Source organism: Phacochoerus africanus, chromosome 1 (assembly GCF_016906955.1).
Source record: "Phacochoerus africanus isolate WHEZ1 chromosome 1, ROS_Pafr_v1, whole genome shotgun sequence".
NCBI lineage: Eukaryota > Metazoa > Chordata > Mammalia > Artiodactyla > Suidae > Phacochoerus > Phacochoerus africanus.
Window position 1 is genome coordinate 8,399,289 of NC_062544.1, and position 144,179 is coordinate 8,543,467.

Genomic DNA, 144,179 nt, shown 5'->3' on the forward strand with positions numbered 1-144,179 from the left:
TGTACTGGGAGGCCCAGGGTACCCTTCAGCCAGTCTCCTCCAGTGTTGACGGCTTGTATAACTATAGTACATTGTCAAAACCAGGAAATTGACACTGGCACAATCCAGAGAGCTCATTCATGTTTCTCCAGTTATATATACACTTGTTTGTATGTGTGCATTTTCATGTGTGTGTGTTTGTGTATATCGCTCTAAGCAACTTTATCATGTGTGACTTCTACCACCACAGTGAAGATGCTTTACTGTTCCATCACCACAAGACTCCTTCATGGACACATGCATGCCCTGCACCTTCCCAGCATTCCTAACCCCTACCTACCACTAATCTGTTCTTCATTTCTATCCGTATGTTATTTCACAAATGTCCCATACATGGAATTATGCTTTGTGTGTCCTTTTGAGTTGGCTTCTCAGTAAAATGTCCTTGAGGATCATTCAGGTTTGTGTGTGTATGAATTGTTTTGTTCCTTTTCATTGCTGAATGGTATTCCGTGGTATGGATGTAGCACAGTTTATTTATCCATTTATCCATTGAAGGAAATTTTCGTAGCTTCCAGGACTGGCTATTACATATAAAGCTGCCTTTGAATATTCATGTACAGGTTTCTGCATGAAAACAATTTTTTATTTCTTTGCGATGTATGTCCAGTAATGCAATTGCTGGGTGGTATGGCAAGCCCATTTTTAGTTTTAAAAGGAACTTCTAAACCATTTTTCCAGAATGGCTGCACCATTTTACATTTCCATGAGCAACGTGTAAATGATCCAGTTTTTTTGCCTCCTTGCCAGTACTTGGTAATGTTGTTATTGCCTATTTTAGCCACTTATCAGATCTGGTAAATGTTTTGTTAGCTTTATACCTAAGTGTGTGATTTTCTTAGGAGCAGTTGTAATGATGATGTGTTTTTTTCTTCCGTTTTCCACATTTTCATTGGTAGTCATAGAAAAGAAATTGTTTTTTTGAGGGTTAATTGTGTCTTATAACCTTTCCGCACTCATTAGTAGTTCTATGAGTTTTTGGTTAAAATTCTTGGGATTTTCTACGTAGATAGTCATGTTGTCTGCCAACAGAAATAGCTGTACTTCTTTTCCAATCTGTGTACCTTTTTAAAAAATCTTATTGCAATGGCTAGAACTTTCGGTACTCTGTTAAAAAAGAGTGGTTCCAGCGAACATTCTAGCCTGGTTCCTGACCCTACAGGGAAAGCCATCAGTCTTTCACCTTTAAGCATGATGCCAGTTATAGGATTTTTATAGAAGTTCCTCTCTCTTCCTGTACTGAAAGATTTTCCTTGAACTCATGAATGGCTTAATTTTGTCGAATGTTTTTTCGGCATCAACTGATATAATTTTTAAAATTTTTATTTTCTTAACACTTGATATGATTTTAAACATTTTCTTTGTTTACCTGTTAATATGATGAATTAAATTGATTCATCTTTGAATACTGAACCATCCTCGCTTGTCTGGACTAAATCCTACTTGGTCATGGAATATTATTTTATATATATATATATAGTTGGAATGTTTTTTTGTTTTTTACTTATCCTGCCATTTACTCTGACAAACGTAGGATCCAGAGCGATGCCTCTTTATAAATGAGCAAAACCATATGCCATAACTGCAGTTCTTGGCATAAGTGTACTTTTGCCTCAGGCAAGGTTCCCAGCTGCTGTGGTGCCACCTAGAGGACACATACGTTTCCTTAGGACAGAGTTTCTCAGTCTGTAATTTTGGGCTGCATTATCCTTTAGTGTTGGGACTCCCTTGTCCATTGTAGCACCCATCCCTGGTCTACCCACTAGATGCTACTATGCCACTTGCTCTCTGCCAGTTGTGACAACCCAGAGTGTCTCTAGACATGGGGCGGGGGGGCTGTGGAAATCACAAGAACCTCTGTTTCCATCAAGAACCCCTGCCTTGGTACATTTAGCCCCTCCTACCCCTAGCTGGGGGCAGTGTCCTTTTGTCTTGGCTACGGAACAAAGGTAAGTGTTCAGTCATAGACACTACCAAAAGATCCGCCTTTTTTTTTTTTTTTTTGCTTTCTAGGGCTGTACCCACAGCATAGGGAGGGGTTCCCAGGCTAGGGATCCAATCAGACCTATAGCTGCCAGCCTACACCACAGCCTCAGCAACATCGCCCAAGCTGGGTCTGCGACCTACACCACAGCTCACGGCGACGCCGGATCCTTAACCCACTGAGCGAGGCTGGGGATCAAACCTGCAACCTCATGGTTCCTAGTCGGACGCATTTCCGCTGCGCCACAATGGGAACTCCAGATCTGCCTTTTTAAGAGCAGTGATAAAATGTCTCATATCTTCTGAGTATTCACTATGCAGATCATGCTGAGCACTCTACCTGTGTCATCTTCTTTAGTGTCCAGATCCAGTGAGGAAAGGTGCTGGTAACATCCCCACTTTTCACACTGAGGCATCAAAGGTTAAATGACCTGCTCAAGGTCACACAGTTTCTAAAGAGTGGAGCAGGTCTGTGTGACGCCACACCTCATGTCTTTGCCCCTAGGATCCACCTCCCTGGGACCTGATCCTGTCACTCTTGCCCTCACATCCCTCAGTGGACACAGTGCATCTCCCGGTCTGGTCTGGGCACCTCACTCCTTCCACATCCGACCTCAGCTGCTGTCCCCACCCTGTGCTACAAGTCCTTCCACCCGCCCGCCATCACAACTACCCCTCCCCCTGCCATCACAACCACCCACGGATGCCCAAGGACCTTAAACCTTCAGGCCTTCCCTTTGGGCTTGTCTCTTAGCCTAGCTGGCCCTTCTCCCTATGCCCAATCTGAAGCTCCACTGTAAGACCCAGCTTGGATAGCTGTTCCTCTCTAGAATTCTCCCTGGCCACTTCGGCAGAACTCATGACTTCCTTCTCAGTGGTGCCACAATGCCGCTTGTCTGGTCAGCCTCCTCCATGCTGATGCTGAAGAGATGTGACTCCCTGGCCACTTCCCCAGATCACGAGTTGCTTGCAGTGTTGATCAGATGAGGCTCGAGCTCTCAGTGCCTGTCCCTGGGGCTAATCATGTATCTGGAATTGATTGGTTACTTCAATGCAGCATCGTCTCCTTCAGTAGAGAATGGTGTTCTGGCCTGTGAGGAGTTGATATCACTGTTTATTTTGAGTTTCATATCAGTCTAATTGGACCCTGTAGGTCTGTAGAGGATGAGATTCTAAGGGCTTGTCTTTTCCCAGCCTGGCCCCTGAGAATGTGCCTCTCATCAAGTGAACCCGGCAGAGTCTCTAAGGACTCCCAGAGCCTGTCCTCAGAGCCGGAAAGGTGCTGGTAACATCCCCACTGAGTAGAAGTTAATACCATTTTTTTTTTTTTTTGTCTTTTTAGGGCCATGCCCATGGCATATGGTGGTTCCCAGGCTAGGGGTCAAATCGGAACTGTAGCCGCCAGCCTAGGCCACAGCCATAGCAACATGGGATCCACGCCGCATCTGCGACCTACACCACAGCTCATGGCAATGCCGGATCCTTAACCCACTGAGCAAGGCTAAGGATTGAACCTGTGTCCTCATGGATACGAGTTGGGTTCCTTAACCACTGAGCCACGATGGGAATTCCAGATGGCCTGTATTTATAATTGGTTTCATGAACCCAAGTGTAAGGCATAGTTCTAGAGTCAGGCAGCCCTGGCCCTGAATCCTGGCCCTGTCACTCGTGACCTGGATGACTTCACTTTAAGTCACTCCCGTTACATGACATGACATAATTTCTGTGCCTCTGTTCCCCCACCTGTAAAACAGGGATGACGGTACTCACATTGTGGGGTTTTGGTGAGGATTAAATGAGATAAGACATGCCAAGTGGTTGCACAGCCCCTGTCATATGGCAAGTGCCAGTAAGAGGTGGTGGTGAGGGTGATTATGGTGGACTGTGATAGTGTGCCAACCCCCACCCCCACCCCCGTTTTTATCTGGGCAAGTCAGGAAACCTGGGTCTCTGCCTTCCTTTGCCAAGGTTGTGCTGAGTCAGAGTCAGAACGTTTGGAACCAGAACCCCAGTGGCTTGAGATGGGAGGATTTCACTGAAAACCTTCCAGGCTTCTGCAGTTTGACTTCTTGATCCTGGAGAGCCCTCTAGAGGCTGATCCGTGCAGGTGCAGACTGGAGAGGACGAAGGGAAGGAGGGGCCTGGTGGGAAGCGTGGGCTGGGTGGGGAAAGGCTTCATCCAGGAAAGCAGGGGGTGTTGCAGGGACATCCCCAGGCCGGCATCAGACCTGAATGTGGGTCTCACCACTGTGACATTCTAGCTGTGGGACCTCAGACAGACCCCTTCTCCCCTGTGGGCCTCAGGCTGAGAAACACGGAGAAGGAAGGTGGGCTAGATATGTGTTTCCCTAAGATGATTTAGGGGGTCTGGACAGTCATTTTGAAAAACAGAATATTTATGTATTTTCTTGTGTTCCCCCAAAAAAATAGTAACTCAGATTTTTTAGTTTATAGATGTTGCTGTTCTAAAGGAATAAAATTTTTTAAAATCTAAATACACTAAAAGAAAAATATTATGTAAATACGGGTACAGGTGTTATTCTGTTAGTGTGAAAAATCATAAATATTGTAAGCAAAGCAAGAGAAATCTGGGTAAAACCGGCCTAGACTATTTGTGACTTCTCTGCACAGTCCTGATAAGTTAATCTTGTCTGTACACCACCTGGTATTATTCCCTAGCAGAATGGTCACCATTTATTATTTATGCTGCTGCTATAAGCTCTTTGACCTTATGCCTCAGAATAACACGATGACATAGCTATTATTTACTCTTCATTTTACGGAGCAGCGAGAAGCGCAGTCATACCTGCCCAAGGCCACGTTCATGTGGGTTTGAAACCGAGCTCTTCCGCCCCCAGAGTTACAGTCCGCCGCGGTGCCTCCCATGGACATGCCCATCTGCACTGGGAGCCCAATGGCAGGGACTGGACCATCCAGTCTCAGTGTTGTGCCCACAGGTCACTTTCCTGTCCAGCTGGGCCTCAGGGCAAGCTGTGGAGCAGTGGCCACAGGCTGACTCTGGGCATCAGGGGGCTGGCCTCCCAAGACCTATGAGAGTAACTGTCCCCTCTTTGACCTGTGTGCATGTGGTGAGGAGGGGCCGGCTGGGGGTCAGCAGTCCCGAAGCCTTGTCCTGGGCCTTTCACACACCTGCTGCTTGGCAGACTTGTCCACAAACCATGGAGGGTTGTATTGAATTAGAGGCATATTTTCCAAATAGTGTCTTGGACCCCACCCCCAGAGGTTCCGATTTCATGTGTCTAGGGTAGGGCCTAGGGATCTGTATTTAAGTCATTTGGCAAGGTTTGGGAATCATGGTGCTTCATGATTTCTGGGGTCTCTTCCAGCCCCCAAATTCCACGAACCTCAGCCTGGAAGGGCCTGTGGATCCTCGTGACCTTCCTCTGACCCAACCCCAAACAGCCTAAGTGACGCAGAAAATAATAGTTTAAAAAGTATTTTATTGTAAAAAAAAAAAAAAAAAAAAAAACGAAAAAACAAAAAACAAAAAAACAATGACAAATGCTCACAGTCGCTCACACAGCCATGAACCACCCACATGAATGCCCTCTCACCCACACGACTCCCTCTCACTGTAAGCCCCAACCCTGTGGGTAAGAGTCTCTATTCCTGTTGCTTTTGATTCTGTCTCCAGAAACAATACACTTGAAAAAGCATGGCATTCCCGTCGTGGCTCAGCAGTTAACGAACCTGACTAGCATCCATGAGGATGCAGGTTCGATCCCTGGTCTTGTTCAGCGGGTTAAGGATCTGGCATTGCCGTGAGCTGTGATGTAGGTCTCAGACGTGGCTCGGATCCCGCAGTGCTGTGGCTATGGTGTAGGCCGGCAGCTTCAGCTCCAATTGGACCCCTTGCCTGGGAACCTCCATATGCTACGGGTGTGGCCCTAAAAAGACGAAAGACCAAAAAAAAAAAAAAAGCCGTGGACCAGAAAGAGGGAGGGAGTGGCAAGGCCACCAGAAGTCTCTGGTCCCTGCCACTCCTGGCTACATATATTCTGCACATGTGCACACATTTACTATACACAGGCACCCACATGGGCGGACTCGTGCCTGCATTGACCCTCCAGCCTCTGAGACAGAGGGGCAGGAAAGGACACTCCCTGTGTCTGGCTCCTTGTCTCCTCCCTTCCCTGTGTGGGAGTTCAGATCTCCTTGTGTCTAAAGAAGAAAAATCCCTTTGGGGAAGCTCATCCAGACAGCAAGGTTGCAAAGTGCCTAAGAATGTTTTTTAAAATGAAGAATGACATCCTTCCTGCCTTTGGCCCAAAGTGCTTGTGAAACTTGGGCTGAAGAACCCAGAGTTCCATGAGGTCTGAATTCTTGAACGAAGACGGTTCAGAGCTGCACAGATCCCGGCAGGCCCTGGCCGGTAGTCACATGATTGCAAGAGGCAGAGCAGGATGCTTGAAATCAGATTAGAGGAGTAGGGACCTCCAGGAAATTGAGGCCAGGATGCTCCTCAGGAATGCTTGTCACCGCCACTCACCACCTTATCTCCCGTTCTCAGCACGGTGCCTGACCCAGAGCAGACACTGCAGGGAGCCTCGCAGCCCCACTGCCCTCCAGGGTTGCTGACTCTGCACCTTGTCCCCACAGCAGGCGTGGTGCTTGCCTACGAGCCTCCAGGGTTCAGCTGTGAGCAGGTCTAAGAGTGTGCCTGACGGGCCAGCCCGTGGTCCAGGCCCTGCCTCCCTGGGACTGTCGGTGAGAAGCACTGCCTCTTGCTCATCCTGGGAGTCAGTTTCTCCTGGGTTTCCCGGGTAGCGGCTCTGTGCATCCCCTTTTTGTGAGGTGGGGGGTGCTTAGCTGTTTCTGGAGCTCTACCCTCAGCTTTCCTCTGTCCTCAGGGACCAGCTGGGGGCCTGGCAGAGCACAATTCAAGTTGTGGCAGCCCGGACCAGGTATGGGGGCTTCCCTCCCACTTCGCCAGCTGTGCCAGACTCACCGCTCACAAGACAGGGGACGGTGCCAAGTCCTCGGTGTCCCATCTGCCTCCCTCTGAGGACGACTAGAACATGACCTCCTCACAGCTCCCATAATCACTCTCCACCATGTCGGAGCCCTCGTAGTTGGGGGGGACCTGGGGCTGGCCCCGGCCTGTGGGAGGCCCACCCCCCACCTCACAGTCGGCATAAGAGGGCCCGGCCCGGCTGAGGCGCATGCTCACCCCCTTGTAGCCCCCCTCCGCCAGGCAGGGGCCTCCGCCTCCCTGCCGGAACTGGGAGTGGTAGTAGCTGATGGCTGTGTACTCGTTGAGACAGGGGGCCAGCAGGTGCTCCCGTGGACTCGGGGGCCGTGGGGGGATCAGATCTTCCAGGTTCTGGTTGCTGTAACGAGGCGGGAGGGGGGCTCGCTTGTTTTCCAGCTCCAGTGGGAAGGGGAAGCCCCCGTAGAGGCCAGCAGGATCCGGCATCACGGCTGGGGTCTGATGGCAGTGAGGCGACGGTGGTAGTGGGCTGGGGGTCACTTCGGAGTGGGGGTATTCCCAGCGTTCCTTCCTGGAGTACGTTGGGGGCCAGACCGTGGCTCCACCAGGGTACACTGCAAGGGAATAGGAAGACGGGGTGAACTCTGAGTTCCCTTGGTGAAGGTCCCAGTTGGCCTTAAAGCTACCCGACATGACTTCACATGTGGCAGAAATGGGCCAAGGAGTGGGTGGTTATGCGACCCATCTGTATGCATTGTCTCCGGCGGCTTAGGTTAATAGCTAGAATCCAGTGGGGACAAATTCAAAGTCAGAGGTTTAACTCTAGGCCAGCCCATCTTGCAAATCCATGCCACTGATCCAAGAGTCAGTGACTAAGGGAAGAATCTGAATAGCTCCACGCAGCCCACTCCCACTCCTGAAGATAGTAACTCCATCCCAGGTCTGACTGGTGATTTTTATCTCCTTAATTGAAGGAAACAGACACACATCTTGGGCTCGGAGGTCTGATGGCCTCTATCAAGGGGGGGGGGGTGATTAAATGAGATGTGACCTGGAAGGTTGGAGATCAGGCGTCCCTGGTCCTAGCTCTGTCCCTGCTACTGAATGGTTGGGTGAGTTAGAACAAGTCACTGTGTCCTCATGGGTTCGGGTACCCTAATGGCAGAGAGTTAGTCAAAATACCTGGTTAAACTCTTATGAGCCAGAAAATATACTTTGCAAATTCACTTCCTTTTGAGCCAAAGATGAGGGGGAGCAGGTGAAGGCTTCTCCTCTGGGCCAGCCAGGTCTGGCCCAAGGCTGCTACACCTGTAAGACTGGGCAGCCGGAAGTTTGGACTACTGCCTCTCTCTCCCCTTCCAGAAAAGCATAAATATACAGAAGCCCCCCTTTCACCCCAGGGGTCCTACCCACCCCTATCCAGGGTCTACAGATTTCTTTTTTCTTTTTTCTTTTTTTTTTGTTTTTGTCTTTTTGCCTTTTCTAGGGCCACTCCCGCGGCATATGGAGGTTCCCAGGCTAGGGGTTGAATTGGAGCTGCAGCCGCCGGCCTACGCCAGAGCCACAGCAACGCAGGATCCAAGTCGCGTCTGCCACCTACACCACAGCTCACGGCAACGCCGGATCCTTAACCCACTGAGCAAGGCCAGGGATCGAACCCACAACCTCACGGTTCCTAGTCGGATTCATTAACCACTGCGCCACAAGGGGAACTCCACGGGTCTACAGATTTCTGCTCTGGACCTCAGTCCTATGGAGTGACTTGGAATGTGGAGTGGTGGATCATGGTGCAGCAGAATAAGGCACAGGCTCTGAGTCCAGAGGCCTGGGATCTGGTCCAGCCCCCATGACCTTGACCCCACCCATTCGTATCCCATCCCTGTGGATTGGACTGGAAAGTGGCCGAAATCCCTTGTGCCTCCGATAACGCAGTGTTTCGGTCTTCTACCCGCTTCTGTCAATCCCAGAGGCTAATGGCCTGTGGCTGTACTGACCCATCTCCTCGCCTGACCAGGTCCTCTTAATGATGGCCTCGTTGTCAGAGTGGGAAGAAGCCACTGCTGGAGGGAGTCTGGGAGGCACGCTGCAGACCACTGGCCGTTGCTTAGAGCTAGGTCCAAAAGTGACGAGTTCACTTGGAGCTGAGGTCTTGCTGGGCTCCAGTTGGTTCAGGTTGTTGCAGGAGCTGGTGCTCAGGGGGTTGAGCTCCATGGCAGGCGAGGTTTGGGTGTCAACACCCACGCTCCTGGCCAGGAGGTCTGGGTCTTCCATGGCTACGGGCTTGTGGGACTTGCAACGGCGGCAGTAGAAAAGAAGCCCCGTGGAGCTTACAGTGAGGACCAGGAGGGCCACTATGATGATTAGAATCTCCTGCTGCCCCCAGTCACCCCTTTTGATCTCAGGGGTGACAAGGCAGTGTCCTTCTGTGCAGCCCCTTGCCTCCATCTCACACCTGTAGAGACAGAGAAGCAGTCAGGGGGGCCAAGTCACTATACTGCCCTTTCCACGTCCCGCCTTAAAAGGTCCGTGGGACAGAGACCTCTGCGTTCAAGCCCGCCTCTCCAGTTTTACACACACACACACACACACAGGTGTGATTATCACACATATCAGCACACCAACTTTACTTTCACGTCAGCATTCTATCCTCCACCAGTGAGGTGTGGGACTCAGCTATCCCCTCATTCATGACCATTTGAATCTAGGTTCTGTGCACGTCCATTTCTTTCCACCTGTGAGATCCAAGCACTGGATACACTGCCCACCCCTGAGGTCAGATTTCCAGTCACAGACCGCGGTAGAGGCAGCCAGCAACCCGGCTGTCCTCTGGGTCAGGCGTCACCCAGCAATGGCATCAGGCACCAGCGGCACCTGTTCTTTTCCACCAAGAGGTCGCAGGGACCCAACATGGCCCTCCGCAGACCTTACACTGGACCGCTTTCCCAGAGGGCGCACCTAGAACCGTCTGACTGCTCAGGTCAGCCTCAGTGCAGCTCTCCATAGTGGGAGGCTCCTTGGAGACGTCTGTGGCCAGCTTTATCCACTTTTGAGGGAGATTGGGAAAGCCTCTCTCCATCCCACCTGGGTCCCAGTGCCTGCAATTTCACCACCAACAGTTTGCCCTCTTGGGTTAAACGGTGGCCTCCCCCAAGTTCCTCTTTTAAAATGCAGACACCGCTTTCAACCAGGAAGCGTCCTCTGGACACATCTGCCAGATGGAGAGCCCACCCAACCCCTGCTGCAGAGTGAGGGGAGGCAGTGGGGCCAGAAATGCCAGGTGCTGAAAGGAGGGACTTGGACCATAAACACACAGGGGAATCTTGGACAGGCCCTTTCCTTCTCTGGGCCTCAGTTTCCGCATCTGTAAAATGGGTGGGCGGACTACACCACTGGATCTCATATGCTCATGCTGACCACAAGGGGTCCCTGGAGGGCTCATTATACATTCCAGACCTCATTCCTCGGAGATTCCAACTTAGTTGGTCTAGGAATCTATATTTTTTCTCAAGTCACCCTTGTGCTTTTTAAAGCTCTCCAATGGGAGGTTTCCAATTTCCAAACCAGAGAATTGCCAAAGCCTCTTTATGTCTCGGATTCTAGGGGTGATTCTCCTTCCCCTGCACCCCCCCCACCCAGGCCAGCATAATATAAGGCACAGGTGGCTAGTGGTGGGGCTTGAGACCCACAGCAGTGCCGGTACCAAGTGGAATCATTGTCCCCAGGCTGCTGCTTTCTGGGAAGTCATGGTTCAAAGCCAGAGAATAACAACTCTAGTCATTTTCAGACTTCAGCAAAGACCAGAACTGCCTGAGGAGCTGGTAGGAAATGCACATTGCTGGGCCTCTGCCTGGTGAGTCCAGGTCAGTAGGTTCAGAATAGGGCCTGTGAAATCTGCCTTGACAACGAGCACCTCTTCTCCCAGAGGGTTCTGACGTCAGTGGTGGGAGATGCCTTGACATGTGGAAGAGGCCAAGAAGCCAAGTAGCTGGAGCGCTGGGCCCCTGGCTGCCTGTTGGCCCCTCTAGGGATCAGAGTGCAGAGGTCATTCCCCAGTGGTTGCCACACTCAGGGCGAGAAGCCACTGACAGGGGGCCTCTCCTAGGCTTACCTGTCTCCTGTGTAGGGGTGAGGGCAGTTGCAGGAGGCTCCTTCGGCAGAGGAAATGCAAGTTCCACCTTCCAGGCAGGGCAATGAAGTGCAGTTCTCATTTCTTTGTTCACAGTGCCTCCCAGAGAACTGTGGGGAGCACGTGCAGACATAGCCTGGGAGGAAGGACAGGGAGGTGAAAGAGCGCCGGCCTGGTAGCCAGGTGGCCACAGGTGGACAGGTTCTCTAGGATGGAGGGGGGCCTTGTGTGTTTGCAGAACCCAGCATTCTCACCTAGTTATCCAGTGCCTCCCTCTGCCATATGCACTGTGTTGGGCACTGGTGCCCTGCTGGACAAGAAGCTCTGATCCCTGCCCTTCAACAGCTCACAGTCTACGGTGAACGGGCATCTAAAGGGTAATACTGGGTATCCTCATCACCCTCCGAGACAACGCTATTCAGTGTAGTCATTGTCCTAAGAATTGTCACGCATCAGCTCATCTGAGATGGGTTGCTATTTATTGTCCTCGTCAGAGATGGGACAAGTTGATGGCAGGTCAGGAAATGAGGCCCAGGGTGTGTATGACATTTGCCCAAGGTCACACAGCAAGTAAATGGCAAATGTGAGATTCAAACTGGACAGTTATAGATAATAGTATATTATTAGTAATTACCATAAAAATAGTTTTATTAGAGGGAAGTGTTGGGGGGGAGGGCACTAGCCTAGATAAGCAGCAGGAGAAGTTTCCTAGAGGAGGTGATACTTTAGTTGAGACCTGAAGGATGAGTAAAAATTAGCCAGGCAGGAGTTGCGGTCATGGGGCAGTGAAACAAATCCGACTAGGAACCATGAAGTTGCAGGTTCGCTCCCTGGCCTCGCTCAGTGGGCTGAAGATCCTGCATTGCCGTGAGCTGTGGTGTAGGCTGGCAGCTACAGTTCTGATTAGACCCCTAGCCAGGGAACCTCCATATGCCATGAGTGTGGCCCTAAAAAGACAAAAATATATATATGTATTTTGCCTGGCTATATGTATATTAGCCAGGCAAAATGATAGAGGGGCAAAGGGGAAGATGTTTCAGGCAGGGGAGAAGGTGTGCAAAGGCTTGGAGGAGGGGGTGTGCATGTCCTCAGGGTGGGTGGGTCTAGGGAGCCAGGGGGAGAGCAGGAGCTACAGGGCTGGAGGTGCGAGGGGCCAGGGCATATGAGCCCCACGCAGGTATTGGGACTCGAGACTCCATCTTCACAGCCAGGGGAAGCCACTGCACGGTGCCAAGCAGGAAAGCAGCGTGTTCAGATCTGCCTGGGATAAAGATTACTTAGACGCCCTGCGAGAAGATGCTGCTGGAGGGAGAGAAGCAGGCGAGCAGGGAGGTGGCAAGTGCAGAGGAAAAAATGAGAGGCGATGGGGGTCAAACCGATGGTGGTGGAAACCCAAAAGTGATGGACTCCTGGAATGCCTTGCAGCTAGAGATGACAGTATTATTAGTCAGGCAAACATGAGAAAATGGGATGATGCCAAGGGGTGACAGGGATACAGGACCCTAGGAACCTCATGCATTTCCTGGTTGAAAGACAGACAGTTGCAGCCATGCCGGACAGCAAGCTGGCCTGATTTAGTCAAAATAACTATTTGCACATGCTGAGTATGTGAATTCCATCTCTGGGGTGGGGCGTGTGTGTGTGTGTGTGTGTGTGTGTAAGAAGCTCTCACATAGGGTCATAAAACAGCACGTATGAGGATGTCCAGTGCAGCACTGTGGATGGAGGTGGGATGTCCATTGCTGGGGAGAGTGGAGAAAGGTAGGCGCACACACACCTCGGAGTATTGAGCCACAGTTAAAAGCAGTGGAGAAGAATTACTCATGGCAGCATGGATGGAAAAGTGGAGAACACGATACATCCCTTCTGTAAGTTAGAAATTCATGCATGTGGAAAACAGTAGAATACATTTAGAAGGAACTCCTCTAGAAACTTTAAATGTTTGCCTCTGAGATTGAGGAAGGGAGAAGGCAGTGGCGTATAGACCAAAGGGGAATAAGAAGGAGAGACTTAGCACAGACCAGTGATGACACTGAGATGTGTGATGAACTTAGCCTTCTCCATCAGAGGGCCCCATTCGCATCCTTCCTTCATCCAGAAATAAGCAGAAAGAAAGATAGCTTTTGTTGGGAAGAAAGAAGACTCCTGGCCTCCCCTGGTGTAAACCTAGCAGATCCAAACTCATCACTCACTAGACACTAAGGGAAGAGAGGGCTACTTCCACTGACATCTGCACCCCGAGCACCTCTTACTTGACAGCCCTGTGACCTTGGGTGAGTTCCTTTAGCTCCTTGGGCATCTGTTATGTAGCCCAGTGTTTTTCTGAGCAGTAAAGTGGAGCCTTAATGGCTCTCCTCCCTCCCGATGCCTCCCTCACGGGGCTGTGGTGGAGGAATATGCTTGGGAGACTACAGCGCGTCCAACCTGACCCGGTCCTCCGAAGCGCCTCCTGGGATAAGTGCAGGGCTCAGCCCCAGCCTTACCTGCCCCGCGGGTCTGTGTGCACTTCCCACCGTTGAGACATGGGTTCTGGCTGCACTCGCGGCCGTGGAAGCAGCACGGGGTGAGGGCCCGCCTCTCCAGCAAGCCTGCAGCCTTCTTGACATGAGCCAGCAGCTCCAGCGCCTCTCCGTTGATCACAACAGCATCCAGGCAGCCTTCGAAGCCCTGGGAGACATTTGGGGAAGAATGCGAGAGGACAAGGCCGCCCAGAAAGAGGTCTCCTTCAGGCCTTAGGCCCTGGCAGGTCTCTGGAAGCACAAGGAAGGCTGTGCCTGTGCTGTCAACCAACAGGCGAATGGACGTGTCTGTCACCTCCACCAGAACAGAGTGCCACTCTTGGTCATTCACGTGGACCCGGGAGGAAAGATTTCCATCAAAGCCACCTGGGCAGCGATATTCCAGCCGGAGCTCTCCATCGACCAGCTGCAAAGAGAACCCAGAGGGCTGTCAGCAAAAGCAACAAGTACTTATAGAACGTCCTGCTCAGAGCTACCAGTGCAAAGAATTGTATTTTCACAGCCAGAGGGTGTAGTGCTTGGTGATTTTCAAGGCTCTTTTAGACCCTGTGTTTGTAGAGCATTAAAAACCCCTAAATGCTCTTCTGTCTATGGTCGGCTTTGGGACCTGCTCTCCATGGGATGTCCGGGCAGGGATGGCATCCCCTTTTCACAGATGAGGAAACCGAGGCCCAGAGCTGCTTTGCTGAGCAAGACTCTGTCCTTTGGATTCTTCTTCACAGGCCTCTCCAGTGCTCTGCACCCTGAGCCTTCAGGGAGGCCAAACGCCTTCCTCTCAGCCCTGCTCCCTTATTCAGCAATTGCATCTCCAAGACGACTTTAGGGAATCCACGGGGGGCAACTATTTTCGTAATAATCCAAGACATAATTTGCCTCCTCAACTCTCATTCTCTCACATGTACTCCCACGTACAGTGGAAATTTCTAGACATGCACTATCACCACAGATAAAGGCAGAAGTAAATACAAGAAGCCAGCTGGCCTGTATTAAGCCAGAAATAAGAGAAGTTTGCAGAAATGTAAAACGATGCCACTCTTCTTTTTTTAATTACGGAAAATGTAAGATTTTTCTCCTAAAAAGGTGATATTTATGTGAACCTATAATGGGTTTCTTGTTATTAGAATGAATTAGTAAATATCGAAAAGTCTCTCAGTTTAATTTCTAATAATGAAAATGTCGGTAGCTATTACCCACGTAAACAAATCTTCCCTGGGCGCCTCTATTATTTTTGAGTATAAATACAGTCCTGAAATCAAAAAGTCTGAGAATCACTGGCTTAGAACATTTTAGTTCACCTCACCCTCAAGAAGAGGGATGAATTGTGGCCAAACATTTTTCTGGTCATTCTGGGCTAAGTAGAACTTTCTCTGGGTGAAATGCAGATATTTAACCCAGTGTTTTCCAGCAATTGGCCATTTGTACAGGATCTTCCTAATTTTTGCCCTGGTTGAATACTGACTATACCTTTATTTCCTTCAGAAGAAAACTTAGTATTATTATAGCAAATAGAAAAAAAATGTAACTTGCCTTTAATAAAAGAGAATGACAAAAAATAAGTAAAACTTATACAAAACATTGTCATTCACATGCACCCGCATGTTCAGTGCAGCACTATTCACAATAGCCAAGACATGGAAACAACCCACATGTCCATTGACAGACGATTGGATTAGGAAGATGTGGTATATATACACAACGGAATACTACTCAGCCATAAAAAAGAACAAAATAATGCCATTTGCAGCAACATGGATGGAACTAGGAGTTCCTGTCATGGCTCAGTGGTTGGCGAATTTGACTAGGAACCACGGGGCTGCAGGTTCGATCCCTGGCCTTGCTCACTGGGTTGGGGATCCGGTGTTGCTGTGAGCTGTGGTGCAGATTGCAGGTGTGGCTCAGATCCTGCATTGCTGTGGCTGTGGCGTAGGCCAGCGGCTACAGCTCTGATTAGACCCCTAGTCTGGGAACCTCCATATGCCACAGGAGCGGCCCTAGAAAAGGCAGAAAGGCAAAAAAAAAAAAAAAAAAGAATGGAACTAGAGACTCTCATACTGAGTGAAGTAAGTCAGAAAGAGAAAAACAAAACCATATGATATCACTGATAACTGGAATCTAATATACAGCACAAATGAACCTTTCCACAGAAAAGAAAATCATGGATTTGGAGAATAGACCTGTGGTTGCCAAGGGGGAGGGGAGGGAGTGGGATGGATTGGGAGCTTGGGGTTAATGGATGCAAACTATTGCTTTTGGAATGGATTAGCAATAAGATCCTGCTGTTAAGCACTGAGAACTATGTCTAGTCACTTATGAAGGAGCATGATAATGAGAGAAAAAAGAATGTAAGCATGTATGTGTAACTGGGTCACTATGCTGTACAGTAGGAAAAAAATTGTATTGGGGAAATAACAATAATAAAAAAAAGTGAAAAAAAAACCATTTTCATTAAGTCACTTTTTTCCTTTGGAGTTCCCCTGTGGCTCAGCAGGTTAAGGATCCAGCACTGTCACTGCAGTGACTCTGGTCACTGCTATGGCATGGGTTCGATCCCTTGCCTGGGAACTTGTACATGCCATGGGCGCAGCCAAAAAACCCCCAAACACTCCTTTCCCTTACCTAGGACCACAAATCAGTTGATCCTTCCATCTTTTCACCGTCTCCCCTCTGCGATATCCTCATTCCTAATCAAGCTTAAATTGCTTAGCCAAATTCCTGTCCCTCTTTTCCGTGATAGAACTCACTTGACAAACACATACATCCGGTAAAACTCAATTCTTATTCTGTATGAGTATGATGAAACCGAACGTGGCTGGGGAGAAACGCACAGCCTTGCTTAGAGGTCTCCCTTTAACTTCTTGACCTTGAGTCTCACATGAGCCCTTCAGCTACCCAGCGATCACACTCTCTTCCTTAGCCCTCTCACAAGATGACCATATTTACAACTTCTCTTTCCTCAGACCCTTAGCACCTTCCTCCCCATCCTCGCTGTCAGCGATCAGATGGGAACTTATAGGCACTCTCACCATCACATCTGTCCACGTTGCCCAAAGCCAATCTCTCCCTTTGTCCTAGGTCCTCCCCGCTCCTTACCTCCTAAAGGACAAGATGCCACTGATTCTCCTTTCTCCTTCCTACGTCTTTTTTCATTCTCTGCTGAATCATCCCAGTCATCATACAAACATGCTCTTACTGTTCTCATCTTTTTTAAAGTTTTCTTGAACCCACTTCTCTGCCAGATAGTAGTTTCTTTCTTTGCTTTCCCTTTGCAGCCAAATTCCATCCTTGCTCACTACAACACTGAAACCACTGGTGTCAGGGTATTCAGCATCCTCTACATGGCCAAACCCATTGATTGATTTCACTTCCCATCCGAACTTGACCTCCCAGCAGCCTACTGCCCAGCTGATCACTCACTGCTTCCTTCTTGATACATGGCCTTCATCTGGCTTCCCAGATACTATACCCTCTTGGTTTTCCTCCAATATCACTTGTCATTCTTTATTGGATTCTCCGTGTCCTCCAGCCTCTCAGTGTTGGAGTATCTCAGGGCTAAATCCCTGGTCTAGTCTCTTTCCAGCCTCCACTCCTTGGTGATTTCACCCAGACTCATGGCTTTCACTACTATGTATATGCAGAAGCATCCTAGATCTTCATCTCCCAGACTCCCAGACCTTTCTCACTTGACTTTGTTTGTCCGGCTCCACTGAGAGGTCTCATAGGCACCTCACACTCATATGTCCAAAATGAAACTCTTGGTTGTCCCCCCAAACCTGCTCTACCCATATCCTTGTCCAGATCTGTTGGTGGCAACTCCATTCCTACTGATTGCTCAGGTCACAATCTTTCTCCTTGGTTTCTCTCTGAGTCCTCAGTCAGTGCACCAGGAAGTCCTGTTGGCTGTACCTTCAAAATCTTTCCAGAATCTGAACTCCCCTTCCCAGTTCCACCGTCATTACCCTGATCTGAACCGCCATCGTCTCTCACCGGAATTACTGCCTTTTGGCTGCATCTTTCCACTTCCATCCTTGTTCCTCTGAAGTCTTTTCCCGACACAGTGGTCACGAGGACCCTTTTTGCATATTTCACACCATGTTAATTCTCTTCTCAAAACCTTCTGATGCCCCCGACTCTGCTCAGAATAAAAGCCAAAGTCCTTAAATGGCCTATGCAACCTTTATAGATATGCCCTCATCCTATTACGTCTCTGACCTCAACCCCTGCGGCTACTGTCCCCTTGCTCACTTCACTCAGGCCATATTGACGTCTCAACTGTTCCTTAAATATGCCAAGCAATCTTCTGCCAATTCTTATTCCTCTGCCTGGAATGCTGTTCCGCAAGAGGTCTGCATAGCTAAAACTCTCTCACCCCCTTCAAATTATTTTTCAATTATCACCTCAGTGACCACCTTTTAAAAAATGATAATTCCCCACACTCCTGATCCCCCTTAACCTCTTTTACCTTTTAACCCAAAGCACTTACCACATTTGGACAAATTCTATAATTTTTTGATATATGATGTTTATGTTTATTGTCAGTCTCCCCACAGAGGAGGAAAGCTCTGAGAGGGGTTTGGTCTTAAGACCCAAGCACCTGAAACAGTCGCATAGCAGATGCTCAGTAAATATGTATTGAATGAACTGTGTTCTAACTAGCTGTCAACGTCTGTTTTCTCTATGTCAAAATGGGAGATGGGTGTGTACAATAGAGATGTTAAGTCAAGCAGGCATTCTGAGACTTTCTCCAAGACATATTCGGAAGGACTGAAAGACCCTTAGGAAGGAAATTCATTTTCCTTATGTGATTCCATGTACCTTACTGCTGGGCTTGTCATCTTGAGCACCCCAGCTTCCCACCGTCTTGGGGAACACTAGTCTGTTACTGAGCAAACGTGACAGAAGCACCAACCAGATCTAGGTGGCCTCGCCCACCTCTCCTTTTGTCTTCAGAGGCTCTCTGCATCCCCAGAACAGCTCGTTATACCTGGACATGTTTCGCCAGGGGGATGGCTTTGCCAGTCATGACTGGAAGGTCTCGTGTTCTGATCTGGTAGTCACAGCCAGCATCCCTGAGAACCAGGCAGGGATTTGCTTGCAGAAGCTAGCCTTCTTGGCCGTTCCTCTGCTGCCCCACCTCCCCGGCCTGGCACTCCCACATGAAACCTCTCAGGCTGGCAGTGCCTTACCTTCAGGGAGAGCCACGCTGTCTTATTGCTGAACAGGAGAATGGCTTGTGACTGGAGGGTTGTCAGACGGAAACGGATGTGCCAGTTCTGAGCCTTTGGGAGACTGTACCGCCAGAAGCTCTGACCGCTAAACCTTGCGGCTGTACCTGTGAGAGCAGACGGAAGTGTCACCCCCACACAAAGTGGTTCCCAAGGAGCCCTAAAACTGCCTTTGTCTCATTCCACCCTGGCAGGCAGAGTCATCACTCACATTTTATAGAGGAAGAAATGAAGCTGTGGGGTAGCTTGTCCAGGGTCACACAACAGGACAGGGGCCCTCACCCTGCATCCCTCCCTTTGGCCTCGGGAACTCTTGCCTTGGATCAGAAACCTGGGTCAGAAACTATGAGCTTAGACCATTAAGAAAGCAAGAATCAAGCCAGGAACATCATCCATCAAATGTGTGGAAATCAAAATTCCCATCTCCATAGTTACCATGTTATTTCTGACACATTTGGGGGAAGAAAAAGGTAGAATTGGAGAGAATTTTGCATTTATGTGTGATTTCAGGAACACTGCACAGGCCGTTTGCCTCAAGATACTGCTGTAATTAGGAGTAAGCACTTCCCACATGAAATGTTGCTGAGAAGTCGAAACACTTCTCTGATAAGGGAAGAGGGCAGGGATAGATAATGTGGCCAATACTCCGGTGCATGTTCTATGCCCCACAGCAGTTGCTAATGTGCACAGTGAAGAGTCTGAGGCTTCACCTAAAGTTGAGTTTTTCAAGCGTATTTGACCATGGGACCCTCTACTGTGGACTACCTACCTTCAGCCCTTGGAGATGGCATTCTGTGGAAACCCCCTTGGGGAATGTTGTATTATATTAAACAATGCCCTCCCCAGATTTTTAAAAAGTCCTTTCTCCCCAGAAGTGAGTTCAGCTATTAAATCCTTAAAACCTTAGTGTCAATAAGCTTATCAGTTGTCAGGAGAAGGGATGAGTAGGACAAGCTCCAGATTCTTAGGGGAGAGGAGCTGTTGAAGAGAGGGAACCCAGGCCAAAAGGAGGAGAAAGAACCAGAAAGTTAAGCCCATGGGATTGCCAGATCCTAAGATGCCACCATACTGTATATCTAGAATGTGCTGATTGCCAGCAATTCCATTTCGGCAGGTCATTGTTGGGTGGGATATGATCTAGATTAAGAATCCCCAAAGATTCTTCAGCTGGCTGAATCAGCTGAAGAATCTTTTTTCTTTTTTAGGGCATGAGGGAGTTCCTGGACTAGGGGTTAAATGGGAGCTACAGCTGCCAGCCTATGCCACAGCCACAGCAACGCTGGATCCGAGCTGCAGCTGCAACCTATTCCACAGTTTGTGGCAACACTGGATCCTTAACCCACTGAGCGAGGGCCAGGGATCAAATCCACATCCTCAGGTACACTATGTCGGGTTCTTAACTTGCTGAGCCACAACAAGAACTCCTGAAGAATCTTTTAAAATATAGAATTCTAGGCTCTGTTCTCAGAGAGTAATATTCTGTCGTTCTGGTAGCACTGGGGAATCTGTATTTTAAAAATCTCCCCATGATGGGTGTAGCAACTGGAAGAGAGCCCAAGGGAGGTTTCTGATCATGCTCTAGTCCTTGATCTAACTGATTACCTTGATCTAGGCTGGTTACACCAGGTACTTGGTTTCTGAAAACTTGTCGAGCTATACATGTATGATACATCTTTCTATATTTCCTGTTTCGCTGGAATGTTCAAACAAACAAAAACCAAACTTCTTTCCAGGTGATTCCAGTGACAAGTAAGCCAGCCTACCTAGTATTTCTCAAAGTGTAACCCTTGGCCCTCCTGTTTCAGAACTGCCTGAGGTGCTGGCTAAAAATGCCAGTTGTAAGTCTCACCCAAGACCTTCCAAATAAAAACCTCTGAAGGTGTCAGCCAGGAGCAGGTCACTTTACAAATGCACTTCCCAGGTGATTTTGCACAGTCTTGAATTTTAGAACCTCTGCTATCTGAAGCCAGGGCGTCAAGGGAGAACCTTTAGCCATCACAGCTTTTGCTGCAGCCAACTCCAGGGTGAGACCCAAAGAAGGACCCTTCCCCCAAACACACCCCAGAGTAGCTCACCCAGCCTAAATCCAGCAGGCCCTGGAGAAAGTCCCCAATCTTCCAAGAAAGAATTTGCTTAATGCAAACTGGGTGGACCCATAGGTGAGGCCAGGCAGGGGGTGAGGGCGAGCTAGAGGTGATGTCATTCTTTTGCAAATGCCCCTGAGCTGGCCCAGGGCATTGGTCCTAACGCCAGCGGTGCTGGCGAGAGGCTTCTCAGAACACTGAGTTCCTGAAGAGTTTAGCAAAGATCTCAGGCTTTAGAGTGGGACACACAGGTGTCTGAATAACCAGCCCTTCATTGGAGGCTGTATAGTTTGAAGCAAACCAATACAATCCCATACCTCAGTTTCAACTGTGGATGGGGCTAATGACCCTAAGGCTGTGGTAACAATAAGTTTAGGGAACATACACACAGAGCCTGGCACATAGCAGAGCCTTAGAGTAACAACTGCCACCATGGAAAGGAATGGCACCCATCACTGATGGGGTACTGAGCATGAGACAGCTAGAGGTTAGATGCTTTCATACCCATTAAGTAGTTTATTCCCCAGACCAACTCGGGGAGGAAGATGATATTTTCATTATTTTATAGATGAGAAACTGAAGCTCAGAGGGTTTTAATCACCCACCCAAAGTTACACAGCTAGTATGATAGAGCTGGAGTTTGAACCTGAGCTCATCTAATCCTGGAGGTTAAAACCATCAGACTATAATAATAATAGCAGCAGGGTTAGTAACTCAGATTAGGTGACCACTTTTGCTATGTGGGCACTTTTCTAAGCAAGCACTTGATATGTAATTCTCATTTAATCCCTTCAGCAGTGCAAAGGCACAGAGAGGTTCAATAATTTGCCTAAGATTGCATGGCTAGCAAGTTGACCGAGCTGGGATTTGAACCCAGGCAACTTGACGCCAGAGTCTCTGCTTCTAGCCACCATGCTGAATTGCCTCTTGTATTCTTACCATTCTTTGCAAGTTCCAAAAAGTGACCAGAACTAGTATGTTAATCCATGGCTATATTTTGTGAGGCTGCACCTGTCTCATTGGTGGGCCATGGCCTTTAGCCCCATCAGGACATCCCCTGCTGGGATGCCGTCCCTAGAGCCAGGCTGACTGAGCCCAGCAGCACGGTTGTCCTGGGAAAGGCCCATTCCTCACCATTACAGGAGCAGTTCCTCTCCAAGCGGTGCCGCGGGGTCAGGATGCTGAGCCTGGCTGTGCTGTACGTGGGCCCAACCCTGGGATCCAAGTGCACTGTCTCTTGGCAGATTTGTCCCTGGCAGCTTGGCCCCTGGCAGGGCACCACAGGCATGGCTGACCTCATCTGAATTCCCACCGAACGCTCCATCTCCTTGGCTGAGCGGGTGATGACGGATGCCAGCTCCTGGAGCTTGTAGGTGGTCCCGGAATGCCCCTCAAAGACCAGGAGCACATCCACCCCAGCCGTGGCCTCTGCGGGCTGAAGGCTGGCCAGGTGGATGTTGGCTCTTTTGATGTCCAGCTTGTTGCTGAGGAACCTCTGCAGGCCTCTCCAGTGGTCACTCACCAGCTCCTCTGGGGTGAGCTGGGGGAAGCCCAACCACATGGTCTGCTGCAGAGCCTCCCGCCCCGCGTGCCACACATGGACGTGGACCCGGGCACTGGTAGAGAAGGTCCCATCGCTGACCGTGACGTTGAACACATAGCGACCCTGAGGCAGCCCCTGGGCAGCAATGATCTTGCCATCAGATGCGCCCACTGAGAAGTGGCCGGCCAGGCTTTCCTCCCCTGCCAGGCTGTAGGTCAGCGTGTCTTGTGGATCTCGGTCTGTGGCATGGATTTTGCCCACCATGCCGCCCTGGAACGCCTCCTCCCCGAGGGTGATGAAGATCTCCAGCGGGAGGGCAGAGGGAGGGAAGTGGCTCTGCTCCCTGACGTGGACCTTGACCGACGTGGAAGACGAGAGGGGAGGGGTGCCGCTGTCTGACACCTGTGGGCAAAGCAGGCACCAAATTACCACAGGACTGCAGCTGTTGGGGTCCCCCAAGCGAGTCCCTCTGCTCCAGGACAGGCTCAGGATGTTGTCACATTTGAAAAGGAAAATCGTAACCTGAAAACATCCCACACTCCCACACCGCACAGTCAAACTTAACTCCATCTTCTCATCTGACACCTCTCTGAGCCCCTCCCAAACCCCTCTAGCCACACCCAGCCTCCTTCCTCTTGAATGTCTCTCATTCTCTTCCCTGAGGGAGGTCATCAAATGTCTCCCAGCAGTTCCAGGGCGCATCCGTCATGGCCCCTGTCAGCCTAAGGAGGTTTTCTTTGAGGCTCCTCTTTGCTCTGTGACTGAGGCAGGCATGTCGTCTTCAGCTCAGCCAACAAAGAGTCATTGAGCGCCTTGTATGGGCCCTCTGCTGCGATCAAGAGAAGAGGTGACAGAGAGGGAACAGCAAGGGCCAGACCCTCAGGTGGGAAAGAATGCTCAACACAGCAAAAAGGGACCACTGTTGCTAGAGGAGTGGGCAGAGCTGGGGGCTGAAGGTGAGCTGAGAGGGAAGCCCAGGCCAGCACTGATGGGCTGAGGAGCACAAGGTTGGAACCACGGAAGGTTTTATGCACAGAAGTGACATGACCTCGTTTGAGCAAGAAAAAGATTGTAAGTGTGCCTTCCCCTTGCACATTTTACCAAGCATCCTCCAACTTTCTGCCTGGATGTAACAAGGACGAAGCTTTCCTTCCTCTCCTCAGTAACATTATCACTTTCTCAGACGTCAGCAGGGGTTTTCACAGTTTTCCCTACAGTAATATCTTGATATGTGGATTCGCTGTGAGTGGATGAGAAAGGTATAAATATTACACCTTCTGCTGGGAATTGTGTGTAACATGGATGAGCTATCAACAGCAACGGCAATATTACTATTACAGCTACGCATAATATGTAGTACTGACTGAGTACTAGCTATGTACCAGTGACTTTTTTTTTTTTTGTCTTTTTGCCATTTCTAGGGCCGCTCCTGCAGCATATGGAGGTTCCCAGGCTAGGGGTTGAATCGGAGCTGTAGCCTCCCGCCTATGCCGGAGCCATAGCAACGCGGGATCCAAGCCGCGTCTGCAGCCTACACCACAGCTCACGGCAACGCCGGATCGTTGACCCACTGAGCAAGGGCAGGGACCGAACCCGCAACCTCATGGTTCCTAGTCGGATTCGTTAACCACTGCACCATGATGGGAACTCCCCAGTGACTTTTAAATACTTTAAATGCATGATTATATTTTATCTTTCCTGTGAGGTAGGTACCCTGAAGTGTCCTATTTTATGAAAGCTATAACTGAGTCTCAAAGAGGTCAAGTAACATGCCCAAGGTCATAGAGCAGATAAGGCCAGAGCAGAAGCTGAACTCCTCCTTGTATCCACAGCCTGTTTCTTTGCTGGCCTATCGTGCCTCCCAGGGAACGGAAGTAGAAACATAGGACAAATGCAAGAGAGTGATGACAGCACTTCAGCAGTTACTGAGCAATTGTCTGGGCCAGGGTACAGAGCAGGAAGCAGTTACCTTGCAACTCTCCCTAAGCAATCACACCCATGCCCTTGGCTTTGAGGACACTCTCCATTAGCCCCTACCTGTCCTCTCAGCTGAGGACTCCGATTCCCAGCTACCTAATTGGACACCTCCACCTAGATATCTCATGGACATGTGAAAGGTAACATGTGTTTCATTTTGCCCCATAAACCTATCCTTCCCCTACCTTAAGTCTTTCTAGTCTCGTAACTGGCCCTACCACCCAGATTTCACTGGGGCCAGGAACCTGGGAGTGGTCTTGATTCTTCTCTCTTTTCTCTCTCCCTATATCCAACCCACCACCAACTCATGTTTCTTTCCAAGCAAAACCTGTCTCAAATCTGTCCTCTTCTTCACCTTCACCATCTCATCAAGGTCCCAGCACCATTCCCTCCAGCTTGTATGACTTCCAATGGATCTCCCTCAACCACTTCTGACACATTCAGCGTACTCTCTCTCTAGAGCTTCAAAAATGAGCCTCCTGAGACACAAGAAATGTTACTCCCCTGTTTGAAACCCTTCGATCACTTCTTACTGAACTTAGATTAGAATCTCAAAATATGGCCAAGGCTTATGAAAAAATTAGAATGACTCTACTTACTGGTTAGTCCAGGACAGCTTGATTTTCACCTATTGGATCAGTTATCACCAAGTATTTTTAGTGCTTCTCTCACCCACAGAGAGTTTCGACAGTTTTGACCTCAAAGAGCATGGTTGTCCAAGCTAGGAGGCCCCCATGATCCACCTAACCCATCCCTTCATCTTCTTCCCCACCATTGCTCACCATGCACTGACTACATGGCCACATCGCAAGTCTCTTCAAGCTCTTTTCCATTGTGGGACTTGGTCTCATCTTGTGCTTCCTGCCTGTGCATCTCTCCTGCCCACTTTTTCACATGTCCCCTCCCCAAGTCTCAGTTCAAATGCCCCCTCCTTGCAAGGGTGGCCACCCTCTGAAAGTGTCTCTCCTGTGCCTAATAAGCTTCCCATCACTTTCTTCATCTGTTTCTTATCTCCAAATTTATAATCAAAAGCCCATGAGCATTCCCTGCCATATTACTAGAGGCTAGCATGGAAACCAGCATATGACAGGTACTCAGTAAATGTTTGTTGAATCAATGAATGAATGAATGGCTGGATTGACTGAATGGATGACTACCTCATCCTGAGCCCAGAGAAGTTAACAGAATAGTAGGATCCAGTAGACATGAGATTTAGGAAAGGGATTTGGTGGTACAACTAGATAATGAAATATTACTTAATGCTAAATTTTAAGAAAAGCACACAAAAAACCCTGAGCTATCGAGTCATGAAAAGACATGGAGGGAACTTAAATGCATATTACTAAGTGAAAGAAATCAATCTGAGAATGCTGTATACTGTATGTTTTCAACTATGTAACATTCTGGAAAAGGCAAAACTATGATACAGTAAAGAGATAAGTGATTTCCAGGGGTGAAGGAGAAAGGAAGAAGAAGTGGAGAACCAGGGGGGCAGTGACACTAACTCCATATGATGCTATAATGATGGATATATGTCATTATGCCCAAACCCATTAAAAGTACATACATCACTAAGAATGGACCCTAATGTAAACTATGGGCTTTGATAGTCAGTGGTCATGACCATCAGTGGTAATGATGTGTCACTGTAGCTTCTTCGGTGATAACAAATATACCATTCCCGTGAGGGACACCAATGATGGGGAGGCTGTGTATATTTGAGTGTAGGTGATATGAAGGAAATCTCTCTACTATTCACTCAATTTTGCTATGAATCTAAAATTCCGCTTAAACATTTTATTGAAAAAAAAAAAAAAAAGGACTTGGGGTTTGTACCCAAGCATTGCCAGGTGTTCTGTGAGGCTAAAATAACCTTGCTAAGAAAAATCCTCAAGTTATATGACTGGAAATTAAAAGGAAGAATTTGTATGACGTGATCAATGAAGTGTAATTCCATTATAGAAGTCCAAAAAAAGGGGGGGGGAGGGATTTGGGGGAATAAAATGAAGGAGAAATGTTTGATCACCATCTGGCCACTTTTCCTTGGGCAGTTCTCATATAACCCATAATTGTATGACTATAATCCCCTACACATGTATACAGGTTCTCTCATTTGACCCCACACTGAAACCGTGAGTGATCATTAGTCAGATCCATTGCACTTGCCTTCACCAATCAAAGCCATTTTAAGACTTGGATCCACATGTAACCTAAACGATAAGATGTTAGCCTGAGTTGTGTTTCCAGGACTTGGAGTCAACTGTGTCTAGTTGGAGCTGAGATTGGTTAAGACTGGGTAGGAGCACTAACGCTTTAACCGGGCATGCTCAGGTGTCTGTTTGGTGACACCTTTCTGTCAGAGGGCAGAAAGCCCCACCCTCAGATAGGGCTAAATGCCTCCACCGTGGAACCTGCAGAGGCCTGTAGCTTAGTCACACCTGCTCCGAGGGATGAATACCACACCTTTTTCCAATCGCCTTTCCCTATGCTCCCCAGTCTCAGACCATCCTGCTCCTTTTATCCCATCAACACACCGAGCCCCTTGCCTTCTGGGAGGCAGTTCTGAGACGTGTTCTCTTAGGCCCGTGCTTGGCTGCCATGCTAATAGACGCTCTCTTTGCGGCAAAAGTCGGAGTCTCTGCATTTTGGCTTGCTCTGCCGTCGGACAAGCGAACCTGGTTCAGTAACACCACCAGTCTCTGAGGTAGGTCTTTAACAAGGCCAGAGGTTCAGAGAGGTCTGGCTCAGGAAATTAGAGCCAAGGTGAAGGAGTTTCTGTTCTGTCCAGAAGAAGGACAGGGATTAAGAGCTTGGGATCTGGAGTCAGAGTGCTTGGATTTGAAGCAGCCCAGCTCTATCACTTAGTGGTAGCATTACTTTAAGCCAGTCGCTAGCCTCTGTGTGCCTCAGTTACCCCATCTGGAAATTGGGGGTAATGACCGCATGCACCCTAAAGCTCATGGTGGGGATTTAATGCAATGATGCGCCTGAAGTACTTAACCCGGTGCCTGGCACATAGTAAGAGCTCTGTGCATCGTTTTTTCTAATAAGAGAAGCACTGGTCATGTCTTGCCAGCACATTTTCTGTCCCCATGGTCACTGCCAGGGGCCCAACACAGCTCTTACCTCGATCTGAAGCTGATACCATTCCTGGACTCTCTTGCTCAGGCCCTCAGTGGTCACCAGCCATCCATCCGGGGTCACTTGGAAGGCAGAGCCATCGTTCCCTTGGGTGATTCGGAATGAGTAGGGAGGACCATTCTCCGGGGAGTCTGGGTCGCTCAGGATCAGCTGCAGGACTTTGCTGCCGATGGGGGAGTTTTCCTGAGACCAAGAGTGATGGGAAATCAAAGAGCAGAATGAGTTCCAGTCCTTTTTCTCACATCCTTCTGGATCCCCTTCTCTGGGGTGAGTCCTTGACACTCTGGCTGCGCCTAGGACATGCTGAGATGTCATTCGTTCATTCCGCCTGTCTGCGAATTAGTTGTTGACTCTGTCAGTCTAGACCATAGCTTCCTAAGGCTAGTGCTGGGTTTTAGAAACAAAGCCCACTGGGGCTGGAAGGGTCTTTAGAGTCCCTTTATCCTACAGAGAGGTGACTGGCCCAAGTCACATAGCTGATGACTAAGGTATACAAATTAGTGCCTGGATCCATGTGGAAATTCTTTGATTCAGAAGGTCAATTAAACACCTATAAATGGTTTCCCAGTTAGAAGACCACTGGAACACACACCCAGTGAGAAAATTCAAAGATGATTAGGAATTTAACTGAGAAAAATGGATCCCCTGGGGATTGTTCTAGTCTATGTTCTGTAACACAGGAATTCAGTGTGCTGTTAACTCTCTTTTTTGCATCAAAATCTTATCTCCAAACAGAATCTTTTTTGTTTGTTTGTTTTTGTTTGTTTGTTTTAGGACATCACCTGCAGTATATGGAAGTTCCCAGGCTAGGGGTCTAATCAGAGATGCAACTTCCAGCCTAATCTACAGCCACAGCAACACAGGACCCAAGCTGCATCTGTGACCTATGCCACAGCCCTTAGCAACACCAGATCCTTAACCCATTGAGCGGGAGGCCAGGGATTGAACCTGCATCCTCATGGATAGGAGTCAGATTCTTAACCTGCTGAGCCACAACGGGAACTCCTACAAACAGAATCTTATGAGCAGAAACGGATAGTTGCCTAACCAACAGGCATTCTTCCTTTCCTTTCTTAGAAAACCCTGCTTTTGTTCAGGTGTGGGTTGGCAATATCCTCAGCAAAGATGTGCCCCTCTTGGAGTTACCATCATGGCTCAGGGGAAACGAATCTAAGAGCCATGAGGGTGCGGGTTCAATCCCTGGCCTCACTCAGTGGGTTAAGGATCTGGCATTGCCGTGAGCTGTGGTGTAGGCTTGGATCTGATGTTGCTGCGGCTGTGGTATAGGCTGGCAGCTGTAGCTCTGCTTGGACCCCTAGCCTGAGAACCTCCAAATGCCACGTGTGTGGCCCTAAAAGCAAAAAAAAAAAAAAAAAAAAAGTGCCCCTTCTAAGGGGAGATGGACTATAATTGGTTTAAATCAGTTATAATAATCTAATTCCCTATGCCAATTTTTTGACTTAAGGCAATCATGTAATCTAATTCTGACCATTGGATGAGTCTACCAGGTGGGGGTTCTGAAAAGCCTTCTTCTTTGATAAAAACAGATTCTGCAAAAGAAGTCCCTTCCGTTCGCCTTTGAAGATGGTTAGGCAAGAATGTGACACTGGCGCTGTAGCAGTCATTTTGTAACCCTGAGAGAGAACATTTGGGAACTTCAAAGAAGGTAACCTAAAGTTGCGATATCATTTTCCTGCTGAAATGACCCGTTCTGGAATACAGTCTCCCATTAGACCTTTTCTTATTTGAAATAATGAGGCCTTATTATTTGATAAACTTTTAGTCAGGCGATCTGTTATTTGCAGCCAAAGCATCCTAACTCATACTCAATATACAAAACAGATGAAAGTGGGGCGATGCTGGTTGCTGCACAGAGGGACTCAGAACTCCGTCCTCTTAACTGCTTCCTCATCTCCCTCACCTCTTGTGGTCACAATTCCCCATGGAGTACCAAGGCCCTCTCCAAATCCCATTTGCAAACCATTGTATGGTGGTAATAGCTTGGGATCTGGAAAGTCCTCTGGGTTCGAATCCCCGATTTGCCACATTTTGACTATGGCACATTCCTGTACCTCCATTTAAGGAATCTGTAAAATGGGTATCGTCTCCTTCCACATGGCTGCGTGCCCTGTGAGACAGTGGATGCAGAAGTGCCGTGCACAGTGCCTGACCATTTTTAATTGTATAATCCATAATCCCATTCAGCAGGCTGTGTTGTTGTTAGGGATATCAGTGCAAGGTCAGGGTCACTGTTTGAGTGGACTGGTACCAGCCGTGAGCACCCTCCACTTTGAGAGAAATGAAGGTGAGATGGCTTCGGGGTGCCTTTGGAAGTTTGAGTGTACCTGAACAGAGGTGCTGTAGTTGAGCTGGAAGAATCTTGGTGGGTTGTCATTGACGTCAACCACTTGGATAGCGACATCTGTGTCCTCATGCAGTGGGGGTTGCCCGTTGTCGGTGGCTCGGAGCCTCAGGGAATAGCTAGAAATCTACAGCAAGATGCCCAGGGGAGAGTTAGCAACAAAGACCCCTCAGTTATACCCCTTGATTCATGACTAATGTTTTCAGAAAAATAAGATGGAGACACTCCAGGAATGGGCTCTGTGCCTGCCCACTGACCTTCTCATAGCATCTTAGGACCCAGGTTCTAGAGTCAGGCAGAAATAGGTTTGACTTCCAGTTTAACCATTTACTAGCTGCAAGATCTTGGGAAAGTGACTAAGCTTCTGTGGCGATGATATCAAGACCCACCTCCTAGAATTACTTTAAGGACCAAATGGCATAATGTATATATAGCACTTAGCAAAGTTCCTGGCACAGAGCAGGTGCTCAATAAATGATAACTTGTTATAATGATCTAATGATTCCTGATTAATAGTGAGAAGGTGCCTGAGCTTTTTCAGGAATGTTCAAGGTCACTCAGTCCCTCTCCTGCCTCTTGCCTCACAGGCCACAGAGGCTCCACAGAGAAAAAGGAGTGGGAGACACTGAGAGTGGTCTGGAGGAATGTCAGAATGGGGTGTTGACCACAGTTCATCCTCTGGACCTGCAGCAGGGCTCTATTCTGCTCTAATGAGCTCAGATTGGGAGTCTCCCAGATGGCTTACCTGTTCCCAATCCAGGGTCTTGGCTACCTGTAACTCCCCTTTCTTGGGGTGGATGGCAAAGTGCCCAAGCTGGTTCCCTCCTACGAGGCTGTAGGTGATGGCACTATTTAGAGGCCCATCTTCATCAGTCGCTGACACCTGCAGTGGAGGCAGGTGATGGTTGTGAATGGAGGGGCAGGAGGGACCAGAAAGGAATCTTGGTTCCTGGGGGTGTAGGGGACACAGACATGCCCCTCCCCCATGGACTGCCCTCAGGCTGGCAGTCCCTGGACTATAGTCATCCTGGCCAAGGTAATCTCTTCATTTACATCCTGCTGTGGACGTCAGCATGCAATGGTTTATTCATTTATCCATTTATCCATCCATTCACTCGTAACTGACAGGGTTCTAGGGTCCTGTGCTACGAATTGAGGAATGTGCCAAAGTGAATATGTCTTTGGGAAGTTTAATGTCTAATTTTTGAGGGCAAGTCTAATTTGGGGCAAAGTGCGATCAGCTTTATGGTGATAAATTTCACCTGGGGAGATTAAAGGAGGCTTCACGAAGGCTTGAAGAGTAAAGAAGGCTTCTGGGAGTGGAGCCAGCATTCCTGGCAGAGGAAACGACATGAGCCCAGAAGTATGAAAGTGCAGAGGATGCACTTTGGGGAAGGTCCCATCTTCCTGTGTGGTTTGAGCAGAGGGTGCATGTCAGGGAGTGGAAAGAGACAAGAACCTTGAATATGGGCATCCAGGGCTTGGTTTCCCTCCACGAAGTGGGGAGCAATTATATTTTCAATGCAAAGAGGTGTTATTTGTTGCCCCCTCCCTCCTTCTGCTCCCACACTGACACTCCATGTCCCTCGGGCAGTCTTCTGGGGCACCTCTGATGCCTATTTTATCAGTACCCAATTGAGATCGTATCGGAAATGGCTCTGAGACATTTTGTCAGGAGAGAGTTTGGTTGCGTAGCTATAAGTATATAGTGTATTCATTGATAAAATAATCCATACTCAAAGATGACTGGGAAGGGGAAGCTACGAACCCACCCGAGAGTCCATGCCCCACAAAGGATGACATTGCAGATTCTTACTGTGAGCACAAGGTCACCCACGATGGCATTCTCTGAGACCCTGGTGCTGTACAGATCCTGGGAGAATCTGGGCCGGTGTTCGTTGATATCTGTGACATTCACCACGATGGTGGTCATGTCGCTGAGGGAGGAAGAGCCCTTTCGGCTGCACTCAATGGACAGGAAGTACTTGGGGCTTGTCTCAAAGTCCAGGCTCTTGTTGACATACAGGATCCCTGAAGAAACAAGAGGTGATGGGAGCATTGAGGCGGTTGGGACCACAACAGCAGAGTGCTAGGGAGTCTTGCGCCAAACCCCAGGAGAGGCAGCTCCACTGGATTAGAGGAGACGGATCTCCCCATCATCTCTCCCATCATCTCCCCATCTTCTTCCCCATCGTCTCCTCCATCGTCTGCCTCCTTCCTTCCTGTTACATCCCGCTTCATCTCCTTTCTTTTTCCTTATTGCCATTCTCAACAGCAGTTTCCCTCATTTATTTCTTCACTATTTCATTGAAACCTCATTAAAATCTATTACATTAACTCTATCTCATGTAGATCTATAATAAGTGTATAGAGCAGGAACAAGCATGATTTCCATTTTCTGGGTAAGTCTACTGATGCTCCCAACAGCTAAGTGACCTACCCAAGCTCACTTGGATAGTAAATGACAGAACTTAGATTATAGAGTTTTATAACACCTTAGAGAGTTTTATTCTAAGTTGTTCAATAGATGGTTACAGCAGAAATTTCTTACTCTAGAAATTGGAAAATAAAAGAACAAGCATTTATCTTGCCACTCCTGAATGCTAAATAGTTAATGGTGGAAAAGTCTTCTTTATAAAGTAATTCCAGTTAGTCCATGAATGAAGAATGATAAGGTTAGAAAAATCACCATTTTGCAGCCCCTAATGAAATAATGTATCTAAGAAATAATCATAAGAGTCTGTTAAAAACTATTGGAAGAGCTAACGAAGAGCTCTATGCTGGGTGGTTCAGACTAACAACCTCCAAGCCACCATCAGGCTTAACCTCAGAAAAAAGAACCAGTCAGCCACTACATGCTTCCCAGTGTGGTGCAAAGGAGAGCCTAGCATCATCTTTGAAGCATTGTTGGCAAAAAATTGAGCTTGAACCTGATCAAGGTCTTTGGTCCAAATGTCATTAGAGATATATGCAGACAAATATAGACACATGTAGACATTTATATGTGTGTGTGTGTGTATATATATATATATAGAGAGAGAGAGAGAGAGAGAGACATACATAAGCATATATGGAGAGATATACCTTATGATATCATAAAGATACACCTAGCCAATCCAAGATATTAAAAAAGAACCCTGCCTTACATATGACCTGAATTTTTCGTTACATAATTGGCAAGAGGAAATAAAGAAGGAGAGGGAAATGTTAGAGATTAAAAGAAACTTAAGATACTGCCTACTAACCAAAAGCGGTATGTGGCCACTTGGGGGATGTTGACAAGCAAACCAACTTCAAAAAGATGTTTATGAGATAATCTGAAAAATTGTCTGGCTGGGTATTGGACTATATAAGGGGATTCTTATCTTTTAGGTGTGATAATGTTACTATGGTTGTGTTTGTAGAAGGAGTCCTTATCATTTAGAGATACACAGCAAAGTATAAACCAAATGATATCATGTCTGGGATTTGCTTTAAAATAACAGCAGTGGGTGGATGTCGGGGGTAAAGATGAAACCAGACTAGACAAATGTTGATAACTGCAGAAGCTGGGTGATGGAAACAAGAGGTCCATTATACTGTTCCCTCTATTTCTTTTATGTTTAAAGTCTCTGTAAGGATTCCCATTTTGGCTCAGCAGTAATGAACCCAACTAGTGTCTGTGAGGACGCAGGTTTGATCCCTGGCCCCACTCAGTGGGTTAAGGATCTGGCGTTGCCATGAGCTGTGGTGTAGGTCACAGATAATGGCTCAGATCCCGCATTGCTGTGGCTGTGGCTTAGGCCTGCAACAGCTCCAATTCGACCCCTTGCCTAGGAACAGGTGCAGCCTTTTTTAAAAAAGAAAGAAAGAAAAAGTCTCCATCATAAAAGCTAAAAAAAATATACCGCTCAACAGTAAGGTGGCTGCCTTAGTAGGTAAAGAGCGTCGCTGCAGAGGTGCTGTGGGGAGGAAGCCACATGGGGACTGCTCTGACCTGAGCAGCCTCTAGAGCCCTTCCATGGGATTCTGTGGGATTCTTAGCTTCTTCTGTGGCTAGGAGGAGAGAAGAGAGCCAGGTTCCAAGTTCTTTCTCTCTTTATGACAATATGGAAAAATTCATGAGTGCCAGGATGTTTGGGGGGGAAGGCTTTAGGAAGGAAGCAGGCAGCCTTGCCCTGGGCTGCTTAAGCCCCTGATTTTAGCAAGTCCTTCGGGCCACAGCAGCCAAGGATGGAAGGTGCCTCAGCCTCCGTCCCAGGGCTGGGTCTGAACCCAGATGTGAACTTGCAGAGTGGGAGGAGAGAGTTCTCATCACAGTCCTTGGAGGGAACATAGTGGAACAAGGTGTGTGCCCATATAAGCTGGCCCCATGCTGCCGAAAGAGACTGGGCACCTGGAGAGATGCAGAGTGAAGCAAAGGCTAAAAGATGCTGAGGAGGGGCTGTGGTATGCTGGGAATCCAGTGTTCCCCAAAACTCTGTGTGTGTGTGTGTGTGTGTAGGGATGGGGCTGCCTCCAGTGCTGTCTCACCTGTGCGGGCATCCAGGCGGAACCGCCCCTGCTCGTTCCCACTGACTACACGGTAGCTGGTCTTCTCAGCACCAGGACGAGTGAGCGTGGCCAGCTGCAGCACCTCTGTGCCTCGCTGGGCATCCTCGGGCACCTGCACCCTGTGCTCGGTGCTCAGGAACACGGGCAGGTAGTCATCCAGGCCCACCACGGAGATGGTGACAGTACCCAGGGTGGACAGCGGTATTGGGGTGCCCAGGTCAGAGGCACGGACGGTGAGCTCCAGGGCTGCTTTCGGCCTGACCCGCAGCGGCTTCTCCAGCCGGATCACCCCTGTGGTGGCTTCAATGGAAAAGTGGCCTTCCGCAGAGTCCGTGAGAGAGTAAACCACCTGGGCGTTGGTGCCTGTGGGGGAGACAGAGTGAGTAATTGGTACAGAGGGACCCTCCACATAGCTTTCAGAGGAAGGGGCCTGGGGGGGCAGGGTCCCCATGAAGGCCAACCTGCTCTGGCTGTTGGGAGTGCGAATCTCTCCTGTGGACGTTCTTGACTAGGGTAGGGTTCAAGGCCTTATAGAAAGGTTCTTGTGAAGGGGAGCATTGTTCTGCAAACCCTTAGCAACATCTGAAGCTGTTTATGTGGCAGTTGGCATCCCACGTGAGCTCATAGAGTGAAAACTGTGTAAGATCAAAATCACCCATAGCAAGTTCTTTGGTTGTGATGGAACAATTCTGTGTCTTGATTGTGTTGGTAATTACTTGAGTCTATGCACAGGATTATTGAATAGAAGTACACACACCCACATGCAAATGAATACATTTAGCAACTGGTGAAATCTGAATAAGACTGGAGTTCAGGTACCAGTAACATCCAAGGGCCGGTTTCCTGGCTTTGATATCATGGGCCGTGGAGGGAAGCTGGGTGAAGGGTGCGTGGACCTCTCAGTGCTAGTTTTGCAGCTTCTTATGAGTCTATAATTATATCAAAATCAAAAAAATCAAAAAACAGGAGTTTCTACTGTGGCTCAGTGGATTAAGAACCTGACTAGCATCCATAAGGACGCAGGTTCAATCCTTGGCCTCGCTCAGTGGGTTAAGGATCTGGAGTTGCCGTGAGCTTTGGTGTAGGTCATAGATACGGCTTGGATCTGGCATGGCTGGGTCATAGGCCAGCAGCTGCAGCTCTGATTTGACCCCTACCCTACTCTTGGAACTTCCATAGGCTGCAGGTGTGGCACTAAAAAAAAGAAACACAAAAAACACACCCATGGAAAATTCTTAATAAATCAAACCACGCAACGTTTTTTTCCATCTTTGTCTCAGATGTTGTCGTGTCCTTTGGTTGTGGACTAGATGAAGCAGTTGGCTCTTGGAGGGACCATAGTGTCTGAAGGACACCAGCATTTAATGCTCAGCTGTTAGAGCCTCACCCAGTGGGAGAATCATAGGCCCTGAGCCTATAAAGATTGAGTTTCACATACACTTGGGAACACACAGCCCTTTTGTTGAATTGTCCTGAATTAAATGTGCATACCATATACTTCTTCCACATATACATTTTTCTGGAGAGACCATAATTTTTCTAGAGAGAAAAAAGTGTTGGTCAGGCCACATTTGGAATACTGAGGTGGAATGTTTGGGTTACAATCAAACGGTTTGGAAGTGTTAATGGTTAAGGGGTGCAAAGCCAGAGGATGAATCCTAGAAAGGACGAGACTAAAGAAACTAGGGAGCCCACCCAGAAAGGGAACCGTTTATGTGCATTTTTTGCCTTTTCTTGAGCCACTCCCGCAGCATATGGAGGTTCCCAGGCTAGGGGTCTAATTGGAGCTGTAGCCACCGGCCTACACCAGAGTCACAGCAACGCAGGATCTGAGCCGTGTCTGCGACCCACACCACAGCTCACGGCAACGCCAGATCCTTAACCCACTGAGCAAGGCCAGGGATGGAACCCGCAACCTCATGGTTCCTAGTTGGATTCGTTAACCACTGCGCCACGATGGGAACTCCCAGAAAGAGAACCTTGAGGCTGGAGCCAGATAGTCCCCACCTCCCAGTCTCCGAAGGGCTGTCATGGGTGAGGAGCTAGATCTGTGTAGCTGCAGGAGGGCAGGACCAGGACTGACAGGTGTCTGCTCCAAAAAGGTAGTCCTTTGACAATCACCTGAGGTACCACGGAAGGAATGGGCTAGCTAGTAAGTAGGGCGTTCCCTGTCCCTGGAGGTGTGCAGGCACTGGCTAATTGAGCATTTGCAGGGCCTTAGATGTTAGATGCCTTTGCACTATTTGCTCTCCCTAGAACCTCTGCATTCCTCCAAAATCTCTCACCTCCCTCAATGCCAAACTGAAACTCACTTCCTCTAAGAAATTTTAAATTTACTTGCTTGGTGTCAAACAAAGCAGGGTGTTTTGATTTCTCTTCGTTACCACCATCATTGTCATTTCCTGTGTTCCTCTAGCTACTTTGACCCTGTGGGTATTTTTTTTTTCTCCTCCTGAATTATAAAATTTAATTGAAGAAAATTGGGTATATGTATATAAAAACACATATAGATCTCTACAATGAAACGCTTCTTAATGGCAGAAGCTATAATTGGTACAGTACAGAATCAAAACTCCTGGATGAATCCAATTTGCCTTGTAATAGTAAAAGAATTAACCCTAGTGAAAGCGATGTCATTAAAATTAAAATGTAAATTTTTTTTTGTCTTTTTAGGGCCGCACCCACGGCATATGGAGGTTCCCAGGCTAAGGGTCAAATTGGAGCCACAGCTGCTGGTCTACACCACAGCCAGAGCAACACCAGATCCGAGCTGCGTCTGTGACCTACACCATAGCTCACGGCAATGCCAGGTCCTTACCCCACTGAATGAAGCCAGGGATTGAACCCATATCCTCTTGGATACAAGTAGGGTTCGTTAACCGCTGATCCACGATGGAAACTCCAAAATGTAAAATATCAAAACATAAAAATAAAATGTAAAATATTCTACTTCCTTGTCTAAAAATTGATCCAAGAATTTAATAGGCTTAATGGAGTTTTGCCCTAAATTTATTTCTTGTGGCCAGTTAATCAGAGTTGAATGATTCTTTTTATTTTCTTTTTTTTTTGTTTGTTTGTTTTTTTGCCATTTCTTGGGCCGCTCCTGCGGCATATGGAGGTTCCCAGGCTAGGGGTCTAATCAGAGCTGTAGCCACTGGCCTACGCCAGAGCCACAGCAATGCAGGATCCAAGCCGCGTCTGAGACCTACACCACAGCTCACAGCAACGCCGGATCCTTAACCCACTGAGCAAGGCCAGGGATCGAACCCGCAACCTCATGGTTCCTAGTCGGATTCCTTAACCACTGCGCCACGACGGGAACTCCTAGAGTTGAATAATTCTGATTGGTGTATTTCACATTAAAGGTTGGTATTCAAAAGGTCCTTGAAGTTGCATGGTGGGTTGGAAAAGGCTCCAGGCCTAAATGGCAGTGAGAAACAATGGGCCTGAAATGCCCCCATCCCAGCCTCAAAACCATGCCAGGATCTTTTGTCGCCTAGCAGTGAGGCATGCAGTTTGTGGACATCTTAATTTGTGTCAGTAGACTAAGAAGGGGCTACAGTCCTCCAGTCCCAGAGCAATTCAGAAAAAGCCAAAGCCCCTTCCACGTAACCCCACAGGCAGATGGCCTCCAGTCCTTCTCTTTCGCACCTTGGTCGGGATCCCGGGCCAGTACCACTGCCACGGGCGTCTTCACTGTGGTGTTGTCGAAGACCGCCACTGCACAGTGGCTCGGGAAGAACCTGGGGGCGTTGTCATTTACGTCCTCCACGTGGAGGGTCACATCCGCTTGGCACGACTGGCCGCCTCCATCTGTTGCCTTGGCAACAAGGCTGTATACCTCTTTCTTCTCTCGGTCCAGGGCTGTTAGTGTGATCAGCTCCCCTGGCCAGAGAAAGAACAGCAAGTGAGCTTTCTCTGGGGGCCATGTCCATCCAGATGTGTCTTCCAGAGGTTTATGCAAGACAACCCCAGCCACACAGAGTATCGTCACAGAGAAAAAGGGGTCAGTTCTGTGTACAAATAGTTAGGAAGGAAGCAATCCTTTTTCTTCCAACACCTGCTTGCCTCCCTAGTTACACCCAACCACCACACCCCCAATTTAAGATGTGCACTAACAAGCTACAAAGACCACACATTTTTAAAGGTCATTTAGGCAATTTCTAACGGCACTTAAAATGCGTTTATCCTTTGGCCCGCAGTTTCACTTCTAGGAATGTATCCTACAGAATAATCAGCCCAAGGTTAAAAATATACATAGAGATCTTCTCTGCAGCATCCTTTTAAATAGCAGCATACTGAAAACATCCTATATGTCTTTCAAAAAGATACTGGTTAAATATATTATCATTTAGCCATATAGTAAAATATTATGCAGCCAAAAAGTAATTATGATAGAGCTTTATGCACTGCCTAATTAATAGCTCCAATATGCTGCTACAAGGAAAAAAAGCAAGTCACAAAATAGTATGCTATATAGAATTTTGAGGATGCATGGAAAAACATTCTGAGAGAATACAAACCAGGAGTGCTTATCTTTGAGGGGGGGTGGACTGGTTATTATGAAGACTTTCCAATTTCCACATAATATACCCCTACATGGTTTGAATTTTTCACAACAAGCATGTATAATTTCCATAGTAATAAGAAAAACTACCGAGTTTGTGGGTTTTTTGGTTTATTTTTATGACCCCGCCAACTAACCTGCAGCTGAACAAACAGCAGCAAAGCTTAGGTCACCTGCCTGAGGTGACTCAGCATGTCCACACTGGGGTCAGAAAGGGCAGTGCTGCTTCCTGTCTATGCAGACAGCTTCCTGGGATATTGGCTCTCACCTGCCACCTCCCTGCTCAAGAACCTCCAAGGCATCCTTTGAGCTACTGGTTCCAAGCCGAGTGTCAGCAGCTGGCCCTCGGCGACCTGGGCCATCTATGCTGCCTGTCCCCACGCCCTCCCTATTGCAGCAGGACAGGGACCCCACCTTTTCCAAAGGAAGCCGACTCCACCCTGTCTTCTCCCCCACTCCCAGGCTCTCACGGCCCAACCTCCCCCAAGCATTCGTGCCAGGCAACCAGCTTGTCCCTGGGCTGGTAACAATGACAATGGAAACCATTTCTACTGAATCCTTGCTGTGTGCCAGATCTGAGCTAGATTTCTGTACACTTTATCTGTTGAGACCCTTCCAACAATGTGGTGAAGTTTTAACCTCAGCCTGTAGCATATAATCTTGAGACCATGACTTAGACCACAACTCTCACCTACTTGAATTCTTTAATGGCTCTAAAGGTATGATTAGCAGCCCCCTCCTACCCTCCTCGAGGGTCTCTTCCTTTGCCTTCCTCCTCTCCTTCTATGCACCAGTTTGGGGCTCTACCAGGTCCTCAGATGTGCATGCTCCTTTCCAAAGCAAGGTCCTCATATAAAATCTCCTTCTGCCTTGATAATGTCCATCCCTTACCACCACCTTATGTTCAGCTAACTTCTCGATATCCTCAAGTCTCACAAAAAATATTCCCTCAGTGAAGTTTTACTTAACCCCATGCCCAAGCTTAAGTCAAGTTCTGTCCAACCTCTTCAGCACCCTGTGCTTTTTCTTAACTCAGCACATGTCAAATCACTGATTCAATAATGGCCTTTCCCACTTGACTGTAAAGACCCAGATCTTGTCTCATCAGTTTGTCGATTATGTCCTCAGCATCTAGTGAATGCTCGGCACATGGTACCCATATGTGTTTGCCAAGCAAATAGATGGTTGGATAAGTCATTTCCTATTTCTCCTCCAAGGACCCTGGGTACTGCGCACAGTTCTGCAGCTCAGGAAACCTACCTGTGTGAGGATCCAGCTTAAAGTCATCTGCCCCAGGACCGTGCAGAGAATATGTGATCTGAGCATTGGTATCAGAGTCCAAGTCTGTTGCAGAAACTTTCAAAATGAAGTGTCCTAGAGGTACGTCTTCACTGACTTTGCCAGTGTAGAGGAGCTGGAGATGAAGACAAAGAGGAGGGACGTTGTGGAGGTACACTGAGATCCAGAGAGAGGCAGAGTGACAGAGAGAGGGAGACAGAAGCAGAGAGAGCGATGGAGAGCAGAGATGGAAGGGGGTAGGTGGGGAGAGAAGCAGAGAGAGGGAGGGAGATGAACAGAGAGATGGAGATGAGACGGAACATGGAAGGCAAATGGAGATTAAAACGAGGAGGAAGGTGGCAGGAGACCTAGTCAGAAGAGCAGAGAGGGAGCGAAGTTTCACATCCAAAAGCCCACCCTCAGGGCTAGAAGGACCTGCCACAGTCTGTTACTCCATAGGGGCCACGTTGCAGGAAATGTGCCACAGGGGAGAGGCTGCAGCTCCCTGAGAACCCAGGGCTCCTCCAGCTGCTGGCTCTGGACACAGCTTCCAACTGGCCCCCCCCACTGCAGGGTGTGGGTGGGCATGAACCCGGGTACAGGCTCTGTGCCAGGGCAGGGGGCTCTGTGCCCCCCAGGCCTCTTTTCCCTGTCTCTGGTGATGTTCTTGACCACCTCTGAGAAGGTCAGGGTGCGCTTGGCCCCAGCCACTCCCAGCACAGGTTGGTGGGAAGGATGGCTGAGGGGAAAGAAGAAGGCATAGCCACTGTTCTCCCCTCAAGAGGCTTCCCTTCTGAGACCACCCAAGAGGTAGTCAGTCTTGGATCCTGCGAAGACATTTTCCATGCACCCTGCTTGATAACCAAGGTTCTTTTTTCCTACTGTGCTTCTGTGAGGTTGGAATGTAGAAGACTGAGGAAGAAAAGGCGATAGAATATGTGATTATTGTGTGTTCCAAGGTATACGTCCACTTATATGCATGTGCAAATACAGTGTCAAGAATTGAAGTATACATGCATGTAAATGCATATGTAAATATGTTTGTGTGAGTTGTAGATGTATATTGCAGGTGTGGATGGGTGCATATATATATATATATATGAATGTTGTGGCATACATGTGTAAGCATACGTGTAGGTTTCCTTACATGTGTCTTCCTATATATACATATATATGGGCATTTGCATATTTACAGACTGTTGTAGATGATTCTTTGAGTATGTGTATGTGTGTGAGTACCTAAGTTTGCATTTATGTATGTATACTGAATGGCTGGATTTTATATAAATTTGAATTATGCTAATTTGAGATGTTATAAAATTTCAATGTTAATAGCTTAACTTTCTCTGTACACCTTGAAGTAATGCAAATCCCCCCAGTATAAACAATTATTTATGTGTTTAAAAAATAGGTTGAAAACCAAAACTACATGATGATTATTGATTTCTGCCCTCTAAGCATATAGCTCTTCTCAACACATACATGCGTGCATGAGTGCAGGTGCGTGCACACACACAAACACACACAAACACACACACCACTCAACATTGTCCTTGGGAAATTTAGTGTTGAATTACATAAGGACCTTACGAAGATCTCCCTTATCAGAAATGCAATCACCCTGTCTGCGTGTTTGCATATACATATAACTTGGAGGAAGCTGTCTATGCAGATGTAGGGATACACGCACAGAGGCATGGCGTCTCTGGGGCAGGTCTCTTTGGATATATTTGATAATAATGAGCCACCCTAACAAGCTGAGCAGGGGAGGGGCTTCCCATTGGGCATAACAGACTGTGTTTAGAGAATGAAGAAGTTACGTTACTTCTGGATATGTTTTGCAGAGAAAAGGATGTTTTTAGGGCATGTAGGGGGAGTGCGATGGATCAGGGGTCCTAAAGAGCTTGGTAACATCCCTACAGGCATGCTAAGGAGTTACTTAGAATGGTCACTGCCTAGGGCACTAGTCTGAAGCCAGCTGCAGAGAAGCAAGAATAGGTATGATCTGGGCATCTATCCAGAGAAAACCACGACTCGAAAAGACACATGTACTCCAGTGTTCATTTCAGCACTATTTGCAATAGCCAAGACGTGGAAACAACCTAAATGTCCATAGACAGAGGAGTAGATCAAGAAGATATGGTACATATACACAATGGAATATTACTCAGCCATTAAAAGGAACAAAATACCGGCATTTTTAGCAACATGGATGGACCTAGAAATTATCATGCTAAGTGAAGTCAGTCAGACAATGAGACACCAACATCAAATGCTCTCACTTACATGTGGAATCTGAAAAAAGGACACGATGAACTTCTTTGCAGAACAGATACTGACTCACAGACTTTGGAAAATTACGGTTTCCAAAGGAGACAGTTTGGGGGGTGGGGGGATGAGCTGCGGGTGTGGGATGGAAATGCTACAAAATTGGGTTGTGATGATCATTGTATAACTATAGATGTAATAAATTCATTGAGTAATAAAAAAAATCCTTAAAAAATAAATAAATAAATAAATAATTTAAACTCCCCCCACCAAAAAAAAGAATAGGTATGGTCAATGCTGGCCAGCCCCAGAGATGGTACCAAGACCTGCTCCTTCCTCTTGCCCTTCACTCCAGCTTCCTTGCCTTCACTCCCACACCAACCATACCAAGCTCTTACCTGTGAGCACTGCGGACTGTTATCATTGAGGTCCAGGACAAAGATCTCCACAAGGACCGAAGCCTGGAACTTGCCATCAGAAGCTGTGACTCGGAGCAAGTACTTGGCCGTGTGTTCGCGGTCCAGGGTCTTCCTCGCAAAAATCCTCCACTCATCTCCAACCTGGCTGATGCCAAACTGGCCCAGGGGGTCTCCCTCTAAAAAGATGGGACAGAATTTCCTAAAGCCGAGGAACGGGAACAAACCAGGTTTTGTGTCGTAGATGGCTGCCAACCTGATACTTTTTAAAGGATTGCTGGGAAAGTCAAAACTTTCCACCCTTAACTAGGAAACCACTATTCTGCAGAGAGTCAGTTATTTGGTGTTATGCAGCCTCTTCCAACTTCAAAGGCCTCCTGTTAAATGGAATTATCACTGTAAGTAACACTGCTCCAAAATATGTGACCGAAGGGCAGCTTTCTTAATTCCTTTCTTTCTTTTTTTTTTTTTTGTACATTGGGGGAAGTTAAAGAAAAGCACTTTTCATTCTATAGAAAACCTTCTAGTATCTAGTATCTGTTCAACAGTGGAGGAAGGGAGGTGATGCAACAACGCTAAGCTCTCTAAGGTTTTGTTTTATACCTGAGGACATAGCTCAAATGGAGTTTCAGATGGATCATCAGATTTGCTTCTGAGGCATCTTTCCTTGGCACCAATCACTGAAAGGGGAGCTGGATTTTGAGATTCTAGGATTTCAGAGTTTCGAGATTCAACTATTCCAAAAGTTGATGATATATTGACACATATTATTGCATTATTTGGAGATTTTAAGACTTTCATGTTTTTAAGCGTCTGACATTTTAAGATGATAAGATTCTGTCTCATTTAAACTCCGTATTTTAAACAGCACTGATCCAGGATCTGTCTCCAGGACTCTGTGATTCTTGGTTGGAACTTCAGGCTTATTAACTCCCCACCAGACAGCTGTGATAACAGAAGAAGCCATGACTATGGGAATGAGGTGACATGGCATCCGGGAGATGGGGAAAGGGACACTGAGAAGTAAAGGAACTCTCTCTGGGCCATGGTTGACTGGTTTCGCCACTGGACAGAGGTTGGGGTGATTAATGTTTGCACTAGGTACCCACTGAGGAAAACAGTTGTAAGGTGTGGTTTTAATCCCAGCCCTGAAACAAGCTTGAACTGTGACATTGATTGAGTTTCTATTCCTAGCCAGGCTTTGGTTCTCCCATGTGTGAAATTAGGGGATTGGGTTGGAATCATATCCAAGAAAGTGTTTTTATACCAACACTTAAGTCCTATGAGTGACTAGGGAGTGTTTTCTACTATCTGCAACTTGCCTAGGCAGAATACTCTCTACAAGGGCAGTCACCTCACAGAGTTTTCATGGACCATGCAAAGGTTGAGTCCATCTCCATCTTCCTGCAGCTAACTGAGAATAGTTATGGTATCTCCCTTCTATTCTATATCTACTTTACCTAAGGTCATAAGAAATTCTCTCTCTGAAGCACTTTTTAATTAATAGGGGGCTCTCAAAGCTTTTTCAAGTTAGATCTTTCTAGCATCCCTGTGAGTTGATTGAAACAGGCATGCCAAGTCTACAGATGGAAGAATTAAAGGTTCTGGTAAGTTAAATGATTTACTTAAGGTCACACTGCTAATGAGTGGCAGAGCCAGGGCTTAAATGTGTGTCTTAGGGAACCTCTTACTGGACTTCTTAGAATGCACCCCAGTGCCTCCATTCTAAGATCAGCATCCTTACCTGTGATATAGCAGGTGACCTGTCTGTTCTGCTCAGCAATATCAGCATCCAAGGTTTTAAGAGTAGCCACAGGTTCACCGGGTTCACTGTTCTCAACCACAGATCCTCTGTAGTCTTCAGAAGCAAAGCGGGGGGCATTGTCATTCTCATCTGTAATGGAGACTTCAACCAGGACCTGAGAAGATAGCTGGATGGTCTGGCCATGGTCATGGGCCACCACATAAAAGCGATAGATCTGGCTGGTCTCACAGTCAAGTTCCTGGAGTGTGGTGATCCAGCCAGTCTCACTGTCAATGGCAAAGAGCTCGTGAATATGGCTACCAGGGTCCACTGGCAGCCTATAGCTCACATGGCCATCATTCCCAGTGTCCTGATCATTGGCAGTCACTTGAATGACTGAGGTCCCCACTGGCATGTTCTCAGTGAGAACAGCTTTATATGGATCAGCCTCAAATATAGGCCTGTTGTCATTGACATCCTTCACTTGGATGTTAACAGAGACCAAGGAACCCAAATAAGTGTCATTATGGGGGCAATGCGCCATCAAATCAATCTGGTACCATTTGGTGGACTCATAATCCATGGCCTTCCTCACCTTTAGAACCCCTGTGTTTTGGTCCAAGGAGAAGATGCCATACTTGTTGCTCTCTGGGGTGGTGCCCTGAACTAGACTGTAGATGACTGGATCTTGAGCTGCCACTGCTTTAACAGAACCAATTTCAGACCCCTCTGGAAGGTCTTCAGATGCAGAAAAAGTATATAGAGGTTCAGAAAATTTGGGCAAGGATACTTCATTAGGAACCACCTGAAGTCGTAACAGCATGAGAGCGTTCCAGTGAGGAGGACCCCCATCTTGGGCTTTGATTTTCAAGTCAAAGGCCCGATTTTCCAGGCCCACCAGGCTCTCTTTCACCTTGACAACGCCAGTGGTTGGGTTGACTTCAATGACTTCTTCTTCCAAGTCCTCCACTGAATCCACTGAATAGGTGACATCTGCATTCTGACCCTCATCTGCATCATAGGCCAGCACCTGGACGACTGGGGAGTCTTTACTGACATTGGATTGGATGGATACAGTGTACTCAGATGCTTTGAACTGTGGGGGGTTGTCATTTTCATCTGTGAGGATGATCTTCACAGTGCAGAAGGCCACTCGTCCTCCTCCATCCTGAGCCATGACCTTAATAGCAATGACTCTTTCTGTGGAATTTTCCCGATCCAGTTTCTGCAGAGTGGTGATCTGGCCACTGGGATTTATGGAGAACTTCTCACCTGCCAGTTTATTGATGATGGTGTAATCTATAGTGCCATAGGGACCACTGTCTTTGTCTATGGCTAGCAATTCAATCACCTTGGTTCCCACCTTTGCATTCTCAGCTAGTTCTGCCTCATAAACATGCTGCTGGAACTCTGGGCTATATTTATTGGCATTTGTAGTGTTGATATAGACAGGCACAGTTGCTCGGAAGACCCCATCAGAAGCACCGACCCTCAAATTGTAAGAAGAGCCCAGGTGCTTTTTGCAAAGGTTGAACATAGAAATTATTCCCGATGAGCTGTTAATGGAGAAGTGCCTGTCCTGATTGCCAGACAGAATCAGGTACTCCAGGCGGGAGGTGTCCCCACTGTCAGGGTCAAGAGCTTGGACTTTGAGAACCAGGTGTCCACAGGTTGCTAGCTCGCTGACATTGGCTTCATACTGAGGTTGTCTAAACTCTGGGGGGTTGTCATTGATGTCAGACACATTGACAACCACAAGGGTTTCACCAGTGAGCGGGGGGTCTCCTCTATCCGTGGCCCTGACCTTCACATGAAAGTGTTGTTGGGCTTCGTAGTCCAGCTCTTGAACTGTGGACATCTCCCCTGTGCTCCCATTGATCTGGAAGAATTTGGAAACATCTGAGCCATCCTCTACGATATGATAAGAGATGTCACGGTTCTGCCCGGAATCCTGGTCAGAAGCCAGCAGATGGATCACAGGGGTCTGTGCAGGCAAGCCTTCTGAGACTGAAGTGGTGTAGACCAACTGAGAGAAAGTGGGAGGATTATCATTGACGTCCTCCACGAGGACTTCCACTGTGGCTTCAGAAAATGACCCCAGAGCTGTGTCTGTGGCCCTGACTGTGAACACATGTTTTGTCTTGGACTCATAGTCCAGAGGGCCTGTCACTGTTAGGACACCCGTCTTAAAGTCAGTGGTGAACAGCATCAAGGGCTCTTCCTCCACAATGTTGTAGATGAGTCGGAGTCCCTCCGGACTCCGGGCCTGGGTGTGGAGAATTGGGGTATAGAGCGTGATATTTTCAGGCACTCTGACTTTGTAGTAAGGACTCTGAAACAGTGGGTTGGATTTATTTCTCACAATGACAAGTACCTCTTCCTCAGTCTGGAGGGATGGGGTCCCTCCATCCCGAGCAATGACTTTGAGGTGATACTTATTTAGAGCTTGATAATCAAAGGGTTTCTTCAATGATATGTCCCCCAGATAGGGGTCAATTCGAAAATATATGTAATCTTCTGCCAGTGCATATGTGATAGCACCATTCACCCCCAAGTCCTGGTCGGTGGCAGATACCTGAAAGAGGACATCCCCTGGCTCTGTGCCATCTTGGATGATTGTGTGGTAGGGCAGATGTTTAAATTCAGGGCAGTTGTCATTGACATCCTCAACGGAGACTCGGACCAGAGCCTGAGCCACACGCTGAGGTGTCCGATTGTCCCTCAGTTCCACTGCCACCGCATGAGTGTCCTGCTGTTCTCGATCAAACCCCACACCTCTTGTCTGCAACACACCAGCTGATTTGACCATATGAAACATATCTGTGCCATTCAAGAGGAAGTAGGATAGGGTGTCATTCAAATGATTGCCTTGGGCACCAAGAATCACCAGTGCCTTTCTGTCCAGCAAGTTCTCCCTCACCGTTGCCCTGTAGACATCCCGGTCAAACTGTAAGCTTGTGTTAAGGGCTTGTGTCAAAGAAATTTTTACCAGCGCAGTGTCTTGATACAGGCCATCAGAAGCCCTGATGATGAGCTCCCGAGAAAGTCCCAGGAGAGCAGGATTTAACACAGATATGCGACCTGTAACAGGGTGGATGGCAACAGCTTCATCAGCATTGCCACTTTTGATGCTGTAATTGATTTCAGAGTCATCATCGCTGGCCCAAACCATGAGGAGCTCCATACCCCGGTGGATGGGCTTTAGTACTGCTGCTTCATATATCTGGTCTGAGAACCTTGGAGGACAGTCATTTACATTTCTGATGTTGATTATGACCTGGGCAGCCCTGGGTGCAAATAAGATGGGGCTTCCTTGGTCATGGACATAGATGCTGAATCGGAGAGAGGGCATGTTCTCATAATCCATCTCTAAGATGACGGTTAGGGTTCCCATGCTGGGATCGATTTTTAAAAACTTCAGAGCCTCTGGCTCCAAGATTTTATAGACCAACAAGGAATTAGCTTCTTTGTCACCATCAGAGGCATGAATCACAAGGGGGTTGTTGTTTTCATCCATGATCATGCTGTTCAGTGGAGCTGCTTCACTAACTTGGCCCACAAAAGTTGACTTTGAGAACATGGGAGCATTGTCATTTTCGTCAATGATATAAACAAGAACCACAACATCGGTAAATGCCCCCGCCATATTGCTACCTCGGATTTTCAGTTGGTAAGATGAAATCTTCTCATGGTCCAAGTTCTTCTGGGTGGAAATGAGGCCAGAATACGAGTTCATGGAGAATACGCCATTCTTGTTTCCCTCTCTTAACTCATAGGTAACTTCTGAGGAGCTCATTGCCGAGATAAGGAGGACTGGGGAACCAACAGGGATTGATTCAGGAATCTCTACAAAGTACTCTGTGTTTGAAAAGACGGGAGCACTGCTATCTGAGGGGTAGACGTGAATGATCACTGTAGCCAGGTCATGCCTTTGTGGGGAGCCTTGATCTTCTGCCTTCACTGTCAGAGTATACCGGGCATGGTTTGCCTGCTCAAGTTTCTGTGCTAGAGTGATGACGCCTAGCAGGGCATTGATGTTGAAGAAACCCTCGCTGTTCCCTGAAACAAAAGACGAGATTAACTGAAGTTTACCACACTCTCAAGAGGTACCAGATAGGCTTTCTAGATCAATAGACTGTGACACAAAAGTTAGACAGGACAAAATCCACATCCTGTGCCTCCCTGCATTGAGTTATGATATAATGTGTAGGGTAGGTATATACTGTATGAAATTCCTTATGTGTTGCACATAGTAGGTGCTCCAAAAATGGCAGCTTCAATGATCACTAAGTCTTTGGGTCACAACCTAAGGTACAAACCAAAGATGAAAATAATTATTACATATCAATTATGAATTATAAAACATTTAATGTTTTTTTCCTTTTTAGGGCCACAGGGACGGCATATGGAAATTCTCAGGCTAGGGGTTGAATTGGAGCTGTAGCTGCCAGCCCATTCCACAGCCATAGCAATGCCAGATCCGAGCTGCATCTGTAACCTACACCACAGTTCGCAGCAACACTAGATCCTTAACCCACTAAGCAAGGCCAGGGATCAAACCTGCATCCTCATGGATAATATTCAGGGTCATTTCTGCTGAGCCACAATGGGAACTCCCATAAAACATTACAAATTATCAATAATTAGTTGGGTACTAGATATTATCATTTTGTCATATTAATTTATTAAAATAATTAATACTTATGAATGATAGCAATAACACTTGGCACTTGTATGATATTTTACAGTTTAAATATATTAACATATATTGTCCCTTTTAATCTTTAAAAAGACTTTCTAGTGCAGGTAATATTCCTATTTTTCAGATTAAAAAATTTATAATAGATAAGAAATTATGATGTGGCCTTAGAAGAAAATAAAAGTTACTCCTAAAACTATTCCATCTATCTTATAAAATATTATAAGTTCCTTTGCACATGCTCAAAGATATTTTTTTAAAGGTTGCATGGACTTCATAAGAATCCTTTGCATATTGGTGGAGATATATATATATATCTTTATATATATATATATGTATACAATTTTTTTTTTTGCTTTTTAGGGCCGCACCTGCAGCATTTGGAGGTTCCCAGGCTAGGGGTCAAATCAGAGCTACAGCTGTTGGCCTATACCTCAGCCACAGCAACACCAGATCCAAGCCGTATCTGCAAACTACACCACAGCTCAAAGCAGCACCAGATCCTTAACCTGCTGAGCAAGGCCTTGGATAGAACCTGCAACCTCATGATTCCTAGTTGGATTCGTTTCCACTGCACCACAGTGGGAACTCCCTGGATTTATATATTACCTATGCAAATTTTCCCATAATTTGAATAATCCTTTGTTATTGTTCTTAGCATCTTTACAAGTGCATTACCTTAGGTCCTTATAGTCCCGGGGATGCGCTAGAATGATAACTTGGATAACTCGCACATCCATGTCTTTGGTGTTTCCTCTAGTTGCCGAAGCCCCTCCCCTCATGTCCTGGCCTCAGAGCCAAGCCTCTCACCTCTGGGGAGGGAGTAGTGGACCTCAGCATTGACTCCCCGATCACCATCCGTGGCTCGGACCTGGAGCAGCTCTGTGCCTGGGGCTGTGGCATCAGAAACACTCGCCTCATAGTGGTGCTGGGTGAAGCGGGGTGGGTAGAGGTTTCCATCCTCCACGTGAATGTATACCCACACAAAGTTCCTCTTGATGGGCATCTCCTGGTCGCGAACCTGTGGGCCCAAGGAGGAAATGGGATGAGGAGCAAATGGGATGGGAGGAGTCAGTGTTAGATTAAGGTCAGTGAAATAGAATGCCAGTGAGAAATACACCTAGTTGCAACGCTCTCTACTTTAGACTGTGCCCTCATTTACATTCTTTTTAAATAAATATATCAATTTGTGATTATTAGGCTTAGGGATGCTCATGGATAATTGCCCTCTTGGAGAAAGGTAGAAAAAAAAGCAGTATTTCTCAAATGAGTTTCAGAGAGTATTCTTCAAAATATTAACCTATTATTCAGCAAAAAAAAAAAAAATCCTATGGTTAAGTAAATTTAGGGGGCACTGAATTACATGAGGTTGAATTTTTCCTTGATGCAGAACTTCTCAGAGCCTTGAATATAAATTTAAGTGCCCAGAGGGTGATAAACTAATACCTAAGAACCCTGAGTCAGGAAGGCTGGACTCTGGTTCTGTTTCCATCATAAAGAACTGTGTGATGGTGAACAAGTTGGGGGGTCTCAGGTATAAGATAAGAGAAATGGATGGGACCAGGACTGGGACTAGTGTGAGGCAAATGTGACATGTAGGGTGTACACTTAGGGAGGCTCTCATTCTCTGGGTCATAAAAGGGCAGACACAGGACCCTGAGAGTAAGTCCTCCTTAATTTGTGGCCTTATATACCCGCTTGCTCCGGGTGAAGTGGTCTCTGCATCCCTCTCATATCTGATGCTATGCGAGTTCACCTTGTGTCATTCAGTCACAGAGCAGGGGAAGAACTGTTGGGAGATATTTGGAGTGAGCCCAGAAAAAGCCAAGGTGGCAGGAGCTTTTTTGGCAGCTGTCCCATCCCTTTTTTCACTCCCAGGCATCCGCTATGGAAGGTGCCTCTGGCAGGCTGGGAAATGTCACAACCCATCTCATGGATTATCTTTATGGGCATCAGTACACCTGGCTCAGCAGGGGAAAGGGACCCGTCCGCATGCCCCCCAGCGTGCCCACCCACACACATCCATATGCCAGCGTATTCTCACCCAATTTTTCAGTTAACTCACCATAACAGTCAGTGTATGCTGGGACGGCCCCGAGCCCAAGGCTAATTTCCCCACAGTTACAAGGACGCCACTACTCGGGTCCAGCTGGAAGAGGCTGGCACTGCCCGGGTCTTGGCTGCCATGTATGGTATAGATGAGGCCCTTGCCCTTGTCTTGATCTGTGGCCTGGACTCGGAGGAGCTCAACTCCAGGCAGTGTGTCCTGGGGAACCCTGACCTCATAAGAAGCCTCCAAAAACTGGGGCCGATGGTGGTTAACGTTGGCAATCATGAAGATGTAAACCTGGGGAGAAGCAAGAGAGAGAAGACAGACTGAGCTGCAGGGGGTCAGGGACCCTGGCTCTCTGGTTCTCCACCGTAACAACGGTGCCTGGCAGGCAGCAGCTGCTAGATACCTATTTGCTGAATGAATGATAGGATTTCAAAATCACAAGGCTTTCAGATGGTAGGCAGTCTAGTGGTTTTCAAAAATGAAATTCTTGTTAAAGGGCCTTTTCTTCAAATGAAACTTTTTGGTAAAATTCCAGGATATGAAACAGATCAAACTGGCTGAAACCAGAGTCGACATCCCAGAGCCCCACTTATCTGCATGGTCGCCCCTGTGGTTCTCCATCTTTAATTGAAAACCGCTTATTTAGACAAAACCCCTCAGTACACAGAGATCCACAGTGGGAACGAGAATTCTCTGTGGATCACATTCTTTGAGAGTGTATCAGATAAGACTGGAATGCAGAACCTTGATTCTGAATTCATCGTTCTTTTAGGTGCACCACATGCCTTGTGTAGCCTCATCCCAGCCAAGGAGGGCCCGGGTGCGCTGGTGGTATAGGGGGGAGCATAGCTGCCTTCCGATGAAGGAGGCCTCCTACTCCTCTCAACTCAGGGCTCCCAGGGAGGCCTCTCACCTGGGTGGCGATGGTGTGGGACCCATCGGTCACTTCCACAGTCAAGTTATAGCTTGACCTCCTCCTTGTATCCAGAGGCTTGGCGATGACAATGCTGCCCATGGTCTTTTCAATGTCAAAGTCCATATCCTTGTCCCCACCTGGAGGGCGAGTGAGGGGAAAGCAAGCAGGACCTCAGCGATGCAGGTGAGAGTAGCAGACCTATCATGGGATTTGGCTGGCAGGTTTAGAGGAGGAGGTCGTAGGTCTTATCAAGTTATCGTCAAATTATTATCAGGATCCAAGTGAGGATACAGAATAAGGTAAACTTTAAAGGACTGAAGGGTCCCGAGGAAGACCAGAATTTGCCCTAGAATGTGTTCTGCTGCTGGGATTGAAACATGCAGGAGTCGTAAAAAACCTCATGGTTTTCAGGGAGGTTGCATGGTCGCAAGGAGCCTATGCACAGGGGGAGATGGAAATAACTCTCTTCAACAAGCAGGCATTGATTTAATAAATGCATTTAGAATTAACATACAGCTATTTAAAGGTCTGCTAGTAGAAATCTGTTTAGTGAGATGGAAATACGTTCATGATGTATTTTAAAAGGTTAGAACATTTTAATATAACCCTAAGCATGGGTGTGGGTGTGTAAAGAAAAAAATGACTAAAAGGAAACATCCAAATTATAACAGCAGATTATCTTCTGAGGTGGGAATTTAGATGATTTTTATTTTCTCTGTATCCATGTTTTCTGTATGTTCTGTAGAGTACATGTATTAATTTTGAACAAAAGAAGAAAAAGCCCAGACACTTAAAAAGAGCAGTAAATCAGAATTGGAAGTAAACCTAGGAGGTCAAAAAGCTCGAACCAGGCTGGTATCCAACCTCTGAAGCAAGCTGGGCATCTCTATAGTAGGACTCCATGGTTCAGGTGGTACTGAGATTAGAGATTCTTAACCTGGAATCCCTGGCTGCGTTTCAGAAAATCTATAAAAACCCTAAATGTGTACAAATGTATGTATACCTTTGTATGCATGGTCACATGCATCTTTCTAGGAAGAAGGCCTAAATGTTCATCAGATTCCCAAAGGGATCTGTGAACCACTCCCTACCCCCAGGTGTTGTTTTTTTGTTTGTTTGTTTTTAAATCTTGGTTTAGAGACAGAAATTTCAGAGACGGTCATGAAAATTTGGCCCCAAGTGTCTCCTACCATGAGAATGGACACCTTCCATGATCTTGAGGATGGAAACCTGAGACCCAGTCATTAAACATGGCCCTAGGCTACAGCTGGTCTCAGGCTCAAGGTCAGTGAAGTCAGCTCTGCAGTATGTTACCACTGAGGCAGAAGAGGAAGCATACAACTTGTGCTTTCTCCTCTGGGTCTCTCTGTACCACCACGTTAAGTCTCTTGGGAACTCAAGGTAACTGAGGCCCCATCTAATTCTGGCAGTTACCGGTGAAACCATGGAGATTCCACCTGAGACCACAGCTGATGCGGAAGGAAAGCTTAGCAGAAATGGTGATTCTACTGCCCACTGTCCCAGAGAGCCAGGGGAGGGACAGTCACCACTCATGGCCAAAATGGTGGCTGCCAGGGAGTGTAACCTTGAGAGGGCTCAGAAGGATTGCGCCAGGAGGATGAGGGCTGGTCTGGAAGGATGGTGGAAGGGGTCTGGGGGGCTGGCTCTCCTTGGGCCCTCACCTGAGATGCTGAACCAGAAGAGACCAGGTCGGCCCTCCACACTGATGACTCCCACCATGTGGTTTACAGGGTCTGTCTCCATGACCGTGAAGCTGTAGTGAGATTCATCAAAGGCTAGTGGAATGGAGGAGGGCCGGGGCTGGGGGATCCACTCGATGTGTAGCCGGACAGTGGCCGAGAGCGGTGGCTGTCCACTGTCTGTTGCCTTGATCTGAAAAGAGGCCAAAACTGAGGTTGGGGCTTTGTCTGTAGGGTTGGGGGCCAAGAAACAAGAAGCCCAGGCCAAGAAAGAAAGCTCCCCATGATTGACTGAGCTGACCTCTTGTCTCCTGGTTCATCCATTTGGCTCATGGTTGAGCACTTACTGTAAATAGGCACCGTGCCATTGCAGCAGGCACAGGGGTGAACAGAACACAGAACCTCCTGGGAAGTGAGAAATGAATCAAACCCACTGTTAACTGAAGACTTACTGTGTGCTGCTTCTAAACAGACTTTCCATGCATAGGCATTTTACCCTGCACAACAACCATAAGCATAAACTACACTTTATTGAGCTCTCACCCTTATCAGGCCTCACTCTAAGAGCAAGACCTAATTTAAGTGCAGCATCTAATTTAATGCTCATGACAGCCCTCAGAGAGGTACCCTTATCACCTCCCTTTTGCAGCAGGAACTTGGGGCTCAGCATTATGAATTTACCTGCCTGGGATTGTCTACCTGGCCAGCCATGAGGCTGGGGTTGGACTCAGGCTAGTGACATGAGAACCTGAGCCATAGCCCCTTGCTCTATTGGCTTCCCATCAGGGAAATGTTCTTAGCCTCATTTTACAGATGATAAAACCAAGGATCACAGGGGTTAACTTGTCCAAGGCCACACAGGTATAAAATGGCAGTACTAGGAATGGAACCCAGGCTGATCTTAATTTCACAGCCCCCGCTCCTCTCACCAAATCTTTAAGAATGGGGTAGATTTCCCAGGCAAGGACCTTATTCCCCTCAGAGAGAAAGGCCCAGAATTCTGGTCTTTTGGCCGAAGTCAGGACTTGCAGTTTCTCTGGGAAGAAGCCACGGAGGGGAGCACCATTATGCCTGAAGGCTGCCTCCCTCCTCCTGAATCCGCAGAGCACATCCCTGGCCAGCTGTGCCTCCACACACCCCTCTCACCGTTAGGATGTTGTACTCTCCGGCTGTGAAGGTGCTGCTGGATGACACCACGCCTGTAACTGGGTCGATACTGAAGCCCTCCTCATCACTCTCCTCAATACGATAGGTGACCCTGCCATTGAGCCCCTCATCCAGGTCTGAAGCCACCAGTCTGTACACAGGTCCAGGGGTCACTGGGTTCAGCCTCTCTGGAAGGCGGACATTGAAGAGCTTGTGGGAGAAGACGGGGGGATTGTCGTTGACGTCCAAGATGCGTACCACCACCCTGGAGGTGGACCTTAGGGTGGGCTCCCCATTGTCCAGCACAGTCACCTGCGGAGAGAATGCAGCTTGAGGTGACAAAGGAAAAGCAGGGATTATGTCTCACCACCCACTGCACCTCTGCCACTACCCCTGCTTTCCACAGCCTGGGAAGATGAGTCAACAGTCAAATCAGAAAGTAGGCTCATGATCTTTACTGTCATAACCTCACCTACTTGGAACCCAGCTCTCTGGCAACCTCGCCCACAGGAAAGCCAGCGAGAACAGAGAAGGAAACAAGAAAGAACTGGAGGAGTTCCTGTTGAGGCTCAGCAGAAAATGAATCCGACTGATATCCATGAGGATGCGGGTTCAATCCCTGTCCTCACTCAGTGGGTTAAGGATCCGGCATTGCTGTGAGCTCTGGTGTAGGTTGCAGATGCAGCTCAGATCTGGCATGGCTGGGGCTGTGGTGTAGGCCAACAGCTCCAGCTCCAATTCAAGCCCAAGCCTGGGAACCTCCATATGGTTCTGGTGCAGCCCTAAGAGAGCCTTTAATGCAGAGTAAAGGCACTAAAACAATTTTAGGATCAGAGACCATTTCATGTAGGGGCAAATTGCCCTATAGGCATCAATATGAAATAGAACATTTCCAGAGTTCCCATTGTGGCTCAGCGGTTAACGAACCCAACTCACATCCATGAGGACATGGGTTCAATCCTTGGCCTCGCTCAGTAGGTTAAGGATCCGACGTTACCATGAGCTGTGGTGTAGGTCGCAGATGCGGCTCAGATCATGCATTGCTGTGGCTGTGGTGTAGGCTGGCAGCTGTAGCTCCAATTGGACCCCTAGCCTGGGAACCTCCATATGCCATGGGTGCAGCCCTAAGAGACAAAAAGACCAAAAAAAAAAAAAAAAAGAAAAGAAAAAGAAAAAGAAGAAAAAGAAAAAAGAAACAGGACATTTCCACTCTAAATGATTCTGAATTTTTAAAATACTTTGATGTTAAAATATAAATACCTCTGCAAACCATGGAAGAATACTTCAGTCTCCAGATGGCCGTTTTCCTGCCACTTACTAATAATGCCTGTTTCATACAAAGGAAATACCCAGAGCCTGAGAGCCTAGAAGGCAACATTTATTTCAGTTCTGCTGAGAAATATGGTCCCTCCCACCGGATGTATTTAAGACTAGAGGAGATGCCTGTTCATCACTTGTGGATTGTGCAGGAGGGGGGCCTAACTAGATTCTTCCTGATTGAATCCCCCCAGGTCAAGACCTGATGCCTCTCATTGGAATGGTCACAAGGGATGCTAGGTGATTTTTTTTTTCCTCTTTAGGTCTACACCCACGCTCTATGGAGGTTCCCAAGCTAGGGATCCAATCAGAGCTACAGCTGCCAGCCTAAGCCACAGCCCCAGCCATGCCAGGTCCGAGCTGGTCTGCAACCTACACCACTGCTCATGGCAACGCCAGATCCTTAACACACTGAGTGGAGCCAGGGATCAAACCTGCATCCTCATGGATACTAGTCGGTCTCGTTAACCACTGAGCCAGGATGGTAACTCCTTTATGTGATTTTAGAGACAACCCAGAAAAAGCATGGACCTAGAAGACAAAGATCTGAGTTTTCTTCCTGGATCTGCGACTGACCTAGTGTTTGATCTGGGTGACTCTCTGTAGACCGTGGGGCTGGGCTGGAACCCAGACTAGACAAGTACATAGCCCACCTGTACCCGTCCCTCTTCCTGCACTCAGTGCAGGCATTGCTAATCAATCCATGCTTCTTGCCCAGCCAGGATGTGGTTTCAGATTCCTTCCCTTCGTAGGGAAGGGAGCCAGTGAAGACCCTGAGCATCTTCACCACCAACCACAGCAAGGCTTAGCTGAAGTAGCCACACCTCCCTGAGTCAGCACCTCCTCGGCCACTGCCTGGGGACGTTCATGTGGCCCCAGGGCCTGGCTAGACCCCAGCCTGGCCTCCTGCAGGAGGTTTTGGAAGCCAGTGAACGGGTTCAGCAGCATCACTCACCTCCAGGATGTGTTCATCCTTGTTCTCTCGGTCCAGCTGCCGGGCAGTGGAGAGCAGACCTGGAGGAGAGATGGTAGGAGAGAGACCTGGGCCCAAAGGGGAGACCTGGGCCATCTTACTGGGGAACGTTCAAGGGTTATATCAAAGCCTAGATCAGAATTTGCTTGTCTTTGGAGAGCAAGAGCATGAAGGGGACATGGAACTCTGGAGAGAGAGGAGGGCAAGAGTGGCAGGGGAGGTGACAGCCGAGATGATGACAGCACACTGAGCAAGGTATGTTGTTGAGGACACAGGCAGCTTATCAGGAGTCACGAGTGGGGTCACAGTCGCTACCCTGAGGTCACTAGAAATCACAAAGAGGTGGCCTTTTCCTCCTTTGCTACAATTCTCTTATTCGCCTGGGACTGGCTCTTCCCACGCCAGGCTGGCACAGATGAGCCCGAGGAGGGCTCCTCTGGGCTGTTCCCAGCTCCTCCGTAAACTGAGGAAGGTGGACTTGGTGCTCTGGTTTTCATTTTCTAGGCGCTGCAGTATAAATTGAGGCCACAAAGGAGAGAAGGTTCCAGTTCTCTGCAAGCATTGGGAAAGTCAGGCTCAGGGTTGTCAGGGGCCCAGAGGGGCCTCCAAGCACAGGTGCTACGGAGAGGTCCTAGCTGGGGAAGAAGGTCTTTTTTCAATGAAAGCAGAGCTATTGGTAGGGGTCAGTGCGCCCCCTGAAAACTTTGAGTAAGTTTCTTAATCTTGTTCAGGCAATTAAATGATGGAGTAAGGGAACCAAGTGTGGGGATGGGGGCTCTGTGAGGGGGAAGGGGATCCGATGTTGGGGTGGGGCCTCCAGTGCTGGAAATGGGAGCGGGGCATGAGGAGTGACCTCTGCCTCGGGCGCGGGCTGGGGTGGGGGGGGGGCGGTGGCAGGTGGGCCTGGGAGGGACCTGGAAGGCCCCTGGAAAGCCCCACAGCCAGAGAGGAAGACACATTCCTCTGGGACAGAGTGAGTACTATGTCAGGCCACCCCGCCCAGCCTGTCCCCAGGCCGTGGGGGCCCCGACGGAAGGGCCCGCATCCGGGTGGTAAAAGGGCGAGCAGGGCCGTCCTTCCGGCCCATTGCGGCTCCTCTCCTGTTCCCTCTCTGCTTCTCCCTCCCCATCCTCCTTTCTCTCCGCTTCCACGTCTTCCTCTCTCCCGTCCATTTCTTTGCATCTCAGAATCTCAGCCACTGTTTCTCCATCTCCGGTGTTTCTTTCCTCCCTCTCCTTTCTCTCACCACTGCCTCCACCTGCCCCCCCCCCCGCCCCCGCCACCCAGGGCCAGTATCCCTGGCACCGCTGCCGCTGAGCTCCTGGGCTGTTGCCCCCTGCTCTCAGCCTCCTCCCCGTCTCTGAGGTTGGTGTCGGGATTCTCAGGGAGCACCCGTGGAGCAGGGGGTCTGGCGGAACGGGGCTATGTGCATGTTCACCAAGGACCCTTCCTGGCGTGAAGTGGGCATCCAGCCAGTGCAGCTCTCATCATTTCTCCCGTCCAAACAGATGTTCCCCTATCACCCCATCGCAGCCCCATCCCTCTCCCCCGCCTCCCATCCAGGGGCTTTCTAACTGCTGTTGAGTCCGCCTCTCATGGATTTCAGGTCCTGCTACTCCTCTCATCCCCACCCCCACCCCCACCCCCCACCATCTAGATCTCGCTCCACCCACCCTCCCTGCTTCCTCTCCCTCTTTGGCCTTCCTGGGAATCCCAAGAGCCAGCACTCGTTGAGCTCTTCCCTGTCCAAACATTCTTCGAAGCTCCCTACACATCTCCATCTATGAACTCATTTGATCTTCTCAGCCACCCAGGAGGGAGCTATTGTTATCTTCATTTTACTGGTGAGAAAACTCAGTCATAGAGCAGTTAAGTCCCTTTCCCAAGATCTTGCAGTTAGTAAGTGGTGGGAATGGATACGCCTTTAGAAAATGAAGCTGCTTGCTCCCTCTTCAACAAGCCCTGGACCGTCCTCCCTCCTGGCTATTGCTCCTGTCACTGTCCTGGCCCAGGTGCCCTCTCAGACTGCTGCCTGTCACATCACCCCCTGTCCTTCAGCTCAGCATAAGTGCCCCCTGTTCCCTGAAGCTGTGGCTGGTCCACCACACTGACCAGCTTCCTGTCTCTTCTCAATGGTCACAGCATCACATCAACTCATATTTTACCATCTTGTACTCTTTTATACTGGTTCTATAGGGTTTTTTTTAATATCCAGATCTTCATGTTCCCAATGGATCTTCATGTTCTCCTCAAGGCCTGAAATTGTGTCTTATTTATCGTTCCATCTTTGCACAGCACAGTAGTTTGAATGCCTTATAAAGGCACTAAACATTTGCTGAATAAATGAGTCTTGGGCTTAATGAAAAATAATGGATACTGGCAAGTTTCATTCATTCATTTCCCAATTGTTTACTTATGGCCTACTCTGTGCTGGGCCCTGAAGATATCCGAGTGGGCAAAAACCATCGAGTTCCTTTTCTGGAAAAACTTTGAGGTCTAGAAAAGGACATGGATAATTAATGAAACCATCACACATGTGAACATAGCATTCCCTGCAATTGCTGTTTTTGAAAAACGTAGCTGCTGCTGGGAGATGTATGATAATGTCAGGAAAAACTTCTCTAAGTGGAGAATGGCTGAGCCAAGATCTGGAAGAAGAGCAGGAGTTCGCCTGAAAAGGGGGAGGAGAGGCAACTCCTTGCAAAAGCAATAGCATGTGCAAAGGCCCTGCGCCAGGAAAGGGCATAGACTGAGGCAGGCCATGCAGCTGGAACCAGAGGATGATAGAGGAAGAGAGGCAAGACAAAGCCAGGTCAGCAGGGGCCTGGTTGGGCACAAGTTGGTGGGACATGGCAGGGTCTGGCTCTATTTTTAGGGCGTAGGGAAACCATCCAACGTATCCAGGTATGAAAACAGGACAAGCTAATGTGGGGATAAGAGAGGTAGGCTGGGTCAGGGAGCGGGTCTCACTGATGATTTATTATTTTCTTTTCAAATATTCATGCTAATTCTAGTTCCCATCGTAGCTCAGCAGAAACGAATCTGACTAGCATCCATGAGAACGCAAGTTTGATCCCTGGCCTCACTCAGTGGGTTAAGGATCCCGTGTTGCTGTGAGGTATAGTGTAGGTCACAGATGCGGCTCGGATCTGGTGTTGCAGTGGCGTAGGCTGGCAGCTACAGCTCTGATTCGACCCCTAGCCTGGGAACCTCCATATTCTGCAGGTGTGGCCCTAAAAAGACCCTCCCCAAAAAAAACCTGTAGGGAGGAGTGAGGGGATTTTGTGACAGAGGACACATCTGCTGTACACACAGAGCTGCTGTCAGCCCTGGGCAGTTGTGGGCCTCTGAGATGTGCAGTCAGTGTGACCAGATCTTCTAGTTCTTTTAAGAACAAGCAGAAATCTGGAATGTTTTGCAAAATGTCCTAATTTTTAAATGTTGCCAACAACTTGAAAAACCATTGTTGAAAGCTGGTGCAGGCCAAACAGAACACATTTGTGGGCTACTTCTGGCTCCCAGCTGCAAGCTGGTGACCACTGGATTCCTCCGAACCATCCAAGGTGGCCTCGGGCCAAGGATAGTCTCTGTGAGATGATGACTCCTCCCAAGTGGATTCAGTCACCACCGCTCCAGGGGCAGGCTTGAGATCAGTTTGGAACTAGAGTTAAGAGATTGAACCTGTGGCTTGTGGCTCCGGGGCGGGGGTGGGAGGAGTCAGTTGGGAGCACTTGGTGCTTGACCTCTCAGGGAACCTGCCTAGCTTCCCCAGGCCCCAAGGAAAGAAAGTCGACACTAAAGATGGACTTTATAGAGCAATGGTTCTCAAACTTAGCAGACATCAGAGTCCCTAGATATTTTATTAAAATGCAGATTTATGGGGAGTTCCCTGGTGGCTCAGTAGGTTAAGGACCAGGTGTCACTGCTGTGGCTTGGGTTACTGCTGTGGAGAAAGTTCGGTCCCTAGCCCGGGAACTTCCTTGTCCTGCAGGAGCAGCCCAAAAAATAAAATAAAATAGGAATTCCCATAGTGGCGCAGTGGAAACGAATCCAACCAGGAACCATGAGGATGCGGGTTTGATCTCTGGCCTCGTTCAGTGGGTTAAGGATCTGGCGTTGCTGTGAGGTATGGTGTAGGTCACAGATGCGGCTCGGATCCCGCGTTGCTGTGGCTGTGGTATAGGCCGGCAGCTGTAGCTCTAATTCAATCCGTAGCCTGGGAACCTCCATATGCTGTGGGCGTGGCCTGAAAAAGCAAATAAAATGAAATGAAATGAAATAAAATACAGATTTCTGGTCCCCACCCTGAGTTCTGATTCCGTAGTTCTGAGACGGGGCCAGAGAACTGAATTTCTACCACATTCACACGTGATATCATGGGGCTACACTTTGAGAAGGACTGTTACAGAGAATCCTATTCACTCAGCTTTCTGAGCTCCTTACCTGTGAGAGGATGAATAGCAAAGACTCCCATCTGGTTGCCACTGGTGATGTTGAAGGTCAGCTTCCCCTTGGAGCTGGAGTCTGGGTCCCCAGCGTCCAGCTGAAGCACAGAGGTGTGCAGGGGGGCATCCTCCCGGACAGAGGGGTAGAACACGGGTCTGGACATCTGGGGTGGGTTGTCGTTGACATCCGTAACCTCGATGTAGACCTCCGTTACGGAAGAGAGGGGTACGGAACCCCTGTCCACTGCCTGGACTGTCAGCCAGTAGCAGGACATGAATTCTCGGTCCAGGGGTGCCAGAGTCTGAATCATTCCTAGAAACAGGTGATCACCAAACTCCACATATTTTAGAGCTCAAAGTAGCTTTAGAAATCACTTAACCCAACAGTCCCCAAGCTCCACTGTGGAAATAAAATTAATAGGTGTTCCGTGAGAGAAGGGAACCGTGGCCCATATGGTAGGGGAGCTCCTGAGTTTAACACAGGAGAATTCACAGCCTTATTATAGACCCTCTCAGAGCCTTTCTCTGCTAGGATAGACCCATGACTACACAGGGTTTCCCGGAGACAGTGGGACCTGACCTACTTTGTCCTGACTACTTCAGCCCATGTCCAGTGGGATGTCCTCGAACTTGGCTCTGCTGGTTCCTTTAAGCTTCAAGTCCTTATAAATACCAACTCAAGGGTTGGGGATTTGATGAATAAATTGCTCTTCCCCTTTCCATCATCTTCATGATTTTAGAGTCTTAGCTTCATTCATTCATTCACTTATTCCACAGATTGCTTATTGTGGGGCCAGTACCATTCTAGAAGTCAAGGGTCCAAGAATGAGCAAAAGAGACTTGCACCTTAAGTTCTCCTGGGTCGCAGTCAGCTGGAAGGACCCAAGTGAGAAAGCAGGGCCTGTACTCGCAGCCATAGCGTCTCAGAGCTGAAGGAACCTTGTTGCTTTGATAGATGGAGAAACTGAAGCCCAGAGAAAGCATGACTTGGCCAAGAGCATGTAGCAAGTAAGTGCAAGACCTGGACCTAGACTTGACTCTCAGCCAAATCCTCTTTCTACCACATTCTTCTGCCCTTTACCCGGGAAGTTAATCCTCCATTGACTTGTAAACTCCTCAAGGAGAATGACCTTTTCTTCTTCATCCAGCATCTCCCCCGAGGTGCCTGCTCTGAACCTCATAAGTAGAGAGTGCTCAGTGTTTGCTGAATTGCATTTATTTTCTATGGAGCTTTGAAGGAATAAATAAGTTGATGCCACTTTTTTGGAGGACAAGTTGGAAATATCTATGAACATTGAAAATATCTGTTATCCTTTGATAGAAAAGCTGCATTTTTAAGAGTTTTTTCTAGAGCAATTCATTGTATGAAGTAAATGTATACGAACAAATGCAGCCATTAAAAATGAAAAAGATTTATATGTACTGACATATAAGATTTCCTGGTGTTACACTGTGTGCAAAAAAGTAAGTTTCAGAATTAGCATCTATTGTATTATGTTTTTCATAATAATAAAATGAAAAGTGATAACATATCAGATGCAATGAGAAAAATTTAGACGGTTACAGACCAGACAGTTATAGAGAGTATATGTGGGGAGATGGGACACAGAGAAACATTCATCTAAAAGTTTTATATTAAAATGTTATAACCACAATATATAATTTTTATAAGCGTGTATATGTACTATATGTTTGCGTGTGTGTGAAATGGTTGATTCAATTTAAAAGGATACACACACACACACAAATACAATGCTAAATTAAAAATAAAAGGGACAGCAAGGAGTGTCCTACTGATAGTTGTTTTTAGCCCACAGCCTGCTTTCTTCAGGACAGTCCCTGATTTCCCTGAGGCCTGTCCTTTCCCAGTGCCTGGCCCTCCCGTCCTATCCCTCTCCCAGTACCTGTGTCTTGGTGGATGCTAAAGGCTGAAAGGCTGGTGCCAGCCCGCAGGAAGTACTGGAGCTCCCCATCCAAGCCACTGTCATCATCCTGAGCAGCCACTACCATCACCGAGGTCCCCGAGGGGCTGTTCTCCTGCACCTGGCCCTGGTGCACAAAGGAGGCAAAGCGGGGAGGGTGGAGATTCTCATTCACATCCAGGACGATCACCTCCACGTGGCAGAGGGTTCTGCGGGCTATGGGTCTCCCACTGTCACTGGCCCACAGGCTCAGATTATACCCAGCCCGCCTCTCAAAGTCCAGCTCTCTCTCCAGACTGAGTGCCCCAGTCATCGGGTTCACGTGGAAGGTCCCATGGGCATCATCCAACAGGACGTATTGCACTTCTCCCGCAGGGCCCAGGTCAGGATCAGAGGCATCCAGAAATGTTAGGATCGTCCCTGGGGGCAGATCCTCTGGGACCTTCAGCCTGCGGAGTTCTGTGATGCACTGGGGAGAGTTGTCATTGGCATCTTCCAATGTGACTATCAGGTCAGTGACAGAGAAGAGCTGGTGGCCCTTCCTAGGCTGATCTCTGGCTTCTACCTTGAGTATATACTGAGATTCTGATTCCCGGTCCAGGTGTCCCGTGACAACCAGTTCCCCAGTGAGGGGATGGAGGGAGAACTCCTCTGTGGGACTTAGCAGGGTGTAGCGAACCCTCCCATTGTCCTCAGAGTCAGCATCTTTAGCTTTCAGCTGTGCAACTGTGGTTCCAACTTCTGTGTCCTCCGAGATGGTTACCTGGTACCCACCAGGAGGAAATCTGGGTGCATTATCATTCCAGTCCTCCACATTCACTGTCAGCACCTTCCAGGAAGACTTCTGGGGAGTGCCCAGGTCATATACTGTTACATTGAGGATGTAGAAACTGGTGGCTTCGTAGTCTAAGGGGGAAGCTACGGTGAGTAGCCCCGACTCCAGCCCAATGTCAAAGCAGCCCTCTTCATTGCCGTCTGCAATCACATAGACCAGTTTGCCATTAAAGCCAGCATCAGGGTCCGTGGCTGCCAGGCGGGCCAGGGGGGTGTTGAGAGGAGCGCTCTCAAGGATGTCAATGGACTGTGGGAAGTGGTCCTCAAACTGGGGGGTATGATGATTGATCTGATACGCACTTAATGAAGTGAAATCCTCGTCATTGGACTCCTGATTCTGAAGCCCGACAGAATGCAGGATGGTCTTTGTGAAATGTGTCAACACCCCTGTTTTATCACACTTTATGGGGACTTCAAAACGAGGGTCCTTCACTATAGTAACATTCAAAGTCATGGGCGAGGCATAGTTTTTCCCATCTGAGGCTGTAATTTTCAGGGAATAGTTGATGGGTTGACCAGTAGTATGGTTCCTAAAAGGGCGTTTGAGGGATATCACTCCAGAGAACTGGTTTAGATCGAAATAGTCTAGTTCATTGCCTGACACAAACTCATATTTCAGGTTCTGAAGCTCATCCATATCTATGGCTGACACAGTCATTACTGCTTTTCCTACTGGCCAGTCTTTGTGGATAGACCCACTGCAGTTGACCTCCTCAAACATAGGCTTGTTGTCATTCAAGTTCTTGAGCCTAAGAGAAACAGACACTTCTTTTTCCCGGCGAAATGGGGATCCCCAATCTGACGCCCGTACCCGGAAGGTATAAATCCTATTCATGAGCTCATAGTCCATGGGTTTGGAGGTGGAGATGATCCCCAGGTAGGGGTCGATAGAGAAGGGCACAGCATTCGGGTGAGTGATGGAGTAGGTGACATAGCCATTCTCTCCGTGATCCTTGTCTGTGGCGGTAATTGTCAAAATGCTGGTGCCTGGAGGGATGTTCTCATCAAAGGTGCTCTCGTAGGAGGACTTGCTGAATGTGGGGGCATGGTTGTTACAGTCCACGATGTCAATGACCACAGTGGTGGAGGCCAGGCTGGGTGAGGTTCTGATTTCGAGCTGGTAGTGGGCCCGGTCATGGAAGTCCACGAGCTTGGTGGTGGTGACCAGCCCCGTGCGGGCATTCAGCTTAAACCCTGCACCCTCTGAGGATGGCTTTAGGACATACTTCAGGTTGGCGAGGGCTTGGGTCACTTTCACCATCACCACTCGGACACCAGGAGGGGAACACTCACTAAGCTGCACTCTGTAAATGGCCTTCTCAAATTTGAGGGAAGCCAGTTTGGAGGGGGGTAGGTGAAAACCCCTGATCTGCGAATAAAAGGGTCTGCTCCCACCCCTGGCCTGCAGACTGAGGTTGAATCCATGAGGGTGTTCTATCCAGTTGATGTCTTTGACGGAAACCAAACTGAATTCACTGCTCCGGGCATAAGACTTGATGGCTTTGAAGTTCTTTCCAGGGTCGCCACCAACAATTTCCAGGGAGTCCACATCGACACCTGAGCTGCTGGCATCTACCACCACAGTGGCATAGGTGGCATCCTCACTGCTGTCGGGGGCAGCCAAGATCACCGAGGCGATGGCCAAGGGCCTCCTGAGGGCAGGCTCCACGTGGATGACGAGTGCAGCCAAGTTGCCAAATCCATTGCCCTCTGAGATCTTCCGCATGCGGTCCACGGCCAGCACCTGAAGCTCGTACTTCCCTCGCCAGGTGACGTTGAGCTTCCCAGCCAAGGTGACCACCCCACTGGTGGGATGGATGGCAAACATTTCCGACCTGGTGTTAAAGGCATAATAGAACCCAGCGTTCTGGCCCAGGTCAGCATCCGTGGCGCTCACCTTGCAGATGGGGCTCTTGAGGGGCATGTCCTCCGAGATGGTTACTCGGTATGAAGGCGGGGAGAAGAGGGGCTTCAGGTCATTCTGGTCCAGGATGTGGACCACCACGTGGGTCAACGCTTCGAACTCCAAGGTCTTCTCTGTGGCTTGGATGATGAGGCTGTAGCTATCTCGCACCTCCCTGTTCAGAAGGGCCGTGTTGCTGTTCTTTGTCCTTATCCTCAGAAAGCAGAAGTTGCCCACCACATACTCCTCGGTTTTAAACACATTGGCCACATCTCCAGAGATGATCCGGTACCGCACTGCCCACTGGGGATCTGCAAGGTAGATGCCCATTTTCTCCGAGCTTTCCACGTAGGTCTTGGGAGCAGAGTTTTCATAGATGGTCGCATTATAAAGGGGGTGAGTGAAGCGCCAGGCTGAGGAGGAGATAATCCCTTCTAGGGGTTTCTCACAAGTTGTACAGTGAAGCATGAAAATGGCAAAACCCAACAAGGCAATAATCATGATGGAGACACTGCCAAAGCCCTGGGCAGAAAAAGAAAGGGTACGAGTTAGGAAAGCAGTGGTTCCGATTGCTGAAGTTCTTCAAGTGGGGTGGTTTTGCCCCTCAGGGGACATTTGGCAATGTCTGAAGTTATATTTGGCTACCCCAGCTTGTATAGGAGATGCTACTAGCATTTAGTCTGTGGAGGAGAGGGATGCTGCGAAACATCCTATGATGCACAGGATAGGACCCATCCCCAACCCTGCCTGCATACACACACAGCAAAGTCAACATTGCCAAGATTGCGAAACCTTGTGTTTGAAGAGTGACAGTCTAGTTCAAGGGCTTTCTCAAGGACATCCAGCAGATACAACACAATCCTTACCACTTCCCTCCTTTTCCCAAAACCTTCAGTGGCTCATCAGTGATGGTGAAATCATTCTGACCAGGTACCCAAGCTTAGCAGTCTGGCACTAAGTACTGGCCCTAAGTACTTCCCATGAGACCCCCTCCATCAGGGCTGAGCTCCAGTCAAACTCAGCTGAGCCTGTACCTACAGAGGCTGCAGAAAAGCAAAGGGACCAAGATCACAGGCTTGGCATCAGGCTGCTTGGCTGTCAGGCCTGGCGCCACCACTTCCTAGCTGGGTGACTTTCTGGGCAGGTTATTTCACCTCTGTAGGACTCACTTTCCTCTACCATAGAATAGCAATGAGGATGTTATGTCTTCATTGGATTGTGGAAATAGCAAAGGGAAATGACCTAGCAGAGTGCCTGGCACATAGTAAATTTTAGCATAATATTAGCTAGGATTAGTAATAGGCATCTAAGTTCCATAAAGGGAAGGGAACTTCCCAGGGCCTTACAGCTAGACAGAAACAAAGCAAGAAATAGATGTGGAGCTTCTTGCATCACAGGCCAGGACTGCTTCTCTCTTTACTGCACCTGTCCCATCACAAGTTCCTTTGGACAAGGCCTGATTCTGACTGTCTTGTAACCCTGAACAGAGAACATGTCTTGATTCCTGGAGTGTCAGAGCTGAAGTGGACCCAAGAAATGATGGAATTTGTTTGTGTTTTGTTTTGTTTTTGTCTTTTTTGCCATTTCTTGGGCTGCTCCCATGGCATATGGTGGTTCCCAGGCTAGGGGTCTAATTGGAGCTGTAGCCACTGGCCTACACCACAGCCATAGCAATGCGGGATCCAAGCCACGTCTGCGACCTATACCACAGCTCACGGCAATGTTGGATCCTTAACCCACTGAGCAAGGCCAGGGATTGAACCTGCAACCTCATGGTTCCTAGTCGGATTCTTAACCACTGAGCCATGATGGGAACTCCCAAGAAATGATGGAATTTGGACCCTGTTCCTCATGCAGCAGCTGCAGCGATGGGGAAATAGAGCCCTGGGGTGGGGCGAGTGGGGGGGGCTTGCTTTAAGTCACTCGGTAGGCGGCCAGGTAAGAACTAGCCCCTGGCAACTGTTGAACTGAGTGAGTGAATGCTTTACCTTCTGAGACCTCCTGTTGTTCCCATTCTCTCCCTTGCCATTGGTGCATCCCCAAACTCCAGCCTAGGTCAAAATGTGAGACTTATCAGGGCCCGGGACAGGGAGGGGGATGGAGGAGGGCAGAGTTTGGTCACCAGACTGAGTCTTCTGGAAGCAATGTTTGAGCCTGCAAAAACCAGGCTGGTGCCGGGCCTGCCCATGGGTATCTCGGCTCCTTGGAGTTCATGGCTATCAGCCAGATGTGCCAAGCGTTCCTGGAGGAAACAGGCAAGACTCGTTTTTCCAGTCACCTTGCTCTTCAAAGGCAGGGAAGAGTTAAACATGCAGGGCACAGGGGAAAAGGAGATGCTGGGATCCTTGTCTTTCCAGAGTCCTGAGAAAACCACATGCAGGGTCTTTAAGACCTTGTGGGTCAGAGTTCCTGTTGTGGCACAGCGGATTAAGAATCCAGCTAGGGTCCCCGAGGATGCAGGTTCGATGCCTGGCCTCGCTCGGTGGGTTAAGGATCGGCGTTGCTGTGAGCTATGGTGTAGGCCGAAGATGTGGCTTGGATCTTGTACTGCTGTGGCTGTGGTGTAGACGGGCAGCGGTAGCTTTGATTAGACCCCTAGCTTGGGAACTTCCAGATGCCACAAGTGTGGCACTTGGGAAAAAAACAAAAACAAAAACAAAAAACAAAACCCTTGTGGGCTGATCCCAACATGGGAAGGAGGCAGAAATGGAGAAATCAGCCTAACTTAGGATCTGGAAGCCTGCGACAGAAAAGAATTTTAATATGCCCCATCCTTGCCGCCTCCCTACCACCATCCCCCGCTTGAGATCCTGTTGGTGGCACCCCCCCAGAAAAGAGAGGGCAGGTTGGAGGCAGATTCTACACATGGCATCCAAAAACCAGGGGCACAAAAAGACATCTATTCTCCACCGCTTCTGCCCTCTTGCTCTCACCGCTTGCTTAATGTTGCAACCTGTGAGAGATCCTGGCCACAGGCAAAAGCCACATTCATCCATCCCTGACAGAGTCCCCTGCAAGCGGGAGGGGACTCCTGAGTCATTCGGACCCCACCCCTTCTCCCTGGATGCCATTGCTTTTGAAGTTGAAGCCCCGGAGGGCGGGTATAAGTGCTTACCCCAATCCTGGGTCCACGCACTCCATGGCCCAGTGAGCCCAGGGTGCGTGCAGCCTCCCAGCTCTGCCCGCCCCGCTTTGCCAAAAGCTTCCTGTTCACCAGATCAGCACCCGTGGAGGGCAGGTTCCGACAGGACACCGTACTCGGCAGCTGCAGGGGCACCTTGCTGAGCAGGAGTCATTAAGATGAGTTACAGGGAAGGGAGCAGGGGTGGGGTCTCTCTGGAGGGGTAGGATGCAAGGGGAATGCACCCTTGAGTGGGAGTTTGGTGCCATGGCTGTGTGAAAGCTGTAGGACCCACAGACCTGGCACATGGTTTGCTGAGTGACGGCCCAGTGTCTGCCTTTCGTTTCTGGTGCCATGCCTGGGCAGGTGACCAGGCTTGCAGGCTGCAGCAGCAGGTTGGGCTCCTGGGCTCCCCTCCCTGCCCATAGCACCTAGGACCAGTACTTGGAAAAATCCTCTGAAAACATACATCAGTTCCTATCACTTCCCTGCTTAAAATTTTCCAGTGGCTTCCTGTGGCATCTAGATGAAAATCTAAACTCCTTACCTTGGCCTGACCAGTTCCTCCAATGATACCTCCCAACACTCTCCTCATTGTTCACCAAGCTGCAGCAGCAAGGGCCTTCTTTCTCCTCTGCAAATGTACCATGCTGGGATCTGCCTCAGGGCCTTTGCACTTACTGTTTCCCTCCACTTTAGATTCTCCCATGGCCGGCTCCTTTTTATTATTTATTTCTCAGCTCTCACGTCACCTCCTCTAACCCCCAGGCTGATGTAGCCCCCTTCCCAACACCCTTCGGTATCACATCACCTCGTTTTTCTCCACGGCACTTGTCACCTCCCAGGATGTTCTTGTTTACTTGTTTACTGTCTCCTGGACTAGACACTGGGCCGCATGAAGACGGGAGGTTTGTGTACCTTCTTCAGGCATGAATTCCCAGGGCCTAGATCAGTGCCTGGTACGTAACCAAGCTCAGTAAATACTAGTTGAAAAAATGGAAGGAGCTGGACTTAGGAAAAACAATGATGGGGTAAAAACTGCAAGAATCTTTAGTGATCACCTCTTCCTTTTTGAAGCTGGATAATGAAGTCCCCCAGACAGAAGGGGACTTGCCCAGAGTCACAGGGTAAGGACCAGAGCCAGGTTCTTTCCTCCCAAACCTGCTGCCAGAGAGAGAAACTGCTCACTTGTAAATCCAGCTGTTTGTGTTTAAGCCCAGTGCCCCCACTTGCTAACTGTATAACCTTAGGGAAGTTAACCTCTCTGAACCTCAGTTCTCTCATCTGTAAGATGGGGCTGTTAAGAGTACTGCTTTCCTGGGGTTTTATGAAGATGCAATAAGATCACATACATTAATATGCTTAGCACAGTGCCTGGCCCATAGAAAAACACTCAATAAATATTAGTTCTTATTAGTCTCAAAGCCAGGGCAGCATCACCGCCTGAGGTGGGGGCGAGGGTGGGGTCCACTGAACCCCCCAGAGAAGGTCCAGCCTGCACCCCAGCAGAGAAGGAAGCCACTGGTCCCTGATCGAGTCCAAGCTTGCTGGCCCAGCCACAGGCTCTGCTGGGAAGCTGCGAGCAGGCGCTTGTCTGGGGTGGGGCCTCATGCCCTTGGCTCCCCAGACACAGAGAGAAATCTGCATGTGGGTGAATGTGCACATTTGCAAGAGAGCATACAGACACACAAAGCACTTTTGAATGATTGTGTGGGTATGCAAATCGTGTGTGCCTGCTTGACAGAAGGAACATGGTGTAAATAAATAAACTGGTAGCTATAAGGCTTGTGCGAGCAGGTGCAGATGTGGGGGTTCATGAACGGACCCCTTTAGGATATACGTGCGAAGCAAAGTCTGTCTCCTTGTAACTCCCAACCCCATTTCATGCATGGGGAAGGCAGCAGAAGGTGGTTCCCAGCTGTGTGACTTTGGGCAAGTGGCTTACCTTCTCTGATCCTTGGTTTCCTGACTTCATAATACCATTTTGAGAATGAAATGAGTTAATGTACATAAATGCTGAATGTGATATGTGACCCAATTTTTGGCAAATATTACCAAGTACTATTACCTTTTCTCAGCCAGCTCAGACCCCTGACTGTTGAGTGTGTGGGTAATGAAAACCCTCAGACGTATTTTCACGTCACCTCCAGTCTGTGCTTGGTAGGCTGATCTTCTACAACTCGGTGATGTAGGACTTTAATGAGACCATGATTCATTTCTCCTTGTGTGTTGGCTCGCTGTTCCAGCTGCTCAGAATCTTAATTCTAATGTTTGGAAACTTTGTGGTGGTAACATCCATGTCTTTATCCTTGTCTTTGTTAAAAGTCTGAGCACACGCAATCCCACTCTTGGGCATATATCCAGACAAAACTTTCCTTGAAAAAGACACATGCACCCATATGTTCATTGCAGCACTATTCACAATAGCCAAGACATGGAAACAAGCTAAATATCCATTGACAGATGAATGGATTAGAAGATGTGGTGTATATATACACAAAGGAATACTACTCAGCCATAAAAAAGCACAAAATAATGCCATTTGCAGCAACATGGATGGAACTAGAGACTCTCATACGAAGTGAAATGAGTCAGGAAGAGAAAGACAAATATCATATGATATTACTTATATCTGGAATCTAATATATGGCATAAATGAACCTTTCCACAGAAAGAAAATCATGAACTTGGAGAACTGACTTGTGGTTGCCAAGGGGAAGGGGGAGGGAGTTGGATGGACTGTGAATTTAGTGTTAATAGATGCAAACTATTGCCTTTGGAATGGGTAAGCAATGAGATCCTGCTGTATAGCACAGGGAACTATATCTAGTCCCTCCCTCGTGATGGAGCATGATAATGTGAGAAAAAGAATGTGCACACGTGGAGTTTCCGTCGTGGCGCAGTGGTTAACGAATCGGACTGGGAACCATGAAGTTGCGGGTTCGGTCCCTGCCCTTGCTCAGTGGGTTAACGATCCGGCGTTGCCGTGAGCTGTGGTGTAGGTTGCAGACGCGGCTCGGATTCTGCGTTGCTGTGGCTCTGGCGTAGGCTGGTGGCCACAGCTCCGATTGGACCCCTAGCCTGGGAACCTCCATATGCCGCAGGAGTGGCCCAAGAAATAGCAAAAAGACAAAAAAAAAAAAAAGAATGTGCACACGTATGTGTGACTGGGTCACCTTGCTGTACAGTAGAAAATTGACAGAACACTGTAAACCAGCTATGATGGGGAAAAAAATGAAAATCATTTTTTAAAAATTAAAAGAAAAAAGTCTGAGCACACCCGGCAGAAGCAGTGCTCTGATACCCTCCTTCAGGGTGTGATCTCGGGGCAATTCCCGGATGGGTCATCTCACAGTGTGGAGACCTCCTGGTCACTACAGGAACCCAAGCGGATTCTGAGTGGCCACCTGTGAAGGAAGTGCTCCCCTCGGTGGATACTTGTCCTTGGGGAAGACGAAGGGAGCTCTAAAGCCCTTTCCAGCTTATGCGGGTACGACTGTTCAGCCTGTGCAGGTCTATGGGACTTTGGCTGAGGACCAGGGTCGCACATTCACTGAAGCCTGTTCAGTGGTCAGTGTAGTAAGCTGACCTGGCTCTCGGGGTACCTAGATCTAAAGTCAGTCATTCCCTGGGTTGTGTTGGTCAAGTCAGTCATCTAAGCCCTGAGGACTTCCTTCCTCATTTGGGAATGATGTGTACGTGTGTTGGAGGAAGGGGTGGAAATGGGTCTGAGATTTCAGACCCCTCTATGGGTCTCATGGTAGAAACTCTTTTGTCCTCATGAAATTGTACCTGGAAACTCAGCCTATTAATACGTAAAAGCAGAGTGTCATGACTGAAGCAGGGCTCGAGTCCTAGGGCGCTGCGCCAGGCTTGTCCATCACCCTCTTGGGAAGCTGATTGCAAGGAGCCCCTCCAGCTCTAACGTGCTGTGTCCTGCCCCCATGTTCTAAGTCCTGTAGTTGGATGTGCTGTGATTCTGAGCCTCTGTCACCTGCATCCGTCATGGCCCATGTGCAGGGACTCAGGCATTTTAGTTCTATGGGGAAGCAGGTGTACCTGAAGGAATTTAAAGCCACAAATTTCCACTAAAGAAGCTCCCACCAGATTTGTTCAAAATGCCAGACTTTGTTTCTGACGATGAAATCCATCTGCATCAGCCAGACACAAATCAGCAATGGCATTCCCCCCTCCTAGCCAGTGCCACCTCTTGTCTTGGGCACATCATGGACTTTAACTAATAGCCACACAGTCCTCCTAGAAAACACATTGGTCCTTTGAGCTCCATTTCTAAGGTACGGCACACCAAGGCCACCCAAGAAGGGGATGGCTGCACTGATAACAGAGAGCAGATTTCCTACAGCTGCGTGCCCTGGATTTTCTGGAGGTGAGGGTGGGAAAAGCAATCCAGGAAGATTTTTTATTTTCTTTTTAGGGCTGCACCCGTAGCATCTGGAAGTTCCCAGGCTAGGGGTCCACTCAGAGCTAAAGCCGCCGGCCTACACCACAGCCACAGCAATGCGGGATCCAAGCCACATCTGTGACCTACACCACAGCTCAGGGCAATGCTGGATCCTTAACTCACTGAGCGAGACCAGGGATTGAACCCGCATCCTCATGATCCTAGTTGGGCTCGTTAACCACTGAGCCACGGAGGGAACTCCCAGGGAAGATATTTTTTAAAGTTTGGAGAGCCTTTCATGAAAGAATCACTGGCTTCATTCTCTGGATAGGAGAATGTCCACTCTCCCCCCCAAAAAAATTCTGAATGTGAAATTACCGTGGATTTGGGTACCCTCCCACCCCCATTCCCCGTCTTTCTCAGGCATTCACTGTCAGGACCGGCTCCTGTGGCTCTCAGGAAAGAATCCTAAATATATTCTGCTTATACAGAAGTTGGAAAGTGGGGGAGGGTGAGGCCAGGGAGGGGGAATTAGGAGGGATTGTGCCCTTGAGCCAGATTAAAACCATAAGAAAAAGAATGTTGACATTCCAGGTACCTGCTCATCAGGAAGTCTTTAGCTACGGAAATAATTTTTCTACTTAGTCATAGGGAGCCATTGAAGTTTTGGAGAAGAAGCAGGACCAGAATAGAGCTACCTCTTGGGAAGAGGGGTCTAACATGAGATCCAAAGGGGGATTTTTCCATTTACGACTTCCGCTCGGATGTGGACTGGGCTTGAACACCAGCTCTCTTGGTTTCAGCCAGCTGGAACTTAGGGCTTGGTAGGGAGACCTGAAACTCGGATGAACCCTGGAGTCACGTGCTAGTTTGCAGCCTGGCCACTGCTGGCTTCTCATGGAACAAAAACAAGTCAAAGAACTGGATACGAGCAGGGAAGGGACTGGTGGCTTGAGCCCTGCATGGGCCACGTGGTCTTGGAAAGGACGTAGAACTTCTTCTGAGCCTCAATTTGCCTGTCTGTAAAATGGAGGTAATAATAGCTACTCCTACCTACTTCCCAGGGCTGGAAGAAAGACAGATAATATAATAGGTTAAAGCAGAGGGAAGAAAGACCCATTGTAACACCTTATTAGGGCCAATAATGGCTTGGTACACAGCAGCGGGAACCACCAGCAGACTGAGAGGCAGTCTCGGGAGATCTGTGTGTTAAAGCCAGCCCTGCCCAAGCCTGGAATTAGGGGAAGGAGAAACGACTAAAGGAAGTTCTCTCCTAGAGCACGGGTGAAAAGGAGCTGGCACTTGAGGTCCTCTTCTTTATCATTATTCTGATTATTATTATTATGGGTGACAAAAATTATACTGTCTTATATCGGTATGGTAACAACACATTTTCAAAACACATCTGCATGTGTTTCCTCACTTGGTCTTTGGAGAGGGGCTGCAGTGTTGTATAGAATGAAGAGTAAGAAAGTGGTCTCTGGAGTCAAATAGACCTGCTTTCAAATCCTAGCTCTACCATTTCACCAGCTGTGTGACTTTGGGCAGTGGTTTAACCTCTCTGGTCCCAGAGAAAAGGAGATGAGAGCAGCACCTATCTCATGGAGCTGTTGAGAAGGCTGCATGAGTCAATGCACGGCAAATACCCAACACAGGGTACTCTCAGTGAGCTATGACATCAGCCTCCCCCTTATCATGATGCTTCTTATTACTGCCATGTTGTAAATGAGATGCTGAAGCTCGGATCATTGGAAGGCTCTGCCTGGCTTCACACATCTAGTAGGTGGTAGATTCAAGTACTGGCCCAGAACGGGAATCCATATTCCAAGAAGAGAGCCTCAGAGAGGGCTAGAGAGGCTAGAGCCGGTTCCCCAGAGCTGCACACTCCAGCAGAACTTTCTAGAGTGATGGGAAAGTCCTGTGTCTGAGCTGTCCAGCGTGGGAGCCACGTGCCCATATATTTGGCCTTATACCAACGTTGTCATGAAATACAATTTGTCCAATATTTTTTTTTTCATGGAGGAAGAGCCCTCGGAACATTTGGTGAACATTTGAAAGAAACAAAGGGCTTTGGGACCAGAGCTTTAAGGAAGAGATGGGACAAAATGGGGGGTGATAAGAAAGTGTTTTGTTACGGGGCCTCCTCCGCCAAAGTCATTCATTTATTTAATATTTATTGAGGGCTTATCCTGTGAGGGCATTCTAGAACAGAGAACAAGACAGATGAGGTTGCTATTCTTGTGGGGATTGGATTCTATTGGCAGAGAGAGAGAGATGATAAATAAAAAAATACACACTATCATCAGGTGATGAAAAGCGAGACACCAGATGAGGTTAGAGGGTGATGGAAGGGGTGCTGTTTTTGAAAGGGTAGTGGGAGAAATCCTCCATGACAAGGGGACATTTGAGCAGGGGAAGGGCCACAAAGGCAGAAGAAACAGGTAGTGCAAAGGCCCTGGGGCAGGAGCGAGGAGCTCGCAGACAGACTAGAGGGAGCGAGGAGCGAGGGGTTCCGGCAAGGTCGGGGCGGTGGCCCAGGGCAATTCAGGCCAAAGAAAAGGCTTGTGATTCTATAAGGAGCAGAAGGAAAGAGGGACATGAGGACCTCAAATCTTTGAAACCTTCAAAACCAATCGTCCCATGTGTTCAGCTGGTGACATACAGGCTGTCCAGCTGTAATGAGTTTTGTTGGACCTATAACATATTGCTTTGCTGTTGATGGTTTTCTGCTTAATTCGTCGTTAACAGACAAACATTGGGAAGCTTCTCCCAAAAATCAGGATTCCAGCTTCTGTTTAACAAAGTGGAGGGCACCGTCTGTGTTCACCCAGGGCACAATTGGCTGGAGCCAAGTGGGGGCTGCCCGCTTTAGACCTGGCCTGTGCTCCACAGCCCCCTCCCCTAGCTCTCCCGGAGGCTGAAGCTGTTTCAGCTGCTGTTTAGAAAGAGTAGTCATTTTTCCAATAGGAAAGACACGCATCTCAACCCACATCTCTTTCCAAATTGTGAAGTAAATAGACTCCAGGATGGCCTCCTGTCCACACACAGGGCCTACTTCACCCCTGAGGGCCCCCCCCTGGCTGGAGACACTTGATTTTGGATGCCCCACCACTCACTGATCCCCAGAGAGCAAGAGCGCTCTTCCTCTTGGGGTTGCCTGTACAGGTCCATGAGCTTTGCATTTAGAGCTGAAAACTCCCCAAACCAAGGGAGCATCCCAGGATCACTGGCCTTGGAGGGAGGGTGAATCCTGCCCCACTACTTCCAGGGATCTCTGGCCAGAGGGGTTGGCCTGATCAAAACCAGCTCCAGCTCAGTAGGACATTGAACCTATTTATCAAATAGAAGCTCCAGAGACTAAATAGGAACAGAGCACCTCCTTGAGGTCTGCGTTTGTGCCCTGGAGCTGATCAGGGCGCATTGGGAGCTCGGCCTGTAGGAAAGCCAGGGGGAAGCCTGGACGAGCTCCTCCTGGTGTGGCAGCCTCTGGCCAGGCAGGGTCCAGGGTCCCTTCTATGGGAGGAGGCTGTCCTGAAAGCCTGGGTTTGGGGGTGGCTCTCTGGGAGGCAGGAGGGTTGTATTCTGAAGTCTGGAGATAGACTCCCCCGGAGGACCAGAAAGCTCCCTCCAGAGGGTAGAACAGATTGCAGAGGCCAGAATGTCCTTACTCTTCCGTGTTCCGTGCACCCTTTGATTCAGTGAAGACCTTTGCCTTTTCCCGGGAGCTATGGTTGAGTTTTCAGACATACAGGCATCAAGTTCCAAGCAGGGGTGACCTTGCATCATTCACTGAACCTCTGAGCCTCTGTTTTTCCTCATCTCTAAAAGAGATACACTAACTGAACCCATGTCTGATAGTTGTTCTGAAGGTATGACTCAAAAATTTGTGTTAAATGGGTCACACCATGCACGGTGCCTGCCTAGCAACTGCTAAATAAATGCTAGCTATTATTTTAGCACTCTCCTTATCATTATGGAAAGTGGATTGGAACCCGGCAGCTGCCCTGAGCCCCATCCCCATTCGTTGCTGCCTTCACCTTCTGAAGCATCCCTGTGAAATTCCCAAGCCTCCCTGGGGCACAATTTGAAAACTACTAGGTGTGTAACTGCCAGTGTGCAAAGTGGGAAAAACTATGCCTGGAGGAGGGACGTCACCTTGTGCTAGGTACTAAGTCACATGGCATGTCGGGGGCACTCCTGGAACCAGAACCCAGTCTCCCTGTCCTGGGTGCTTCCCAGTGGCCAAGTTGCTCCCCACCAACCCAGCTCCTCTCCCAACCTGGGGTTCCTCAGGAACCCACAAAGCCAGGTTCTCCTACTCAGCAGAGTGCAGGCGAAGGTGACAGGTGTCGGGCTCAGACCTACCCCAGTCCTACCTCTGTGTTCTGTCTGGGGGCTTGGCTTCCTCTGTCTGAACTTCACGTTCCTCATTTGTGAAATGAGGCTGCCACAGTTACCGCCTTGGAGGATTTACTGAGATTATACGTGCAAAGGATTTAACCCATATGTTATTACAATTATTCAGTATTATTTTCATCACTGTTGTAATAATGATAGTAATATTATTACTATGACAGTTGGTATTCGAAAATGCCTGTGGAATGAGGGACCTATTCTCTGTATGTGTACAGTGCCCCCTGTAGAGGCACCATCTCACACACACACACACACACACACACACACACAACCAATAGGGCTCCACAATATCAGCAACAAACTGCCTTCCTGGGAGCTAGCCGGCCTTGTGGCCCCAGTGAAATGAGCCCTGTTCCTCTTACTGGTTCTGTGAGGCCACTGGGACCGAAGCTTCTCTTTGTTCCTTGTGCATGAGACTGTCAGCCATCCCAGCCACCGGTGGCCACTGCCTGCCTCTAACTCAGGCAGCCCTGGGGGTGGGGAGGCTACCGTCAGAGTCCCAGAACATGGAAGGTCATCTGCTCATTGCTGAGCCTCTGTCTCTTCACATATAAATGGGGAAGGTAATTATCAATTTGCTTCGAGCGCCAATTAAGACGAAGTGCCTCCGGCGATGGGCCCAGTGCTTCACGGGTGAGCCGTCCCCTGGTAGCCACTGTGATGAAATGATTCAGGGATGGGATCCCCCACTCGTTCGGTGCCTTGGGGCCTCAGTGATATATCAGCAGGCTCAGGTGGGGACCAAGCCAAAGACCCCTGAACAAACCCCCTCATTTCATTGGGCCTCCATTTGGCCACCAGGGCATGAGAACTAGTCTCTGCCTTGCCCAGAGACCCTCCACCAGAGCATGAGAACTGGTCCCTTCCTTGCCCAGGGACCCTCCACCGAGCTTTTGGCAAATGATGCCCCGAAGAAGGCGAGGTTCGGGGAACATGAAGTGCTGACGGAGGCACAAGCAGTGGTCACAGCTGACGTTTATCGAACAGTTCCCTTGTGCCAGGCCCTGCGGTCAGGTCTTGGCAGGCATTGTCAGTTTTAAACTGGCTTCCAGCAACCCTGTAATTATCCTCATGTTGCCGATGGGATAAACGAGGCTCAGAGAGGGTTTCCTAGGCTCCAAGTTCGCACAGCTAGTTTGCGGCCAAGGCAGGATTAAAACTCGGATCACTTGTGTGCCTAACAGTTTCCTGGCCTGCCTCCCCCTCTCCTCAGGCTGGAAAGGGCACTTGACTGAGGGGTGGGGGTGGGGGTGGGGGGTTATAGGACCCCTCCCCCACCAGAGTTTTATGGGTCTTCTCGCACCAGCAAACAGATTCTCAGCAAAGGCTTCATCTCCGGTTGGATTCCATTGCCTCTGGCCGAGCCCAGCCCAGCTGCCCTGTCCATCCAAGTCCAATCCCCTCTGAGCAGAGCGGCTTAGGACAGAGCCGGCAAGTGGGCAGGCCTCGGCAGCTGAAGAGCTGCGTTCTAGCAGTGAGACAAGACAGGCAGCTCCCCTCGCTGTGGCACTGCTCCTGCCCCTACCCTGGAGCTGGCTGAACCTGACTGTACAGCCAGAGGCAAGAGAGGGGTTAGTGATGATTGGGGAGCACCAAGGTGCACACTAATGAGATGCAAATAAGGCCCTGCCAGGACTCCAGCTCAAGCCCCGAGGTCCACATTCAAGCCCCCTGGGCTCTGTGCGCACCGATCCCTCTTCCCCGTGGTGACTCTGCTCCACCAGCCGGCACAGAGCTCAATAGAGCTGCTGGGCCTGCTGTGTTCTCACAGACAGGGCTGCCCATTGAATTGAACTAGGGGTTTCCATCCCTGGGAATTCCCTAAGGGGGTGCATGTAGGAGTTAAAAAATACGTATTCCAAGCCCCACCCCAGATCTGCGGAATCAAAATCCTTAGGGGTGGGGCTCTAAATAGATGTTTAACAAGTTCCCAGGATGATTTTTGCATGACTGGTGTTTGGAATCCGCTGAACATGGTAATTTCTTTCTTTAAGATCTTACGTTCTACCATCCCTTGTTTCAAAGTTGATATCCCATATGTGGAGAGAGGGGTGGGGAAGTTAGGAAAAGACTGAAATCTAAGTGACCTTGTGAGGCTAGACGAGTGCTTCTTAAATGTCAGCGTGTTAAAAATCACAGCTGCGGGAGTTCCCATTGTGGTGAAGCGGAAATGAATCCAACTAGGATCCATGAAGATGTGGGTTCAATTCCTGGCCTCGCTCAGTAGGTTGGGGATCCAGTGTTGCCAGGAGCTATGGTGCAGGTCACAGATGCAGCATGGATCCTGCATTGCTGGGGCTGTGGCATGGGCTGGCAGCTGTAACTCTGATTCAACCCCTAGCCTGGGAACGTCCAGGTGCCATGGGTGGTGGCCCTAAAAAGCGAAAAAATTAAAAACTGAAATTAAAAAAATCACAGCCTCATCCTTAAGAAATCTGATTTCTTTTCGGGGCTGTGGAGGAACTCGTGGGCATGGTCTTCCCCGTAGATGGGGGACACCGGCCCCCAGGCAACGCAAAAGCGAGGTTATCTCTAAAGTCAAGTAGAAGAGCTATAGGAGAGGGAAGCAATGGATCTGATTCCTGGTCCTCACTTTGACGAAGCCTCTGAGTCTGCATCTCTCTCTGTTCATCAGCATCTCAAACCCGAGACAGTCCCGAGACAGTATCTTCTTGTGCACAGGTCTATCTCCCAGATAGAGACAAAGCCCTATGAACCACGTTCTCCTTGCCATGCATAGACCTGAACTGAAAATCAAAGGGTTCCATGCACACATGCCTACCTCATGGCGTAGCAATTTTCAGGCAGATACACCGCAGATACACTACCTATGTTCACGAAAGATTCACACAAGGCTGGTCAAAGCAGCATTATTTATAATAGCCCTTTCCTGGAAACAGTCCACATGTCCATTAAGAGCAAATGGATAAGTAAACTGTGGCTTGGTCATACCCTGGAATACTATACAGCAAAGAAAATGAAAGTATTGCTCTAGGCAACAGTACAGATAAATACGTTTCACATAATCTGGGGTGAAAACAGCCCATATACAAAAGAGTACATACTGTGCTATTCCAACCATACAAAGCTTTGAAACAGGCAAAACGCATCTGTGGATTACATTAGGATAAACTACCCTTGGGCAGGCAGAGAGGGGTGGTTAGTGACTGGAAGGGGCACAAAGAGTTTTCTGGAATGGTGGTTATGTTCTGGTTCTTTATCTGGGAGGTGGTCTGTTTCTGGAAATTTCATTGAGCTGGACACTTAAGGTTTGTGCATTTTTCTGTATGCAGATTATACTTTAAAAGTTTTCTATAAGTGCTATTAAAGGACTTCAAAGAAGACTTTTAATAAAAGGAAAAGCATTTAAATAATAAAAGGGAACTCCAGGTGACTTCTGACTGTGGCAAATTCCATGGGACTTCATTGCTCTGGGATTGTGGACTCTTCCTGCCCCGGGAACCAGGAAGGAGACAATTCTCAGAAACCAAGAGCTTGGGCACCATGCCAGGCACACCAGGGCTGTGGAAAGCTGATGCTTCAGCAGCTCCCTGTCCCCACCCCCATACAGCCCGCCCTCCACCAAACCGCAAGGACAATGGCAGACCACTTTCCACTGGGTTCCCAGGTTCAGCGAGTTCCAGTTCACTGGGGTTCGCTTCATGCCGTATTTTTTCTGTCCTCAGAATGGTTTTCTGGCCCACTATCTTCTTTGATCCCCTCAAAGACCCTGTGTGTAGGGCAAGAAGTATTTCCATTTTATAGATGAGGAAGTTGAGGCCCCAGGATGGTGGGCCAAAGACTTGTCCAAAGCTAGCAAGGGCTAGCAAGTGGCCCAGCCAGGACTCAAATGCAAGACTTCAGACACCAAATGCAACACTCCCTTAGCTATACCACAAATGGAATCTTTTCCAGTAGTGGCAGTACTGATGCTAGCACCTGTCAATTAGTGAGCACCTTCCTGGGGATGTCTCAGAGTCCTTCAGTAACCCAAGGAGGTAGGTTTCTATCATTTCATTTTACAAATGAAAAACCTGAAAGGTCAGAAAGTCCAAGTGCCTTGCCCAAGGTCAATGGCCAGTAAGTATGGAGCATGGATTGGAAAAAAGGGTCTGAGTTGGGTCCAAGCCCTGAACCACTGCTCCAGTGGTTCCCAAACCCAGGGGGACCTCACCTGGAGTTCCCTTGGAGCTTGTGAAAGAAAATACGGACTCCCTGGCTCCACCCCCAGACTACACGTTCCAACGATGTAGACTTAAGATGGGGCTGAGAAATCTGTATTTTTAAAAACAGACGGAGGCATTTGGGATGCTCCGCTCTAAACTAGGTTGCCTCTGAAATATGACAGTAACAACAAAACAATTTAAAGGTAAATCTTATTTCAGCAACTTCTAAATGAACTCACGGAACCTCTCTAATAATTAGAGTTCTTCTAACAATGGAATTCCACCCTTCCAGAAGGTATTGGAGAACAGCCCAGTTGGTGGATAATAGCTAGGCTTAGTGGGGTGGGGAGAGGTCAGTGGCTGATAAGGGACATCTAGAGGGTTCTTGGGGGACTGGTGATGTCCGCCTTCTGCTCTGCTTGCTGGTTTGCCACTGTTTCCATTCACTTTGTAAACATTCATCAAGCTATAACTTACAGCTGAAGTACCCTCTTTTTGAATGTTTCCAAAAAGGAGAAAAAAAGTCAGGCTGACCATTTTTCAGAGACACTGTAGAAGAAATATTTATGTAGAGTTAATTATATGAAAGATCCAATAGGGTCCATCTATTTATCGCTTCCAAGAGTTTGAAATTCTAGGATTTGAATTTTCCAAGATGCTTTGATTCTCTGAGTCAATTTCTAAGACTTCATGAGCCCCCAAATCTGTAACAGTGCCTAACGTTTAGTGAGCTCTTATTATGTACTGACTGCTATGCTAAGAACTTAATATGGATCAACTCACAGCAGTTCTGTGAGGGAGATAGCATCATCCAGCCTGCAACCCTCAGAGAGGCGAAATGATGTGTCCAAGGTTACAGAGATGGAAAGCAGCAAAGCCAGGACCAGAACCTGAGCACCCTGGCTGCAGAGCTGGTGTGCCCAACCATAGCGCCACATAGGTACCAAGCTCTGCCACTTCCCGAAGCTAAGTGTCTAAGCATGTCAGTGATGCATTTTGTGCCATCTGGCCTGGCGTTTGCTGGGAGGACCCAGACAGAAGGGGATGCTGCAGGGACAGACAGCAGCTCTGACCTGGGACACGTGAGCACATGTGGGCCAACACGCTCCCACACGCTGACATTACCCCATAGCTGGCATGTTCAGTCCTGCTCAGCTTGCACCAAGGCCAAGGCTATGGGCACTGGATCCGAAAGGGAACCGGGAACTGGAGAATTCGCCTCTGTGGGCTCTCTGCCCCCAGCCATGGGAGTGGACAGCTGCCATTTACCTGCCACTCCAGGTCACCTTGCAGGGGCCCTACCAGTCTCGGGAATGGAAAAGGACACAGGAAGTGGGGCAAGGGGAGGCGTTTCTTGCTTCTGCAGGCTCTGAGCTGGAAAATGCTTAAGGCATCACCTCTTTGGGGAGGTAATGTGTCAATCAGTGGGTCATGGTGGATGATCAGGCACTGTGATTGGCCAAGAGGGAGACAATAAGGTATCTTCACTCTGACCTGCAGCCATGTGCAGCCAAGGCACTCTTGGACTTAAACTTCTTCAGCAGGGTCCTCCAATGTTTACAAAATAAAAGTCATGCTCCTATGAGGATTTCCTGAAGTCGCTATGGTTTAAAGCTATATAAGGAAATATTCTCAGATTTGTTTCAAAAGAATCTGGTAGAGGCAGAGAGGGACCATAAATATCAAAGCTGAGAGATGGGTTTTTTAATACTATTGTGCTTCCTACTGGATATTTATATACTTTCCTATCAATAAAAAACATACAAATTATATATATAACATATATACACACAGATATACTATATTATATATACATATGTGTATCTAGTACATACAATATATTATACATATACACGTATATTATATCTTATCATATATATTACACACACACACACACACACATATATCTTTTTTAAGCCATCCTCCTTGGCCTGGTACACACAGCCTTCAATGACCTGGCCCCATCCTGACTTTCAGAGCCCGTGGCCACATGTTCCTACCTAGTCGGTAATTTCCTGCACACACGTGCCATTTTCTCTTAACTGCTGTGCTTTCACAATGCTACTTTCTCTTTCTGCTTTCCTACCTTTCTGTCTTTATTTAAGCCTATTTCAGTCTTCAAAACTGATAGTCAGTCCCAGCCCCTTCTAGAAGCTTTCCTTCGCTGATACCTTAGCTGGGCTAACTCTGGCTCCATGAGGGGCAACTTGCCTCTAGTTCACCACCTGCCTCGAAGTATTAAACCATTGACTTCTGGGCCTGCCTCCACCAGCTGTGGCTCTTTGGGGGCCTGACACATCGTGAGCCCTAAGTGTCTATTGAACTAAGGCTCTGTTGAGAAAACAGAGGCTGTGTGACTGAAAAGAAGGGGCTTAGCTTTTCTGGGACTCTGTTCATGTCCACAGGAAAACAACAATAGCAACAGCAAAAAGACGTGTCGGAGGTAATGATTGCTGGCCTGCAGGGTGGCTGTGCAGAGCCAGCCGAAGAGAAGGTTTAGGGGACGCGGTCTAACCTGGTGACAGGCACATCGAGGGGCTCAGTAAATCAGAGTTCTCTTTTTCATGTTGAAATTCCACACTCCGGGCTGTGTATCAAAACTGGCTACTGACTCGAGGCAAATCATTCAAAATCTATGGTTCCACCTGTAAAATGGAACCAATAATTTTGTGGCTTTTAGGGCTACAGCTGTGGCATGTGGAAGTTCCCAGGCTAGGGGTCCAATAGGAGCTGTAGTCGCCATCCTACGCCATAGCCACAGCAACACGGGGTCCGAGCCGCTTCTGTGACATACACCACAGCTCATGGCAACGCCAGATCTCCGACTCACTGAGCAACGCCAGGGATCAAAATCGCATCCTCATGGATACGAGTCGGATTCGTTCCCACTGCGCCACAGCGGAATCTCCCGGAGCCAATAATTCTTAAAGGGGGACTTTGGCGAACTTCTGAGGACCCTCTCAGTTGTGCAGCTACAGATACCTGCTGACTTGCTGGCAGAAGTGATGGAATGGTGTGTGGCGTGTGCGAGTGCGTGTGTGTGTGTGTATGTGAGAGAGAGAGAGGGAGGGACAGCGTGGGTGGGCGTTGCAGGAAGGGTCTGATTGATGAGGCACATGTCCCCTGAAAGACATCTATTTGGGATCCATTTGTTGTTGATTCCAGATGGCCTCCAGGGAATGTGGGGACAGTTCACTGGCCTCCGAGGCTGACCACCCACACAGGAAACAGGACTCCTGAGCTGGGCGAGGCAGAAAGGTGGAAAGATCTTGGCCATGGCCCTGCCTTCCCAGTTCACATGCTGTGTGACCCCGGCCCAGTTACCAGCCTTCTCTCTGGAGGCCTCCACGTCCCCACCTGTCCAATTCCATCATCTCCAGGGACCCCTGCACTCTTATCTCTGATGGGGTTGGACTAATGCTCAGCCACTCCGAGCAACCCTTCTCATGTGTCACTTAGAAGTGAAGATTCATTCATTCTCTTAGCAAATACGCAGTGAGCTGCTTTTCTGTACCAGACGCTGTGCTAGACACGGGCGCCGGAGCAGTGAGCGATGCTTAGCGGAGGAGACCACGTCAAACAAAATATACACAAATAACTACAATTGTGATCTGTCTTAGGAGGGGACACTTTGGGGTGTTGTGACATGATTTTCACCCCAGGGGAAGCATCAATTAATTGATGACTATCACCCCCATAAACAAGGCCCTGGGCACGACATGCATTATCTCATTTAATGTTCACATCCATCTCAGAGAAAAGGACTATGATTAGCCCCATTTTTTGAAATGAGGAGATGGAGGTTTAAAGAAGTCGAGGTCCAGGTCAGACAACTGATTCTCCATTATACACGTAAGCCTTAGTACCATCTGTCATAGAAACAGTAGCATTGAGTTTCTGAGTGAGCTCGGCTTGTGCTGTGGACCCAGGAGGCCCGGGAATCTTCCAGAGGCTCTGCCCACCTGCTGCTGAAGGAACCAGAAGGCAGGGCCTAGCCAGCTTGTTCAGGAAGGTTCCCGACTGTGCCAACCTCATCGTCCCCAGCACACACTGGTTTTCTCCAAGGCTGCCCCCACATGCATATCTGGCCCCGCAGCCTGTCATGGGCAAGGACAACCTCCAGGCGGAGGCGAGTTCAGTGGTGCCAGCGGAAGAGTGGACAGGCAGCAAAGTGTAGTCACATGGCTCACGGAGGCCTGGGGCAGAGGGGACTTGGCAATCCCTCCTGGTGGCAAATCCTTGGCACAGCTGACATCGTGGGGCTAGAGCGGGCCTGTGTCCTTCTGGGGCTGGTTCCCTAGGGGACCACAAAGAAGCATGGAAACAAGGGCGTTCTGGGGAGACCTTGACTCCTTCCAGGTCCTGCCCCACTTTATGGATGAGGAAACTGAGACCCAGAGAGCTTGTGGTGGAGGGGGCCTCGCTGTTTCGCTCTACCACGCTAGCCACTTCCTGGGCTCAGCCCTTTCCTGCCAGGAGCATAAGCTGTGCTCCATGGAGAGCCAGGAGGGGAACCCTGGCTTGCTGCCTCCTGCACCAGGGGACGGTTGAGTTCCAGAGCTTCCTCACCTGCAAAATGCAGATGATACTTCCTGGTCTGCCTACCCAGCAGCCTTGTTGGGGTGAATCATTCAGAACGGGTCTTAACAATAATCCAACCTCCTTTACTGAAACTAGGAAACTAGGCCCAAAGCCGTATGGAACTGTTTCAGGCTATCCTGCCTATGGGTTGCAAGGACATGAATAATGAAATTCTCTTTTCCCTCTGCCTGCTTTGAAAACTCAACCTTTTCAAATGACCGTGCGTCTCAGCCCCATCCCCGAGGGTGAGTATCAGCTGTAACAATAACGGTGAATAGTTTCTGCACGGAGGGCACTGGTCACCTGCCCAGGCTCAGCCCCCCAGGGGTAAAAGGAGCTGGAGGCTTGGAAATGCTGCATCCTGAGCTGTGTCTCACCGTCCCTGCTCTGTCCTGAGCTCAGGCCTCGCTCCTGATGCCGTGCGCCTGAGGACAGAGGCAGCCTTTCTGAGTCTTCGGCAAACCTCAGCACAGCAGTGCTCCCCCCCTCAGCCCCAAGTGGAGGGCTGAACTCTGGCCTGGTGGCTGCATTCAGTGTTCCACTCCAGCTGACCTGCCTGCAGAGATATGCATCGGATTCCTGCCTCCCCCACGAGCCGCTCCCACTCCCCTCACCTCACCCCAATGCTGCCCCTGCTGCCTCTCAGACTAACCCTAACCCTTTTACTGCCCTCGGAGGCAGTGAGCACCCCCATCTGACAGCCGGGAAAGCTGAGGTTCTCATCTGGAAGCCTCTAAAGGGTGGCATGAGAGCCAGCGCCGGCCAGGTTATCTGACTCTCCCTGAGCCCTCCCTTCCTCCCGCCCCCTCACCAGGTGGCTTTGTCTGTGTCAGGGACCCTGTGCCCCCTGGACACTCACAAGAAGCTAGCGCCTCTCTGCTCCCTGGCGCCAGCTCTTCCCCCTAAAAGCACGAAGGAAATTGTCTCCGGGTTCCCTTGCAGGCTCATCCCCAGAAAGCTCAAGCAGGGAATTTCATTCTTCCAAGAAAAGGAATCCAACTTTCCACACATGCAAATATAACCTTGCGCCTCTAGGAGATCAAAATCCTAGCCCCGACCATTTCTGGGCCCCCCGCCCGGGGCCCCCAGGCTCAGGCTGGCTCCCCCTCTGGCTTCATTCAGTGTACCTAGGTGACCCAGGGCCCAGGTGTCCTTGTGCAGCTCCCGCTGTGCCCGCCCCAGCCACCTCCTAGTTCTATCCCCACCTTCCAAGAGCCCGTGCTCACGGGCCAGAATGGATTCGCTTTGCAACCCCCTCCCGCTAACGTCTCATCCTCCAGCCGTTCCTACCTGTGCCCTTTAGGTGGGGGAGGGTGCCCCGGCCGTGGGCTGCTGGGCTGGAGCCCCTCTCACAGGCACCAGGCTGACAAGCGCGGGAGGGAGGTGAGGAGACGGAGACGCGGAGCAGGAAGGCGCACCCTCAGAGAGGCTGCCCAGAAAGTTGGAGTAGGTGTGTCCCAGCCCAGGAGGAGGAGGAGGAAAAAGGAGGTGGGAGAATTGAGGCGGATCGTCCCCTCCTGCCAGCTCTCTGTCTCACGGAGCGGGAGGGAGGGAGGGAGCCAACTGGTTTGTGGCCCAGAACTCCTGGTGGGGAATCAAGTCATGGAAAATGACGGCTGGAGAGCCGCTGAGAAACCCGGCCCATCGCCACCTCCCTTGTGGGTTTGACAGAGGGATAAACTGAGGCCATGGACAGGTAGGACTTGCCCGAGGACCCTCAGAGACGGTGCGGGTGCTGGGAAAGGACCCACATTGTTCAGCCCTCTGCCAGCCTTCTCTCCTCTCCTCTCCCACACGGCAGATCTGAGATGCACATCCAGTCACCCTCTCTCTAAGGTCTGGTTCAGAACCCCGGCGCAGCCACCTGTTAGCTCAGTAACCCTGGGGGCATCACCAGTCTGAGCCTCAGTTTCCTTTTGGATGGAGAAATAATAACTCCTACCTCATGAGGTTGGTATGAGGATTAAATGAGATAAAGGTTGAAGGAAGGCAAGACACTCAGCAGAGAAAGTCCCCCATAAAATGTAATTCTTTCTGCGATTTCTTCCCTAAGTGACTTAACCTCTCTGAGCTCTGGCTTCCCCAGCTGTGAAATGGGCTAACAGAAATCCCTGCTTCATAAGGTTGTGTAAAATCGTGAGACAGATAATGCATGTAAAGTGCAAAGTGCAGTGCCTGGCATCTCTTTTTTGGGCGCTGTACAGGGCACTGGGGACATGGAGGTAAATGAAATAGTGCCTGCCCCTCAGAGCTGAACCTGGCTCTGTGACCATCCTATTGAATCCTCGCTCTCTCCCTGCAGGACTTGCAGCCTCTCTGCGGCTCCCCTGGCAAGTGAGTGAGTCTTTGTTTGCATACCTCTAATTACAGGGGGCTCATTACCTCTCCCAGCAGTCAGTTCTGACTCTTGGTAATTCTACCTGATGTTCAGCTAAGCAGCAGCCCTTGAACTTGCTTGATAAATAAGAATTCTACATATCTTTTGTTGTTGTTGTTGTCACTTTCAGAGCCACACCTGTGGCATATGGAAGTTTCCAGGCTAGAGGTCAAATTGGAGCTGCAGCTGCTGCTTATACCGCAGCCACAGTAATGCCAGATCTGAGCTGCATCTGTGACCTATACCACCACTCAAGACAACGCCAGATCCCCGACCCACGGAGTGAGGCCAGGGATTGAACCCACATCCTCATGGATACTCGTTGGATTCATTTCCACCCTGCCACAATGAGAACTCCCTACATTTCTTTATTTTTGCTGTTATTATAACTATGTGACACAAGACAAATGATGTCAGCTTGTTAAGTCTGTTTCCTCATTTGTCCAATGGGTTCAAAACCACTGAGGCCACTCAGAACAGATCTGTTTCCGCTGTCTTGTGACAAAGGCTGAAGCCTGGCTCTCTGGCTAGGACTTAGTTTTCTAGAAGTTCAGGCTGGACCCTATGGATAAGTAGAACTGTTGAGGTACCCGTCTTGTTGTTTATGGAGAAGTAATGAGGCCCTTGGCTATTTCCCAGCTCTCAGGAGATATCCATTCATGGAGTGGCTGCAACCACCATGAGCCATGCCCTCAGGGATCTGTCACTGGCATCGGTGTGACAGATGACACAGGTGTCAAGCAAGCCACTGCCACGTGTTGCCCAAGATGTCCAGAGGGGCCCCCTACCAGGAAGAACCCTCCCAGGTTTTCCTCCTCCAAGCTGTGTGGGAGGCCTCGGGGTCTGGAGGATGAGGGGCTACTGTGATCAGCTCCGGGGGGAAGGCTAACCTGGAAAATTATCCACTTGGCTGACTGCCACCCACGTCTCTGCGTCTGGGCCGATTAGGCATTAACCCGAGGAGGGTGGCTGGGCGGCTCCATGAGCCTTTGGCTACTCATGTGCGACTATCTGCCTTTGGGCTCCCCGTGCTGGCCGAGGCTGGCCTCCAGGCTGTCCGGTGCAGAGACTGTCTGCAGCCTGGGGGTTAGAGGGGGATGAGGATGGGGATGGGTTGCAGGACCCCAGAAAGCTGCTGACCTTCTTCCCCTCCTCTCCGATTCCCTTGCCACCCCTGCCCCGGGCCCTGATCCTCCTCCCTGCTGGCCCCAGCACCCACCTGGGGGAATCTTCTGGCCTCTAGTCTCCCAGGGAACGTGCACTCCTTGGCATCCCCCAGGCATGCTCGGCAAGTTCTCCCTCTGGAGCCCCTGCTCGCGGCTTCCCAGACATCTGAAATGGTACCTATCCATCTCGGTACAGCCCGCATGCCAGCCGCCCTCTCTGAGCTCCCCCAGACCATGGCCCTGACCTGCGTGAGAAGTAATAATAATGACACTAATGGTAATAATAGGGCCTGATCTTTATGGCAGCCACTCATCTCCACACTCCGCGGGGATTATCTCATTTATCCAAACACCGCCAAAATGGAGGAAGCGCTGTTATCATTCTCCACTTTTCAGTTGAAGAAACTGAAACTCAGAAAAGCTTTCGTTACTTGCCCAAGGTCACCGGTCTAGACAAAGCTAAGTTGCCAGCCCCGCTCTGTCTGGACCCCTTAGCCACTGGGCCGCACTGCCCCAGGCTCTCGCCTTCCTCCCTGCGGGCCTCTGGCTGGGCCTCCTGTGTGCCTCCACTTTGTCCTACTTCTGTGGGTGCCTCTCTTGGCATAACCGCCTGCCCCTTTCTGGTTGAGCTCCTCGGGGATGGATCTCTGTCTAACCCAGGGCTTCTCGATCGAGGCTGCCCACTGGCATCACCTGGGGAGATTCCATAAATCCTGATGCCCCAGCCCCACCCAGAGCAATTACATTAAACTCCCTGGGGAGTGAGCCCCCGGGCATCAGAGTTTCCTAGCACAGGGTCAGCCATGTGGTAGGCATTAAAAAGAATTACATCTGATCCTGAATCCCCTGCCTGGACCTCAGTTTCCCTACCTCATTGAAGCAGGTGTCAAACTCTGGTCTTTAACATCGAGCTCTTATGTGCTAAAGCTCTAATATTCTTTTTTTTTTTTTAACCTTTTTACAGCTGCACCTGCAGCATATGGAGGTTCCCAGGCTAGGGGTCGAATCGGAGCTGTAGCTGCTGGCCTACAGCCACAGCCACAGCAATGCAGGATCCAAGCCGCATCTAGGACCTGCACCACAGCTCACAGCAACGCCGGATCCCTAACACTGAGCGAGGCCAGGGATGGAGCCCACATCCTCACGAACACTATGTCAGGTTCTTAACCCGCTGAGCTGCAGTGGGAACTCCTAAAGCTCTGCTATTCGTGACATAGGATGTTGTGGAAGTTTAAAGAAAGACCTGGCAGATCATCCCTGTCCTGCCTCCTACTCTCCCCTGTGGCCTGAGTGAGCGCTTCCTTCCTCCCTCCTGGGTTTTCCTCTCTGAGCAATCCACCACGTTCACCCTGGGGTCAGGGTGTAAATGAGGGGCTTGAGCAGTGATGAAAATTCTAACCCAATGGCAAGTTTCAGGGGGTCCATGGAGTGCAGAAGCACGGATAGTATTATTTTCATTTTTAACGGACTGTACCCCTCCAATTCCCTCTGGGGCAGGTGAAAGGCTCAGGTTACGTCACAGAAAATCATAGACGTGCCTTGTGAGAGACAGCGCCTCACAGATGCGTGTGCAGGACTGGCTGACAGACATCCTGGTTGGCCCCGGGACTGAGGGGCGTCCGGGGATGTGGGAATTTCAGTGCTGTAACCGGGACAGTTTCAGGGAAGTGGGGAGACTCTGTCACCCTAAGGGAAGGGACTGCTGCATTACTGCCCCATGAGAGTCACATACCCAGGGTAGGTTCAGAGTGAGTGTGGTCCACCTTGGAAGACCAGTCTGGAAAGAAGACTCAGTTCATGGCGACAGTTGGCTGATGGACTGGTTACACTGAGACAGTGTGGTCAGTGAACTGGAGCTGTAAGCGGTCATTTGCAGGGCTGGGTCCCTCTGTCATGCTGCATTCTCCCCAAGGAGGGTCACAGATAGCAGGACGGGTGTGGGTACAGAGCAGAGACCCTGGAGTCCAGGTTGTGGACCTGTGGACAGGAAAGTCTCCAGAGGGCTGGCTCTCAAAGGGACATGATGCCTTTAAGGAGGATGAAGTCATCAGGGATTGAGGCCACCTGGCTCCGTGAGGGCTGCAGCCTGCAGCGAAGAGGAGGAAGCAGAAGGTGGAAGGCAGGTGGGCCGTGGGGGCCAAGCTGGGCACGTCAGCTCTGTGGCTGACAGACGGGACCCAGCAGGAGTGGGAACTGCCAGCCCTGGCGTTGCCTGGGGTGCCCGGGAATGTAATCAAACACTCAGCAGACCTGCTGGCCATGGGCATCTGGGCACCACCAGGCCCTCCAGCTCATCCTGACCCCCAGCTGGCAGTTCTGACAGGCTCCTGCCAGGAGAAGTGTCCTGCCTTGTTGGTCAGGCTGGTAAGAATGAGCTCATCGGCTCAAACCAGCCCTCTGTCCGGCAGCCTGCCCCAGGCTGGTGCTGGTGGGTGGGGCTGGCACCAAGAGCTCCTGGAGCCCAGTTGCCTGTTCCAATGGCTTTGGTTAGAAAGGCTGGGAGGTGGGGAGCCCATCTGAGGACGTGAAACAGAATCTCTGATGTCATCCCCACCCTTACCTGCCCCCAGGTGGTGGCTGCAATATGGGCCCAAGAACCAGTATCCCTCCCATGTCCCCCTCTCCACAACTTCAAACCACATTTCCAGTATCATCTCCCATCTCTCCCTGTTTCTCATTTTTTCCTTTTTTTTTATTTTTCCTTTTTTTTTTAAATTTTTACTTTTAGGGCTGTGCCCGCGGCATATGGAAGTTCCCAGGTTAGGGATCAAATTAGAGCTACAGCTGTCGGCCTACACCACAGCCACAGCCGTATGGGATCCGAGCCATGTCGGAGAACTACACTGAAACGTGTAGCAAGGTTGGATCCTGAACCCACTGAGTTAGGCCAGGGATCGAACCTGCATCCTCATGGACACTATGTCGGGTTCATAACCCACTGAGCCACAAAGGGAACTCCCCGTTTCTCCCTGTTGTAGAATAAATATATAAATAGCTGATATTTGTTATAATTTGTTCAGTACTAGGCTAAGCTTCATCTCATCTGATGCTCAAAGAGATCCTCCTGGTGAGATACTATTAGCATCATCCTCATTCTGCAGAGGAAGGAACTGAGATTCAGTTTTGTTTTGTTTTGTGTTTTATAATTTTTTTTATTTTCCCACTGTACAGCAAGGGGGTCAGGTTATCCTTACATGTATACATTACAATTACATTTTTTCCCCACCCTTTCTTCTGTTGCAATATGAGTATCTAGACAAAGTTCTCAATGCTACTCAGCAGGATCTCCTTGTAAATCTATTCTAAGTTGTGTCTGATAAGCCCAAGCTCCCGATCCCTCCCACTCCCTCCCCCTCCCATCAGGCAGCCACAAGTCTCTTCTCCAAGTCCATGATTTTCTTTTCTGAGGAGATGTTCATTTGTGCTGGATATTAGATTCCAGTTATAAGTGATATCATATGGTATTTGTCTTTCTGGCTCATTTCACTCAGGATAAGATTCTCTAGCTCCACCCATGTTGCTGCAAATGGCATTATGTCATTCTTTTTGATGGCTGAGTAGTATTCCATTGTGTATATATACCACCTCTTCCGAATCCAATCATCTGTTGATGGACATTTGGGTTGTTTCCATGTCTTGGCTATTGTGAATAGTGCTGCAATGAACATGCGGGTGCACGTGTCTCTTTTAAGTAGAGTTTTGTCTGGATAGATGCCCAAGAGTGGGATTGCGGGGTCATATGGAAGTTCTATGTGTAGATTTCTAAGGTATCTCCAAACTGTTCTCCATAGTGGCTGTATGAGATTCAGTTTTAAGTGACATGTCCAAGGTCATCATCCTCTTCAATGGCAGAGCCAGGATGTGAACCAAGTTTCTATAGATCGAAAACCTGTGCTCTCAGCCTCCCCGCTATGTGACGCTCCAATCCAATCACAGCATTTAGAGCCCTGGGCATGCCACGTGCGTCTGGAGAGGCCCCCCCTCTTGATTCAGTGCGCTTCTGTCTCAGTCTTACGACTCTCCATCATTCTTGACGAAGGTTCTGCATTGTCATTTCACGCTGGGCCTTGCAGATGAGGTAGCCGGCTCTGCAGATCAGCCAGCCTCAGCCCGGCACCTTCCATTTGCTCCTAGTGGGCCTCTACCCAGATTGGCATCCTGTCCACATCTAGCAGATCTATCACAAGGTTGCCTGCTCAGGAATGTCTCTTGCTACCCACCCCCACCGTGCCGCACCATGAACTGCGAGGAATTCTGTGCCTTTTGGAGCAGAGTGCTCTGTGCTGGTCTCACAGTGAGGTCAGAGCAGCATCCCACTTTGTGGTCCTTCTCCCCTTGCTGTACCTGTCAGAGGAAGTGAGACACAGTGGGAGGTTTGGACTTGAGGTTAGACCGTTGGATGCAAACCCAGCTCTGCCATCTTGCAGCTGTGTGTCAACGAACAAGTTACTCAACCTCTCTGGAAAGTAGTTTTCTCACCTGCTAAATGGGGCTGTCAGTGGAGGTGACCAAAGGGGGTTCTTATCGTGCAGAGGTTGTCTGCAATAAAGAAAGTGATGGGAGTTCCTGTCGTGGCACAGTGGTTAACGGATCTGACTGGGAACCATGGGGTTTCGGGTTCGGTCCCTGGACTCACTCAGTGGGTTGAGGATCCGGCGTTGCCGTGAGCTGTGGTGTAGGTTGCAGACGTGGCTCAGATCCCGAGTTGCTGTGGCTCTGGTGTGGGCCGGTGGCTACAGCTCCAGTTCAACCCCTAGCCTGGGAACCTCCATGTGCCTCAGGAGCAGCCCTAGAAAAGGCAAAAAAAAAAAAAAAAGAAAGTGATGAATCAGTTTGTTTTTTTTTTAAGCAGTTTTCTCAATCAGTTTGGTGTCTATTTATCTATGAATTTCCAATAGCTCTTCATGTGCTAATGAAATGTGATGGGTGCTGAGGATGGAGAGATGTGACATTGCTTTGCAAGTGCCAAAATACTCACGTGTAAAAAGCAGGACATGATTACAGGGGGAGAAACTGAGCCCTCGATAGATGCCTTGGCTGCTCCGGGCCCCACTGGCCTCCCTTCCTCACTTGCTAGGGTGCTTAGGTCCAGCTGGGTCACCTCAAGGCCAGCAGGGCAGAGGCCCTCAGGGCCAGGAGTCTGCTCTGGCTGCCTGAATTCCAGAGGCAGTTCCGGCAGGGGGGCCAGCCCCCTCTCCCTTGCAGCCACATTCCAGACATTCTGCCCAGGAGAGGATGAGGCCGGCCCTGAGAGAGGAAATCCGGAACCACTAGACAGGGGGCGGCAAGGAGAGAGGTCTGCTGGGGAGCAGGATTGCCAGCCACTCTGGATTCCTCAGCACTGCAGCCCTGCTCACTGGCCAGACCTCAGGCTACCAGAGGCCCAAGGCCCGAGGGCAAGAGTGGTGGTTGCTAGGGGCGGGGGGTGGGGGGGTGGGGGGTGGGGGAAGACTAGTGGCACAGTGGTTTTCTAACTTAAGACTTTGTAGGAATCATGGAAGAATAGAGGGATGAGGTTGTTAAAAAATGCAGGTTCCAGGAGTTCCCGTCGTGGCTCAGTGGTTAACAAATCCGACTAGGGACCATGAGGTTGCAGATTCGATCCCTGGCCTTGCTCAGCGGGTTGGGGATCTGGCATTGCCTTGAGCTGTGATGTAGGTGGCAGACGCATCAGATCCCTCGTTGCTGTGGCTGTGACTGTGGCCGGCGGCTACAGCTCCGATTCGACCCCTAGCCTGGGAACCTCCATATGCCACGGGAGCGGCCCTAGAAAAGGCAAAAAGAAAAAAAAGAATTCAGGTTCCAGGCCCCAACCCCCCCATCAGAGAAGCCCAGAATTCTACTTTTTTTTTTTTGGTATTTTTGCCATTTCTTGGGCAACATACCATTTTAACAATCCCCCACCCACCGCCTCAGAGCAAAACCCCCAAATGCCTTCCTATTGGTGTATTTATGTATGAATTAAGAATCTAGAAAGGTTATACACCTAAATGATTTATGCTGTTTTCCTTTGGAGAGTGTATTGGTGTGAGGAGGAGGGGGAGACACACATAGGATTCTAGCTTTAAATGTAATGTTTTATTATTTGAGAAGGAAAATATACCACGTCTGATTTGTGTAAGGGCAACACTTAAAGATTTCTACAGTCTTTATTTTTCACCCATTTTATCTGGCTGGAAGTCAGAATCTGCTACTTTAGCAAAGTGTCTGTGCTTCTACAGAGCTAATCCATGAACTACCCTTTGAGAAAAGCTGGTTTAGGAGTTCCTGTCGTGACGCAGTGGTTAACGAATCTGACTAGGAACCATGAGGTTGCAGGTTCGATCCCTGGCCTTGCTCAGTGGGTTAAGGATCTGGCATTGCCGTGAGCTGTGGTGTAGGTGGCAGATGCAGCTCGGATCCTGTGTTGCTGTGGCTCTGACCTAGGCCAGTGACTACAGCTCTGATTCGACCCCTAGCCTGGGGACCTCCATATGCCACAGGAAGCAGCTCTCGAAAAGGCAAAAAGACAAAAAAAAAAAAAAAACCTGGTTTAGTCCCATCATTGTAATGATGAGTAAGCCGAGGGTCAGAGAGGGTAAGGAATTTGCCTAAGACTACACAGCATGGTCGTGACTGAGCTGGGACTTGAGCCCAGGACGTTTTCCTCCATGGTGCTCTCTTGTCACGAGACACAAGAAGCACACCCACCAGGAGAGTGGAAGTGGAGGCGGGGCATGGATGTCCACAGGCAGAGTTATCGGCTGGGGCTCAGTGTACCACAACGTTTTCCTTCAACGATATGTCTTGGGGTCTTTGAGGGGGTACGCAGAGCTGCACCCCAGGCTTGGAGCTCATTCTGGGGCTTACTCTAGTTTGAAAATCTCCGAGCTAGAAAAACTGACATCACATCTTATGAGTCTGATATTAGCACAGGGTAGGGGCAGGAAGAACAGGGATCCTTCCAGGAATGAGGGAAAGTCCAGCCTAATTAGCGTGTCCTTGGCACTTGGAGCTGGACTCCATTGCTCAGATATCCTGCATCAAGGGCGTGGTACTCTGGGTCCAGCTAGGGTGCCCTCCTTCCCTTCCCGGAGAACCCTCAGGGCTGCTCCCTCCCTCCCCTCCCAGACCCTGGTCACCCTGATGTCATCTGGGTGGGTGAGGCTGACTTTGGCTTTCCCTGACACCTGGAAGCCACCTCCCCGAGGCTCTCAGTGGCGGCTGACTGGTTTGTCTCGGTGAAGCCACCTGGGGTTTCCCAATACCTCCTCTCTGGGCTCCTTCAAGCCCCTGCCATCTGGCTCTGTGGGAGACTCAGGAGCCCTCTGGGTCCGGAGTAGTGACGTTCTCTGGTTCTGTCCTCAAGCTTCTGTCACAGCTGTGGGAACTTGAGGAAGCCCCTGTCCTTCTCAGGGCTTCCCTCTCCCCACCTGTACATAATGGGGTACTCATTCATCTCCATGCCAAGCAAGAGCATGCGGCAAGAAAAATTATGCGAGACTTATTGAATAATAGTTGAAAAGTCCCTTCCAACTCCCAAGGACCGCAAATTCCAGCCAACAGGTATAAACAAAAAGCATAGTGTGTGTACAGCCCTAGACGGGGAACTGCGGGCACTGGAACCCCGAAAAAGACATGATCCTTGCCCTTGAGTTACAAACAGCCTAGCTGGGGGGTCCAGTCGTCCAGTCAATCGATATTTCCCTGGAGTCTAGCATTGGGAGGAATGAAACCAATTCGGGGCAGTCACGGAAGGACAGGGGGTCAGCTCACAAGTCATCAAGGAAAAGTGTGGTGAGGAGACAGGCGAGTAGAGATTGTGGCCATGCAGACTAAGGGTCCTGAAAAGTCAGAGGAGAAAGCGTTCAGAGGGAAGGTGAGGTGTGTGGTCAATGGAAGCTGGAAATACAAGGAGGGAGAGTGTGACGCGTGGCAGGCTCCATAAATGTTTGCAAGAAACAGATTGTAATAGACACCAGATTGGGTTAAATGGATACATAGAAATAGATGATGATATTAAATAGATAACAGAAATAAGCAGATGAAAGTAAGTTAGCAGTGCACAGCTGGATGGCCGTGTGGATGGATGGATGTGGGCAAATGGATGAGCAAGCAGAGAGACAGATATTCTTAGTCTAGGATCATTGGATGTAGGGTCCAAAGTTCAAGTTTGGATTTGGGCCCTTCTGCTTACTGACTCCTACTAGCTATGCGACTATGAGGGTTCAGTGTTGAAAAACAAAAGAAGAGATAATCAGTGCAGGCTGCCACCTTTCCCAGGAAGTTTATAAGCATTGCCTAAGATAGATGAGAAGGAGCACTGCATAAAGCGGCACATAAGTGCCAGAGGATGTTGGTTATAAGCAAAATATAAAGGGCTTCTCAGTCCTAAAATCACATACAGGACAATGCCAGAGATTCAGAACTGGTACATATAAGGGACTGGTGGTGGAATGGGTGTAGAAGCTGGAATGTATATTACACAGTGGTAGGTCCTACTCCATCAAGTAACCATTGAGCAAACTAAGGGCCCGATGTTTGGGGACTGCTTGGGTCAGTGTCTGGCTGTACTCACTTTGTCTCAGCACGTCGCCCCTCCCTGACACAGTACCTTCTGCTGTGACGCTCAACTCTGCTTCCCTCTTCAGAATCACCTTGATTACTCAGTCTCGGGGGAAGAATCCAGAGCCCACCAATATGAAAATCACCTGGATGCCCACTTCCATCCTCTATATCAGAGTCCAAGGATGTATGCCAGCTGAAGATACTGGCTTGGTGCCTTGCACACAGTAGGTCCTCAGTAAGTATCTGCAGCTATTGCTATTTGCCTCAGTTCACTGGGTGATGTCCCAGTGGCAGGATTGAGACTTGAACCCAGCTCTCCTGCTGCTCGTTCCAGGACCCCTGCCACTGCCTCCTGCCCAGAGGCAAGGAAAGGGTCCAAATGACCTCTCCATGGCCCTCGGCTCTGAGATGGCAGACTTCTCAGCAGCTTTGGGACACAAGCCTCTCCAATTGCCTGTGGATTTTGAACTAAGCCCTCCGGCTTCCACCAGGCTGCTGCGGGGATCCTGAAAAGCCCAGGGATGAGGGAGGCCTAATGAAGATAAGAGGTTCTTGCTTCTCCTCCCAGCTGACTGCTGCCCAGGTGGGGGCCACTTTAATGCCTATGCTGAAGTCCCAGGGGTGGAGCCACAGCGGCCTTGCAGGAGATGAGGAGCTGCTAATTACCCACAGGAATCCTGAGTTGTTTACAGCAGTTGTTCAGGGCCCTTGCTGCTCCCTGGAATCACCTGTGGAGCTTTACGCACTCTTGTTATGTGGGCCCACCCCCAGAGATTCTGAATGTTTGCAAGCCTGGGCATCAGACTGCTAATTCTCATACGTGGAGCCAAGGCTGGAAGCAATGCCTAAAGGACTCCTCACCAGGGACTTGCTATGTTAACCAGCCGAGTGTTAAGCATTGAATCCCCACTTTCCAGATGGAATAAATAAGACTTAGAAACCTAAGACATCATGCCCCAGAGCACACGGCATGCTCCTTCAAAGCCACGGAAACCAGCCCTGTCTCACTTACATAGAAGGGGAGTTGAATCCACGGTTGTGAGTGACACAGAGGGTGAGAGCGGAGGGTTCCCAGCAGACCTCCCAAAAGGCAGAGCCAGGAGTAGATGGGCAGTCCCCTCAGGCCTCACCACCAGGAGGACCCCCCCACCTTCCTCTCTGTGAGCTGGTCCCATCAAGGTCCAGATTGCTGCCAGGCGATTGGGCTAGCTGAGCTGGGGTCCCCTGCAGGGTTGAGACAAGGGCGAGGCTGACCCCACACTTAGGCCTCCCCAAAGGACAACTGGGATGCTGTTAGCAAAAGGAGAGGAATGGACACTGGGCGGATGAGAATATAGGTGCCTACTCTTGGGCTTTAGAGCAGAGCAATTAAAAGCATGACTCCGAACAGACTTGTGAGAGGGGGAGGGGAGAGGGAGTGGGATGGACAGGGAGTTGGGGGTTAATAGATGCAAACTATTACATTTAGAATGGATAAGCAATGAGGTCCTACTATACAGCACAGGGGACTAGAGCCAGTCCCTTGGGATAGACCATGATGGAAGATAATATAAGAAAGGGAATATACAGACACACACACACACACACACATACACACACGCATGCATACATGACTGGGTCACTTTGCTGCAAGCAGAAATTGGCACAACATTGTAAATCAATAATACTTAAAAAAAAAAAAAAAGACTCTGGAGTTGGAGGAATCTGGATTGAAATCCAGTGTCTCCCCTTAATATCTGCCTGACCTCAGACAAATTAGCTTGCTTCTCTGAGCTTCGGTATAAAACGATGCTAATAATAGGGGGTTCCCATTGTGGTGCAGCAGTAATGAACCCCACTAGTATCCATGAGGATGCAGGTTCCATCCCTGGCCTCTCTCAGTGGGTTAAGGATCCGGCGTTGCCGTGAGATGTGGTGTAGATCGCAGACGCGGCTTGGATCCTGTGTTGCTGTGGCTCTGGCGTAGGCTGGTGGCTACGGCTCCGATTCGACCCCTAGCCTGGGAACCTCCATATGACGCAGGAGTGGCCCAAGAAATGGCAAAAAGACAAAAACAAACAAACAAAAACAAAACAAACCAAAAAAAACATGTCGAGAGACGCAAACCAGACCCCAGGAAGCATCGGCTGGATGACTCCATGTACGAGAAGTTGAGGAAGAGGCAGAATGAATTCACTGAGCTCTGCTGTTAAGATCAGTAAACATTATTGCATGTCATGCCACTTAAAATTTTTTTAATTTTTCTAAAAAAGAAAAAGATGTAATTTTTGCAAACTGGCCAAATAGGTGTGCATGGTAAGAGTGACTTCCCCCCAAATGTTTCAGGAAAATGGCCTCTTGGGGAGTATAGGCCTTGTTTATCCAACGGACTTCAGTCCCCTCTCCCTACCTGTCCTTGGAGGCACACCCCCAAGTTAGGAAGTTTCCCCCTCACTCCAGTTTCAATGATCTCCGTAAACATCCAAACTTTGCAAACAAATGGGCCAGGAGCCAGTCACCCCTCCTCATGTTCTGTTGGATCCACTTTATGGTTTTTTTTTTTTTTTTTCATTTCAAAGAAAAACATCCAGGTCTCTTGTAAACTTTGGATGATCTGGAAAATGGGCATGTTGGCAGCAAAGCACTGGGGTTCAGACGCTGCCCATTTTAGCTGGGCAAGGGTGTGAGTTCCCTCAGTCCCTCCAGCCCCTCCTCACTCATCCTCTAGGTCTCCCTGGCCTCTGCTGGCATTGGAGTGTGTGCCCTGCTCGCTCACCTCGGCCCCAAACCGCCACGGCTCCCCCATCCAGATCCTTCCCTGGCCTCTTAAGTCCCTCCCCCAGAAAGCTCCCCAGACAGCCGTCACTCCCCTTCCAAGTCAGGGGTCGGTAAACTATGGCCCATGGGCCAATCCAGCCCATCACCTGTTTCTGTACTGCCTGCCAGCTAAGAATGGGCGTGAGATTTTCAGTTGGAAAAAAATCAAATCGGGCATGCTATTTTGAGATACATGAGAATTAAATGAAATTCAAATCTCAGTGTCCATACCTAGTTTTATTGCAACATAGCCATGCTCACTCATTTCAGTATCGTCCATGGCTGCTCTCATGATACAATGGCGACAGTGTGGCCCCCACGGAAAGTATGCTGACCTCAGCTCTAGATAGATCATTGCTATATCACCTTTATACGAGCTGTGCTGTGTTGTGCTGTGTGGACAATGTGATCATTTGCCCTGCCTTGTGCTCGCTATTTATTGATTTATTATCTTTTTGCCTTTTCTTGGGCCGCTCCCGCGGCATGTGGAGGTTCCCAGTCAGAGCCGTAGCCGCCGGCCTATGCCAGAGCCACAGCAACATGGGATCCGAGCTGCGCCTGCCACCTACACCACAGCTCACGGCAACACTGGATCCTTAACCCACTGAGCAAGGCCAGGGATCGAACCTGCCACCTCATGGTTCCTAGTCGGATTCCTTAACCACTGCGCCACGACGGGAACTCTGCCTTGTGCTCTTTAATGGGATTGTGTTACATGCCACCTTTGTCCTGTTCCTTCCCTGGTCTTACCTCTGGCGGAGCTTGTAGTTTTCTGCCTTGGAGCCTGGGGAAGGAGGAACAGCCTGAACTATTATTAGAGATGGATTTGGAAGACTCTGAGGAGAGCATCCAAGTTAAAACCCCAAAGGAGGCAAAGACCTGGATACCTACTGCCTCTTTTAATTGCTTGTACTTACAGGAAGCCTAGACCCTAAATCACTAGGCCTGGCAAGAACTTCGGAGTGCCTGCCATTCACTCATTCATTCAGCCACTCAATGCTGTCAGCTCCCCTGTATGTTCAGCACTGGGCTGGGTTAGACTGGACCCTAAAACTTAGTCTCTGCCCCCAAGGAACATAGAGCTTAGTGGGGAAGACAGATGTCTAGAGACAAAATTATAGTTCAGGGTGAAAATCATTATAGGGAGATGTGAGCACATCACAAAAAGAGATGCTAAGTCTAATTCTTTAATTTCGCAATTGCAGAAAATGAGGTTACCCAGAGAGGGTAAGAAACTTGCCCCAGGTGCCATTGCAAGTTAGTGACAGACGTGGAACTAGAATTCTTTCCCAGCTCCCACTTCTTTGAACTTTGACCTCCCATTCCTTCCTCTTCTCATTAATTTAACAATTATGGAGTCCCTACCAGAGGCTCTAGGTGCTCACATGCCCTAAGGGAGCTATATAGACACCCTTCCTGCCCACCAGAGTCTCCCTGAGGGGAGGAGGCAGATGAAACCCATCAGCAAGTCAATCAATTGGATGAATGGAGCAAGCTGTGTGCCCTAAAGAAAATAAAGCAGGGAGCAAGCCAGAGTAGCTTGACCTGGCTCCGGTAGGGTGGCCGGGGAAGGTCACTCTGAGCAAATGACCCACAAGGGCACGTGGAGCGATAAGAAGGGAGCCACACAGACCAGAGAGGAACGTTCCAGGCAGAAGGAAGAGCAACAGCCAGCCCTTGTTCTGTGCTTCCTCCAAGATGAGAGAACCGCGCGCTGGAAGGTAGCGTGAGACAATTGTTTGGGGGTTTGCTCTGGTTTTTTCTTGTTTGGTGCCGTCTGCTGTACTGGCTGAAACACCATGTTCCCTTGCCCCCATTGCCTAACTGGGGTGTTGCCATGAACTGAAGGGGAAAGGCCGGGGGTGGGGGTGGGGGGCGAATTCTGGGGAAGATGTGGAAAGTGAGAGGGCTTCTCTCCACGACTTGACTGCCAGTAAACGAGACTGCAAGATGCCAGTTGGTTACCAGACAGCAACAAAACCTCCCTCTTGGCCCCATAATTGCTGTACTTAATTCTTTAAAGGATTATCCCTGAGACTAGGGGAGGGGAGGGAGCCCAATCTGGGAGTTCTGGCAGCAGGGAGACAAGGGGACCCCAGGGGCCTCCCCAACAACTGGTGGGGAGCCAGGAAGCCAGGGGTGTAGTCCTATCTCTGCCCCTGAGTGACTGTGTGACCTTGGGCAGGTATCCTGCCCTCTCTGGGCCTCAGTTCTCTCCTCTGTGTGGTGAATGAGGATGGGCTAAGAATGGTGGTTTCAAACTTGCTTCAAGGAGCCCCGAGTCCTAAAGAGGGGTTCTTGGGACTGCCTTGGGGAAGGGGCGACAAGATGGGACAGGTAAGTGGGGCCGCCACTCTTTTCCTCTGTTTCACACTCCGGGTTTCCTCACGAGGCGTTGATGTGTAGTAATAATGAAAACAAACACCCTCCCGTGAGTTGTGGTGGATTACACGCGGTACCGCGTGCCAAGCGCTTAGTGAAATAACTCTGCATCGCATTTGTGTCATGGTTGTGTATATGCTACAGCTGAGGAAACGGAGGCTCTGGGCTGTTAAATAACCTGTCTAGGACCTGAGCGCGGATGCGAATGCTTGTGGTCGGGCCCCTTTTAACTGGCCCTTGGTTTGGCGTACAGGTGTTTTGTATTGAACCAACCAGCTCTTGAGTGGAGGGCTCTGCTGTTTACGCTGTGGCCTTGAGTCTCTGGAGGATTATTGAAGGAGCTAATGCACGGGAGATGCTTAACATGGTGCTTGGCTTATGGTAAAGGCTCCGTAATCGCCAGCTGTCATGATGATCATTGGTATTCTAGTTTCATGTGAAGACTGATTCCACGCCTAAAACGTGTTTGGGAAGGGCTGGAGTAAATGAGCCCTCAAGATCTTCCAGCCTTGGCATATCCTTCTCCAGGGGAGGGACGCAGCTGTGGGTGGCAGCACCCTGCTGCTTGGGGGTGGGGTGGGGGGAGAGGAATCCTGGCTGGCATAGAAGCGTTCCTTAGTTTTTACAAACTGAGAAAAAGAAGGACAAGCCAATGAGTTTTTCCAAAAATTCGCATTATTTCATTTAAAGACTGTGCTTGAATTATTGATAGAAATTTAAGAAGACAAATGCCTGGTGATTGTTGAGCATGGGATATGTCCCGGGCAAGTGACACAGATGTTGTTGTTTAATCCTCACAACGTCCCCCATATGGCTGAGAAAACTAAGGCCTAGCACAGTCAACTGATTGGTCTGAGATTCCGAAGTGGAAAAGTGGCAGAGCTCATGCACTGAGGCCCTCTTAACCAATATGCTGTCTGTCATAGGGCCTACTTGTATATTTAAAGGCTTGAGATGGCGTTCCCTGGTGGCTCAATGAGTTAAGGATCTGTTGTCACTTCTGTGTCATGGGTTCCGTCCCTGGCCTGGGAACTTGCACATGCCGTGGGTGTGCCCCCCCCCAAATTTTTTAAAGCCTTAAGATGGAACTTACCTGCTATAAAAAATTCACCCACTTAAAGTATACAAGTCAGTGGTTTTCATTTTATTGAGAGTTATGCAATCACTGCCCTATCAGCATTTTGTTTAATTTTAGAACCTTTTCATCACCGCCCTCAAAAATGTCATACCCATTAGCAGTGGTATCAGCAAAACTCCCCAACCCGCCTCCCTCACCTCCAGCCCCTGCCAACCTCTAACCTGCTTTCTGTCTCTGTAGACTTGCCTATTCTGGACTTTGCAAGTCAATAGAATCAGACTGTATGTGTTCTTTTGTTACTGGCTTGTTTCACTGAGCGTGATGAGGTTCGTTCGTGTGGTAGCATGTGTTCGTGCTTCATTCCTTTCTGTGGCTGAATAACATTCCATTGTACGGATATACCCCGCTTTGTTTTCCCTTCATCAGTTGATGGGAGCTTGGATATTTTCTACTTTTTTAGCTATTTGGAACAATACTGCTGTGAACTTTTGCGTATGAGGTTTTTTTGTTGTTTGTTTTGTTATTGACATATTTTCATTTCTCTTTGGTAGAATGGCTGGGTCATATGGTAACACTATCCTTAGCACTTTGAAGAGCTGCCAAACTGTTTCCCAAAGCAACCATTTTACATTCCCACCAGCGGTGTCTGAGGTTTCCAATTTCTCTATGTCCTTGCCAACACTTGTTATTATCTGACTTCTTGATTATAGCCATCCTGGTAGGTGTGAAATGGTATCGCACTGGGTCTTGATTTGCATTTCCCTAATGACTAAAGATGTTGAACCTCTTTCATGTGCTTCTTGACCGGTGGTGTATCTTTTTTTGAGAAATGTCTACTCAACTCTTCGCCAATTTTTAAATTAGGTTGTTTGTCTTTACGTTGTTGAGTTGTAAGAGTTCTTGGTATATTCTGGATGACAGTCCCTTATTAAATATACAATTAACAAGTATTTTCCCTGTTCTGTGAGGTGTCCTTTCACTGGTTTGATGGTATCATGTCAAATACAAAAGCTTTCAATTGTGTAATTGATCCATTTTTTTTTTTGTCTTATTGCTTATGCTTGAGGTGTTATATCTAGGAAATCATTGCCTAAACCAGAGTTGCAAAGATTCACTCCTATATTTACTGAGTGTATACCCCTTTAATTTGGGTCTGTGGTCCATATTGAGCTATTTTGTATACAATGATATGTAGGGATCCCAAATCATTCTTTTGCATTTGCATATCCAATTGCCCCAGAACCATTTGTTGAAAAGGCTGTTATTTCCATGTTGAATTGTCTTGGCACCTGTATCAGAATCAGCTGACCCTAAAAGTAAGGGCTTATCCCTGGGCTCTGAATTTTCTTCCATTGTCTTATAGGCCTATCCTCATGGCAGCACTGCTGTCTTGATTACTATCTCTTTATACTAAGTTTTGAAATGGAGATTATGAGTCCTTCATCTTTACCCTTCTTTTTCAAGATTATTTTGGCCCTTCTGGGTTTCTTGCATTTCCATATGTATTCTAGAATTAGCTTGTCAAATTAAAAAAAAAAGTCTCATTTTTTAAAAAGTATTCTTTCTCTTATGAAATAAGGCCATAGACAGTAATTGAATTTTCAAATGAGCATTTTTAGCCAAAAAAAGAAAGAAAGAAAAAGAGCGAGCCCTGTATTGGACCCCCTAAATTGTGAGGAATTTTATCAACCTATGAAATGTGAAAGTTTTTGAGAAAAATTCTGGAGAATGGTTCAGATTTGGGGGTAAGCCCGAGAGAGCACACCCCTGAGGAGGAAGATGGGAGACAGAGGTGGTATCAAGAGGGTCATTGTTGTAACAGGTACATCTTAGAGTGTCTGAAGGACTGAGAGGTGGGGCATGGAAGACCCTGTTTGCATGAAAGGCCTGGGAGACTCCTGGGGAAAAAAGCCTCGGCCGAGGGAACTAGATCTTGTCCCCAAGAAGGCACTGTCCTGAGATGAGGAAAAGGAGTGATTTGGGGCATAACCCAATGCCTGATGTTCAGATGTAGCTTATATTGACTGAATATTTACCCTGAACTGAGTACTTTAGATGTATCTCATTCACCACAATCTTGTAAGTTCGTGTTACATTGCTTAATTGCCTAACCCAGTGTATCCAGTAGAAATGGCATGTGAGCAATATATGTGATGTTGAATTTCCAGGGCCACATTTTAAAAAGGAAAAGAAACAGGTGAAATTCATCTTGGTCACATCTTTTTATTTAACTCAATATATCTAGAACCTTGCCCTCCCCAATATTTAAGCATTTATTAGGGGGATCTTTCCCATTCTTTTTTTTCTCACTAACACTTCAAAATCCAATGGGTTTTCATACATGTCTAACACATCTTGATTCAAATGCCAAACCTTTATCAGCAATATGTGATCTATGTTTAGATTTCACAAAACTCAATGGTTGAAAAAGTAGCTTCACATTGCTGAGCTATGTCAGGCATACTTAAAAATGACCCAAATGAATGCAAATAGGTACAACCACTATGGAAAACAGTATGGAGGTACCTTAGAAAACTAAATATAGAACTATCATATGACCCAGCAATCCCACTCTTGCACATATATCTGGAAAAAACTTTCCTTGAAAAAGACACATGCACCTGCATGTTCATTGCAGCACTCTTCACAATAGCCAAGACATGGAAACAACCCAAATGTACATCAACAGATGAACAGATTAAGAAGATGTGGTATATATACACAATGGAATACTATTCAGCCATAAAAAAGAACAAAATAATGCCATTTGCAGCAACATGGATGGAACTAGACACTCACACTAAGTGAAGTAAGTCAAAGAGAAAGACAAATACCATAGGATATCACTTACATCTGAAATCTAATATACGGCACAAATGAACCTTTCCACGGAAAAGAAATTGATGGGCTTGTGGTTACCAAGAGGGAGGGGGATGGAGTGGGAGTGGGATGGACTGGGAATTTCGGGTTAATAGATGCAAACTCTTGCCTTTGGAATGGATAAGCAGTGAGATCCTGCTGTATAGCACTGGGAACTATATCTAGTCACTCATGATGGAGCATGATAATGTGAGGAAAAAGAATGTATACATGTATGTGTGATTAGGTCACCTTGCTGTATGGTAGAAAATCAACAGAACACTGTAAACCAGCTATGATGGAAAAAAATAAAAATCATTAAAAAAAAAAAAAACCTTTTTCCTTGTGCTACCATTCTAATACAGCCATCATGACGTTTAAAAACAAAATAAAAAATGACCTAAGTAAGTGCGTTCAAATTTAAATTCATAATAAAATTTAAAATTCAGTTCCTTAGACTAACAAGAGCAATTTCAAATGCTCTAAAGCTGTGTGTGGTTAGTGACTATTGTGCTGGACACACAGGCCAACAGTCCTGTCACACTGTGTCACGAGGGAAGTGACAGTTTGTTGACCACTGCATACCTCCCTTGCATTGTCTGCATACATAGTAGGTGTTCAATAAACATACGTTGAAGAAGGCATACATGGATGCAGCAGTGAGCAGACTGAGCTAGTGTACAAATGAAATAACTAGTAAACAAGCAACTAAACTAGGCCAAATGCCTACTGCGAGTAAGTGGCAAGGAGGGAATTCAAAGCCAGATCTGACTCATTCCCAAATCTATTGGCTGCAAAAAACATATGTGGGCATAGGGAAAAAAGACAGAAGCCTGGCCATTGCGCCAAGGACCGTCAGGGTATCCGCAATGCCCTGCCAGCCCTCCCTAGGCCCCCCTCTCGCCCACCTACCCTCTCTGACCTGCTGTGCCACCTTCCCCCTGGCCAAGCTTCGGGGATGCTCTGGGAGCCCAGAGGACGAAAGGCCGGGAGGAGCAGGTGATGCCATGGACGTGGTGACAGCCGGACGCGTGAAGAACAAGAGCAAAACCCCAGGCACAGGAAATGGGCACCAGCTGCACAGACAGAGCCCTCATTTGTCCTGAAATCTGCAGGACTGACCTCATAACAGGTCGCAAGTCCTGGAGCTGGCCCAAAACAGGAATGAGAAGCCAAGAGAAGACTTGAGTTTCAGTCACAGGACTCAATAGCTGGAAAGAGTAGGAGAGATTACCTCATCCAAGATATTCATTTTGAAGACCAGGAAACTGAGGCCCAAGAAAGACAAGGTCCCACACATGGTTACACAACGGTCTCTTTAAAAGGAAAAGTCACGTCTTGGTTTTCCTATTGCCAATGATACCAGTACTTTTTTTTTTTTTTTTGGCTTTTTAGGGTCACACCCAAGGCTCATGGAGGTTCCCAGGCTAGTGGTCAAATCAGAGCTGCAGCTGCCAGCCTACCCCATAGTCACAGCAATGCCAGATCCGAGCCACTTCTGCAACCTACACCACAACTCATGGCAACACCAGATCCTTAACACAACTAAGCAAGGCTAGGGATTGAACTGGCATCCTCATGGGTCCTCTTGGGTTTGTTAACTGCCGAGCCATGAAGGGAACTCCCAATGCCACTGCTTCTTTTCTTTAAAATGATACCAAGCCCAGGTTCTCTTCCAGCCCCTTCTAATCCTTCTGTTACCTCCGTAAAGCTGGACCAGTCATCTTAGGGGAGAAGCCACATGGCCAGGGATTTCAGCTGGTTCTGCTTTGAGCTTTTGCTGCCCATCATCTCTGCCTGGAATGCTTTTCCTCCCTTTCTCTTTTCTACTCCACTCCTCCCAGTCTGAGCTTGGCTGGAAGTACCCACTCTTCAAGGCTGGGGCCAAATACTACTGTTCCAACGAAGTGTCCCCCTTTGCCACTGAACCTGGGCGTCTCCACCTGCTCTTCTTCCAGGAGGCTCTCCATGGTAGCTATTGGACAAAGGAGAAAGCCAGTGGGCTGCAGAAGAACCATGAGAAGGACCCCCATGTCTGATACCCAAGGCTAAGGGGAGGTTGTGGAAATGAAACGTGGAAAGAAAGGTTGGGGCTGGATGGAAGAATGGGGCAGGGTGTAAATACCTGAGGAGTGAGGTCGGGGAGTCCCTACTCTGTCCAATCAGGAGATCTGACCCTATCACATGGATATTTCATGGGGGGTCTCACTTGATCCCATTTTCACAGAGAGCTAAAAAACAGCATCATTGAAGACCTGATCCCTGGTCTCCCAGAGCTTCAACTCCAGTGGAGGAGAATTACTAATTTATTCATTCATTCAACAAGAGCTCATTGAGAATTTTACCCTGTGACATGGAGTTCCCATCGTGGCTCAGTGGTTAACGAATCTGACTAGGAACCATGAGGTTGCCGGTTCGATCCTTGGCTTGCTCAGTGGGCTAAGGATCTGGCATTGCCATAAGCTGTGGTGTAGGTCGCAGACACAGCTCGAATCTGGTGTTGCTGTGGCTCTGGCGTAGGCCAGCGGCTACAGCTCCCATTAGACCCCTAGCCTGGGAGCCTCCATATGCTGCAGGAACAGCCCTAAAAAAGACAAAAAAAAAAGGAATTTTACCCTGTGACAGATCTATGAGTGTGTGTGTGGCTGCAGAGGGGAAAGGGTAGGCAGGTAGCTCTTAATTCTTTCAGTGTGCTAAGCACTCTTCCATATGCTAGGAATACAACTGTGCGCAGAGGACAAGTGTGTTCCTGCCTTGGGAAGTTCCTGTTCTGGTGAGAGAAGACAGATGTTGAATAAGTCATGACAAGTCTGACAAGGACAGTAGATTCTGTGAAAGAAGAGTAAGAAGCGCTCTGGGAACATGCGGGGGCTGCCCGTCTTGATCTGGTGCCTCTGTGACGAGGCAACATTTCATCCGCTCCTCAAAGATGAAATGCAAAGATTTCAAAGATGTTTAGTGCCCGCCTGCTGTGGTCCCCAAGCACCCTGCGCAGCAGGCGGGCACCAAACATCCACAAGGTTGAAAGGAAGGCCTCCGGGAGGAAGTGACATCCAATGTCGCCTACATAGATGGAAGCTTATAGATGGGAGTGGATATGAGGAACAGTGAGAACCTGTAACAGAGGGTCGGAACTTCCCTGAGGAAGGGATATTTAAGGCCCGCAACCCAAGTGAACGTTAACTGATAAGAAGTGAAGGACAGCAGAAACGGATCTGACTAGCATCCATGAGGATGCAGGTTCGGTCCCTGGCCTCGCTCAGTGGGTTAAGGATCTGGCATTGCTGTGAGCTATGGTGTAGGTAGGTTGCAGATGCGGCTTGGATCCGGCATTGCTGTGGCTGTGGTGTAGGCCAGGAGCTACAGCTCCTATTCAACCCCTAGCCTGGAAACCTCCATATGCCACGGGAGTGGCAGTTTAAAAAAAAAAAAAGGAAAGACAACTTTTGTTCCCAGCAAAGGAAGGAGCCTGTGCAAAGGTCCTGGGGTGGAAAATATGGTTCTCTAAAAAACCTCTTTCCTCTCCTAGGCCTCGGAGGAGGATCTGCAGGTTCAAACCATCAGTTAGAGTCGAGAGCTGGTGCTGAAGATTGTCCAATGTTCTTGTTGTGCTTTGTCATTGAATTTAGCATAATCCACCTCCCTTCCCCTCTTTCTTGAAAGAGAATTGAGATCAGATGATCTTGCTAATCCATCACTCTGACCAGCCACTCTGCCAGCACTTTATTATTCAGTGCCAGGGAGAGACAGTTCATTGTTGGTCTCATGTGCCCCGGGGGAAGATGAGCCTCACAGAGGGGTCTTGACTGGCTCACACAGCTAGAGAGCCCCAGAGCAGCTAATCCCAGAGCCTACATTTCTACCCAGAGGAACTCTTAGGCAGAACTTGGCCAGAACCCAGGTTCTCTCATATTCAGCTTCATGCTTCCTTCTTGAGAGTAGAAATTCAGCCTTTTGGGAGGCCTCCACATCACTAAGCCAGGACAGGTCCACCCCTAATATTGTAGGACAAGAAACAAGATTACAGAAGCAAGGGCCCAGGGCTCCAGGCCCCCTGCCTTCCCTTCTTACCCCTTCCCTCCCCACCAGGAAGGTTCTCACAGTCCAAACTCCACCCACACCGCCCTAACTCCTGCCCAGCACACAGCACCAACTTGGCCCCCTTAGCTCTCCCTAGGGACACACTGCCAACCCTTGGAGGAAGCCACCTGCCAGAGGCCTGATGCAAAGGGAAGTGGGGTCTCAGGCTTGGGATGAGCTCTCCCCTTGGCTCCACAGACTTTAGGCCCCGTGGGGAGGATGCTGCTAAAGCGGGGGCAGGGTGAGACCCCGTAGCTCCACGGTGAGGGGCATCCTAACTGCAGACAATCCCAGAGTCACCTCTAGGTCCCCCTCCCTGGTTCCATAAGCCAGCTCTCCCACAAGACCGATTGGGACCTGTTCCTTGCCCTCCTTGCAAGACACACAGCCCACACCCCTAAGCTCCTTCTGGGCTCTTACCTAATCATGACCCCCAGCCCCCACCAAAATCACCCAATCCCAACCTTGGGCCGTGCCCTGACTTGTGCAAACCACAGACCTGTGTACTGTGCTAAGGCAGGATGAGTCAGGGGCAGAAGTCAAGGTGCTGAGAGCCCTGGGAAGCTGCTCTGAGCAGGGAAGGGGAAGCTCTGCGGCCCCAGAGGAGTGAATCAGGCAGGAGTGGCTGGGATCCGGGTTTCCGGCCTCTACTCAGCAAATACCTTGAGCACCAAGGGGCGTGGGAGTGAGGGTGGCGGGGGGGAGACCAAGCGTTCCTGGTCTTAGGTCAGGCAGCATTGGAGAATTCTATTTTTCCAGGAAAACATGTAGATAGCCTCTACGGAGATGACTGATTCTGTAATTTGCTTATGGGAGGGAATGAGAAGGCTCCGTGGGTGTACATGTCTGCGTGTGACAGGTGCGTGTAGGTCTCTGATGGGCCCCCCGGTCTGTACATACATCTTTGTGTGTGTCTCTGTGTGTGTGGTGTCTGCAGCCGTGTGTGCACATGTAGGTCGTTCTGCCTGTGTGGCTCCGTTGTGTGGGTCTACATATCTGTTTTCCTCTGTGACTCGTCTAAGTGCAGCAAGGAAGAGGCCCCAAGCTCAGCCCCTGCCATATGCTTCTAGAACCTGTAGTCTCAACCAGCGCATTTGACTATGAGCCCCTGGAGGACAGGCACTATTTCCCATTTTGTTCACTGCAGTAAGAACATAATAGACACTCGGGTTTTTGTTTGTTTCTGTCTTTTCAGGGCCACACATGTGGTATATGGAGGTTCCCAGGTTAGGGATCCAATTGGAGCTGTAGCTGCCGGCCTACACCACAGCCACAGCAACGCCAGATCCAAGCCGCATCTGTGACCTACGCTACAGCTCACAGCAACGTTGGATCCTTAATCCCCTGAGCAGTGCCAGGGATCGAACCCTCATCCTCACGATACTAGTTGTGTTCCTTAGCAATGAGCCTTGACGGGAAACTCCTAGACACTCAATTCATATTTGTTGACAATATCTCAGAAAGGCCCCACCTGGCCCTGCTCCCTGAGAAGCTCCAGGAGCCCTAAAGAGGTGGCCCCAGATGGAAGGAACTTCAGCCAGGCTGATCCCATTTCTCGCTCAGGACACAAGTCTCAGCTGACCTCTCCAACCCTCAGACTTGTGTTCACAGTTCCCTTCTCCCCTGGTGAAAAGTCAGGAAACAAAGCTCTGAACTCTGCTATAACCTTGCTGTGTGACCTTGAATAAGTCACTTGCCTCTCTAGACCTCAGCTTCCCTGTCTGTTAAAAGAGCAAGTTGGATTTGTGGACATCAAAGACGAGGTCCCGTCTCCACTTGATGCGGTTTTTACCTTCAAGCCCTTGGCTCGCAGCCCCTGAACATCCAGACATTGGGTCAATTTCATTGCCTCTCTCAGATCCTTCTCCCATTCCTTGTACAACCTCCCCCGGGCCCAGCACAGGCTGTGATGAGTCAGGAGCAGAGGTCCCGACCAAGCCCTGCCCTTGGAGTCTTCATGTCCCTGCTGTGATCTCTGCTGCAAGTGCCTGTCGGGAGTCCCCAGGCACTGTAATTAGGGTCCCCTTGCTAGAAACCCACGGGTTGACATTCATAGGCTTGGGAAGGGAACATCTTGGAAAAAATGGTAATGAAAAATGCGGTCCTCTACCACCTGGGCCTCTGGGGGAGGAAGCATTCTGTGAGTTGATTTTTTTACAGAGAGAGTTGGGTTGGGGAGAGGCGACTGGAAAGGTATTACTGATGCACATGCTAAAATCTTTAAGTATTTCAGGTGGGAACCTTCCCTGGATGTGTTCCTGCTTCCCTGCCTTCCCAAACCACGAGGCTAAGCATGATTTTATCTTTATGTGATGACTCAGGGCCATTATCAAACATGAATGATTGAATCGAGTGTGAATACGGGGCTGTCCTCAAGGGCTGTGAAAGTATGTGAGGCTCTTTGCCCCTGTGCTGCAAGAGCCAGGCTTTTCTTTTTCATATTTTTTCTTTGTTCGTTGGCGGTGTCAGCTGTCCCTTATTTTAGGGGCCCTTGTCTCTCTATCTACAACAGCGAATTTATTAGGTAGTTGTATGTTTACATTGTATAGAAAAAGAGTACATATAACATCTCAGTAAGGGGCTCTCTGATGAGTAAAATACATAGCAGAATTCATTATGGCCACTCAGAAGCCTTTTCTCCCAACTTCTGTTAGCCATATGAGCCTAAAAAAGTCTTTCTATGGCTCTGATCTATAAAATGGGATGAATAATAGTACCTGCCTCATCAGGTCACTGCAGCTAAACATAAGGTTATATGCAGCTAAAGCACCTTATATGCTGCCTGGTGATAGTAGCTACTCAACAAATGTTGTGTTTTTTTCTTAACTAGTATTCCTGTCTGAGTTTTGGATCAGTGGCATTGCTGGGTGACTGCATGAGTGCTGCATGACCAAGATGACTCATTCCTACAGAAGGCTTTGAGCTGCACATAACAGAAAAGCCAACTAATAGTATCCTAAACAAATAGCGTTTTCTTATAAGAAACACGTAGGCAGACAGATGTTGGCATTGGTTCAGTAGCTTAGCGAGGTCTGGCTGGTATCATTGTGAGTCTTACCTCTGCCTCATAGTCATAATGTGACTGCTGCAATTCCAGTTATCACATCCTCTTTCAAGGTGGGACGAGGGAGACAGAGTGATGCTATGTCTATTCTATGTCGTCTATGATTATGTCCATTTCCCCAGTTGTCCCTTATGTTTCCTTTCCTAGCAGATTTATCCTTGTTTCATGGTCTAGACCTGGGTCACGTGACCATGCTGTGCAACAGATTCTGAAAAACGTGAAACAGGGATGTCATGATTAGCTTAGACCAAACATCACATCTCTCCTGGGATTTACCACACCATCTCTCTCTCTTCCCATCTTCCATCCAAGGTTCTGATCCATATCCAAGAGGAAAACATGGATATTGGGTCCACAGCCAACATTATTTATCCCAGTATCATCATTCTTTTTTTTTTTTTTTTTTGGTCTCAATTAGGAAATTCTGATTGCATATGACAGAAACCAAAATTAGACTGGCTAAGCAAAAATAAAGAAATGGATAGAGAAATTAATAGGAAGAAAAAGGAAAAAATTAAGAATAGGAAGAGAAAGAAGGAAGGGAGATAATAAAAGAAATTAATTAACTCATATTCCTGAGGAGTCTAGGAGTAGTTTGGCTTTAGCTACGTCTGGGGCCACATGTGCAAACATTAGCCAAAGACTGCCCTTCTCCGCTTTGTTTTCTTTTGCAGTTGCTTAATGATGAAGTAAATTCTCCTCACCTGATGGTGCTTGGGAGCTCCAAGCTCTCATTCACACTAGCTCTTGTCCAGCAGAAAAGGGAGTAAGTCATTTCTCCCTGTCGCCATAAGTAAAAGTGCCAGACTGAAAGCTGATTGGCTGTGATTGGGTCACAGGCCCATTCCTGAACCAATCATGATGACCATAGGGAATTTCAGGGCTCTGATGGGCAAGGCCCTGTCTCAGTTCCTACCCTGGAGCACAGGTTGGGTCAGCTGCCCCCAAACCACTGGTTAAAATCGAAGGTTAGACTGGACTGGTCCATTCGTGAAAGTCAGATGTGCAACCAGAGAAAGAGAATGGATGCAGAGCAGACATAGAGCTTTAACTTTACCATAGACTTATGACTGAGGAAAAATAGGAATTCGGGACCCATTCTCTAGTGAGTACAATTGTATGCAAGCGCCATTTAGCTCCTAGGTGAGTAGGATGAATCCCAGGGCATCTGGCCTCCTGGTGATTCTCCTACAGCACATCCTGAGCTGACCGATAGCGGGTCAACCCAGGGATTGTCCAGAGCCACGGAGCCATGGGACGCAGTAGCCAGAGGGACCACCCAGAGAGACCACTGCTTTCACATCATCCTTATAAAGCTCCTTTACCTCCACTATCTTGTTAGAGCTTCCCACGACCCAGTGAGGAGGACAGGACCAGAAAGAAGTCCATTCTGCTGAAAGGGAAGAGGAAGGTGGGGAGTGAGTGATGGTAACCGCCGTGATTTCTCCAGCACGTTCTTTATGCCCAGCTCCACATTATCCTGCTCATCTCTCGACAACGCTCTGAAGAAAGAACTATTAGCACCACTTTTCAGACAGGGAGCGCAGGGTCGGAAGAGTTAAGCAACTTGCCCAGGGTCACACAGTTAGTAAGAAGAGAAACTGGGGCTTGAGGCAGGTCCGTTTATAAAACTGGACCCCAAACAAAGGAACCTCCGCCCAAACTGGATTCTCGTAAAAACAGACCTGCCTGCTGCAATCTGAGCATCCAAGGGGTAGACGTTCGGTGCCTGGAGCCACCCACCTGGTAGATGCAGGGACGAGGGTCACAAAGGCAGGTCCATGGAGCATCAGCAAAAAGCCAGCCCTTTTTTCCTGCTTTCCTGACACTTGGAATCATGCCCCCTCTGCTTGCCTTCTGCGCCCCCCTCCCCCACAACATGACCTATTCGCGACAGCTTCAGCTCCAAAGACTGTCCCCAAACTCCAGAAATCAGCTCAGGAGAAAGGACGGGGGCTGGCGACCTGGGAACCTGCATTTGCGCCTAACACCTCAGAAACGCTCCCTCTCATGGCCTCAGTTTCCCCCTCTGCACAAGGAGTTAGTTGGATTCAGGAATCTCTAAAGCCACTTCTGGCTCCAGCTAGAGTCACCATCTCGGGTTCCAAGATTTCTCCACCCCTTGCCGCAGCTTCAGATTTCTTGCCTGGGGGAAGAGCTCGGGCAAGTTGCTACAGTTCTGCTCTCTCATGCAGTAGAGAGGGAGAGGGGCATGGCTCCCGGCCCAGCAAGGAGGCTTACCTAACCTCAGCAAGCCGAGCAAATCCCTGAGAACAAAAAGGGGAGAGGACCTGAGGAGGGAGGCTGCTGAGGGTGTCTCTCCCTGCCTGGCTGAGCCAACTTTAACCCCTTCCCTGCCTCCCCCAGCAGCAGGAGAGCAAGCAGGGGTTTCAGGGCAGGGCCTGCTCTGCCTCTAAAGCCAACTTTCCATCAGGGAGGCCTCCCAGGGAGCAGATGCAGCTGGAGATGCCATTTGCCTTCGCAGACCCAGAGGCGGGGGCCTCAGAGCGGGGAAGAGTCCCACTCTATCATTTGCAAGTCAGGAGGCTGAGGCCCAGAGATGGGGAGGCACCTGCCCAAGATCACACAGCTTCTGCCTCACGGGAAGGAGCCTGGACCAGCGCAGAGGCAGACACATAGAGTCGTACCATTTGTAGAATGGTGGGGTCCCAGGCTTCTTTGTCTGTACCATATTGCCTCTTGGGATTCTGAAATCAACGTTTCCATCCCCAAATTAGAAGCAGATTATTGAGGCCTGTCCATCAGTTCTTCACTTGAACCTGCAGTGACTAATTCTCCCAGGAGTGTGGGATCAAACCCACCATGGCTATTATAAATTTAATACCAAGCCCCAGAGCCTTGGGGCTGTGCTTTCTTATTAGCCCTGGATCAGGGTGAAGCCTGCATAGTCAGGCCGAGCCAGGAATGCAAAGGTTGGAGTCCCTTCCCTGAGAAGCTGTCTGGGGCAGCCCTCTTCCCCTCTAGAGGCATCTCGCGTGGGGGGAGGGGGGGGGCACTTTCCAAAAAAGGAATACATTATTCCTGCACCAGCCCTAGTCACAGACCAACTGCGGAGTTCCTGAGCCAATACAAAGCTGGATTCATAAAGATCACCCCTCCCCCAAATACCTCAGCCCCTTGCATGTCCCTTGTATGATTGAAATTCTAGGGAGTTCTCTTGTGGCTCAGGGGGTTAAGGAGCCATCATGATCACTGCTGTGGCAGAGGTTCAATCCCTGGCCCAGGAGCTTCTGCATGCCACGCATATGGCCAAAAAAAGAAAAAAAAAGTAAGACTCCCCAGTCTCCCAAAGTCCTCTGTGAATGTGTGTGTGTGAGTCACAGCGAAGGAAGGGGTTGGAGTCCAGACTATTGGTGAAATTTTAAGCAGGGAGCATATTTTGGGGCTGAGGAAGCAGCCCAAAATTGGGAGACTGGGACAGGAAGAGGTCTCTGGGTGATCTGTGTTTACCACTGGGGATGCAGCAGGATTGCCTCGCCTGCTGGGATTGGTTAATCAGGGGACCAATAGGACTGGGAGGTAGCATGTGGCTTGGAAGCCCAGGAATGCCTTTTTGGCCCAAGCTCCCTATGAGATCCCTGGGGGAGTTACAAGCTCCAGGGACTATGTGTAACTATGACAAAATACCATTCTGTTCCTGGCATTGTGCTAGGCACCAGGGTAAAGCAACACAACCCACGTCATTCTTGCCCTCGAGGACAGTGACAAGTGGGAAATAATAAAGATCATCCTATTATCTCGTGAGATGTGCTAAACCCCAATGCTGAGCTCTTTGGAAAATGAGCACCTTGTAGGGATCACAGACCCACGTTTATTAGTCATCAGACGTGTACTAACTGTATCCCACATACCTCTCCCTCTCTTAGGAGCACATCCAACCCATCAGTGAGCACTCCCAGCTTTACCTCTAAAGCCATGCCCGGAATTTGACCAGCCCCTGTGCTTTTTATCCCCTGGATGGCTCCTTCCCTTTCTCCTTTGTTGCCTCCCTGTAATCTGTTCTCAAAGGAGCAGCCAGGATGATTTGCTCTAATATGCAAGTCATGCTTTTCCTAAAACCCTCCATGGACACCCCCTGGCCCTTAGCATGAAGCGTACACTCTGTACCAGGGGCCCTGGTCAGGACCTTCATCCTCTTTCTCCTGCCCACTGGTCATCTTCCCCCTTCTTCCTGCTCCTAGAAGACGATGCCTCTCGTTTCTTCCTCTGGGTCCCTGTAACTGCTGCTCCTCCTTGAAATGTTCAACTCAGCTCATTGCTGTCCAGGTCACCACTCAAAATCACCTCCTCAAAGAGGCCCTCCTTGACGACTCCAACCCAAGCCCTTCTCCATTGCTCACTCTCCATCACATTCTTTCATTTTTATCATCACAGCACTTAACAGTAACTGAAATGATTTGTTTCTATGTTTATTGTCCATCCACCTCTTCCCACGAGAATGTACGCCTCTTAAGGGCAGGACTTTTATCTTCTTTTTTTCACCACTACCTACCTAGTCCCTAGAACCCAGTGCCCAGTAAAGTCTCCAGAAAGTTTTGTGGCCTCCTTAGATGATGGGCACAGTGGCCAGACATGCATTTTAGAGAAGAACATAGACCTCGAGTCCTTCTACCCATTTATCAGTTGAGAAACTGGAGGTTCACCGAGACACTTGTGCAATCCATCCAGTCATTCATATAAGCCGATACATGGATAAGAAGAGGTGGCCATGTGAGAATATGGGGAAACAGGAGTTCCTGTCGTGGCTCAGTGGTTAATGAATCCGACTAGGAACCATGAGGTTGCCAGTTCGATCCCTGGCCTTGCTCAGTGGGTTAAGGATCCGGCGTTGGTGGTGTAGCTGTGGTGTAGGTTGCAGACTCGGCTCAGATCCCGCGTTGCTGTGGCTCTGGCGTAGGCCGGAGGCTAGAGCTCCAATTAGATCCCTAGCCTGGGAACCTCCATATGCCTTGGGAGCAGCCCTAGCAAAAGGCAAAAAGACAAAAAAAAAAAAAAAAAAGAATATGGGGAAACAGCTAGTGCAGAGGGCCTGAGGCAGGACCTGTACAGGAAAGCAAGTAGGAGTTGAGTGAGGAGGAGAGACATGTGAGATAAGGCGGCCGGGCAGGCAGAAGCCAGGCCATGTATTTGCAGCTTGGATTTTACTCCCCTTGAAGCAGGACTGTGAATTACTCTGCCCACTAGGGTAGGATGCTAAGAGAACATGGAATCTGAGCAACCAATCAGGCACCCGCGAGAGGCTCAGCGTGACAACACCAGGTTGAGCAAGGACTGCTGGGTGTGTCTGCCAGGCCGTCAATTTTGCCATGGGCAGAGGGAGCCCACCGTGTAAGGACGGCACCAGAGCGTGGTCCATGCACCCACGTGCAGGCCTCACTGCAGTCACCGTGCGGCTGCGGGCTCCCCACATGCCACATTGCTCCACAGTTCGTTACTCATGCCACAGGCTTTGGACCAATCAAGTGAGCAAAGAGGGTGGTTAACAAGGGGTAAACAATCCAAATGCCCAGAACTATGCTGAGGATTTGCTCTAATACGTCAAAGCCAAGAGGTGGGAGTCAGAGCAGAAGGGAACACGGGCCTCCTCTTTGTTCTATGGAGCCTGCCCTGCTGAAGTCTCTTCCACCCAGCCCACCCTGTCACCTATCCCGATATGGCTGACTGCTGATTTTCTTCTTATTTTTTGGTGGAGGAGGGCATACCTGCTAGTTCCTAAGCTATAAGATTATAGCAGAACAAAGCAAAGCCCTTGCGCTCTTGTAACTGACCATTGAGTCAGCTCATCAACAGGTAAATAACTATAAGATGCATATGTGCTCTAAACAACATAGATATGGTCTAAGGGGAACAGAGAGCTCCTGGGAATGGAATGTTAATTCATATACTGTGTCCAGAAGAGGCCTTTCTGATAAGCAGAGACTTGGAGGAAGTCAGGGAGTCCACTGTGCACTAAGGAAGAGCATTCCATGCAAAGGGCATGGCAGGGGTGAAAGCCCTAAGACAAACTTCTGGGTAGAGCAGCGTGACTGGAGCAGAGGGAGCCAGATCTTATGATCGGCTGCAGGACTGAGATGGAGCTGCTTCCAGGTAGGAGAACAGCAGGTGTGAAAGCTTCAGGAGAGACATAAGCGCTTTCTCTTAGTCAACGTGTTTTACTTCATTTGATCCTCCGAACAAAGCTGTAAGGGTAAGACAGGTAGATTCCCTTTTCTGTTTGACAGTTGAGGAGCTACAGCTTTAGAATGTCTCATAATTCTGCCAGGATCGCACAGGAATATCTTGATTCAGGAGCTGAAGGCTGTGGTCTGCACTACTTTTGCAGGTCAGTTCTGAAGCTCATTCCTTTTGACACTGTGCCATTATGAGCTTCCAAAATGAGATCAGCTCTCAGGCAAGCCTCTGAATGGGTGAGAAAGTTCAAAGCAGAGCTGGGGAAAGCTAAGTTGCCAGGCATGATGTGTAAGTTTCGGTGGTAAGTCCGTATGGAGAATTAACACACCCCATACCACTGAAGAAATTGAACACGTTTATGGCTGAAAAATTTAGCTCCCTTCTTTTGAAGAAACTTTTATAGAAACTTTGGAAGTTAGAATCATGTTCATATCATATCACAACTTAATATTTCTGTAATGAGATTCTTCTCAATATATGTCTTTTGGAATTCCTCCAAGAAGCTTCCTGCAGAGTTCCAGAGATAATATCATGATTGCCTTCTAGAAGGTCAGATTCCCCTGCAAGGGACACTTGTGCAGATTTCGTGAAAGCTTTCGCAGGATTTTCTTCAGATCTGCTGCAGTTTGGCATTTGTCTCCATGCCATTGATGTTTATTGAATTCCTGATATTATCCTGACATTTTTATCATACAGTTTGATTTGTCACCATATCACGTGAAAGCAGCTGGATGGATACCAAAGGGAATGTTTGTGAGCATCTTGTGTAAAATACAGGCTGTGTAGGAAACAAGTTGTTTTGCAAGGTTCAGGTGGGGGGACGTCTCAAAGAGTAGGGAAGTCATCTTAGACATGGGGGCGGGGGGCTGGTCAGGAGCAACAAGCCTTAGCTGTCAGCAAGTTGTAGAAAGAGAAACGCAAAGAGGAATTAGAAAATTTAACTCCTGGAGTTCCCAGTGTGGCTTTTCAGCGGTAATGACCCCAACTAGTATCCATGAGGATGAGGGTTTGATCCCTGGCCTAGCTTCGTGGTTAAGGATCTGGTGTCGCTGTGGCTGCGGCTTAGGCTGGTGGCCACAGCTCTGATTCGACCCCTAGCCTGGGAACTTCCGTGTGCCGTGGGTGCGGCCTGAATAGGTAAGTAAATAAATAGAAATTAACTCCTATGTTGCAAGTCATAAGGGCAGATGCCCTGAATCCCAGGTGTGGATTTGTGATGGGACTGGTTCTCACATGGGCGGCTCCATGTAGCATGATCCAGGGATCTGTCTCTTAATAATGCTGATGACGGAGTTCCCATGGTGGCGCAGTGGTTGATGAATCCAACTAGGAACCATGAGGTTGCGGGTTCGGTCCCTGCCCTTGCTCAGTGGGTTAACGATCCGGCGTTGCCGTGAGATGTGGTGTAGGTTGCAGACTCGGCTCGGATCCCGCATTGCTGTGGCTCTGGCGTAGGCCGGGGGCTACAGCTCCGTTTCAACCCCTAGCCTGGGAACCTAAATATGCCGCGGGATCGGCCCAAGAAATAGCAACAACAACAACAATAAAAAAAAGACAAAAGACAAAAAAAAAATAATGCTGACGACATTGGCAAGCATCGGGACCACATCTCCAGTAGGCCCCTCTTGGAGCATTATTCCTGCATTACAATGATCAGGAAGCATTTCTTTTTTCTTTCTTTCTTTCTTTTTTTTTTTTTTTTTTGTCTTTTTGCCTTTTCTAAGGCCGCACCTGTGGCATATGGAGATTCCAAGGCTAGGTGTCTAATAGGAGCTGTAGCCACTGGCCTACACCACAGCCACAGCAACGTGGGATCTGAGCCACATCTGCAACCTACACCACAGCTCACAGCAACGCCGGATCCTTAACCCACTGAGCAAGGCCAGAGATTGAACCTGCAACCTCATGGTTCCTAGTCGGGTTCGTTAACCACCGAGCCACAACGGGAACTCCAGGAAGCATTTCTTTTTAGTGTCGTAGAGCAGTTTTCAAGCTTTTTGGTCTCCAGATCCATTTACACTCTATCAGAAAATAGAGGAGTTCCTGTTGTGACGCAGTGGAAACGAATCCAACTAGTAACCATGAGGTTGCGGGTTTGATCCCTGGCCTCAATCAGTGGGTTAAGGATCTGATGTGGCTGTGGCTGTGGCATAGGGCAGCAGCTGTAGCTCCTATTCAACCCCTAGCCTGGGAACCTCCATATGCTGCAGGTGAGGCCCTAAACAAACAAACAAAAGAAAATAGAACTGAGAAGAATATTCTAAATCTTTTGGGGGTAATTTATTTTAAAAATAGCAACAAACACATCTCATTGTTGCATAAAGTATCCTTATGAAAAACATTTTCAAGATAAAAAAATAATGGGGAGAATAGTATTGTTCTACATTTTTGCAAATGTCTGCAGAAGACACCAGGATTCCCCAGCTCCTTTTTCTTCTTTTTTTATTGTCAGTGGTACTTGGGGTATATGGAAGTTCCTGAGCCAGGGATCCAGCCAGGGATCAAATACAGGCCAGAGCTGTGACCTGTGCCACAGCTGCAGCAACCCTGGATCTTTAACCTTCTGCACCACAGCGGGAACTCCTCCCCTAGCTCCTTATTGTGCGATCTTAAATCTTGTAGCTTCTGGAAAACTCCACTGTGCATACATGAAAAAATGATAGCAAAGAAGGCAAATTCTTCGTCATAAAATCGTTTTGACCTTTTGGATCACAAACACAGGTCTCTGGGGCCCTCGGGTTTCCCCAGGCCCATCCGTAAGAGTCACCTTTGTGTGGTGGTGGCAGCCAAGCTCCTGGGCACTTTGGACACGGCATTCAACCTCTCTGTACCTCAATTTCCTTGCCTATAAAATACGGGACATTAATAACCGTTGTCATAAGACTCTTAGGACAACCAAACGATTTCGTTTGGGAAACGTGCCGGTACAGAATAACAGCTCGATAATTCCCGGTCTCTCAAGGGCCGAGCCCAGGGGTTCATCCTCCTTCAGTGCAGAGCATAGCGTAGGACCTCAAAGAAGCTTTTGCAAATAAATGAAGGCACCCGTGAATGATTCTCTTGTGACAGAGGACTCCTGCGGCCCTTCTTGGGACCGAGGAAAGTCCGTTTTCTTGCTGCTATTAGGGAAGCTGAGCAGCTCAGAGGTTGGGTGATGCATCAAAATCCCTTAGCAGGTCACGCTTGTGCCTGCTGTGGAAGTGAGCGTGGCCCTCCTCCACCCCCACCCTCGCTACACCTATAGGTACCTAAATACACCTGGAGTGGGGATCCTGCAGCATCTGATTTTGTCCCCTTATGAGAAACACCCCATCTACAGTCTCATGGATCCAACCACATTGACATAGGATCTCAGTCTAAGACTCCTGAGCTCTCACCTGCCCCTGCCATGCTGCCCAGAGAGCACTTGTAGGTCCTAATTCTGTATGAACTTATTGTTCACTGCCTCCTTGCCTAGGGCAGGGACCCTCTTGGTCTTTTCCCTGGGATAGGGTAGGGGCTCTATGAATATCCGGGTGTCTATTGAAGGAAAGAAATAAAATGACATCTTATCACTGACTCCTCCCCGCCCCCCCCCAAAAAAAAGACAAGCTGGACAGTTTTTCTAGATGATTAGATGTTAGAAAAGAGAGAAGAGAATGGTAAGATGTTAAAAGCAAAAGTCAAAGACATTGGGTCTCAGGATGTGGTCTACCCAGACCCTGCTCGGCTTAGCTTTTAAAATACTAACCACAGGAGTTCCCACTGTGGTGCATTGGGATGGGTGACATCTCTCCAACACCAGGACACAGGTTTGATCCCTGGCCCAACACAGTGGGTTAAAGGATCTGGCGTTGCCACAGTGTAGGTCACAACAGCGGCTCATATGCAATCCCTGGCCCAAGAACTCCATATACCACGGGGAGGCCAAAAATGAAATAAATGAAAAATAAAACACTAACAACAGTAATAATCACAAGAATGGCTCCCAGTTATTGAGAGCTTGACACTGTGTCGAGAGCTCTGTATGTGTCATCCCACTGGGTGCTCACAGTAGCCCTAGGCAGTGGATAACGTTGTTACATTTGCACACAGGGACTCTGAGTGCTTGAGCAGCTCACCTGAGGACCCACAGCCAGCGAGTGGCACAATGTCCTGGTGGCGGGTTGTTGTCTTGCAAGGCCTAGGGAGCGGAATGCAAATGGGAGGTGGTGCCAGGGGGTTGGGATGGTGGCAGGTTGGGGCACCAAGCTGCAGAGGTGCAGGTGCCAGAAGTTCAACCTCCCTGGGGCTGGGCACAGGTGAGCCAAAAGAAAATACTGCTGACTCCTTGATTCTGGGACCTGACACTGATTCAGTGCACCGGGTGCAGAGCCTGAGCATGCCTTGTTTTCGAGAAGGGAACAGTGAGGATCAGAGGTGGAAAAGGCCTTACCCAAGGTCACACAGCAACATGGAGCCTAGCGCAACCCCTGCCCCCAGCCCAGTAATTTTTGTGCTCTGCCAAGTGCCCATCTTCAACCTAACAGACTCACACTTTCACCAGCCCCGGGCCAGCTCTTCTGAGACCCTGGCTCCCTGCAGAGAGGGTGGCATGGGAAGGAGCTAAGCATGGCCTTCACTCCAGGCTTCCCCTCCCAGAACAGGAAGGAGAGGGTGGTGGGGGCATGACCAGGCCTGCAGTGGATGCCTGGGGTTCTCTACCTCTCCCCCCCCAGAACAAAGCTCAGTTAATGAGAGCAAATTACAAGTGTTCTGAGAATGGAAGGGGCCCTTTGATGGCTGCAGGGTGAGGGCTGGGATGGGACAGGGCTCTCTCTGTCCTCTTGTGCAACCCCCTTCACCAAGGAACAAGCTGGCACAGGATGGTGCCCACAGAAGCATCCACTGCTGTGGTCGACACTGGGGCTCCAGGTTGGGCTTCAACCTCCCCAATCTCCACCACCAGCCATAAAGATGAACATTTCTTATGGCCAGGTGGCTGGGAAGAGGTCCTAAGCCATTCAAAGACTTGGGACTTAAGGGGGACTTGGGGGAGAAGCTCCAACACACCCCTAAACCTCAAGACTGGGTCAAGACTCTGCAGATGGCTGTGTAGCCTCCCTGTTAGTTTCAGATATATAGCAAAGTGATTCAGTTATACATATATCCATTCTTTTTCAAATTCTTTTCCCAGGAAGGTTAATACAGAATATTGCGTATCGCTTCCTGTGCTATACAGTGGATCTTTGTTGACTATCAGTTTTATATATAGTGGTATGTGTACGTTAATCCCCAAATCTTAATGTATTCCTTGTCACCACCTTTCTCCTTTGGGAACCATACATTTGTTTTTGACGTCAAGTCTCTTTCTGGTTTGTAAATAAGTTCATTTGTATCATTTTTTAGATTCCACTAAAATCTAAAAGTGATAAAATATGTTTGTCTTTTTCTGTCTGACTTCATTTAGAGTGATAATCTCTGGGTCCAGCCATGTTGCTGCAAATGATATTATTTCATTCTTTTTACGGCCAAGTAATATTCCATTATATATACATAGCACCTCTTCTTTATACATTCCACTCTCAGTGGACATTTAGACTGCTTCCATCTCATGGCTATTTTAAATAATGCTGCAATGAACATTGGGGTGCATGTATCTTTTCAAATTATGGTGCTCTCCAGATAGATGCCCAGGAGTGGAATTTTTGGATTATATCGTAGTTCTATTTTTAGTTTTTTAAGGAACCTCCATACTGTTCTCCATAGTGGTTGTACCAATTTACATTTCCACCAAAGGAGGGTTCTCTTTTCTCCACACCCTCTCCAGCACTTAATGTTTGTAGACTTCTTGATGATGGCCATTCTGACTGGTGTGAAGTGATGCCTCATTGTAGTTTTGATTTGCATTTTTCTAATAATTAGTGATGTTGAGCATTTTTTCATGTGTTTTTGGTCATCTTTCTTCTTTGGAGAAATATCTATTTATATCTTCTGCCCATTTTTTTTATTTTGGGGGGTTGTAGTTCTTTTGATATCGACCTGCATGAGCTGTTTGTATATTTTGGAGATTACGCCCTTGTTGGTCACTTCATTTGCAAATATTTTCTGTCATTGTGTGGGTCGTTTTTTCATTTTGTTTATGGTTTCCTTTTCTGTGCAACAGCTTTTATGTTTAATTAAGCCCCATCTATTTATTTATATTTTTATTTTCATTACTGTAGGAAGTAGATCTTAAAAAATATTGCTGCAATTTAGGTCAAAGAGTGTTTTGCCTATGTTTTTCACTAAGAGTTTTATAGTATCCAGTCATACATTTAGGTCTTTCATCCATTTCGAGTTAATTTTTTTGTGTGGTGTTAGAGAGTGTTCCAGTTGCATTCTTTTACATGGAGCTGTCCAATTTTCCCAGCACCATTTATTGAAGAGATTTTCTTTTCTCCATTGTATATTCTTGCCTCCTTTGTCCTAAATTAATTGCCCACGGGTGAATAGGTTTATTTCTGGGCTATCCTGTCCCACTGATCTATATATCTGTTTTGTGCCCAGACCATACTGTTTTGTTGACTGTAGCTTTGTAGTATCATCTGAAGTGAGGGACCCTGATTCCTCCAGCTCTGTTTTTCTTTCTCGGGATTGCTTTGGCTCAGATTCCCCACTTTAGAGGCTTAGAGCACTGGTTATTCAAGTGCCACCCTGCACCAGCAGCATCAGCATCACCTGAAAACTTGTTAGACATGCACATTCCAAGGACCCGCTGCCTTTGAATGAAAACAAGTCCAAGGCGCAGAGCAGTAGACCCTGTTCTGATGGCTCTGGGGCTCACACACCTAAACTCCAGCCTCTACTGCCTGTGTCCTGTGGTCCCCATATCCCTTCCTTAGGGATGATCATGGCTGAAAGGAATCCCAAAAGAAACACATTTTCCCTGCAACACCCTTTCTAACTGGGAAAGATTGGCAACAGCTTAAACATCCACCAGCACATGGCTGATTAGATAAATTTTGGGGTGCTCACATGATGGAATGTTGTGCAGCTTTTTATAGAAAATGAATGGGAAATCTTTTTATTTATTTTTTGTCTTTTGTCTTTTTAGGGCTGCACCCACGGCATAGGGAGGTTCCCAGGCTAGGAGCCTAATTGGAGCCACAGCCACAGCAATGCCAGATCTGAGCCTACACCACAGCTCACAGCAACATCAGATCCTTAACCCACTGAGCGAGACCACGGATGAAACCCACAGCCCCATGGTTCCTAGTCAGATTTGTTTTCACTGCTCCATGATGGGAACACCGGAGAAGCTTTTTATATCCACTGTGGAATGGCCTCCATATTGTAGTATTAAGTAGTGAAAAGGAAAATGCAGAATAATGAATATGAATATGTATATATATGTAGCTATCATTTGTATGCAAATGTAGAGAATACGTCAACAAATTGACACACACAGATCTCTGAGTTAAGAGCTAGCAACCCAGAGAACTCCTGGAAGTGACAAGGACAGGGTCTCTAGGAGGGGAGTTTTCATTATACTTTCATATGAATTACCTACTCATATGATAAGTAGAATACAATTAAAATTTAAAAGAAGAAAGGAGGCGAGTCCAGTTGGGGATGATGAGAAGGGAGAGGAGAGAGAGACCAGGGAGACTGAGGGTTTGTAAGATGCCAGGCACTGCACTAAATTCTCTTCATATGGTATCTCATGCAGTCTCTTCAAGAGCCCTGAAGTGTTGCTAATTATTATCCCCATGAAAACAGTCACGGGAGGGCTCAGGGACCCTCTGAGTGGCAGAGCTGGGATTTGTGTGACTAGGTCTTTAACCCCAGAGCCCAAGCTCTGAGCCATCGTATTATTTTTATATTTAAATGATAGTTTTATTTAACTTTACATACAATTATATATATTATAAATCATAACTTCCTCCAAAGGGAGTTAGAAATACTTAGGGAACATACATATGGAGGAAGTTAGGATTTTCCCCTTTCTAAATAAGGCAATCAAGACCCAAAGAGGTCAAGTCACTTACCCATGGTCACACAGCCACATGTCTGACCAGAAAGAACCCCAAGAAATGATGAATGAATGTTATAGTTCCTGGTTCCCAGTAGAAGAGCCTCGTCCTCAGTATGCTAGAGGTGAATGGCTGTCATTTCCACCTCTAGAAAGGCAGGAACCATGCCCGTCATGCTAGCTGTGGGTTAAACAGAGTTGGTGGGTATACGTGAGCAGCTCAAAAGGAGGCAGCTGAGATAGAGATGAAAGCCCAGTGGATGAGAAATCAAAACACCTGGGTTCTAGTCTCAGCTCTGCCTCTTAAGAGCTGTGTGTTGTGAGCAAGTCACTTCACCTCTCTGACCCTCAGTGTCTGTAAGTCGCAGGATTATTGTGGGACCCAAATGTGAATGCATAAGAAAGCATGCAGCAAAATAAATAAAGCAAAATGCTAACTTGGAGAGTTATTAAGGACACACCGCAATGCTGGTGACAAACAGTACCCGCTGGACAACTTGCTTGTCACCAACAGCTATTCTTTTCATTCCAAATACAGTGGGGAGTTGAGTCCATGCAGGTCCCACTTACTTATTAAAGCGGAATTGACTGTCCTGCCTCCTTGGGAGGCTTTTGCTAAGGACCTCTCTTCCCCCTGACCCCCACCCTGGAGCAGCACTGCATTCCTGGCTTCTCAGCCTCCCTGACTAACAGCTAGTTGAGGGCAGTGACCAAGCAGTGTTTATTACTTAATCTTTAAACAGAAGACACAGTGGTAGTCATGGATAGACGGATGGATGAAATTAACAGGTGATGGATGGAGGGATAGAGGAAGGAGGGGAGGAAGGCGGGATGGATAGATGGACAGCTGAATATTTTCAGAACCTGAAGGAAAGATAATTCTGAGATAACACTTCTTAGAGAAGATACATTTGGCCTGAGTCTTTAAGGATGGGTCAGGTTTCAGCAGGAGAAGAACAAGAGGTAAGAGAGGAGGAAGGTGTTTGGGGAGCTGAGGATAAACAGAGCTGAGGCATGAGACTGAGCGTTCAAGGTGCTTGGTGATAGCTGTGGGTGGACTGGGGTTGCTGGAGCACAAAGAAAGCCGTGGCCCTGGAGGTGGCTGGAAAAGTAGAGCCTGATTTTGGCAGGCCTTGGAAGTTGAGAAGAAGTATCTGGACTCCTCAATCCCACAGGCAGTGGGGCACCCTGGATGGTTTTGTAAGGGAGGAGAGACCTGCTGTGCTCTGTGCTTGCTGGTGGCATGTGAAAGGATGGGCACCAGGCCAGGACCCAGCTCTGGGAGGATCCTGGCCCCTTCTTATTTCTGCCAGGCCTTCCAGAAGAGCTGCCCAGAATGGGGTAAGAATGTTCTTAGGCTGCACAGCTGCACACAGGCACCTCTGCCTCCCAGCCATGCTCTGGGGCCAGATGTAGGAGGCTGAGGATCCACCTGCAGGGAAGGCCTCCCCGCTGAGGAAGAGCCGGAGTGGACACCAAGCCTCGGAGGCCTGCAGGTCCTGGAGGGCAGACATCCATTCAAGACTTAACCATCCCCATTCTCCAAAGCACACACGCAGAGCCACCCTGACTGCCCCGAAAGGCCTTGGCTCTGGGTTCAAGTGCTGGCTCTCCTAGTCCATGTGCCTTGGGCTGGTCCCTGCCTCTGTCTCTCACAGGCCCTCCCTTGCCCAATTCCAGGAAGTAATATGCACGTGCGAGGCAATGAAACGATGCCCCCGGAATTTTGCAGCCCGGCAGCCCTGCCTCTCAGCTCAGTTTCCTCAGCTGTATGAAAAGTGAGGGTGAAGGTTGGCACAGGTCATCTCTGAGGGTGGTTCGCAGAGTCTTCTGGAAGTGGTGTGAGCAGAGCTAGGAGTCTGGAGAAAGAAGGGGGATGGAGGCTCTGCCCAGGGCCAGCGATAGTGGTTGTGGAAGTCTGGGAGCTGAGAGATAGCCAGTCCCCCAAAGCAGCGGGGACCCCTCTTCTAGGGTCAGACCTGGATTTGCCTCCCTGACCCCATCCCTACTGCCCTTTCCAGCAGTGTGTTATCTCACCGCTCCAGTCAGTTTATCCACAGGAATAAACCAAGGAGAAGAAAACGTTTACTTCATAAGGCTGTTGTGAGCATTTAAAAAAAAGGCGGGGGGATGCATGTCAAATACTTAGAGAGTCCTAGCCCCAAAGAACAGCTCAGAAGCATTAGTTCATCAGTATTTTTATTTTGTAAAAAACTTAAATGTATCTACCCTCCGACATCCTTCCTTTGACCAACCTCGAGATCACAATAAGCCCCATACAAGGATGGCCCCAGAGCAGAACTCAGATGCTCACTTGGGATAAGCTTAAAAAGAGTTCTGGGGGGTGAGAGGCAAGAAAAGCACAAACCCCTCTCCCCACAAACAGAATGACCCCAATCTTCCGACGAACTCTAGCAGTAGACCTGGCCACCCAAGGAATTTGGCCCAAGTTTAAGTTAAAGGAATGAAGCATTAACTGTGAAATTTCAGGTAGACTCATGCACAAATGGTTTTAATCTTCCTGACCCTCCCCGCTGAAGCAAGGCTTTATGAGTGGCATATACGACACTCAGTCCATGGGCTAGCCCCAGACCAGCTTCCCATGGGGGCACGAGAAGGAACCATCGGGGATTATTCAGGGCCTGGGTGTTTTACTAACCGAAAGGCACTAACACCCTGCTGAGGAATGGAGTCCTGCCCTGCCCTGCCCTGCTCAGGCTGCTGGTGAAGGAAGGGCCAGGTATGGGGCCCAAAGCAGAGGCACATGCCACCTAGAATCTGGAGATTCTGAGCTATGGCTCCTCTACCTTATATAGACTCTAAATATAGACCATATTTATAAAAATTAGACAATATTTATATTGTGTAAATATAGACAATAAAATACTTCTCTATTTTCAAGTGTTTTATAGTTCCTCCATAATGATAAAAATAACATTATATATTACACGCCAATATTGGCTGGTCTGAAATTCAAAACACAGTCTCTCATCCTGACCCTGCCTCTAGGGGGTATCTGTGGAATGTTGAGCAGGTCACTGGCCGCCTCTGAGCGTCAGTTTCCCCAGCAGTACCACAGGTGGGGATTCCCTTCTATTCTAACAGCTGGTACCTGTCGCATAAGTGCCGACATTAGGGTAGTGGGGTTGTTGAGGTCCTCGCTGCTTGCATGTTATTCCCGGTTTTCCATACTTAGAAGTTTTTTGTTACTTTACATTTGGGAGAAAGACAACCCCTGGAAAATCACCACCTCTCCCCTCTTCCTCAGCGAGGAGCAAACCCCACGACCTAGGTGATTTGGTAAGAATGGGAAGATTAAGGTAGAGGGACCCTACACCCCCTCCCCAGTCACCCAGGGGCTCACCTGCATAATCCTGTGCGTCCATAAACCCAGAGCCTTAAGTTTCCAGAAGGCCACACTGATCTGTCTCACAAAGACCATCTGGTGGCCAGTTTTACCCCTGCCAAGTAGAACCTCAGGACCAAAGAGAGACAGGAAGATGCCCAAACCACACTGGTCCCGAGTGTCAAAGGGGAAACATCCAAAACTCAGGCAGGTCTCAGACACCATTATGTTCTGTCACTTTGTCTTGTTAGAGTTTTAAACTTACTTGACAAAAAGTGAAAGACTAGTACAGGGAACTCCCAGAAACCCCCTTTACCCAGATTCACTATTTGTTAACATCTTGCCCCATTTTCTTTTTTTTTTTTTTTGTCTCTTGCCTTTTGCCTTTTCTAGGGCCACTCCCATCACATATGGAGATTCCCAGGCTAGGGGTCTAATTGGAGCTATAGCCACCGGCCTACGCCACAGCAATGTGGGATCCCAGCCATGTCTGCGACCCACACCACAGCTCACGGCAACACCAGATCCTTAACCCACTGAGCAAGGCCAGGGATCGAACCCAAAACCTCATGGTTCCCAGTCGGATTCCTTAACCACTGAGCCACGATGGGAACTCCTAGCCCTGTTTTCTTTCCTGTTCTCTTCTCTCCATAAACACAAACACCTATTTTTATCTGAAACATTTGAGATTAAGTCAAATGCAACAACCTTTAATGCTTTAGTATTTCCCTTTCAAAATAATGATCGAAATCAGGAAATTTAACTTTGATACAATGGTATTTTTTCCTTCTTATTTAATCTCTTAAGCGTATAGTTGATTTGCAATGTTGTGTCAATTTCTGCTATACAGCATAGTGACCCAGTCATACACACACGTGTGTATATATATATATATATATATAAATATATTCTTTTTCTCATACTATATTCCATCACGTTCTATCCCAAGAGATTGAATGTAGTTCCCTGTGCTGAACAGCAGGACCTCATTACTTATCCATTCTAAATGTAATAGTTGCATCTACCAACCCCAAACTCCAGTCCATCCCACTCCTTCCCCCTCCCCCTTCTCAACCACAAGTCTGTTCTCTATGTCCTTGGGTTTCTGTTTTGCAGATAGGTTCATTTGTGCCATATTTTATATTCCACATATAAGTGATAGCATATGGTATTTCTTTCTCTTTCTGACTTACTTCACTTAGTATGAGAATCTCTAATTGCATCCATGTTGCTGCCAATGGCATTATTCATTTATTTATTTTTTGTCTTTTTGGAGCTGCACCCATGACATACGGAGGTTCCCAGGCTAAGGGTCTAATCGGAGCTGTAGCTGCCAGCCTATCCCAGCACCGCAGCAATGCAGGATCCGAGCCACATCAGCAACCTACACCGCAGCTCATGGCATATCCTTAACCCACTGAGTGCCTCACTCAGGGATCGAACCTGCAAACTTGTGGTTCCTAGTCAGACTCGTTAACCACTGAGCCATGGCGGGAACTCCCCTATTTTGTTCTTTTTTGTGGCCGGTTAATATTCCATTGCATATATGGACCACATCGTCTTAATCCATTCATCTGTTGGTGGACATTTAGGTTGTTTCCATGTCTTCTATTGTGAATCAGGCTGCAGAGTATGTATCTTTTTGACTGAAAGTTTTATCTGGATATATGACCAGGACAGGGATTGCTAGATCTATATTTCTATATTCTTCATTTCTATATTCTATAGTTCTATATTTCTATATTCTATAGTTTTATATTCTGTAGTCCTATATTGAGGTTACCTCCGTTTTGCTTTCTATAGCGGTTGCACCAATTTACATTCCCACCAGCAGTGTGGGAGGGTCCCCTTTTCCGCACACCCTTTATTTAAATACACAGTCCGCGTTCAGGCGTTCTCGGTCACCTCCGAACTGGATGTTATTTTTACCCATTACCCCTGTTCCCAGGTGCCTCTCCCTTTCACCTGGGAAACATGAATAAGGCATTTAATCCTTTCTTTCCCACCTGCTACCTCTGCTTCGGGGCCCTTTCCCCGGCCCCCTCCACTGAGACGTGACCAGATGAATAGGAGATGCTGCCATGAGGAGCATTTGGCTGGGGGCACAGGATACCCAAGCCTCCGCCTCTAGCGCACCCAGGGAGGGTACGTAGCTGGAGGTCCCCGAGGGCACACCTCCAGTCCTCAGTAGTGCCCACCCGCCTGCCCTGTCACAACTGGCAAGAGAGGCACAACTCAGGAGAAGCAGGGCCCAGGAGCTCAAAGTCTGCCTAGTTCTGCAGACAAAACCCAAGCCCATGAAAAATCTGCATGTTCTAGAAAGAGTTTCAGTTAAGAGGGATCCGCGACTGGCAAAGGGCAAGAAGGAACTTCCTGGGGCTCCAGACGCGATCTATACGCGAGTGCTGGTCACAGGGCTGCACGTATGTGGAAAAGTCCACTGAGCTGTGCTTGTGAGGTGTTGACACCTCACTCTACGTACACGTCAGTAAATAATCATATCTGTATAAAGGTGTGTGTGTGTGTGCACACGCGGTCAGGAATCCACGAGGTGATGCGTGGTACAGGGAGTAATGCTATGAGCTTCAGGAGGAAGAGAGAGGATCCGGTTTTTTCTAACCCATTCTATCTTGGAGAGAAGACCCTTCCCCCTGGAGAGCTGAAAATAACAGCATAAACCATATTTGACCGCCTCCTAAGTGCCCCGCGCTGTGCCAACTCTGGCATCAACTAGCATTCAGCTCACCTGCAGAGCAAAAACCCCCAAATGACCCTGGCTTTCATATAAAAGTTGTGTTTTCTTAGGTATAAAAGAAGTTTAGACACAGGCAGTTCTGGGGTGATGTGAATCAGAGGTGCCATATTACCAAGGACCCAGAATCCTTCTCTCCTTTTCTTTTTAGGGCAGCATTTCTCCAAAGGGTGTTTGGCCGATAAATTTTGGACATACTACAAACTGTAACCCTTCCTTGGAAATTCACAAATTAGCCCCAGCATGCTCAGAACCTGCACTGCCTCCTGATGAATATTTGCTCGCTTCCTTTCTTTTCTTTTCTTTCTTCCTTTCTTTCCTTGCCATGCCTATAGCATGCAGAAGTTGCTGGGCCAGGGATCAAACCTGCACCACAGCAGTGACTTGCAACACAGCAGTGACAACACCAGATCCTCAACCCACTAGGCTACCAGGGAACTCCTCCTGGTGCTTTTTTATGAATAATTTTTTTCAAGGTATTTGCTTTTTTACCCTAACAGTTCATATTTGCTGTTAAACATTTTTTTTTCTTAAATACAAACAAAGCTGGAAAAAAAAAAAAAGAAATCATCCTTATCTTTTCACTCAAGAGAGCCCTTATTAGGAAGTTGATAGCTTATCTAGATTAGTTGTAAAAGTACACATGCATAAATATTTACAAAGGAGTTCCTGTCGTGGCGCAGTGGTTAATGAATCTGACTAGGAACCATGCATGAGGTTTCAAGTTCGATTCCTGGCCTTGCTCAGTGGGTTAAGGATCCGGCGTTGTTGTGAGCTGTGGTGTGGGTCGCAGATGCGGCTCAGATCCCGTGTTGCTGTGACTCTGGCATAGGCCGGTGGCTACAGCTCCGATTAGACCTCTAGGCTGGGAACCTCCATATGCTGCAGGAGCGGCCCAAAGAAATAGCAAAAAGACAAAAAAGAAAAAAAATTTACAAAAATGGGATCATTCTTGCGTACTCTTCTTCAGTCTGTTTATTCCATTTGGCAAGGTGTCATGACTTTCTATGCTGAGAAATACGGTCACAGCATCAAATGAATTCATTTGTTTATTCAACAGTTTATTCAGTGTCTAGAAAGTGACAGGCGTGAGCTGTTTACTTTAAAAAGAAGGGGAGTTCCTGCTGTGGCACATGGGTTAAGACTCCAACAGTAGTGGCTTGGGTCACTGCAGAGGCTGGGGTTCCATCCCTGGCTCAGCACAGTGAGTTAAAAGGTCTGCTGTTGCTGCAGCCATGGTGTAGGTTGAAGCTGCAGCTTGGATTCAGTCTATGGCACAGGTGCAGCCATAAAAAGAAGGCGAGAGAAAAGGAAGGATTCTGGGTCCTGGTAATACAGCACCAACCATGCCTGAAGTTTCAGCTTACCGGTTGCATGAACCAAGGATTTATCTTTGCACTTCAGCTCATTGACCTGTCGGTTTCTGTCATTTGCAACCTAATTGGTTCTGATGGCTGCACACACCTACCAGCCAGGATTTCTCTGACCAACTTGGCTCTTCAGGCGCAGGTTCTCTGAGTTCCAGCTTGTTTCCCAAACCCAGAATTGACACCCAGAGTACCACAAGTACACATGGATGTTTGGGGAGCAAATAAAACAGAACCAAAAAATTGGGAATTTAAGTGGAATCGTTCAAAGAGCACTGCACTGGTAGCCTGGAGACTTAGAGTTAATTTGAGCTCTCATGAGAGAGATGCATGGAAACCGCCCAGCTACTCTGGTCCCCCCATCATCATCCCTACAAAGAAGCACATGGTTGACACGGGATGGTTCTTGCATCCCTCTCTAACCTATATTTTCACATGATCGTGTTTACACAGACCTTCGTGCTGAGAATACTTTTCTTGCTCTGTGTTTCTTTCATACCAGAAGTGAATGAAAACTCGGGCTTTTGTGATACATAGCTAGGGGCGGTCACTGTACCCCTTCCCATCTCCTTCTCATCCAGCTTTTGGCAGCAAAACAGGGACTTTGAGAGAAAGCCAAGGAGGAGGGAAGGGAAAAGAGGCAGCTCTGTTGTCTAGCTGTTAAAAAAAAATCCCACCCATATAAAACCTACTGACCATGCAGCCATCTGTCATCTGTACTCCTGACTCTCTCACGGTCCCGGCAAGGTAACTCTTCACATTGGCTTGGATGTTTTTCTAGTTGTAGGTTTCTGTTTATAACAACCCACTAATTTAGGGAACTTTTATTTATTATTATTTCCCATAGGATTAATTTATTGATTTATTGTCTTTTTGCCTTTTCTGGGGCTGCTCCCGTGGCATATGGAGGTTCCCAGGCTAGGGGTCGAATTGGACTTGTAGCCGCCGGCCTACGCCAGAGCCACAGCAACACAGGATCCAAGCCGCGTCTGTGACTCACACCACAGCTGACGGCAACGCCGGATCCTTAACCCACTGAGCAAGGTCAGGGATCGAACCTGCAATCTCGTGGTTACTAGTCGGATTCATTAACCACTGAGCCACAACGGGAACTCCGGATTTATTTATTTTTAATGATTTTTATTTTTCCCTTTATAGTTGGTTTACCGTGTTCTGTCAATTTTCTACTCTATAGCCAAGTGACCCAGTCTCTCACTCTCTCTCTCACACACACACACACACACACACACAAACACACTGTTTTCCTCACATTATCCTCCATCATGTTCCATCATAAGTGACCAGATATAGTTCCCTGGGCTATACAGCAGGATCTCATTGCTTATCCACTCCAAATGCAATAGTTTGCATCTGCTAACCCCCAAAGCTCCCTCCCCCTCCCCTTGGCAACGACAAGTTGAGAACTTTTAAAGTTTAATGGTGCTTTTTCTTTTTTAAACAAACCATATCATGTGATGATTGGATCTAGGAGGGTCCTTCTGGCACAATCTTTTTTTTGGCCACCCCGTGGCATATGGAGTTCTGGGGGCCAGGGATTGGAATGGAGCCTTAGTTGGCAACCTACACCACCAACACTGGATCCTTAACCTGCTCTTCTGGACCGAGGATCGAACCTGTGACCCAGTGCTCCAGAGATGCCGCCAATCCCACTTTGCCACAGTGGCACAATCTTCTTGAGCTTTTTAGGAGTTTGTGGTCGGGGCGCAGTCCTCGGGAAGCCCCGGGAACCACGGGGGTGCAGAAGCCATCCCCGCAGAGTCAAGGGCAGACTGTGTCCTGACCTCAGCATCCTCAGACGGGACTGGGTCCCTGGTGTGTGTTCTGCTCCATACGCACATGTGCCTGCAGCCCAGAGAGATATGTTCTGTACCTCCAAGCCTGGAAGGTAGTAGCAGTGCCTTGAACTTTGTTCCTTAAGGAACAGCCATTTTCCCTGGTGGCCCTTAGTTTTCTTCTCTGCAAAAGGAAAACGCTGGACCAGAATTCAGTGTCTTTCCAGGTGACACCCGGGGCATCCGGAGAGCTGGTAACGTTTTGTTTCTTGAACTGGTCACTGGTTACATGAATGTGTAGAGTTTGTGAAAACCCATTGAGTTGCACATTTAAAAGGTGTGCACTTATCTAAGATGTATGTTTGCTTCAGTATGAGTTTATATAAACTGTGCAAAATACAGGAGAGGGGATGGGAGCGAATAGAGATGAATTAAAACTGGATGTGACTGATTTCGTTGAAGCTAGGGGCGTGTTGTGGGGAGGTTCATTATGCCACCTTGTATACTTTGGGACCTGCTTTAAATTTCCCATAACAAAGGTTATAATAAGAGCTCTTCTGAGTTCCCACTGTGGTGCAGGTTAATAATCCAGCTTGTCTCTGTGGCATTGCTGTTTCGATCTCCAGCCCAGGGCCCCAGTGCTGTGGGTTAAGGATCTGGCATTACAGCATAGATCACAGATGTGGCTCACCTCTGGTGTTGCTATGGCTGTGGTGTAGGCTGGCAGCTGCAGCTCTGATTCAACCCCTAGCCCAGGAACGTCCATATGCTGCAGGTGCCGGCCTAAAAAGAAAGAAAAATAAATAAATAAAAAATAAACCCTTTCTCTAAAATGCTTTCTTTGGGGAGCTCCCACTATTGTGTAAGAATGCAGAAGAAAGGATAAAGGCAAGTCACAACTCTCCTCTTCCAGGTCAGAGGAGAGAAGGAGGCCTCCCCAGCACAGCCAAACAGGGTTACAGGAACAGAAGGGAGGGGTACTGTGCCTCTTAGAGGTCTTGGTTTTGTTCATCCTAGTTTTAGATACTGTTTGATATGTTCTTGTGTGAAAGAGCACATTAACTGGTGCTTTGAGACATGGTTGTTTATTCAAGTTACCCATAAGAATGTCACCGCGGCCTGGCACAGAATGGGTTCTGGGGTATCACAGCCCACGCTTGGTTGCAGCCAGCTGGTGGCAGGAAGCAGGTGAAAGGGCAAGTCCCACAAGGACCTTCCAACAGCGAATGCAGTGTCACCCTCACACTGAAAGGGATTGTGGATAAAACACCATGGCAGAGTGGCTGGGGTTCCCTCATTCCCAAAACACGTACCTAACTCCGGCTCCCTGCCAGGCATAGTTCTGGAGTGAAGGATACGTTGTGCACAAAACAGACAAAAGTCCCCACCAGTGGAGAAACTTCATAACTCCCCAAATTACATAATAGCTTTAAAGACTTTTTCAAAAATCTTCTTTCAATTGTGGTAATATACACAACATGAAATTTACCATTTTTAACTAGTTTTTTTTTTTTTTTGTCTTTTTGCTATTTCTTGGGCCACTCGCACGGCATATGGAGGTTCCCAGGCTAGGGGTCAAATCGGAGTTGTAGCCGCCAGCCTACGCCAGAGCCACAGCAACGTGGGATCCGAGCCGCGTCTACAACCTACACCACAGCTCACAACAATGCCGGATCCTTAACCCACTGAGCAAGGCCAGGGACCAAACCCGCAACCTCATGGTTCCTAGTCAGATTCGTTAACCACTGTGCCATGACAGGAACTCCACCATTTTAACTAGTTTTGAGTGTATAGTTCAGTAGTGGTAATTTACCTTATTGGCAGCCAATCTCCAGCACCTTTTCAATTTGTTGAACCAACATTCTATACCCATTAAACAACAACTCCATTTGTCTACCCCACCCTGCCCTGCCCCTGGGAACTGCCATTCTATTTTATCAATTTGACTTCTCTAAGTACCTCATATAAATGGAATTATATGGCATTTGACTATTTATAGTTGGCCAGTTTCACTTAGCATATCTTCAAAAGTTCATCCATGTTGTAGTCTGTATCAGAATTCCCTTCCTTTTTAGGGCTGAATAATATTCCATTGTAGGAGTTCTCTTGTGGCTCAGTGGATTAAGGCTCTGGCCTTGTCACTTCAGCAGCCTTGCTGCTGAGCCTTGGGTTTGATCCCTCACCCAGAAACTTCTGCATGCCACAGGCATGGCAAAAAAAAAATAAAGTTAAAAAACATTCTATCATAGTATGTACCACATTTCCTTAATTTATCCACAGGTGGACATTTGGGTTGCTTCCACCTTTTGGCTGTTATAAATAGTGATACTATGAATATATGTGTGCAGTTATTTCTTTGAGTTAACTTTCAATTCTTTGGGGTACGGTAGTTCTCATTTTAATTTCTTTTTTTTTTTGGTTTGTTTGTTTTTTTTTGTTTTGTTTTGTTTTTAGGGCCACACTCAGGGCATGTGGAAGTTCCCAGGCTAGGGGTCCAATCGGAGCTATAGCTGCTGGCCTACACCAGAGCCACAGAAACACCGGATCCTTAACCCACTGATTGAGGCCAGGGATCAAACCCGCATCCTCATGGCTACTAGTCGGGTTCATTAACCACTGAGCCACGACGGGAACGCTGTAATTTTAATTTTTTGAGTAACTGTCTTACGGTTTTCCCCATGGTCTCTACTATTTTACATTCTTCCCACAGTGCACAAGCGTTCCAATTTCTCCACATCCTCTTCAATACTTGTTATTTCCTGTTTTGTTTTGCTTTTTTTCAGTAATAGCCACTCTGATGGTAGTGAAGTCAAGACTTTTACTTTTTGCTTTATTTTTTTTTTTAAATGGTCGCACCTGAGCCATATCGAATTTCTCAGGCCAGGGACAAACCTGCAATCTACACAGCAGCAATGCTGGATGCTTTAACCCACTGTACTGAGCCAGGGGTGAAACCTGCACCTCCAAGTGACCCAAGCCTCTGCAGTCAGATTCTTAACCCACTGCACCATAGCGGGAACTCCTGCAAAGAATGTTTTTAAAAGACAACCTTTTTTTAAAAAAAAAAAAGGCTGTGCCTGCAGCATATAGAAGTTCTCAAGCCCGGGGTTGAATGAGAGCTGCAGCTGCTGGCCTACACCCCAGCTCAGCCTATAGCAATGCCAGATCCTTAACCCACTGCGTGAAGCCAGGGGTCGAACCTGAATTGTCATGGATCCTAGTTGGGTTGGCTACCACTGAGCCACAACAGGAACTCCTTGTACCAGCTTAATTCTGGAACAACTGGGCTAAATTAAGGTGACTGGAAAGACATGTGAAGGACGCACAGCTCAAATTAAAAATGGGTCAACTGAGGCTTCTGAGTAAAGGTCTTGCTCCGAGTCAGGCCTTGAGGAACTGATGGAGTCGGCACAGGATTCTAAACCAAAGAGCAACAAACTTTTGCTGTGAAAGAACAGATAGTAAACTCTTTAGACTCCGGAGGCCGTGAGATCTGTCTCCCCTCCCCCACTCTGCCGCTGTATCAGGAAAGCAGCCCTAGACGGCCCGTGCAGGCAGAGCTGTGTGCCAAGAAAACTTTATTTATAAAATCAGGCAGTGGGCTGTAAATTTCTGACTCCTATTCTCAGTCGATACACTAAGGTGTGGCGAGCAGGTATAGTAGTGGTCCTAACCCTGACACATATGCCTCCGGCTGCCTGGGTATGTGATCTTGGTGGAATTATCAGTCAGGGTAACCTGCCCAACTCGGGCCAAGAGGTGGGCACATGGCCCGAGCTGGCCTTTTCTATCTGGCCTTCCTCTCTTGAAGCAAGGACAAGGTGCTGAAACTGATCAAACCTGTGGGCTCTGGTGACTCTGTGCCAGTTCCTCCTCCCTGGATCCCCGAAGCTGCCCAGTTCCCAGGCCCTTTTCCTGTACTGATGTCTCAGTCCTTTTACTCTGCAAGCAACCCTACACCCTTCTAGTACATTTCCTTTCTCCTGAAGTATCTGGAATCAGCTTCTGCTGCCCACACTAGAGAATCTTGACTGCTCACTGACTTGTAACGAACCAGATCCTATATAATTGCTTTAACCACAGTGCCCCCAAAGAGCTAAAGTGGAGATTTGATTGCTTAAAGGGCAATTATCCAGACGTAGAAGGGAATCTCAGATTCATCAGTTAAAACTAAGCCTCCCGTGCCTGCCAGTGTGAACACACCTCAAGGATCACCAATTATCCGTGTTTCTGAGTTCAGTGAACAAAGCAGCCTCCCCAGCTGTGTGTCAAGCAAGCCCTTTGCCCTCCCCCGGCCTCAGCTTCTCCATCTCTTACATGAGCGGAGCGAAGAGTCATGGTGACTCAAGGTCCCATCCAGCTCCAGGCTGTCATCTGGGTCTCCTACTGGGTGCCTGGCACCGTGCCTGCAAGAAGCTTGAGGATGAAGTGGGGAGAGATGTCAGGCATTGATAAGCAGAGGTGACACAGGAGCACCTGTGCAAAGCGCCAGGTGAAGAAGACTGCCGTTGGCACTCAGAGGGAAGAGAGCTGCCTTGGACTGGAAAGGATTCCAGCTGAGCCTTTCAAACAGGTAGGCTCTGAAGAGGGGGAGAGGAAGGAAAAACACTCTGCCCTTTGGAGGCCCACTCAGCAGCCCACAGACTACCCTCTGGCAGCAGGTTCTGGCTCCATTTCCCTCCCTGGGGCAGCAGAGGATGAAGGCAACAAACCAGGGAACGCTCATCTGCTGATGACATTATTTGTTCCATTGAGTTTCTTACAGGTGTTTCTAGTTGTTGGCTGCAGGGAGCCGGGCGTGGACAGTTCTGAGCTTTTTAGCTAGAATATCAAAGTCTTGCTGAACTTGCTTGTTTTCTGCCCCGTCCAGCTGTCCAAGCAGTATAGACAGCCCCCTGCATCCTCCCCTCACCGGCCCCAGGAGGGCAGGAATGAAGAGGCGCTCAGATCGTGTGGTCCAGCATCCCCCAGGAGGTGGAAGCAAACCATCCTTTCACCGTAGGGGTGATGGGCAGGGTGGCACGGGGCGGTAGGGGATGACCCTCTCTCAGCTTTCTA

General features: G+C 48.5%; 1 protein-coding gene across 1 annotated transcript; it reads right to left on the reverse strand.

Moving 5' to 3' along the window:
• Window positions 1-5,947: 5,947 nt before the first annotated feature.
• On the reverse strand, window positions 5,948-88,770 carry FAT2 (FAT atypical cadherin 2). Its single transcript, XM_047771534.1, has 24 exons — window positions 88,641-88,770; window positions 63,910-67,186; window positions 62,004-62,318; window positions 57,543-57,601; window positions 55,271-55,582; window positions 54,107-54,317; window positions 52,422-52,561; window positions 51,518-51,799; window positions 50,263-50,473; window positions 44,754-48,812; window positions 42,992-43,188; window positions 40,308-40,461; window positions 38,132-38,365; window positions 34,460-34,843; window positions 31,764-31,978; window positions 30,693-30,830; window positions 29,931-30,074; window positions 27,571-27,768; window positions 22,059-22,869; window positions 18,802-18,947; window positions 13,583-14,024; window positions 11,082-11,235; window positions 8,968-9,425; window positions 5,948-7,587 (listed from the first exon to the last, which is right to left on the reverse strand). Exons 2-24 carry the CDS (start codon window positions 67,163-67,165, stop codon window positions 7,055-7,057), a joined length of 13,053 nt encoding a protein of 4,350 aa, XP_047627490.1. The 5' UTR covers window positions 67,166-67,186; window positions 88,641-88,770; the 3' UTR covers window positions 5,948-7,054.
• Window positions 88,771-144,179: the final 55,409 nt, after the last annotated feature.

Coding starts and splice junctions, on each gene's coding strand:
- FAT2 (XM_047771534.1), bottom strand. CDS start 67,165: ATGATTATTGCCTTGTTGGGTTTTGCCATTTTCATGCTTCACTGTACA. Junction 55,583..57,542: donor AGGATGAACACATCCTGGAG/GTGAGTGATGCT, acceptor TTCTCTCCGCAG/GTGACTGTGCTGGACAATGG. Junction 38,366..40,307: donor TAAGCTGGATCCTCACACAG/GTAGGTTTCCTG, acceptor TTCTCTGGCCAG/GGGAGCTGATCACACTAACA.